General features: G+C 46.5%; 5 protein-coding genes across 14 annotated transcripts; 3 read left to right on the forward strand and 2 right to left on the reverse strand.

The window, feature by feature from the left end:
• The first annotated feature begins 1,182 nt into the window (after nt 1-1,182).
• Nucleotides 1,183-50,425, forward strand: LARP1 (La ribonucleoprotein 1, translational regulator). Of its 2 annotated transcripts, XM_072873641.1 has the most exons (20): nt 1,186-1,637; nt 18,158-18,184; nt 32,241-32,302; nt 33,957-34,022; nt 34,825-34,996; nt 35,612-35,743; nt 35,943-36,086; nt 36,801-36,963; nt 37,252-37,396; nt 37,607-37,781; nt 38,662-38,831; nt 39,136-39,489; nt 40,714-40,837; nt 41,442-41,647; nt 41,743-41,849; nt 42,234-42,385; nt 42,695-42,839; nt 43,082-43,191; nt 43,693-43,820; nt 44,410-50,425. In XM_072873641.1, exons 1-20 carry the CDS (start codon nt 1,286-1,288, stop codon nt 44,629-44,631), a joined length of 3,156 nt encoding a protein of 1,051 aa, XP_072729742.1. In that variant the 5' UTR covers nt 1,186-1,285; the 3' UTR covers nt 44,632-50,425. The 2 variants fall into 2 exon arrangements, with proteins under 2 accessions (XP_072729743.1, XP_072729742.1); XM_072873642.1 differs by lacking the exon at nt 35,612-35,743 and having other exon boundaries at nt 1,183-1,637.
• A 1,153-nt stretch (nt 50,426-51,578) lies between these two features.
• Nucleotides 51,579-68,414, reverse strand: FAXDC2 (fatty acid hydroxylase domain containing 2). 5 transcript variants are annotated; one of them, XM_072873651.1, is made up of 11 exons: nt 68,374-68,399; nt 64,929-65,000; nt 63,851-63,971; nt 59,761-59,808; nt 56,819-56,910; nt 56,612-56,715; nt 55,746-55,867; nt 55,224-55,429; nt 54,291-54,396; nt 53,039-53,205; nt 51,579-51,865 (listed from the first exon to the last, which is right to left on the reverse strand). In XM_072873651.1, exons 2-11 carry the CDS (start codon nt 64,940-64,942, stop codon nt 51,709-51,711), a joined length of 1,137 nt encoding a protein of 378 aa, XP_072729752.1. In that variant the 5' UTR covers nt 64,943-65,000; nt 68,374-68,399; the 3' UTR covers nt 51,579-51,708. The 5 variants fall into 5 exon arrangements, with proteins under 5 accessions (XP_072729752.1, XP_072729751.1, XP_072729754.1 ...); XM_072873650.1 differs by lacking the exon at nt 64,929-65,000 and having other exon boundaries at nt 68,374-68,414; XM_072873653.1 differs by lacking the exon at nt 64,929-65,000 and having other exon boundaries at nt 63,851-63,980; nt 68,374-68,394.
• A 6-nt stretch (nt 68,415-68,420) lies between these two features.
• Nucleotides 68,421-76,584, forward strand: CNOT8 (CCR4-NOT transcription complex subunit 8). Of its 3 annotated transcripts, none has more exons than XM_072873657.1 (7): nt 68,421-68,504; nt 69,460-69,664; nt 71,305-71,498; nt 72,958-73,119; nt 73,941-74,085; nt 74,758-74,868; nt 75,188-76,584. In XM_072873657.1, the coding sequence occupies exons 2-7, from the start codon at nt 69,548-69,550 to the stop codon at nt 75,335-75,337; spliced, it is 879 nt and encodes a 292-aa protein (XP_072729758.1). In that variant the 5' UTR covers nt 68,421-68,504; nt 69,460-69,547; the 3' UTR covers nt 75,338-76,584. The 3 variants fall into 3 exon arrangements, with proteins under 3 accessions (XP_072729758.1, XP_072729757.1, XP_072729759.1); XM_072873656.1 differs by having other exon boundaries at nt 68,484-68,611; nt 75,188-76,583; XM_072873658.1 differs by lacking the exon at nt 68,421-68,504 and adding an exon at nt 68,525-68,611 and having other exon boundaries at nt 69,465-69,664.
• Nucleotides 76,585-77,809: 1,225 nt separating this feature from the next.
• Nucleotides 77,810-96,370, reverse strand: GEMIN5 (gem nuclear organelle associated protein 5). Of its 2 annotated transcripts, none has more exons than XM_072873649.1 (28): nt 96,211-96,370; nt 95,829-95,983; nt 95,120-95,301; nt 94,453-94,604; nt 94,104-94,232; nt 93,779-93,911; nt 93,150-93,309; nt 92,300-92,512; nt 91,454-91,539; nt 90,839-90,933; nt 90,047-90,183; nt 88,765-88,838; nt 88,209-88,390; nt 87,968-88,107; nt 87,330-87,501; nt 86,840-87,067; nt 86,203-86,316; nt 85,626-85,754; nt 84,941-85,036; nt 84,504-84,641; nt 83,804-83,951; nt 83,562-83,681; nt 82,497-82,707; nt 81,605-81,862; nt 80,752-80,914; nt 79,542-80,115; nt 79,000-79,096; nt 77,810-78,422 (listed from the first exon to the last, which is right to left on the reverse strand). In XM_072873649.1, the coding sequence occupies exons 1-28, from the start codon at nt 96,368-96,370 to the stop codon at nt 78,267-78,269; spliced, it is 4,602 nt and encodes a 1,533-aa protein (XP_072729750.1). In that variant the 3' UTR covers nt 77,810-78,266. The 2 variants fall into 2 exon arrangements, with proteins under 2 accessions (XP_072729750.1, XP_072729749.1); XM_072873648.1 differs by having other exon boundaries at nt 94,104-94,235.
• Nucleotides 96,371-96,401: 31 nt separating this feature from the next.
• Nucleotides 96,402-104,503, forward strand: MRPL22 (mitochondrial ribosomal protein L22). 2 transcript variants are annotated; one of them, XM_072873659.1, is made up of 8 exons: nt 96,412-96,535; nt 96,616-96,661; nt 98,570-98,705; nt 100,671-100,736; nt 101,259-101,336; nt 102,186-102,255; nt 103,470-103,702; nt 103,822-104,503. In XM_072873659.1, exons 1-7 carry the CDS (start codon nt 96,508-96,510, stop codon nt 103,679-103,681), a joined length of 636 nt encoding a protein of 211 aa, XP_072729760.1. In that variant the 5' UTR covers nt 96,412-96,507; the 3' UTR covers nt 103,682-103,702; nt 103,822-104,503. The 2 variants fall into 2 exon arrangements, with proteins under 2 accessions (XP_072729761.1, XP_072729760.1); XM_072873660.1 differs by lacking the exon at nt 96,616-96,661 and having other exon boundaries at nt 96,402-96,535; nt 103,470-104,503.
• Nucleotides 104,504-139,546: the final 35,043 nt, after the last annotated feature.

Raw genomic sequence — 139,546 nt, forward strand, 5'->3', positions numbered from 1 at the left:
CCGAGGGATGCAGGGAGCCGAGATGGTCCCAGTGGAGCATCCTCGATAGCCTGAGACTCCCTCTGGGGATCCACCAGACCCTTGACGCTGTTGCCCTTCCAAATGGGGTACTGAGCTCACGTTGGTCTCTCGCCCTCTTCTTTCCTTCTAACAGCTCCGCTGTGAAATCAGCTTTTCATCCTTCTCCACGCACCGTCAGCTGGGAGCTAGATCTTCAGTGCCTCGTCACGCCATTGGGTCTCCTGTGAGATTTGCGCAGACATCTCACTGGGGCTACAGGACACGCTGGGGCTTCCAGATGAACCTTTCTGGGGGGAAGCGCGGCAGTGTGCTCGTTGTTACAGAGAAAAGGCCGGGAGAGGCCTATGAATAAAAAAAGGCACCGACTAAGTGCCACTGTGAATTAGACAGGTCGTGCTAAATGATATCAGCGGTGCAAGTTGCCTTTTAAACGTGTATAACTTGTGTGTGCTTATACACAGGGCTTGGACTCCGTCTTGCCAGCCGTAAGAATTAGGGGACAAATACCGAGGACGTCAGTGACGATGATGAGCCAGCGACATCCCCTCAGCTGGAGATTAACCCCATATTTTAACCTCCCCAGCTGAAAGCCCGCGGGTTTTGCTGGGCTCGGGACAGAGGAGGGGGCTTCCCCAGGACAGGGTTATTTCCCCAGGACACGCACCGAGTCCCTTCCTGCACCGTCCACTGGAGACGAAACCACCCGCAGCCGCCCGGGCCGTGCGTACCCGAGAGCATCCCCGTCCCTCGGCTCCGGGTTGAAGCGTGCAGCAACACCCCCGCGGCAGCCGTTGCTCCCCGGTTCACACGATCAGCCCCCCGCCCCGCTCGTGTTGATGCAGCAGCGTGTCGCTGCCGGCCCGGGGGCTGCGGGGCTCGCACCGGGAAGCCGCGGTGCCCCCGAGCCGGAGCAGGGCGGGGGTGAAGCCCGGCGGCGGGGCTTGCCCCCAGCGCGGAGGAACGGGGAAGGGGCCGGCCCCCGCCCGCGCGGCCCCTTTAAGCACCCCCCGCCCAGCCGGGCGTTGCATCAGGCACGTGCGCGCCGCCGGCCGGCCCGCGGGGGCGCGCCCGGCCCCGCCCCTCCCCTCGCCGGCGGCGCGCGCGGGCGGGCCGGCGCGGCGCGCGCCCCCGCGGCAGTCGCGTGGTCCCCGCGCGTCTCCATATTGCGGCGGCGGCGGCAGGGGGGGGGCGGGCAGCGCGGCGGCGGCGGGGCTCGGGGGCGCCGCGTGCGAGGGGAGTTCCCCGGCGGGGCGGGGGCGCGCAGATGGCGACGCAGGTGGAGGCGCTGCTGCCCGGCGCCCCGCTGCTGCCCGCCGAGGAGCGCGCCCTGGTGCTGAAGCCGCCGCAGGACGGCGGCCGGGAGAAGGGCGAGCCGCCCATGGGCCCCGACGGCGGCCCCGCGGCGCCGCGGCCGCCCAGCGCCAAGCAGCAGAAGGAGGAGAGCAACAACCAGGAGAAGGAGAGCCTGCTGAGGGCGGGCGGCGAGGCGGAGGACGGCGGCGAGGCGGGCGGCGCGGGGCGACGGGAATTCATCGAGGCCCCGCCGCCCAAGGTGAACCCCTGGACGAAGAACGCCCCCGCCGCCGCGCCGGCGGTGAACGGGCAGTCGCCTCCAGGTGGGTGCCGGCGGTTGGAGCGAGGTTGGGGGGGGGGAGGGGGGTGGTTGCGCCGCCGACCGCGCCCCGGCCGGCCGCGCCATGCGGCACGGCGTGGGGACGGCGCCGCGCCTGAGGCCTGCCGGGGAGCGGGGCCGCGGCTGGCGGGAGGGGAGCGGGGCGGGGGCGGCGGGGGGCTGTGCGCGGGAGGGGGGAGGCGCTGGAAGTAGGAAGCGGCGGCGCCGGCCGTGGCCATGAGGCGGGAGCGCGTGTGCGGGGAGGAGCGCGGCCCGGCCCGGGCAGCGGCCATGAGGCGGCGGCGGCGGGGCGGGGGAGGCGGGGGACGCTGAGGGCCCGGCGGCGGCGCGGCAGGCCCGGGCGCGAGGCAGCCGAAGGCGCCCGGCCGCGGTGCTCGGCGGCCGGGGCCTGGCAGCGGGCACGCGGCGCCCGCCCCGCTGCGAGGCCCCCCCCCAGCTCCCAGCATTCCGCCGCAGCGCAGCGCAGGCAACGTGGTCGCTTCCCCGGGCGCCGCCAGCGTGCGGCTTCCCCCGGGAGCGCGGCCCGGCCGCCGCCGCTCCCCGCCACCGCCCCCTGGGGGGCCCTTCCCCGGCCCGCGGCCTGGCGCTGCCCACGTGTGCGGCGGCTCCCCCGACGCGCAGGCCGCGCCGCCTTTCTCTGCCGACTCATGGCGGCGGCGGGGCTGGGGGCTGCGGCGGCGGCCGAGCGCGGCTCTGCCCCTGCAGGCTTCGCAGCCGTGAATAGGGGCTGTCAGCAGCGAAGCGTGCGCGGCTGAGGGGGGGGTGTCCCCAAAAGGGAGTCGCGTGGGGAAGCAGAGGGGCAGCGTCCAACGGTAGCGACGGGGTGACGCTGTCCAAATCGCGTTTCTAACCCGCTGCTGTCGTCAGCAAAGGCTGAAATGCGGAACACCATTTCCTCGGAACTTGAGATAGGTGCTGCTTTTACCCGAAGGGCATCGGTCGCACCTGCTTCAAGTGGATCGGTACTAAGAGGAAAACATGGAAGTCTTCACTAAGCATCTTGTTTGGGAAAAGCTCTTAGTATTTCCGGCCTGCCGCTGTTAACTCTGAAACTGCACTGCCAGATATGACATCAGATTCCCTATTAATGTATGTCCTAGTGTTTTGCAAGAACTGTTACTGCCTAGTATGATGATTCATCAGAGGTATTAATCTTTGGAAGATGGACAGCTCTGCAATTTCCACCTGGAAAGCTGTCATCTTAATGGGGAGTATCGAGGAGAAGTTAATTGTGCCAGGTGAAGGTCTGTGTTCAGATTTGTCATTGTACGCAGCAACGTAAGCCAAGCTTAACAAAATCCAGGACAGCGTTGCTGTCTGTGTTTGCCTCTTGTGGTATGACATAAAACTGGTCACATCGCTCCTTTGTGTGAAAGCTGCACTCCATCGTGCTGCCTTCTCGGGTAACAGTCCCTAGAAATAAACCAAAAGATGCAAAACTGCAAGATTGAACGTTGCTGTTCAAGGCTTACGTCTAAGGCACATCCAGATTCGTTACCAGGCCCGTCATAAAGGTGGGTGACTCGTCAAAGTGAGCAGGCACGAGGCAGTCTGCCCGACACAAGGAGGGGGCCCTTGGAACTCCTGAGATGATTTTTTGAGGGAGAGAGTATGTCAGTAGCATGTCCACCCTATGGTAGGGTAAGGGAGTAATGCTGCAACACTCAGAATTTTCTTGGGCCCGGCATAGTTGTCCTGGTATTCCCGAAGGTGTTTAAATAATGGAATTGGTTAGTGGTGCGTTTTGGGATGCTTGGCAGCAGCGACTGGTTCCTGCAGTGCCCCAGACACTGCCGCTTGGCTCTCCTCTCTTGGGGCATTGTTTCTTTTGCTGCCTGTTCGTTAGCAGAAGAGAAAACCTGTAAAATAAACATGGCTGGTGAACTCCCACGAGAGGCAGGCTGGCAGCTGACCTTGCCTGGCGGCCCTTCGCCCAAGTACCTTCTCATAGAGTTTGCAGGCTCCTGTCATGTCTTCGCTGCTTTGGATGGAGGATTTCTTTTGGCAGATGCTTACAAAAAAGATCTGGAGCGTGAGTTTGTGCAAAAGATGGTGCTGGTGAGGTGAGTTGTATGTTGTGGTGACCTCCAGGAGATTGCCTAAGGAAAGTGACTCCTTTATACACTTGAAGTGGATTGAGAGCTTTTAAACTGTGGAAAGTCATCACTGGATGTTTGATTTTTCAGCAGCGTTTAGAAAACTGTGGCTCCTGATCCAGCAGTGTTCCCAGAGCAGTGCTTGTGTGCTGGAGATATTAAATGTTTCCGGCCCTGATCCTGCCAGAGGTAGTAAGGAGACTGAGGAGCCCAATGAGGACAGCTCTGTAAAGATAAAGGGATCCCTCTATGACTTGTTTTACAGGCTTTGAAAGCTCTAATTTTTTATAATGGTTATATTAATTACAGGCCTGTAGAGCAGATTTAATGGACAAGACCTGCTCCTTAGGTGTTCACCCTTTCTGTAATGCTCTGTGTTGGAATTAGTGCTTATAAAAGTAAAGGCATTGAGCTCTGGCCCAGAGAAAAGAGAGCCACCTTCAAGATCGTTGTGAGTTTCTGCTGTTTGTGTTGGAATATAGATAGGGAAGAGCTTAAGGAATCTACCTCTGCTTGTTTCGAACTGTTTGACTTGCTGCAGCTGGGAAAGTTGAATGCATCGGGAGGCTGATATAGGGACTGAAGAACAGGGTCCTTTTTTGACGGATTAGGATTTATCTTCAGAAATTAGTGTCTTGCCTGCCTGCTGCAGCATTTTTATGCTCAAGGTTGGCAGTGAGGTCTGTAATAGGGTGTTTGAGTAAATGTTTCTGCTTTTTCAGGAAGGAGGACTATTGAAGCAAAGCCTCTCCTTGTTTCTTAACCCCTCCTCCCAAAAGCACAACGGCATGGCAGTAAGCGGAGCAACCATTAGATTGAGTTAGACAACAGCGATACTGCTGATGCTCTAAGTGGAGGCTGAGGCTCGGCTGGAGTGGCACACCAGAAAATCTTCCCTGGTGCCTTGGCAAGATGCATGTTACATTTCTATTCGTGTGTGTTTCAGAATCAGGGTACACGAGAGCAGAGGGGGATCCTTTTGAGTCCTGAGATAATGCATGGTCCTATGTGGCAAGGCTTGTACTTGACACTGCTTACTGCTTGTGAGGGACGCTGGCAGAGCTGGTAATGACACCTCATTTCTACTCTCTAATGATCTAGTAGCGACGTCTGTGTGACTGTCCCCTCATTATTATACGTTCTCTTCTTATCATGTAAATAAATGCAGCCAGCAGCCTGACTGGCGAAGGCACGATGGTAGCGTGTGTGTCTGCAGTAGCGAAGGAAACATTTTCTGGCAAAAACAGCTTTGCACTTTTGGCTATAAACCAAATTCAAAGTATTTTCTCAAATTCTTCTATAGAGGAGCAGTGTTGCTTGCAGTTAAGACAGCTTGACCTTCTGGAACATGTTGTACTGCTCCGCTGTGCCCTGCACCAGGGCTGATGCTGATGCAAGCATTGGTGCAGACAGGTGTTAACAGCACCCCATTTTGAAAACCTGCTGGATGTATTTCAAGAAATGTTGCATCAAGGCACTTGGCACTTCTTTATTTTTTAAAGCCGTTTACATGTTCGAAGTAAGAACACGCAGGTTTTAATGACTGGCACTGCAATTGCTGAGCTTTGCCTGCACTAACTTTTATGCCGGTTTTCATTCTGGTTGCAAACGCTCAGCCAGGAGAAAGTGGTGTGTTTCCTCATGGAGATGTAGGAGGTGTTTTAATTTCTTGAATAGAATTTCTTGCTTGCTGTTTGGATAATGTGCTGGGTGGATAAGGAGTATTTTCCAGAAGGCGCACCTTAGTTGCCAGCAGCAAGCACCAGAGGTTAGCTGACTATTGTTCAGAGAGAGCGCGTGTTGCTTTATGCCAAAGCAGAGGCTGGGTTGGCTACTGGTACTGAGGAGAAGGCAGGGGAAGATTCATTAGCTTCTCACCCCTCGCTGACTAACTCCCCATAGGGCTTTCCTTGAAACCAGCCTCCAGTACAGGAGATAAAATAAGCTTCCCATACATCTTACCTTTGGCATTTCTTTGCATTCAGAGTAGACGCGTGCATCTGCCTGCTTGGGTATCCAGCTCTGTAGTGCTGCACACACCTATTTCCAAAGTGTTGGGCAATTCTCGCTCTGTTGTGGCATGTAATTGTGGAGCTCTCCTGGCTGGCTGTTGCAACAGAGCTGCTATCGCAGGAGTCCTCCCCCCTCTACCACCCCAAGTTTCCTCTCTGAAATACTGTTTTGTTCTGATCCCATAACTCATGTTGAAGTAACTCTTCCCATCTTGTTAGGGAGGATGAGGGTAATTAGAACTTGCTGCTTAAAAAACCCCGTGAAGGTTAGTGTTTTCCCTCCCCCGCATACCTTTGCTCTTCAGCTTTGTGCTGGACCTTTGCCCTGTTCTGCACTGTTTGTTTCAGGAAGGCTGGGGAATGCGGCGCAGCTCCTGAGAGCTGACTCACTGGCCCTGGTTGCTGGGCTTCAGCACTTGCTTCTGCCATGACCTCCGGTTCCAGATTGCCACGTCCAAGGCGTCGCTGGAGGATTCTCACCAACCACCTCCTTGCCCTCACAACTCTTCTTTTAAGCTGCTTATTGCCTATGGTGCCATGAGGGTTTGCATCGGGATTGCATCTGGGATCGCTGGATTAGGCAGCGGAAGGACAGACTTGGGTCAGATGTGAAGACAAAGTGCAAAAAGCAGAGCAGGGAATGGGGGCACTGGGGCTGCAATGCTCTGCTCTCCCTTCCGAATTATGACACCTGATCCTTTCACTGTGCTCAAATAGTGTGAAATTATCCTCAGGGGAATGCCAAATGCTGACTTGGATAGAGTTTGGTTGCTCTTTGCATACTTGAAACTACTTTGTAATGAATCTCTGACACCACCTCAGTGGTAGGGCTTGTTTGGCTAAATAAGGAGTGGGCATTTTAGTAGAAAGCTGTGCTGTCTAGACCAGGCTCGATGTTTTAATCCTTACAGTTACTACGGCTGCAAACAGCAAGGTGTTTTGTTTTTGTTTTTGTTTTTTTTTAAATCATCTTAATGAAAACTTAAATACACTTGAATACTGCCAGAGGATTGAGGAGCTCTGCTCCCATCTCAGTAACCAGGTAAATGGAGGTACAGTGTCCTCACTGTACATCTGGCAGATAACCGGTGGGAGAGCTGGGAAGGCTTTTTGCCGTGCTCTTACTGCAAGTCCAGTTGGGAGTGGTGAGCTTTGTTCATTCCCAACCACGATATGCATTTACATTATGGTCTTGCATTATAACATTTTAAATGTTATTTATCCTCTGGTTGTTTCGGCATTGGAACCTTTGCTGACTTCCTTCCAAGGGCTTAAGTCTCCATGCTGCTGGCTCTGTCAAATCCCTGGCTTGCTGTGCACACAGGGAGCTCGGGGAAGGAGGTGGTGCAACCTTGGTGATACCTGCTGGGCTCTTTCATGGTGGTAATGCGATCTAGGTGGAGCTTTGCATGGGCAAGAAGTTGTTTCCTGGGGTTCGGTGAAGCTCTGGGTACTCTGTGTGGATATGTGGTCTCTGGCATGGCCAGCTCTGCATTTGTCCCTTTCTTTGCTTGAGACGGGGCTTCAGTTCCAAATTCATTCTGCAGGTCCACGTCCTTGTTAGTGATCTCTAAGTGGAGTTGGGAGACTTTTCTCCTTGCATTGAAATAACTGGCTAATCTGAACATCTAGTGGCAAATGATACAGCTGCATGACTCGAGCAGGTAAAAGAGAGGCTTCGGAGAAGTTGATGCAGTGCTGTGAGAACTTAAAGCAGCTACTTGTGTATTTAGGCAACAATAATTGGTGACCAGAACAAATGGTAAGGGAATTTGGCCTTGAAGAAATCAATTACCAGACTTCCTTGTGGGGAGAGTCCTGGGTCAGGGTCGGTCTGGATTGCTGGCTGAAAGGAGAAGTGGGTGCACACGTGAAGATCCCACAGCTGTGGAATAAGAACTGGCATGAGGCATTTGGTGAAAATAGGTTTGCTGATGGCAATTCTAATACTGCAGAAGATACATGTTTTTTGGGGGAAGGGTTGTGGAAATGGTGGTCAAGTGTCAACATGTTTCTAAACAGAGGCTCATCCTGTAATTGCAGGTTCCCAGAAGATCCTCCTAACTGAACTTTCCTCTATCAGACTACGTGTTTGTGCTACAGTTTGGGGGGCTTCTGTGGGCAGGCGTGCATGGATTGCCTTTTCTGAGCAAATTGGCGCATGGTGTGTTGTAGCTCTGCTGGTTTCAGTATTGCACCGGGCTGCTGGAGCCATCCTTAGCAAGTTGTCCGGCCCAGCTTTGGTGTGACACTCACTATGGATTTTGCCAGGATCAAGAGCTCTTCCTGCAGCATTAAAGCTACATGTGCTGGAGGATATTCTGCTGTGACATGCAAGGAGAGGGAGGAAGGGCTGTGAACTGGCTGATCTAATAACTGCATTATCAGTGGTTTACCTTCAGTGTCCTTCTGGAGCAAAGCTGACTTAGGAGCAGCAGCTTGCCCCGACGCTTCCATGTGTTGCAGTGCTGTACGAGAACATGCAGCGGGCAGCTGGCTTCAGTACTCTGCAGTGGTTGTGATGTTTGTTTGGTGGTTTTTTTTTGTTTTGAGTCATCCTGTTCCTTTACATGGTCACAAGTCGGAAGGATTGGTAGAGATCTCTGCTGCAGATAGCTTGGGGCTGACTGTGTGTGGGAGGTGACCATGGTGGCCATGGCTGGGTTGGGTGCTCTGGCACTGCGGGTCAGGTGGAAGCCTCCGTTTGCTTTAGAAATGGCCAATGGAGGTGGCGGCTGGTGTGACTGAGGTCTGTCAGTGCCTCTCAGTCTGGTTCTGGTGGCACTCAGAGGTGACAGGCACTCTTTCTTCGCTTGATCTAGAAAATGGCACTCTGGTTCCCTCTGGAGCGTGTGTGGCACGCACAACGTGCTGGTGGACACAGCTTGCACCGACCTGTGCTCCTGGGGAAGCACGTTCGCTTCTTGCCGGGCACCCCTTGAAGTGGCTGGAAACAGGTCTGCAGCCTGCTGCTTTAGCAGGCAGAGCTGGCCTGTGACCTGGCCACACAGCTTGCAGGTGCTTCTCTCCGCTCCTGACTTGCTCCCCAAAGTGGCCCTGGCCTCTGACGGGGCCCAGGAGAGACATCCCTGCCCCACGAGGAAGGTGGTGGAGGAGAAGCATCTCTGCTGTTTGTTCCACGGTGTTACTTGTTTGGTCTCTGGCAGGGTCTGCAGAGATCCCTTGGTGATGGTGAGAGCAATAGCCAGGGGGGCACTGGGGGGAAATGGGGGCTCGGATGGGGCTTGTGAACCTCACGTGTCCTTGACACATGAGCCAGAATTAAACCGTGATTGGAAAGATGGGGGGGGGGGGGGGGCAGAAATGTGCTGTGTATCCTTCCCCCTGGGCGCCAGTGCAGCCGGAGGGGCTGTGTAAGTCTGGGGGGGCAGCGTGCACGTGGGAGCCCGGTGCTGCTCCTCTGTTTCCTGCCCAGATATGGGGGTGCAGCCCCAGAGGCTTGGGGGGTGGTGGGAGGAAGCAGAGTCCATCCCGAGCACACTGCTGAGCACGTTTTTCCAGCTGAACGGCAGCGTGTGCCGTGTTCCTGCAGAGTGACTCTGCAGTCTGCAGGGCATGGCTGCGTGCTGGAAGTGATCTGCCGGCAAGAAGGGAGGGCACAGGGGGCTGCTGATCTCTTCTCCTTTCCTGGTAGTCATTTGACTTCTTTGACTCGCCTGCCGGATGCATGTGTGGAGAGAACAGAGGGTTTTCAGGGCTAGATACGTTAGGTTTTAAGAAGTCTGAAACACTGAGAAAAGAGGTGAGTTTTTCCTGACTAAATATGTGGGGAAACAAGTATGAAATTGGAAAAGCCACAAAAATGAGGAAAGGGTAGAGTTTTGTTGATGGGAAAGTAAGAGAAAAGGTATGTGGGGAGAGTGGTGTCTTATTGCCTGGTAACCTGGAGGTGCTGCCAGAAGGTGGGTACATTGCTAAATACTTAGCACTGGCTCTAAGCAGATTATTTGTAATATATATTCAGCCTTCACACTAAATTCACTTTTTTTTTTCTTTATAACTGTGCTTTTGAAAGCTTCTGGTCAGTGGTGCAAATGAGTGATTATTAATTTACTGAATGTTAGTTACCAAACTATCTGGTTTGCACACTTACAGATGGTGAAGCTAGTGATGGAATGAAATAGTGAGAACTTATGGTTAATAAGCAACACTCAAATGTTTGATAAGCCAACATGGCCTTCACTTCAAACTACAGGAAATTAATTTCTTCAGATTCTCCAAGGTCAGATCTTCCATTTTTTGTATTAAATCTTGCAAAATAAGCGCTGAGTTTATTCCTGCAAGACACTTAGGAGTCTCACTACAATAATTTTATACCTTTACTGTAGCCCTTCCAAATAGTCACAAAGTCAGCATAGCTCAGGAGCAATGTCTGTTTATGTCAGCTCTCCCGGCCTCACAGAACAAGCCTACTGAAAATAAAGACTTGACCATAATAATAAATAGCAATGCTTTTGGCCTCATCTAGCACAAAAAGAGACATTTAAAGGAGTAACTGAAGCACTTGGCCCTGCATTTGTACCTCCAGACAAGCTCATGTTGGCAAGTCAGATACAAGGCTGTGCAAGGGGGCAAGTAACAGGAAAAACAGAGCAAAGAATTAAGTGTAAAGAGTGACACCAATATGCATGATGCTGAGAAGTTATGTGACTGTAGCAGAAGATATTGAAATGTGGAGAAATGCATCCCAAAAATGTTGTTGGGAGGTTTTACTCTGACTGAAAGAGAAGTGATAGGATATTTGTGCACAAGATCCCACCCAATGAGGCAGAAAAGCAAATCACGGAGATGTCTCCACCATGTGCTCAGATGACAAAGCATGAGACTTTGCTGGCTGTAATCATATTAAATTTCACTTCCCAACTCCCAGCTAAACATTGAGAGCTCGGGGGAATACCTAATATGATCTAATGCACCTTCTGAGTGCTCAGAAATCCTCTGCCACTGCAGAGGGTCTTGCACTGAGCTGAACAAAAGGACTGATTTCTTCTGGCTTCTCAATCTCCGGTGAACTCTTCTAGCTCCTCTTTTTTTTTAATCAGAGAATGGCAGATGTGACACTTGCGTGCTGTGCAGGGAAGAATATGCTGTAAGTGACCCATGTTTTTAAAATGTAAAATTAAACCTGTAAGTACAACTGTGAAGATGATTTGGAAGAGACGTGGCAGATTACAGGCAGACAACCCTCTTAACTTCAATTGGAGCTGAAATCTGAGTTGATCTAATTAACAGCAGAGAAGTGGAATCAAGCAAGGATGGAGTTCGGAGGGTGATTAGAAAAGCTGTGTGTTTGATTAAAACCAACCAGATAACCTGGACCAGAGGGGGGGAACATCTCGGACTGTGAGTCTGATGATTTCTAATTCAGTTAAGAGATTTAATTATGTTGTCTTCACTGTGCTGCCTTGTGTATCATACAGACCCCCTGCTTGACCTTCTGCCTGCAGCCCTAAGGTGGAGAGAGCCTTGCAATTTTCAGTTCCTGGGGTTTTCACAGGGATTTATGGCATCCCTGCCTGATGTTACGGGGCATACTCATGATACTGGTGCTTTTGAGGAGGTGGGGGGATCCTCTTTCATGGAAAGGCTGGGTTTCTAGCTACAGTAATGGATTCTTCTTTGTAGGGTGAAGGATCTGTCTTGCTCATTGCTTATTGAGCTGTCTTTAGGCAAAGCTTCACTGTGGTATCTGAGGCTGCCCACCCTTGATGCGCACGCAGAAAAGTGTGTTGCAGCGCAGTGCGATAACCCTGTCGGAGGGAAATGCTATGCTATATCTGTTTCCACAGTGTGGGATCCAGTTGGCTTCTGGGCTGCACCAAAATCGTTCCTGTACGTCAACAAGAGTCTCTGAGACATGTTAATTTTCCTGGATCATGCCTGAAATGTTACTGCCTCTTCAATATCCAGTAGCTTAAAGAACAATTTGGGGAGGGTGGCTGTGATCATCGGGCCTCCTGGAAGGCTGGAGACTTCCAGTGGTGTCACTTCAGGCTTATTGGTGATTAAAGGATGTGAGGCACAGAGCTGGGTCACCAGCTGCTTCATGGGAACAGTAATCAAGCACCTTTAAGGTGCCTTGTACTTTCGCTGCAGTTTTTTTGTTGGGAGTGTTAGGACTCGTGCTTGGAGCGGCAGCATTTTGCTTCTCCATTTTGGAGATGGGGGGGGAGAAGGGGTTAATGGGAGAGAACACCCAGTGTTTGTTCTCTCTAGTGCAAGCACTGATAAGTGGATGGGAGAAAAAACAGCAGTGACCTTAGTTATTCCTTGTGTGCCTGCGCATATGTGTTGGATTCGCAGGACTGTTTGGAGAGCTCTCTTATTTTTTTTTTTTTCTGGTCACCCTGACCAGATGTATTCTCCAGAACCCTGTTGGCATCTCTGGTGCTTGGAGAAGAGACCTGGACCCTCTTCTAAGCAGGTTTTTGTAAGGTGATTTTGCTGGGTCCAGTGCTGGTCCCACTAGTGACTGTGTGTTCAGCCAGAGTCACAGCCCTGCTCTGTCAGCTCTGCTCCCCTTCTGTCCAGAAGAGACTGAACATCAGCATTAAGGTACTAATTTTGTTTAGTGTGTGGTGTGAAGGTAAAGCTAGGGCGCTATCTTGGACAGATAATGCTCTAATTTTGGAGTAGGTGATTTTTTTTTCCAGGGATATTCCTCTGCAACTCAGTGATGCTGGAAGTCTTAATCCCTTTTCAAGTACATGAAGTTAGCAGGGGCACCCCAGCTGAGCTTCACCAAAACCACAGTCACTTATACACTGAAAACCTATTTTGAGCATTTGTTTCCATGTGGTTTGTGGGAAATTGATGTCAGAGCTCACACTGGCTGCAGCGCTGCAGCCAGTGTAGGTGACGGGGGTGTCTGAGAAGGAACCAAGCCTCTCCTCTGGACGGAGAGCAGAAAACCACTTACTGGGGTTGGGTTGTCTGGATACCCTTGCAGAGAAACAGTTTTGGGAGCTGATAAATGCTTCTGTAGCTTTTTATCTTTTTCTTGCAGAGATCTTATTGGTGTCCTAGGACCTAACCAACATCAGGTTAGGGGTGATCCATCTGTCTCAAGATTCACCTTCTCTTTGAGGGGGTAAAGATACTTCTTATTACAGTAGCCGAGTGTTGTTAAGAGGCATGGGAGGTATTTGCCTGGAACTGGCAGCTGGGGAGGGTTGGGAAGATCTGGGTAGCTGGGAGCTGGACCCTCCCCAAGCCTGCTCAGCAGGTAATGAAGGAGGAGAGCAGGAAGCAAGCAAGATCTCCAAAGGGACTTAATTGCCCATGCTAATCTTTGGGTTTTGGGTTTCTTGCTTTGCTACTTTTTCCTAGGAGACCTTGCCCCGTTTTCTGCTGAGCTTTGCTTTGAAGAGGCCTGTAACTGTCTTGGGAACCTGTGCAGGCACTGCCTTTGGCCTCTGAGGGGGAGCCAGGTGATAGAGATTTGAGCTGAAATGTTACCTGGGGATGGAGAAGAGACTCAAGCAGCACTGGTGTCTTTGCAGTGGACACTGGACTATGTAATTTGGACCTTTCCCTGCCTGTGCTGTTTGCACTGGGAGGATTGTTGTTGTAACCGGAGGAGCAGAACTGAATTGTCCCTGCCGGGCAGCAGGTTAGGTTAGGAGGAGACATCCCCAGTGATCTTGCCATCCGCCAGCATTTCCCTTCCCCATCCCTCTCCCGGGCAGCCAGTGCACCCCTGCAGCTTTTGAGCCATCGCAACTGAGTTCTGGTCACGTCTCTGCTGCCGAGTCCCCGTGTGACCTTGGAGAGGTCATTTTTTTGCTGACGTCTGAGTCTTTTGTCTGCAAAATGTGGAGGATGATTTAGTTACAACTTCATGGGTCGAAAGCCAGAACAAGTCAGCCGGTGTCTTCCCGTAGCAGTGGCAGTGTGGATGAGCTCCATGTCCCGCTGGGAGCAGCCGAGGAGCGTGCTATCATGTATGCTTGTACCTGTGCATGCAGAATAGCAGCCCTCGCGCAGCACACCGGTGTGGTGGTACCAATCAGTGTGCTTTGGTGACTGGCAGGTGACGTAAAGTGCACTGAGGTTGTTTTTTCCCCCAGTTTGAAGAGCAGAAGGGTAATTGCAGGTGGGGGGCCAGTGGGGTGCAGGGAGCTGGTTCTTGCTGGTGCTCAGCCTGGGGCCATGCTGCCCCTCTTGGCAGTTATGGCTGCGGGTTGCTGTAATAACGAGTCAGCATTTCTCTTGCGTCAGGGCTAATGAGCTGCTCTTCAGCCACCGCCTGCCTGGAAGAAGCAGTGTCCGTGGTGGAAAAGGGGTGCTGCTGGCAGGGGGGCTGGGGACAGGCAGCAGGAGGTGGAGGTCCCTTCCTGGCTGTAGCTTCTGAGCAGGGAGAAGGCAGGCTTCTTGTGAGGGCGTTTGGATTCAGCACTGAAGTGTGGCTGGTGGAGGAGCCTGGTTGGCAGCATGCTTCTGCAGTGAGCGGGGCAAGCAGCAGAGGGGAGATGTGGGCTCATAAATGGGGTAGCCTTTCTGGACCTGTCCCAGATACCTGAATAGCAGCGGTGGCCAGGTAGCCCCTGGGGAAGGGCTATGTGTGTGGCTGCATCAGCTTTTCTCTTTAAATGCCCCATTTTAGCATATGGTCTCCTCCTGCATATAAAAATACCATCAGGCAAAGATTGGGATTCTGTATCCACCCCCTAGCACCACCTAAAATAAGGATGACTGCCCTCAATTTAGTTATGTCTCCTGGGCTTTTTGTGCAGCAGCTCTGGGTGTTGGTGTTCAGAGCAAGCACCTCTGTACCGTGTCCGCACCCTTGTGTGACAGTCCTGAAAGGGATGCTCTGCGCCCATCCCGACATCCTGCGGGCTGCAACATGCACCCTTGACCACCTCCAGCCCCCTTTGCTGATAACAGGGAGATTTGTGAAACGTGTTTTCCACTGAGGTGGTGTAGGCTGTACATAGATAACGTACAGAGCTGAGGAGGATGGTAAAGAGCTCGGGAAATATCTGGCTGGCCAGAGACTGGCCTGTGATGAAGAGATCACTGGTTCCTGTGGTGATTATAATCCCTCTGTTTAGACACCAAGTCTTTCTGATTTTGGGCCCATGCTGAGAAACAAAGTGTCTGCATGCAAGAAGGGGAAGGAAATGTGAGCCCACAGGGCCCAAATTTCATGAGTCTTCCTTGCTTGCATCGCAATATTGTTACTTCTTGCTCCTTCCCATTTGGCTGCCTGGGTGCTATTTCCTATCGGCCCAGCCTGGCAGTCTGGATTTGGCTGGGGTGTGGTGCAGGCAGGGGCAGAGCTGCCTGGGTCCTACATGGGGAGTGCCCACTGCTGGGCAGGTGGCCAGTTGGATGGTGGAGAGCTGCTGCAGAGCATCATCCTCTGCAGCATCTGGCCTGCATCAGGATACCAGGCATCGGGGTGCCTTGGGGGAAAGCAAGCGGGAAAGCAATGTGTGTGGTGGGAGGAATTGGTGGTGCTGGTTTGCTGGCTTCGGCTTTCTGTGTTTGGACTTAGCTTGAGCAAAATCCCAGCCTGGTCTCTCTGCCTGGGTCCTTCATGTTTGATTTTTAACCCTGGGAGTGCTGGGAAGGGAGCTGACCTGGACAGGCAGCCTCAGTCCTGCAGTGTGCTAGGCGGGCTTCTTGGAGAGCAGTCCTAGGGGTTTATCGTTGCCCTGCCAGCCACGCGCGTTTCTGCCTCCTTCCTCACTGTGGCTTTCTTGGGAAAAGAAAGTGCTGCCTGATTTAGACTTCTCTTGGGCACCTCAGGTGCTGCCCTTAATTGGCAGGCTAATTTCTAATCTAGTTGCTTGTGCTTGCAAGGGAAAAAGGCATCCCAAAGGGTCATTGTGCCTGGTGGTCCCTGACCAGCCCTGCCTCGTATGGGTCCTCGCAGCAACCCTATTTTTCAGAAGAGCAAGTCCTGCAGACCAATTGCTCTGTGCGCATTCTCAGCAGTGGGGAAAGCTGCCTGCAAGCCTGGCACTCTGGGTCTCTGCTCTGGAGAGCTTGGAGTCCAGTCTGCATTAATCGTAGGTGTAATGAGTTGAACAAGCTCAGCCTCTCCCAGACAAGAGGGATGAGGACTGCAGGCAAGTGTCCTTCCTCAACAGGAGTTGCACTGGCAAACCTCTCGAGGTGAATGTTTGCAATATCTGCCCTGGCCATCATATGTGGTCCTTGCTTTCTGCTGACCTAAGCAACTGAGGAGTTTCCACTGCTTTTCTATCAAATGTGGTGGCAAATCTGCTATCGAGCTGTTGTGGCTAAGTTCAAGAGAAGCCAGGTGAACCTTGGTGTGCATCTCTAGAGCCGGGTGGGGCAGTGGGGGATATAGCAGTGAGCTGAGTGGAGGCCTCGAAGGAGCGCAAGCTTGAAGTTGCATCGGTGGCACGACCGATAGGAGACATCCCTGAGAGGTCACCTGCAGTTGCTACCTGATTTGGTGGCAATTGTGGTTTCTAGAAGGGGTTAGCATGGGCTTGTTGTGGATGGTTCGTTGTGCAGATGGCTGGCCAGGCTGTGGCATGCATTTGATGTAGAGTTGGTTGGACAGCCTAGTAGGAATGCAAACTGGAGAACTGCACCTGGCAGTGTATAGCGAGGGGAATGGTTGCCAAGGCCCGTAGTTCTTGGCTGGGACAAAGGAATTCCTTTTCTCAGCCATTGTATTATTATTAATTATTATTGTTATTAAAATTTTGGGGTTTGGTAATAGCCGTTACAGCTAGCTGATCCAAACAGGTGGGATACACATTAACCCGTGCTTCCGCCTTGTTCCTCTGCGGAGAAGCTGTCTGGGAATTGCCCAAGTAAGGAAATGTAGAAATTGCCTCTTGTTTGGGACCTGTTAGATCAAGTACAGGGTGTTTACTCACTGTTGTAGGAACCTGACCTTGTCAGCAACCATCACGGAAATACAAGATGTTTAGGTGCACCTGGGTGATGTGCTGGTGGAGGCTTGCAGTAGAACATGCAGTCTGCAAAGGATCCAGCTGGTGCTTAGAGGATTTTCTGGATATGTTGGTTTTTACCTGAGATCATACCTTCAGCATGGCCACAGACTATAACTCTGTGTAATGTTGGAGGCAATTTTGCATTTTTTAATATTTTTTTTTTTTCTCCTTACTTGCTTCTGCTGCTCATATGTGGGGTGGAAGCATCCCTGCCTGAGGATGCCTTGAACACAGTGCACTGCCAAATCTAGATAAATAGGAGCTCTTTGGTAGAGGCGTGTTTTTGCTGTTTCTGCATTGGTTGAGCCTGGGCCAGCGGGCATTGCCCTGTCCAAGGGGTAGTCCTTGCTGCAATTCTTGTGACTTTTCAGCAGAATGTGTGTTTTGGGCAGCTGATAAGCAGGAGCCAGGGGCCTGCCCCTGTCCTAGGAGGACCTTGGCTTGCTGGCAGCCTCCCTTCCCCCTCTTATGAGTTCCTTGAAGAAAACATAGTGTATTGCTCTCTGAAAAGTGCTGTTTTCATAGCTTCTTGCGGAGCCTTTATCAACAGGGTTTCTCCACACACGCTGTCCTGTGTGCTCCTCAAAAGAATGAATCTTTCGTCTGATCCTTGCCAGCTACTTCAGTGAACATCATCTTAATGACAATGCAATAATCCCCAGCAATAAGTAGGGTCCATCAGGAGAAGGACCTGTACATCTAACTGCAAAGAGCTTGTGGAGTGGGAAGGTTGAATAATCTGTTTCAGGATCTGAAACTCTCCAGACTCTAGCAGCTCTGCACAATGAGCTGTGCCTGCTGGCAGAGCTACCCGAGACAGGAAGGTGAAGGCATTCCCCCGGGGTGATGTATGATGTGCCAAGGCACCGGGTGCCTGTTTGGGTGGTGGGTGCATGCTTCTGGCTTCCTGTTCTCCGGTATAGGTGCTGTGTTGGAGCCATGCGCAGCTGTTGATGTCCCTTGTGGCTATGAAAACCAAGAACCGTCAGAAAAATGCTCATTTTGCTTTTTGCTTTGGCTGCCACCTGCGCTCCCTGGCTGGTCACCATGTTAGATGTTCTTTGTGCAGGTTTCCATTTGGTAATGCTGGCCAGGGGGAGCATGGGGGTGCCACTGACTATCTCATTGTGTGGAGCTTTGTACATCTCACAAGCTTTTTCTTCCTCACCACTGTCTGGTAGAAGCCAGTAGAGAAAGTTATTTATGAAACCAATACAGTCAGGTAAACACTGTCGTCTTCAAAATCTTTCTCACAACAAGTGGTTGAATTGAGGTGGGTTCCAAACTGGATTGATGTTTAACTTGGGATACTAAGAAAATACTTCCTCTGTTTAGCTAAAGCAAACAAATCGAGAGAAGGGACCTTTTAAATATGATTTGCACTCCAGCTGCAACCAATACTGATGTTTTTTTCTTTTTTTTCTTTTACAGATATATTTCCAACTGATGGCCAGTCTGGTATGTATTAATTAAAAATGGAGTTCTTCAAACCTCCCTCTCCCATGCCTTCCCTGCACTTCTTTTTCTGCGGAGTCAGCGCTAGCCAGATTTAGAAGACTGCTACAGGAATATGCAACAGGTGTTAATTAAAAAAAAAACACACCAAAAAAACCAAACCAACCAAACAAAAACCCAAACCAAAAAACCTTCCCCAGAAAAACCAAACAAAAAAAGCCCCTCTAATTTTTGGCCATTCCTGTATGGCAGTGACATGCTTTCATGTAGTGATGACTACAGCTGCTGAAAGGTTACTTTCCTCCCATACATTGTAGTGTGGCAAATTTGGGTGTCCGGGGTGAAAGATTTTGGGAACTTGCAGGTCTTGATCATCACACATAACTGAAAACATTGACATCTCAAGATGCAAATGTAACTCAGAATTGCTGCTGTTAGTCTGTATGTTAGTTGTATACAGCTTGATGTGTCCGTGAACCTGAAGATGTATGTTGAATTTGCAATACTTTGAAAAGATGCAGACTTCCTCCTTGGCTTGTTTAGTCTGTGTGTTGCTGCTAAGTATCACTGTTAACAATAAATGAGATACTGCTTGCCATCAGTGCAAGACCGATGAAAACTTCCTGGCCCCAGTAGTGCGTGCAGCCTCGCCAGGAGGGACCCTACAGAAAAGGATTGGGCTCCTAGGGAGCCTCGGGAGGGAGAGGAGGCTACTCTGGGTGGGGGTACAAATCAGAAAGGGGATGTAGTTTTTAAAAGCAGATATCAATGATCTCAATTCTTGCCTTTCCCAAACTGCTGGGAGCTCTTCATCCAGGTTGATGATGTTGAAGTGCCAAGACTGAAAGAAAGGTTTATGTTTTACCCAGTGATACCAAGACCAGTCAGTAAGATCCTGTTGTCTCAGACTTGTAGTGCCTTGTGGAGATATCCCATAGCAAAGGCACTGGGAATGGGGGTCAGTGCCTGGCTTGGCCTTGTGCAACCTCGGACACATCACTATGTCCACTTCCTACCTGCATCTTTGGCTTTGCATGGGATCACATTTCCCCAGCTCATGGGATAGCATGAGGATAAATCGCTACTGATTGTGGAGGCATTGTGTGATCAGGATTTGGAAGTATGGAAATCAGCTCCATTGTCTTAAAGATGACTTCAATAAAAATAACTTGCTGGTTTTGAGTGGTCTGGTGTACCAGTATCGGAGACAGAGTGTAATTTGACTTCATGAACTGAACAGACGGCTGGAAGTCGTGTTTGTGTGTAGGTGTTTCTAGAGCTCTAGCCAGCTAATGAGGCCATGGTATATAACTAGATCCACTGAAGCATTGCAGAAGATGCCTCTGTAGGTGTTGGAGAAGTAACCCAAGTGGTAACCCAACCCATTTGTAGGCCTTTCATGACTTTCTTGCTTTCAGAACATGCGGGAGAGTGAAATATTAGGACTGGTTTTGAGCGAGCAAAGGTGTATTCCCATGTGTTAAGTACAACAGGTGTGAAATTGGGATGGAGCAATGAATGCATAGAAAAGTTTCTGCTATTTAGAGGGTTTTTCTTCTTCCCTCCCCCCATAAGAGGCTTTTTTCCACCCTGCTGAAGATCTGCCTTAATCGGGTGTTGGGTTTTGTCTGCCTGTGCTGCAGACTCAGAGATGTCCTTTGGTTGGCACAACTCCATCCTCTGCTCTCCAGCTGGTTGGGGACCTTCACAGCTGTCTCCAGGGTGGGGCATGAGTGTGTGTCTGCAGTGGATGATAGCGTTTCAGTAAATGCATATTACATGTCAGTAGTGTTGCAGAAAATGTTACCTACAGAGCTTAGGTGTTTTTTACAATTTTATATTTTTAAGGAGGTAAGTGAAAGCTTAAACAGGATTCCTCTTAATGGTAGCTGCACAGAACACTGCACAGTCCTTTCTCATGCCTTCTCCAGAAAAGCCTTAAAGCTGGTGCCATGCTCTTTCTTCCTGTGCACTAAGCTTATCTGGAAGCCCTGATATCTCAAAGCACAGTAAAGTGCGAAGGCAGGGTAGCACTGCTGGCGGGGGGCAGCAGGCTTGCCTGGAGCGTACCTGCTCCTAGCATCAGAGTTGTTGTGCACTCCTGAGGCTGTTGGGTTTGACTCCCTCACCTCCCTTTTATTGCTGAGGTGGTTTAACAAGTTAATTTGCTCAAGTCTTTTACTGCAAATCACCAGGACTCCCATATCTATGTCAGTGCCTATTTTTTAAGGTTAATCTTGTAAGGCCAGGTGGGTCTGTGTGGCTGGTTTCCCCTCTTGGTGAGTAGGCTGTTGTTCTTCAGCCCAAGGAAGCAGTTAGCATAGCGACAGAGGATGCTCAATTGTGGTAACAGAGTTGGGACTTGAATGGGTGGGGAGCCTCAGACAAAAATCAGCCATTTTGTAGGCACAGCAGCTGTAGCGTGCCCCAAAGCATGTTCCCGCTTGTTAGCGTATGGATGCTGGAGGCGTTCTGCCCTCAGCCTGATGTCACGTGCAAGCGTATGGAGGTGGAAGGGCAGCAGTGTTTGCGTCCCGGTTACCTAACAGCATTTGGAAATAAAGCTGTTCTCAGAGAGAGGCGACTGACTTTCCTTCTGTCTAGCACAGCAGTTCCTCAGTCCTGTCCTCTCCCACATCCAGCGACTAGGATTTGGCAGCAGTAAGGTGCTTTTCAGAAGAAGCCACTTCAAACCTTGTGATTTGGAGTTCAGGTGGAAAGCGGAGACATTTCAACACCCCTGACAGATGTGGTGCTGGGCTTGGCAGTGTGGAGGCAGAGCAGAGGGACGGACTCTCATACTCTCCACTTCTGCTGTTAGAAGAGGGCTGTGAGGGCACATCTCCACCTGGACCTCTGTGAACATGTTGGCTGTGAACATCTAAACCCTCTGTGAGGCTGCTGATGTTGTCCACGTCCCAGGACTTGTTGCCGCATGAGGGGGTGAAGTTTGCTGCCTGCTATTTAAGGAAATACTTTTGCTTGCTTTAAACAGATCTCCTGCTAGCTTCGTGTGCTGTTCCTGGTTCCAGATGGTCAGGAGGTGCCCTCCTGGCCACAGCCAGTCCTTCTCGGTGGTGGAGGATCCCAGCCTTTTTAGTCTCACCTCCGAAGGGACTGCCTCTGGGTGATTTAATTGCTTTTCTCTGGGCATATGTAACACTGATGTGCCCTTGTTGAAATGCAGAGACCAGAGCTGACTGCAGGGTGCAGTTGTGGATGCGCTGGTGTTCAACACAGCAGCAAGTGATGCTCTGTCTTGGTCTCACCACTCCTGATTTTATAATCTGCTGCACCCTGAGCTGATAATTTTGGAGAATTGTCAGCAGTGGCCGAGACCTTTCTTGAGTTAAAAATGACACTTTGAATTAAACGCTATGAAGTTTTCCATAAAGAGATGTGGGTGATGCTCCTGCTGCAAGGAAGCGGTTTTTAATCCTTTATAAAGAAAAGGAGGAGAGATAGATCTTTAAATTAGTAGAGAAGGTGCTGTGTTGCACTCTTTTGTAGCTGGGTATTTCCAGCTCCTTTGGGAAGGCTCACTGATTAGGGTGTTTTTACTCTTTTATGCTGTGTATTGAGACAGGGGAAACAGCCACCTGTAGCACTGGAATTACCTGGATTGGAGAGAGTGGTTTATGCAGCAGGATCTACGTGATTATGCACCCAGGAGGGAAGTTGGCAGCATTTGTTATATCCAAGTTATTTAGAAAAATCTTGAGTTTCACTGTGTCTGCCTTAAGGTGGGGGGCATAAGTGAGGTTGTTGTTACTTGTGCTTGGAGAGCATGCCCTGAAATCAGCTCAGCTAAGGTACAGTAATGCTTCAGTAGCAAAAAAGGAGCCTTTCTGCCTGCTCTCAAAGATTGCAAGGATATTTGGCTGCCTTGTTGTTGCAGGTTTAATGCTCTGGATTTGCCAGTGGGAGGAAGCCCCCATACCTGTGCTTAGTTTAATCCAGGTGGTTATGGGACTGTAGGATTTCTTCAGCTCATTTCTGGAGACACCTTGCTTAGTGGGTGACCTAGGTCCGGCCTCCATAAATTCCTGGGAATGTTTGCTGCACCTGGTCCTACCACCAAATCACTATTGCTTTCCCCCACCCCAAGAGATGGGGCTGGATTTCTGCCTGGTGGTGGCTTTGTCTTCCTTGGCCTCGCAAGCTGAGCTGCTGCTCAGTCTCCTTTTGCTGCACGCAGTTGGGGAGGCAGGTTTGCAGCTGACCTGGTGCAGGCTTTGAGGGTGAGGTCTAGCGGTCACTTTGCAAGTGACCACTGCACAGGGGACATGCTGGTCCTGCAGGGATCCCTCTGCAGAATAGCCAAAGTCGGGTACAGGAATCACAGTGGGGAGGAAATAAGAATGATGTTATTTAAATTACCTCACAGTCTCCTTTCTAGAAACCTAGTCTCTGACTCTCTTCTTTGAGATGATAGGTTTTCCAGATGCCTATTTTCTGCAGAGTTTGCACCTTTGCCTTGTATGACCCCTTGTCCCCCTCCACTGGCACAGGCAGTGGGAGCCATACAGCCCCCTCCTAGACAGCACGAATGTGTGGAGCTGGAGGGTCTCACAGCAGACGCTTGGCTCTCAATTCCCATCTCTTCGTTGTTAAATATTTACAGTGAGACATACCAGATGCTTCCCAGGAAGGGTTTTGTCAGCTTCCAAGTCCCCAGATGCAGCTGCAGAAGAGGCTGACGGCCATTAAAGGGATCGCATCAGTGTGGTGCCCTGGGTTCAACAGCGATGCGGTGACCTCTTCTCACTCATGCTACGGGCACTGCTGGTTGTGCTGTCTCATCAGCTGCAGTGGGATGCAGGCAGAGAGCACCCCTCTGCTGATGACAAGAGATTAATCATGTCTGGTCCTCAGGCTTTTTTCTTTTTTTTTCTTTTTTTCCTTTGAAGCTCTTCCACTGTGGTGGGAGGGGGAGCAGGTGATGCTCTTGGCTTTTGTTGCTGCACAACTTTTTTCTAGGACCTTCTCTCCACGGTGGCGGCACACACGTGTGACCGCTGCACGGCTGCCTTTGCTCCCTCTCCATTCTCAGCATGGCCGTGTCTGTCTCGTACACCCAGCTGCCCTGCAGAGAGAGAAGGGTGGGCTGATCCAGGCGAGGCAAACTCCCGTTGCCAGCTCTGAGCATTGCCAGACCTGGGCATGCAGAGGCTGGCAGCTGGAGCGTCGCTGCTGAATGCCACCCCTGCACTGGTGACACTGGTCAGGTTTCCAGTGTGCCTCCCGTTTTCAAGATAAGGTCCAGGACCTTGGGCTGGGCCTGGTTTGTCGCTCTTGGTGCTTATCAGCTTTTGCCGCTGACAAGGTGACCTGCTGCGGATGGGAAGGGAAGGTGCCCCCAGCCCGAGCTACACACTGGTCTGGCCCCCCCGGGACAGCCCGTGCATGTGCACACACGCTGGGCTCGCTCCCGTGCCGGGCGTCCCCGACTCAGTGTTACAACTCCTGGCTGGATGAGGGACCTCCTGGGTACCGTGGAGGTAGGAGGTAGGATCTCCAGAGGTGTCGGGTCGGCTCCTCTGAGAGGGGGGGGGCAGGGAGAGGCGGGCTCGCTAGGTCATCGTTTTTCCAACTAAATATAGTTGCCCGTGCTTTCATAAGGCCGGGATTTTTGCATCACGTGACTGTCTTATCCCTCCCAGCCAGCAGTCGGTCAGAGTAGGGGATCGGGATCGTGTGCCTGAATGGGTAATAATTAACTGTTAACTAGCTGTTCATTAGAGCCTGGCAGAACAGGCAGAGTGGTGCAGCAGAGGTAAGCAGGAGCGGAGGAAACTGCTCCCAGTCCCTCCTGGAGGGTGGACATCCCCCTTTAATTTGCAAATCAGTTGCCCCCAAAGGTGAGTGGGTTGGGGGGTTTTTTTGGTGTGTTTTATAAGGAGTCGTGAGTCCTACTGTGCCTTGTGTGTCTGCCCTTGCTCTCCTGTAGTTCCTGCTCATGTCGCCCCTCCCTCTCCCCCACCACTGATTTTTTTTTAGGTCATGAATTATCAGCTGGTCTCCCAGCTGGCTTGGAGGAGAGCCTGACCCTCCGGCTCCTCCATTATTTGGCCCGCCTGCATGTCCCCAGGCCCCCGCAGCCTTTCCTCGGGTGCCCTCCTCTCCCAGCGCCGAGGTGTCCTTGCTGCCCTGAGCGGCAGCTGCATCAACTTGTGCCCTTTCTCAGGGGCCCCAGCCCGCCCGTGACGGACTGACGCAGCGTTTGCCCGGGAGTGCCGCCGGCTTTTCCAGCCCCTCTCCCTGAACCATTTAACCTGATGGAGAGTGTTTGCGGGTGTCCTCGGAGGCTTTCCTCTCTTCCATGAGGCAGAGGAGTTGCTGGCTAAATGCCTTGCCGGCGGGAGACTTGTCTGCACCAGGCAAGCTGGGTCAGGCAGTGGTGCCGGAGGAGCCTCTCCTGAAGGGGTGGCAGGGTGATGGGTGCCTTTCTCCCTGCTCAGGGAGAGCAGCGTGGCTCGGCAACTGTGGGGGCCTGAGCCAGCCCAGCTCCCTGGTTTTGACAGTTTCTAGAGTCTGGTCAGCCGGGTGACCTTGGCTGTGTCCCCAGTGCGATGCTTCCTGGGGTCTGGGAACCACCGGCTTTCCCAGCAGACACCCCTTAGTTTAGGGCTTGGTTTTCCTTAGAAAACTGGGGGGTTCCTGTGCTGTCTTGTTCTGCTTGAGCCTGGCATCTCGGGGATCAGTGTGGTGCATGACTGTGGATTGTGTGTCAAAAGTTTCCTAGAAATTCTCTTCGGGGAAGAGCATTGCTTGAAAAGGCAGTGGAAGGATGTCACTTGCCCTTGAGAGAGTTCATTTGCTACCTTTAATAGTAGACATCTGTGCCAGGAAGAATCTGTGGTGCCCTCGCTGTTGCTGTTAACGTTAGAAATGCCTGTTGGCATTTCTTAACCTTCTCCTTCCGGAGTGTAGCTTGGCCACAAGTTGAAGGGTTTTTGTCTTGGAATGGGAGGCTACAGGGGGTGAAGGGTTATGCATCTTTGGTAAGTCCAGACCCTTCCTGCCTCTCATCTGCCCTGGAAATAAAAGTCAGGCCCTGCAGATAACTTGTGTGTGCAGAGCTTGTAACAGTTATGTGCATTTAAAAAGCGCTGTTTGTCAGCTCCCTGTGACCAGGGCTGTGTTACAGCTGGTGTCCCTGCTTGCTCTGAAGGTCTCTGTGCAGGTCTGTGCTGCCTGTAGGGTGCTGTCAGCAGAGAGACAGGCTCTGCAAGTGTCTTGAGCTGCTTTACCTCCCCCTGCTCCAGGGCTGTCTTGGGAGTATCAGCCGAGGGATGTGAGGGCTTGCAGAGCTGGGAATATAACTCAGGTGCCCGCACTCCCAGCCTGTGACAGCGCTGCCCTGGCATGCTGTATTGAACCTGCCTTTACCCCTGGCCTCTCTCCCTGCACTTTTCCAGGGCAAACTCCTGAGCTCTCGGAGCCTGCCTAGGACACCCAGGTGGGAGTGTTCTCATGCTCTCTGCAGAGCTGTCAGATGCCCTTTTTGAAGTTATTTTTAGTGAGTGATCTTTGCAGCAGTTGCAGAGCTTACATTGCAGAGAAGTGTAGGCAGCTCCCTGCTTCCTTTGCTGTTACAGTAGGGCTTGTAAGGTGGAGCTGTCTGCTGAGGAGCTGCAGAAAATTGCTTGGAAGGCTTTGAGCCATGGTGCCTGCAGCTTGTCTCTTGCTCCAGCTGAACAGGCTTCCCACATCCTTTACAAGCCTGAATCCCGCTCAGCCATGCAACTTAAGGATCTGGTCTTCTGCGTTGTCCTGACCTTGCCCATTCTACAGCAGTTTTTCTTGCAATGTGTAAGAAACTTTTGATATTGCAGAGGTGTTGCAAATATTCCTCCTACCTTTGTAGACAAGGCCAGGTGCTGTGCTGCCAGCTGGGAGCTGTGAGACTGTGTGCTGCAAGTGGTGGGGCCAGCTGTGGTTCTGTGCAGTCCCCAGGAGCGAGTCGGAGCCCCTGTTATGGAGACACTGATTCCTTTACGCTGGAAAATGTCGTTGTGATAGTGTCTCACTTAAAGCTGTTGGAGGACTCCATCCCAGTGCTCCCTTGATTTCCCCCTCCACGCATGCACCTACGGCTCTACCTCCCACCAAATCACGGTTGTAGCTGGAAAATGTTGCAAACCTAGAGGAGGTACAGTCTGCATGCCCAGTTTGCCCCTACCCTTGCTGGTTTTGTGTACCTTATGATGTGTTCAGCAAAACGTGAGCATGCCAAGCAGTCAGTACTAGAAATCCTAGGCTTTTCTGCTTGTGCATGGAGCTTTGGAGGCAAGTGTTTCCCATCTCAGTCTGGCATTAGCTCTGACACGTGGCTGAGGCTGGTGCTGGGAGCAGCTCCTTGGGAGGCAGGCAGAGGTGGAAGCTACTACTTGGTCTCTGGGGGTATCTGCCCCTCTGTCTGCACAGAGGGGTGCTACCAAATTGCTCTCTGGGGAGACCAAGGTCCCCTCTGTTCCCCTGTGCTGAGTGTTACCATCTGCCCGTGCTTCCAAACCCCCTTACAGTAAGGATGTGTTGCCCACCACTGCTGTCTTGCTGATGAAGAAATGGGTTCAGCAACCCTGGGTGGTGGGCAGAAAGCGTTTGCCTGTGCCTCAGTGCTTCCTCTGCCTGTAACTTCAGGGGGGCTCTCCATGGGATGGGCTCTCAACAAGAAAAACTTTGAGCACTGTCTGCAGCTGGCAGGCTGCTGGTGGGAGGGGGAAGGCTGTTGTCTGCTTGGGTCACATCTGGCCTGCAGGACTGATCCTGCAAATATCTCTGGAGAAGGTGTGGTGTTGATGGGCATGTAGCTTACCAGCTGTGTCCTCTGATGGCTCAGCTGGGCTCAAATTCAAAATTGTGGAGTTTGAGTGTATGGGCAGTGATGGGTGCCATGGGAGAGCCTCCAAATCAATGTCTTGTCCCTGTTGCTGTGTGGATCAGGCTGCCCTTGGAGAGAGCTTGCTTGAGACCTGGGGGAAGGAACAGAGACAGGGTTGGTGCCCTGAGTTTCCCACATTGGCAAGGTGAGGGCACACCTTCATGCAGTTGTTCTCTGTTGGCTCCCAAGGTCTCCTTTGGGACAAGCAGGGGGATTCTTGCAGCCACAGTGGGGAGACTTGGCAGGCTTGGCTGTGGCCGGCTGCCTGCTGGGTCCCTCTTTTCTTATGGGAATTGCCTTGCAGGTCCATGCTGTCCCACCATGTCTGTCCTGTGCACTGTACACCAGGAGGGACTCTATTGCCCTCCTGTAAAGACTGAAGGAGCTAGCTACCTCTAGGGGAAATGGCTAATCCCTGGGCTGATTTTCAGTGCCTGGACAATAAGCGTGTATGTACAAATAGTGTGAGTGAGTAGTAGTCTTGGAAACCATTAGACAGCTTACACCTATCTCTACTCTTCTCAGAAGTTGTCATACCTGGGTGTCCTTTGGTTTCTCAGGAGGTTAATGTAATACCTTGCCATGTCATTTTGGCTGGGGCACTATTCCCCCTCTCACTTGCAACCTGCCTAGAGCCCCAGCCTACTCAGGGTTCCGCTTGCCCTTGCCCAAGCTGCACTTACTCTTCCTCCCCTGGAGACCTCAAAGAAGCATTGTTGGCATGGCTGTCCCCTAGCACTGGGTGTAGGCTGCAGTCCTCGCCTGTGCCAGGACCATCCCATGGAGTCCAGGGAGGATCGTTTGGAGACTGTCAAGTCGTCAAGTGGATCCTGTTGGACCATTGGGCACATGGCCTGCTGTCCTGCGTGGCACCCTTGGGCTCCTGCCAGGGCTCCAGGGAAACTGGGGATACCAGTTCAGCTCTTCCAGCCCCAGCAGGACCTGTGACACAGAGCATGCACCTCTGCCTCAGCCTTTCCAGCACAAAGTCTGGGCTCTTGGCTTCAAAACTGCCTTCATCAGCAGTTTCTCCTAGGTGCCAGGCTGTGGGCTGGAGGGGCCTGGGGGCAGGCCGGCTCCTTTCTGTTGACTTGGCTGCCAGGGAAGGAGGAGTGTGCCGTGTCAGGGATGGAGCGTGTGCTGGAGCTGAGGACTCTGCATTCCTGCTGGGAGCCTGGGCTGCTCTCTGAGGCTGTCCCAGCTGGTGCTGGGGTGCTCTGAGCCCTTGTCCGCATTGCACAAGTGGTATACCAGGAGCAGGCGCTACAGCTTTCTTGCTAGAGGTGCAGGTATTTCTGCTGTATAACACCAAGTCTCTGCCCAGCCCTGCAGATTTATTCCACCTCTTTCGCTTTCTCTAAAAATCCATTACAAGCTGCATTGGATGTAAGAAAAGGCAGGGAACCAAGCCATCGGGTGTTGGGTTTGATTTCCCCAGGTAAGGTAGTAAATACATCTCCTAGGCTGAGCACAGTGGTCCTACGGCACCTGTCCCTCCTGGGGGGGGCATTTAACTCTGGAGCTGCTGTTGCCTTGGCTGTCTGGTCCTTGTGCAAAGGCTCTTCTCCTTCCAGGTATGAGGTGTTTGCTCACCTGGATGCCCCGTGAGCTTCCTGCCTTGAGGGCCGCTGTGCCACAGCCAGACGCGCGCTGGAAGGAAAGTGCAAGGTGTCTGCACAGCATTGCCCTTCTTGGTGCTTGCTGGGCGCATCAGGGAGCGAGCGTCAAAAGCCAGTGAATGCTTTGGTTGTGCCTTGGCCATGGGAGGGGTTTGCAATACTGGCATCAGGGCCGTGGTGCTCCCACCTGTGCCTTGTCCCATTGGTTTTTAAGAAATAACCTCCTCTTGGCTAGGCAAACCCCATGGGCAAATTATCTGGTTCTGGCTGCAGGCAGCAGATCAAAACTTGAGACCTGCTTTTCTGTTCCTGGCTGTGCCAGCGTCTGCTCTGTGGCTGCAGGCAAAGTCGCTCCTTCCTTCCCTGCCTGCTGTCCCCTTGCCAGTCTCACACCACTGAAGCCCTGGCTCCCGCTGCAGCTGTTTTGTCTGTCCCCTTGCATGGAGGGGCCCTGTTTTTGGGGGGTGAAGGGGTGGTCAGGCAGTGCTAGTGCAACTGAAAATTACCTGCTGCCACCAAATAAATGCAAAAGGAGGTTTTTGAAATGCCAGGAGGTCTGAGACATGTCAGCAGCTTTTAAGGGCTCAGCTATCAACCAGGGCAGTATCTAGTATCCCTGGGTAGCAGTGCTTGTCCTGAGCTCCTGTGTGGGGGTGAGCAACACCCACTTGCTCCCTATTTCCCAGGTTGATGCAGTGACAAAGGGCAGTGGGGTTTTTCTGCAGTGGGGTTTGGCAGGGGCTCTTTTCAGCTATGCACTACAACATGTGTTGCTGTCCTTGTAGGAAGGCTTTCTTCTGAAGCTTGAGCACCTGGATTAGCCTAAAATGTGTTTTGGGCAGGTTGGGTTTGTTTTTTTAAACACTTGGGTTTGCTAGAGTCTCTACAAGGGAACATGAAGAGCAGTTTTGGGTTTGATATCCAGGAGCTTGACTACAGAATCGCTGATGGGTTGGACCTGGGGCCCTTGGTTAGGCTGGCGTGCCCTGGAGGGTGCCAGGCATGCACGGCTTCTGCTTGCCATGGCTCGTGGCTCTGTGGATGGTGTGTCTGTCTGTCTATCCGCTAGCACAGTCACACCCCCTCAGTCTCCTGCCTTGGTCTGAGCAGTCTCCACCATGACTTGCAGATCTCTATTCCATCCACACTGTCGAGAGCCGCTTGCAGCTCCCCCTCCTGCCTTGGTCTTAGCATCTCCACCATGACTTGCAGATCTCGACTCCATCCACACTGGCAAGAGCCGCCTGCAGCCCTTGCCGCGGCGCTGGCCTGGCTGCACTCCCTGGAGCAGCCTCCCTGCCAGGCTGCAGCTTTGCTTTGCTTTGTGTTTTGTCTTCCCGCAGTGCTCTGCAAATGCTAATTAGTCTTCTCAGCACCTCAGCTAGATAAGGGATCCCTGTTCCTATCTTGAAGATAAGGAAAGCAGCAGAACTTGTTTCAAACAATCTCCTCCCTCCACCGCAAAGATGATGGAGTCCGTGGCATCCACCCCTGCAGCCTGTGCCCCCGGGTCCTCTTTCACTAGAGGTTGTGAGGGGGCCTCTCTTTGACTGGTCCCCAAAAAAGCACAAGAACATCTATGGCCGTGAGGCTACTGAGCTGGAGGAAAGGGCTGGATGCCATTGCCATGAGCCCTGGGGCTGCAGCGTGGTGGGAGCAGGCACCTAGGTGAGATGCTCACAGTGAGAGAGGGAGCCCTGCTCTTCCCCCAACCAGAGAGATTGGTGCCTAATCAGGCTGCAGAGCAAGTTCAGTTGTTTTTTTTTTTCTGTGGTGCCAGGCATGTCAGTGCTCTCAGAGCAGGCAGGGGTGCTCCGTACCTGTGGAAAACTGGGCTGGCTGTGGGTTTGTGCTGTAGCACTTGATGCCTTTTGAAACTATATTTGATTGGTGACATCTGTGGGTGTTGAGTGGAGGATTTTAGGGGCTGTTTTGAAACCACTTGCTCTTCCTACACTAGCTGGAAAGTTTAAAAGCGTTGTGGCAAGCTTTGTGCCATGGAACCAGGATTCTCAATGAGGTGCATGTGGAATAAATGAGGGACATGTGGGACTGCTGCTGCTCGTGGGGGGAGGCAGTGCAGGTGGGCTGGGGAGGTCCTGGGGGGAAGGGGGAGGATTTGGGGATCCAGCTGAGAGCTTGGGCTCTCCCAGGGGTGAAATCCTCATGCAGAAGCCTTAGGGAAGGGAACCAAGGAAGGGGAGTGCATGTTGCTCCGTCATGCCATGTCTGACTCTGCTGTATTGACACTTTTCAAAGCCTCCAGCTCTGAGCAAGGCTGGACCAGCAGGATGAATCATAGGAGGGGGATTGATTTTGATCACCTAGCCAAAGTTGTCCTGCCTTACGCAGGGGGTCAAAGCCAGCTTTGAGTGGAGCTGGGTAGGCTATTCAGGGTGTTTCCTGGGGCATCCCCGGATAGCCTCTGTCATTCCTTGAGGCTCTTCTCTTCACCTCCCTCCCACCCTCACCCCCCACCCCAGTCAGGGTGCTTTTCTTTGAGACAAAGCCAGCAGAGTCAGCAGAAATGCTCACTCCTGCTGGGTGTGTGGCACCTGGCACAGTCTGCCCCTCGAGGCAGGGGCTGGTGGGCTCTCCTCTCCCTGAGGAGCACCGCTGTCGTGGAGGAGACCCTCGTACGTGGTCCTCATGGGGCTGGTTTGTTAGGCAGCAGCAGGCTGCTCTGTTGGCCTCTGTGCGTGCCCTGCATGAGCCTGCTCCTCCTGATCCAGAGACTTTGCAGCCAAACCTGGGAGGGAGAAAACATTTCAAACAGAAAACGTTTCAAACAAGTCAAATTCTATTTACTGCTTGTAAGGAGGTGGTGTGAGAGCAGGAGCCAAGACCAGGTCATGGTGGGGCTGAGGTCTTGACTTGCTGCAAGTCTTGTGTGAGATCCATGGTGGTGTGACCCTCAACAGTTGCACTCCTATACCTTAAAACACCCTTAGAGGCACTCAAGTGCCTAAATACTTTTGGCTGTAGCAGGATTTAGGCAATTCCCAGATCTGGCTCCTCTCTGTACGTTCCCTCTTGTGAACTTGCTGCCCTGTGCTGGGATGCACTGGAGATCAAAGCATGAGACTAGCAGTGCCCATGTGCTGCAGGCTTGCATGTGCCTCCCCAGCCACATCTGCGCGGTGATGAGCTTTGCCTGTTCAAGGGCATGTTTGTTTTGAAGTGCGTAACAGCAGATCAAGTTCCGAGTGGTGCTTTACAGAGCGAGCTGAACTCCTCGCCACCCCTCCTCCCTGGCTGGCAAGGCCAAGTGGGGAGGGCTTGGCTGAGTCAGGGAGTGCCTTCCTGTGGCGGGATGGGGTTAAAGGTCCATTTCTTACCAACCTGGATTGATCAGGAGTCTTCTGATCTTAATGGGGCCTTTCTGAGACCCAGATCAGAAGCTGGCTCTGTTTTCTGTTTACCTTTTCCTCTTAGTACCCCTTTGCTGAAGGGGGAGCTGGCTTGCTTCCCACCTGCCTCCCTCCAGAGGTAACATTTCCACAACCCTCAGCTGTGTTTTAACAGTTTTGTTCTCCTCCTCCTCCTCTTGCAGAACATACAACTCCTGCGAAAGTGGTGAGGGCTGCCAACCCAAGACAGCGGAAAGGAAGCAAGGTAAGGCTGTGCCTGCCACCCCCCTCGCTGGCCTTCAGCTTCTGGTGCAGTTGTCAGCACTGCATGAACATCTTGAGGGTCTGGTGAGCAGACTGCTGCTTTTGCAAGCCTGATTGTGGAGGGGTTGACATGCCTGCTTGGCCACTTCCAAGAGCGTGGACAAGAACATCCTGATTCTCCATCTCCTCTTCAGTGTTTCAGTGGTCCTGCATGCTGCCTGGACTGGTTTTCTGCCTAGCCAGGCTAGGGGAGACCTTCTCATCTCCCCTCTTGCTGGGAGGCACTTGAAGCACAGTGCTGGATGCAGAAAGCCTCTCCCCCCACCCCAAGGACCCCCCAGGTCCCTTGTGGGCTTAGCCAGTGCCCTGCTTTGCAGTGCAGACAGGGTGGTGGTGTGATAGAGCACTGTGTCCGCAGGTCCTTTCTTCCCTGTGCAATCTATTCTTTACTGGCACACAAAGAGCCAGGGTAATTGATTTCAAAGAGACTCCTTTGGAGGAACCAGGACAATCTGTTCCAGGGGATCAACATGTGGTGGAGGGACAGTTGCTTCTGAGGATGTTGCATGCAGTTGTGGCACAGCTAGGGACATGGGCTGTTGGTGTTGGCTCCCAGCAGCCAGTGAAGACGCATCTGAAACTTAATATGACTTATCTATTCCATCTCAGGGAGGAGGGCCCTGGGGATGGAAGGTTCTCCTGTCTGTGACACAGGCATGGCCATGGACTGGAGGTGGTTTTCCCAGGAAACCTGCCTCCTGGGCAGAGGAGCATGGCACTTGAATGTAGAGACATGATCTCACGGGGGGCTCAGTGACTCCAAATTAATTTAGAAATAACAACCCCACAGGGGCAAGGAGGAGTTTCTGTGCCCAGATAATCTGAAACTCAGTGCCCAGCCATGATTCATCGTGTACCTGGGCAGCCGTTTGGGTCCTTTCCTCTCTGTCCTGCAGGTCCTCTCTGAAACCTGGAAGAGGTAGAAATGATGGTAGTGGCCAGGTCACTTATTCAGCAGAGAAGTGACTGGTGGTCCCCCATGTGGCCCTGGGGTGTTTGAAACGAGGGAGCTCCCATCACCATCAGATACCTGCTTGAATTTTACCACCAATCCTACTACATGATCCCTTTGCTTTGTTGTTGCCAGCACTTGGTTGCAGTTGGGCACTTAAGTGAAGCTGTGCCTGGCTGTAACCTGCCACTAGGTGGAGGCAGCTTCTTTAATGGGATGTGGTTGCTTCAGGTGGATTTGGGATGCTGAAAGCTGTGTGCTTTCCCTGTCCAAGGGGCAGTGCCTATGATGAGTGAGTTACCTTGGGTGGCTTGGTGCCAAATGCTGCTGCTGGGGCAAAAAGTTTGGTGGGAGCTGGGAGGCTGGTAGCTTGTGGGGCTGGTGGCAGCCTCATTATAATCCCTGATAGACATAAATTTGTCTGCAGTTATTTGGGATTAATTTGGGGGCCCTGCTTGGGTGGGGAGAGGGACTGTGTATGTGCAGCTTGGGTGTCACCCCCAAACCTCCTGGGGACAGCTGTCTGCAGGACAGTGGTGGGTGGTGGCTGTGACAGCGTGGCTGGAAGGGCTTCTGGCTGCTGATGGAGGGAACAGCACCTGCAGCTTGTGCGCTAATGAAAGCCTTTCTCTTTGAATACAAGGTTGGTGACTTCGGTGATGCCACAAATTGGCCAACACCTGGAGAAATAGCCCACAAGAGCGTCCAGGTGAGAACACAGAATTTCTCCAGTGAGCAGGATGCGGCCCTTGCAGACCTCCCTGTCCCTCTGCGATGCTGGGAGCGCTGGCTGAGCCAGGCCATTTGGGGTCCTGAGCGTCAGCGTAGAGGCAGCCAGGAATAGTGTGCAGGGGATTTCCTTTTAGGGCTGCCCCGTGTGTTGGGCTCCCTCCCTCGGTGCTATTCTGGGAGCCTGGAGCCCAGTCTAAACCTCTGGACTCGGTGAAGCAGGTAGGGCAACTCCGAGACCCACTCTACTTAGGGCTGCTCAGTGCAAGAAGGGGCCTGGGCACAACACAAGACTTCCATGGGAGAAACTGAAAACATGTATGAGAACAGGCTAGCGTGCCTGAAGGGCATGGCCTTCCTTTCCTGCTACAGACGTGGGTGGTGTTGAAACCTTTCTATTTTTGGATGCTGCTTTGCCAGCTCTTGGCTGTCTGTCAGGGCATGAGGGTCACTCACCCTTTTGCCATTGGGGCAGTCCGGTCCTGTGTAGGACACCCCCATCCTGGAGCACCAGGCCTCCCTGACAGTCCATCTCGGTAACTTCTGTGCCTGGGGCTTGTGTCTCAGCTCAAGCACTTCCCAGCATCTGTAGAGCCCCTTGTCCTGCTCAGACATAAGCCCTTCCCCAGGAATAGGACAGCTCTGGGGAGGCACGGAGCAGGGATGCTCCCAGCCTAGGGCAAGGTCCTCCTGTTTCTGCTCCTGCTGGGACAGCTAGGGTCTGCCTTCAGCTCTTCGTTTCTCCCACCTCTCACATCTTTCCTGCACTGGTGTGTCTCCAGCAGCCGCACAAAGCGCCATCCCTCCGGAAACTGCCTGTCAAGAAAGACATGAAGGAGCAGGAGAAAGGGGATGGGAGCGATGGCAAAGAGAGCCTGAAAACCAAATCAGATGAGTCCGGGGAGGAGAAGAATGGTGACGATGACAACCAGAAGTCAGCCCAGAAGAAGAAAGGTAAGGCAAGACCTGGCAGGGACAGTACCCTGGGCTCAGCCTGTCTCCTCCTCTGTGACCCACAGCCAGGTGGGAGCATCCACCACTTTCCCTGGGGGCCTTGCTGTGGGATATGGTCCCAGTGCAGGGACAGCTGCAGCGAAAAGGTGTTTGCAGGCTTCAAGGGGACAAAGTGTCATTTTGGTGGGAGCAGGGTGGAGCAGGGCCCAAGTAGGGGCATCCATGTGTCTGTCTGGGGAGCATGGCAGTAGTCTGCACTCTCATGTGTGCTCCGTGGTGGCACAGAGAAGCCCCTGACTGTGCGTTGCATCAGCCATGGTTGACACGTGGGCTCAGTCTGGCCTGAGCCTCGGCGCGCAGAAAGGAGCAGAGGAAGGACAAGTGCCGTGAAGCAATAGGGAAATTTTGTGTCATGTCCCTCCATGCCCAAGAGTCCTGGTCAGAGCCTTTCTGCTTCTAGTGAGGCCTGGAGGGATGTCTGAGGACAGGGTTGGTCCAAAAGGCCCCCCCTGCTCTCTCCTCCATGCGTGGGGGCTTTGTGGCAAGAGGGGGCTGCGGGGGAGGAAGCAGATGCTCTCTGAACCTTTGTCACACCCAAACCCTGTCGTTTTGCAGGCAACAAACACAAGTGGGTCCCTTTGCAGATAGACATGAAGTCAGAGGTGCCTAGGGACAAAACAGCCTCTCGGAACAACCGGCAAAACGAGCAGCACAGGCACCCCTCCAACAACCGCAGTGAGCTGAAAGGTGGGGGCTCGGGCTGGGCACCCGCTCTCCCTGCCCCCCGGCTGTGGGACAGAGCGAGACCTGATGCCCACGCATGGCATGGGGTGGTGGGGATGCTTACTGTGTTCAACAGGGCTCTGGGGGTAGTGGGCTTGCTCCAGGGGGGTGCCTTCATCCCATAACACTCCTCCTCCTGCCTCTCCTTCCCCATCTGCTGCAGGCTGGCACCCGGACAACAAGCACGAGCGCAGCTGGCAGGACCACGACGAAACCTCCAGCGTGAAGAGTGAGGGAGGAGCTGTGCGAGGGACCTTCCGGGGCCGAGGCCGGGGCCGTGGCAGGGGCCGTGGCCGGGGCAGAGGAGGTGATGACTGTATGTGTGGTCTTGTGACAGCAGGGAGGGAACAGGGCATGTCGAAGTATGCAGGGCTCTGTGTGTGTGTGAGACCTGGGGCTCCAAAGCAGGCTGGGGAGGGCAGAGTGCTGTAGGGATACAGGGAAATATTGTGACGGGTCATCCCAGATGATGAATAATTTGCTTTTATTAAAAGCAGCTCAACTTTTCTTAGTATTTTAATAAAGGTAAATGTCTTTCTGCTAGTCAGGCCAAGCCCTTCCACCTGTTTTCTGCCCCTCACAGTACCTCTGTGTGCAGGAGTTGAAGCATGCTGATACTCTGCATAGGCTTTATGTCATGCTGAGAGTCAAGCAGGAGTCGTTGCTTGGATGGGAAAGAGTGTCTGCACTGTCATTTAGCAGGGCAGTGTCTGTGCTAACCCTGATACAGCTTCATTGTAGGGCCTTCGTGTGCCACCTGGGCTGCCCAGTCGCTGCTGGGTAAGAGGGCTCCTGGCCTCTCTTTTTGGCTTGGTGTGTTGAGGCTTCACTGGGATCCCTTCTGCGGCAAAGGCTGAGATGAGGGATCTGGGTCAGTGATGCCCCATTGTGGGCTGCCATGGGGACCCTGGGAACAGTGCAGAGGGAGCTATTTGTGCGGGAATCCTGGCCCCATCTGGCAGCGCAGCCTGTCTAGCAGATCCCAGGAGCTCTTGTGCTGACCATTACTGGTGTCCCACAGGGCACTTCGACTACCAGTATGGGTACCGGAAATTTGAGGGCTCGGATGGCTCCCGCACCCAGAAGTACGCTAGCAACATCACTTACTACTTTGACAACATCAGCAGCGCCGAGCTCTACAGCGTGGACCAGGAACTGCTCAAGGACTACATCAAGCGGCAGATGTAAGCACCACCTCTTCTCCTTGTGTGAGTGTTGACTGGTGGCGACATACTCACAGATGCCCTCCCTAGACACTGCATAGCTAATCCTCTGAGTAGGGTTAGAGCCAAGGTGTGTTGACTCTGTGCCACGCAGCTTACAGCACTAGCTTGCCCCAAGTCTGGGCTGCCCCGGCTGTCTCTCTTCAGCCTTGCAGTAGCAGAAGTGTGTGTGTGGGGGAATTATTTCCTCAGGAGTGCCCAGAGGAAGGTGGCTTAGAGCTACCTCTCACTGATGTGTTGTCCATACAGAGAATATTACTTCAGCGTGGACAACCTGGAGCGAGACTTCTTCCTGCGTCGCAAGATGGACTCAGATGGCTTCCTTCCCATCACCCTGATCGCCAGCTTCCACCGCGTGCAGGCGCTGACCACCGACATCAGCCTCATCATCAAGGTGAGGGAAAGATTAACTTTTCTGCTTCTTGCCACCCCTGCCTGAGGCCTGTTTTCTAGATGGGCTATGGGTGAGATACAAGTGGAGCCTTCCCTTGTCCTTGACTTGCTCTCTCCTCCTCTTGGTCCTCCTAAGGAGGAAGGGCTGGGGCTGAGCCACTCAACGTGCCAAGGCAGGGCCCTAAGTTAACCAGGTGTCACTTGGTTCCAGGCTCTGAAGGACAGTAAGGTGGTGGAAATTGTGGATGAGAAGATCAGGAGAAAAGAGCAGCCAGAAAAGTGGGCTCTGCCTGGCCCTCCTATGGCAGACTACACACAAACAGACTTCTCACAGTTCATCAACTGCCCTGAGTTTGTGCCCCGGCAAAGCTTCCAGAAAGAGACAGGTGAGCACTGGGGGAATGTGGAGGGAAGTGTGGGATGCAGTGTTGGTACTGCAGTAGGGCTGAGACCCTGAGAGTCGGGAGTGTTCCCTAGGGCAGGGCTCTGCCGTTTGCTTTCTGCTTGCTGGTGGGAGCTGGTATGGGCTCTGTCCTCAGGCCCTCGGAGTGCTGCTGCCTCTGTGCATGGGGAGATATGAAACAGACTGAGTCTGTGGCTTCTCCTCTGTGGGGGCTGAAGGGATTCAGGGAGGGTCAGTCCTGCTGGAAGTCTATTGGCTGTGCCTGGAAATAATCTACCACTGCTGGGCAAAGCAGAGGACACTCATGAACCCAACCGTTCCTTAATGGATGAGGAGATATTGGGCACAAATGGGGCAGCAGGTATGGAGCTGTCAACTGAGTGCTGGGGAAGAATCTGCTGTCCTTCATGCTCCTCCTTGCCCCCTGCTCTTGTCACGCCATCCCATGGGGGCTGGCGGGAGCCCAGGGCTGGGTCTGAGAGGCCAAGTGGAGGATCTTCTTGGTGCTGTCGCAGTAGTTTTGGCAGGAGAAGATCTGTTCCCACTGGCTCCAGGCTGCCTTGAGAAGATTTCCCCGATAGCAACAGAGTCACCATCTGCTTTAGGGCTCTGTATCTCTGGGATACTGTCACCTGCAGAGCTCTGTGGCCACCACTGGCACCTTAACTGGACACTTCCCCCCTCCCTGCCCCCAGCATTTGTGGGCAGTGTGCTGGGTAAGCCTTGGCCACTGGCTGCTAGCTAGTCCTGCAAGCTGTGCCATGCTGCTAAAATAACTCCCTCTTCTGTCAGGTACTTTAAATACGCAACCCCCCAGGCTCCCTCTCTCCCTCTAAAGCACTTGTGGCTCTTGTTGGCTCTAGAGTCTGCTCCTGGCTCTCCGCGTCCCGCCAGCCCAGTCCCCACCAAAACAGAGGAGGTCAGTAACCTAAAGACGATGCCCAAGGGCCTGTCTGCAAGTCTGCCAGACCTGGATTCAGAGACGTGGATTGAAGTGAAGAAGAGACCTCGGCCCTCCCCAGCCAGGCCCAAGGTAGGTGGTGATGTAGGAGCTGTTGGGGTGGGGGTCTCCCAGTTGTCTGGGTGACTTGAATCATAAGTAGGCAGGATTCAGATCAAATAAGGTCTGTCGGTCATGGGAGTGGTGTCCTAGTCTCTCCTGGCCCTATCTGACACCCCTTGGAGCCACTTCAGTGGTGTAAATAAGGTGTTCTCCCCAGATGGGCAGCTTCTGGCTGTGGTAAGAAAACACAAGGCAATAGTAGGGTCTTCAAGCAGTAGGCTTGTACTGCTATGTGGTCTTTATACCGTGTGGCACTCTTGCCCCCTACCTGTAGAAACCAGAGGAGACAAAGACACCGCAGAAGCAGAAGGACCAAGATGAACCTGAGGAGCTAGACTTCCTCTTTGATGAGGAAATGGAGCAGATGGACGGCCGCAAGAACACCTTCACTGACTGGTCAGATGAAGATTCGGACTATGAGATCGACGATCGGGACGTGAACAAGATCCTCATCGTGACACAGACACCTCCTTACCTGCGCCGGCATCCTGGTGGGGACCGGACTGGCAACCACACATCTAGGGCTAAAATGAGCTCAGAGCTGGCCAAGGTGATCAATGATGGGCTGTACTACTATGAGCAGGACCTGTGGACAGAGCAGTTTGAGCCAGAGTATTCACAGATCAAGGTGAGAGCAGCTGATCCAAGGAAGGGAGCCCATGTGGGTGTGGGGCTCCTCATAGGGAGCTTCGTGTGCAGCAGACTTGGCCGCCTTGGTGGTGTGGGGTGGAAAGGACGGTACAGTGGGTTACAGCCCACTCATGGGGTAGAGCTAAGCTGAGATTAGTCCTCTTGTAGGGCTTGGAATTCCTGGCTCCCAGTGTCATGCTCTGCTGTGTCGGGGATAAACACAGCTCTGTAATGTGGCATAAGGCTGCAGCCAGGTAAACAAAGTGCCAGTAATGAGGTGACCTGGAACATGGGATCCATTGCTCTGCTGTCTGCCAGGGTCTTGGAAGGCAGTGCCAGATCTGTGGAGGGAACTGGGTGTCTCTGCACTGTCCGTAGTGCCCAGTGCTCCATGGCACGGTCCCTTGGAGACCACATTTACTGGGGATGGGTTCATTGATGGCTGGGCTGTACTTGGCCTGTGCTCTCCCTTCCTTTGCTGCCAGTTTGCATAGACTTGGGCTTTTTATAGAAAGTCCATCTGCTGCTTTGAAACATTTGAGTCCCAACTTGGTGACTCTCACAGTCGGGGACTTGCCTAGGCTCGTTCAGCAACTGAAGTTATTTTGGCTGCAAGGTAGGATGGCCCATTGGAGCTACCAGCTGGGCTCAGTGTTCCCACGTCTGGTATCTGGCACATTGCTGAAGCAGTGCTGCTCTTTGAGGTGGCAGAAGCTGAGGGGGTGAGGAGAGCAGGTGACAGAGGGACAGTGTGTGCTGGGGGTATGGGTCCTTCTGATACATGGGAGTGTTGTGCCCCACTGCTGGTGTGGCAATGAGGATGCAGAGAGGAGGCTCTAGGGATGCAAGAAGGCAGCGGGGGCAATGGGGTCCTGGCCAAGCTTGCCTTGAACTGTGCTGCACCGGCGCTGATGCATGTGGGTGAAAGCCTGAAAGAAGTAAGTGACGGTTAGTGGAGCTGCCTTGTAGGATCCCTGAAAGCTTGGGAGCAGCGGCAAGTGGCTCAGATCTGGCCCATGCAGGGTTCCATTTTCTGTCTGCTGCATCTCCCCTTCCTACTTCTGCACAGCACGTTTCCCTTCTGGGCTCCGAGGCCTCGTGGCTGCACTCGCTGCCCAGCCTCATGGCTGTTGCACAAGCAGAGCGGTGGTGACAATGAGTTGATGGGATGAGGGCAGAAGAGGGCAATTGGTTGCTTCATCATCTTCCTCTTCTAATGCAGCAAGAAGTGGAGAACTTCAAGAAGGTGAATATGATCAGCAGGGAGCAGTTTGACACCCTGACCCCAGAGCCCCCTGTGGATCCAAACCAGGAAGTCCCTCCTGGTCCCCCCAGGTTCCAGCAAGGTAAGAGATAAGGGACACAAGTGGGTGGGACTGAATTTGTCTCTATTCCTCCTAGTGAGAGGTCCTCGGAGGTTGGGTAGCAGCTGGGGAGAAGGAATTGGGGCCACTGGTATGTGGGATTATCTTTCCCAGAGCAGTACTCCTCCAGCTAAATGTTTTGGGGCTCCAGAAGAGGAGGCCCAAAAGCAGAGGTGTCCCAGCAGAGTGAGGAAACTTTGGCAGACTTTGATGTAGCTCCCTGAATGTGACTTTTCTTTTGGACCCTCTCAGAGTACCTGGAAGGCAGCTGCCCACTGGGCCTCACTTGCCTGTGTGTGGGGCCTGGTGTCCTGTCCTTCTGGGGATGGGGGATTTGTCACTGCTGTTAGCCACTGGGAAGCAGATACCTTGTGGAATCTCTGGAAGCTCAGTCCTTGGATCTGCTGCTAGGCTTTGGGCTGTCTGGCCAGGCTGGATTTGAAGCTGCTTGTCTCAGAGGGCTGGGAAGTGTCCCTGTGTTCCTGCTCCTGCTGCTTCCCATCTGCCAGATGGGTGTCCCTTGGCTGTAGTGGTCCTCTTGTGCTCAGAGCTCAGCTTAACCCAGCGTGGGGGGTTCTGTCTGCAGTACCTACAGATGCTTTGGCTAACAAGTTGTTTGGAGTCCCTGAGCCTTCAACCATTGCCCGGTCTTTGCCTACGACTGTACCAGAATCGCCCAACTACCGCAATGCCAGGACGCCCCGGACCCCTCGCACGCCTCAGCTGAAGGACCCAACGCAGACGCCCCGGTTCTACCCGGTGGTGAAAGAGGGCAGGACGATAGATGCCAAGGTGGGACCAGGGCTGGGGTACGGGGCGGGAGCTGGGGTTTCCCAGTGGGGCCTGGGGAGGAAGGGGACACGTCCCTGATATACCATGTCTTGCAGACTCCGCGGAAGAGGAAGACGAGGCACAGTTCGAACCCCCCGATGGAGTGCCACGTGGGCTGGGTGATGGACTCTCGGGAGCACAGGCCCCGAACTGCTTCCATCAGGTACCGAAGATGGGCATGTGGGGTCACGGAGGAGCCAGAAATGGGAAAGGGGAGTGAGTGTGGGAAGGAAGAGGAAAGGCAGCATCTGGTCTTGCAGGGGAGGTCTCATGTTAAGTGGCTGCAGAAAGGACTGGGATCCAACTTGTTCCTCCTGGAAGGAGCTGAGGAAAGTCTGAAGCCTTGGAGTAACAAGATGAGACTGTTGGAAACATCGGTTCCCTTCCTAGTTGGATACCTCATGGTTCAGGTCCCAAACCCAGAGTAGACAGTCACAGGGAGCTGGTGGGACCAAGAGACAAGTGCTGTGGGGTGGAGCGTGACCCCAGTCCACTACCAGCTGGGTGATGCCAAGGAAGGGGGTTGATGGGAGTCTCTTGTGCTCAGCTCCAGCCCCTCGGAGGGGACCCCGGCCGTTGGAAGCTATGGCTGCACCCCGCAGTCCCTGCCCAAGTTTCAGCATCCTTCGCATGAGCTGCTCAAGGAGAATGGCTTCACGCAACACGTCTACCACAAGTACCGTCGGCGCTGCCTTAACGGTAGGGATGCTTGCACCGCAGGGCATGGGGCAGGATGTCTGTGCTCCGCTGCGTCGGGGGGCAGGGTACGGCTGCAGAGTACGCCCATGGAGATGAGCAGGGAAATAAGCAGGGTCCTACAGGACAGCCTTGCTGGTAGCTGATGTTTCCCCACAGTCTGTGGCGAGCGTAAGCTGTGGCTCAGGGTGTCCAGCACTGGGACTGGGTGTAGTCACAGTGCCATAGGGCCCTCTTGTACATGAGCCCCTGTGCAGAGCTGGCTCCCTGGGAGAGGATCTGCCTTGTAATCATCCCCTATTCCTGAAACAGAGCGGAAACGACTGGGCATTGGTCAGTCCCAGGAGATGAACACGCTCTTCCGGTTCTGGTCCTTCTTTCTCCGAGATCACTTCAACAAGAAAATGTACGAGGAGTTCAAGCAACTGGCTGTGGAAGATGGGAAGGAGGGATACAGGTAGGAGAGGAGAGGGGCAGAGTGGCCTTTCCTGGGAGGGGAGTGAGGGGAGAAGGATTCGGCCTTTTGCAGGGCTCACAGCAAAACAAAGGCAGCATCTCTGCCTTCCTCAAAGGTAGGATTGGGGCCACCCTCAGTTGCCTCCTGCTGCTGGTACGCAGCAGGGCTCTTGCCTCAAGAGCCTGTCTGCCCAGATGTTGCATGCAGCGGTGTCTGAGCACCATGTGCTACTCTGTTCCCAGGTACGGTCTGGAGTGCCTTTTCAGATACTACAGTTACGGGCTGGAGAAGAAATTCCGGCCAGACATATTTAAGGACTTTCAAGAAGAGACCATCAAGGATTATGAAGCTGGTAGGTGCCTCCTTTGGCCTCCTCTGGGGCTGGCAGCAATGTAGCCTAGCTGCATGGCTGCTCCTGGGCCTCTTCTCGTGACATTGGGGAAGCCATGTAATGCTGTACATTAACATGTGTGACTGGGATCAGCTGGACGTCCTATTGCTCATTTCACGGGAGAGGGTTGAGTGGATGCTCACCGGCCTGAAGACTGCTGAGGGGATGGAGGGGGGCAGTGGGAGGCTGTAGCTCTCCCAAAACATTTCTTTAGAGGTACCAGTTCCTCTAGGCTTTCTCAAGGCCCTGCAGTGGTTGAATCTTGTCACCACCACGTCAGCCGAGCCTGGGGACATCCCCTGTTAGGAGGCCTGCCCAGTGCTGATGTAGGTTGCTTCCCTCCAGGTTCTCCATCTTGCCTCAGTTGTGCCCACCAGTGGGACAGGAGGGTCTGTGGGGCGACCGGGGGGGAAGCCTGGAGGAAGGGGTTCTGATGTCTGGTTTGGTTTTCTTCCCCTCCAGGACAGCTCTATGGGCTGGAAAAGTTCTGGGCCTTCTTAAAATATTCCAAAGCCAAAAATCTGGACATTAACAGCAAACTGCAAGAATACCTCAGCAAGTTCAAGCGCCTCGAGGACTTCCGAGTGGATGTGAGTAGACACAATGCCTGCACCACACTGATGGCCCCTGCAAACACGCCTCAGCCCCCTCCAAGGAGGATTTTGGGGACTGGTCCCCAAGCAGCGCCAGGCAGGGGAAGTCAGTGACACCTAGTGTCATGCCCTATCATTGCAGCTGGGCCAGGAACAAGCTGCAGGGTTTGAATATTGGAAATGCACTTCAGAGCAGCTCTGTGGGGAATTGGATGAGCCCATCTTCCCTGATGAGCTGAGCAGGGAGGAGGAAATTGAGTCTTCATGGCTTGAGTGGAGCCAGCGTTATGTGGAGCTTTGGCTCCCAGACTTCTGGACTGTGCCCCTGTGTGGGAAGGAGGTGCCCAAGCCCAAGTTGTCACCCTTGTGCTTGGTTGGAAGTCAGTCTGTCTTTCTGTCAGCAAATCTGACAGCAGTAGATTTGGAGAGGAGGGCAGCTGTGTGCTTGGGACAGGTTCCTTGTGGGTCAGGGAGAGAGGTTGCAACTAGAGGTTTGCAGGAAGGCTGGCTGTTCTCTGATCCAGGGGGAGGGAGGGCATCTGCATTTGGAGGAGGCTGTGCTGATACTGGGGTGCTTCTCTTCCAGCCACCCATGGGGGAGGAAGGTGGACACAAGAGATACCCTACGACGTCAGGGGGAGATGGCAGGAAGCGCTACCCATCCCAGTCTTCCAGCAAAACGGTCAGCCAGTGCCCATCCAGCCAAGCCCACGCCTCACCCAGCCAGCCTGCACAAGAGGATGCCAAAAACCTGAGCCAGCAATCTCCCACCCCGTCAGCTGCAGAATCGCAGACAGTGGGGAAGTAGAGAGGCTGCAGCGTCTGCTTCCTGCCAGGGAACGGGGTGGGGTGGGTTGGTGGGAGACTGGCTCAGAGAAGGGGAGACGTGAGGGGGTGGGACAGGAAGGGAGCTGGAAGGTGGGTGCCCAGGAATAGGCTGCTTGGGAGAAACTTCAACGCACACGATTTTTTTTCTCTTGTGGCTGGAAAGCAAAGACGATCTGCATCTAAAACACCATTTTGCTATTACAACCCTGACCAGAGCCAGACCTGCTCACAGCAGACCCACCCTTTGCTTTCCCTTCCCTCCTCTCCTGTGCACACACTCATGTCTTAGTGTCTCTTCAAAAAAAAAAAAAAAGTTCTGGCTGGGTTGGAAAGGGGAGATTTTTTTATTATTATATATATATATATCAAGTTTTAAATTATTGCTAGAAGTTTTGTCTGGATTTACCAAAACAAGTCTGCTCTGTGCGGCCCCAACGACTCCCCCGTGTGTCCCTCCCCTCAGACCGCAGGGCAGCCTGCTCAGGAAGCTTGGAGGAGCGAGGTTCCCCGATGGGGGACCGAAGCCGCAGCATGTCGTGATGCTGCGGAGCCTCTGATCTCCGTGACCTGGCTGATGTCTCCCATTCCACGTACGGCGGTGCCTCTCCGACACCCACTGACCGTTGCGACAGGAGCATCGCCCTGTTCATCCTCCTGGTCCCTCCTCCCCAGCGTCTTCACCTCCAATCTTCCCGGGGGTCTGGCTCTCCCTCCACCTGCCTCTTCCTTCCATCACGGACAATTTGGAAGTCAACCAAAGGACCTTTGCCAAGGATAGGCTTGTTCTGACCCCTTCTTGCGAGGATGGCTGGTGGGAGGCCGGCAGGCACCTGGACTCAAGCCTGCGTGGACGGTGCACCCACTGCCCCAGGAACACCCATCGCATACAAAGACAGGACTTTGCCGAAGGAGGTTTTCTCTTCCTTTTCCCTTGGAAAAATGAAACAACAACAACAAAAAACCCCACAAACCCCTCTAAAACAACAACAACAAAAAAAACTCTTTAAAAAGACACATCTCCCTTTGCTTTCTTCCTTGGAAATATTATTGAAGAAAAAGAAAAAAAAAAACAAAAAACCCACAAAAAAAAACAAAAACAAAAAAAAAGTTGCCTTATGGTGGAGCTAGGCGGGGAAGGCTCACTGGCTTCTTGCACCCTGGGGCACACTGGGCTCTCGGCCCCCCGGCCCAGAGACTCCTCATGGCATTGCTGCCGAGCTGATCTTCCCCGCGGCCTTTCCTCTGACCCTGCAGCTCACTTGGATGCCTCCCCACATCGCGGAGACCCCTGATTCTTGTGGGGGAAGGTGCCGAGGGCAGTCAAATCCAAGACTTGTGCTTACGAAGTAGTTGAAGCAGCTACGTTGTGTATATACCATTGTAGCATCCTCCCTGCGACAGCAACTGTACGTGCTTGTGGCCTCGCTCGGACCCCCCATGCCCTCTCCGGGCAGGCTGGGGTGGGAGTTCGGTCTGCTCTGTGCCTCCAGCATAGTCGGGGGGTGAGCGGGGAGATCTGTCACAGCAGCTGGAGGGACTGGTCCTTGCTGTGAGCAAGTGGGAGGGCTGGCGTGTCCCTGGTGCCGCTTAATGCTGTAGCCTGGCAAGGGAGTGACACAGCCCCAGGGAACCCGTCTCTTGCAGCTGTCACTGGCCCAGTGCTGCTGGTGGGACTTGTGCTGGGTGCGAGCAGGAGACCTGCCCAGCAAAGGAGGGCTCTCGCCTGGGTTTCCTTGTGCATCATGTCTTAGCGGGGGCTGCGTGGAGTCTTCCGCTCAGGGCAGCGTCGTCGTGCGTCTCCGAGGGCTGAGATAACACCGTGCCGCTCCTTGCTTGGCTGAGGCAAGGGGATGGCTGCAGAGCTGCTGTGGCATTTACTTGGTTCCTCTACCCAGCACCGGCTGGGCTTTGGCAGGCAAACCCTCCCCAGGCTCGTGAACTGCATTCCCTCGCAGGGGGTGTGTGTCAGAGGGGCGAGATCTGCTCCTGAGGCCCAGAAGCAGCACTGGAAAGTCATGCTCCCACTGTAAGGGAAGAAGCTCCTTTTCAGCCAGAGCCACTTGCCTTGCTGCTGCTGTGCTCCCTCTCCTGGGTTGGGATACCTGCTTTGCAGTTGGCTTGGTTGTGACTCTGGCACTCCATCCTCGTGAGCTGCAAAGCGTGCTCCTGTGCATGGTGTGGAGCGGGCACCGCAATGGGCTACTCAAAGATGCAGCTAATTGCGTTACCCTCTCTGCAAAATCACAAGCTGGTAACGAACAGCATTTTCCCAAAGTACCCAGTTGATCCAGAGCTGTGCCTCGTAGCTGGGAGGAGGAGTCATCTCTCCAGGGCTGTCCCTGTATGGCTGCGGGGGCTGGTGGATGAGAGCAGCCAGGAGCTGAGAGCGGAGATCAAGAGGGTGATCTTGGGCAAGTTGTCGATCGGGCAGTGGCTGTGGATGCCTCCGGGGCCCTGGCTGCAGTTATCACCTTGCCAAACTGACACTGCGTTGAAGATGCTGCTTTAGTGGGGGGTGGGGGGGAGGTGGGCTGGTCCGTGTGGAGCAGCTTCGTGAACTGCTGCTAGAACTGAAAGCACAGCTGGGTTTGAGTGAGGCTGGGTAGCTGCTACTTCGCCATTTTCTGGTGGTGTGATCCTGCCCTGGTCTGTTCGCCCCTGCCACGTCACCCTGCAGCTTTGGTACCGCTCACAAGCCCGATTTCAGCATGCCAACCTGTCTGAGCCTGTGGCTTGCTCTGTTACAGCAGCAGTGCTCTGGGGTTGCAGGGTGGTAACTGGGCAAGACGGGCAAGTAACACTTGTACAGTGCTGTGGCTGTGACTGTTATTTCTGGATTTCCCCTCTCTCGTGAGCCGGAGTCAGATCTCTGAGGTTATGGATACAGCCAGGTTTGCCCATGATTTGGAGGAGCCTCGAAGGCTGGAGATGGGGGTCAATCAAGGACACTGGAGATGCGTTGCTGGTTGTTTGCAAGTGGAAGCGGGTCTGGACGTGCCGCGGGTGGTCCTTGCTGCTGTGTCCCTGTGCTCCTCTCGTTGGTGCATGTTCTCGTTTGAAGCCAATTGTCTGCATTTTAGCAACAAATGAAATAGGAAATGAGGAGGAATGAGCTCCTGCTGTGGAGTTGTTGCTTGTAGAGCAGACTGTGTCATTGCTTGGGTGGTAGAAGAAGTAAGAAATTTCCCAGAGAATTTCCCAAAATCTGAATTGATTTTAAATTATTTTTTAATTTCTAAGGCTGAGGCTCTAGTCTTGGCACGGAAGAGTGTTTCCCCCCTCTGCTGAGTCAGTGGTTTGTCACATCAGTGTGGCTGAGGGCCCTGCGTGAAACCCCCCTGTTTCCCAGGGGAAGGTGGGTCAGAAGAGCAGTCCCAGCGGTCCTGCCGCCCTCCAGATTTGCGGACTGTGTGCCTTGTTTTGCTGTCTGTCTGTCAGCAGTGTAGCCAGGGAGCAAAGGAAAGACGGACGTGACAGCCTAAGGCAGCTGTTGCTTGCTCCTGCCCGTCTTCCTCCAGGCTGAGGGAACGTGGGGCCGGTCGCTTCTGCTCTCTGCAGGGCAGATGCCCGCTGGTCGCGGTGTGGGTGGTGGCAGAGGGCAGGCAGCTCCGCCGTGCTCTGGTGACAGGGCAGCATCCTGCACCCTTGTGCTGCGCGGTGGCCATGGTGAGGCCGGGGCTGCAGCGCATGTGGTCAGTGCCAGGCAAGGAAGGGCTGACCGCAGCAAGGCTTTCCCTTGTCTTACAGCTTGCACAGGGGATGGGTCTGCAGAGGCACTTTCCCTCTTGCTGCATACAGAAGGCATCGCACACAGCTCGCTCCACCGCTGGATAAGGGACTGCTGTCCAAAGAGGGTTCTGCTTTTTGAGGAAGCTCTTGCCCTCCTGCTGAGGAGGGAGTTTGGCCTTGCTTTTAGCTTGGATGCTTCACCAAGATCATGTTTTGTGCTTTTTTTTTTTTTTTTTTAATTTTAGGGGTCTGAGTGATCGGGTATGCATACTCCTGTGAACGCTGACCCATCCCGCAGCTCGTGAGGGCTGCGCGGTGCTGGCACCCAGCCACCAGCACAGCCGGAGGGAGCCCCGGCTGCTTTCAGAAAGGCTGGTGGAGGCTGTCGGGCCTGCAGGCAGAGCAGGGGGAGCGCTCCCCATCTCGCCCCTCCTCTCGGGAGGTCCCAGGCTGCTACAGCCGGGGCTCCTTGCCGAGGTCCAGTGTGTGTCAGCCTGTCTTGGGGATGGCAGGCGGTTGTAACGGGTACAGAGCTTTGGCGTGGGGTCAGGAGTGGAGGTGGAAGGTGTGTTTTGGAGGAGGCTTTGTTGCTTTGCTATGCTCATTTAGGGGGAAAAAAAGGAGAATTAAAGTAATAATGCTGCTGCTCTGTTCGCCTGTCTGTCCCTCTTCCTGCTGCCCCCCTCACACCCCGATGGCGGCTTGTCACTGTAGCCCTGGGGGTCCCTTGAGTTTCGGCAACTGCTCGTCTTGCTTGGGACTGGTTGACTGTACTGTAACAAAATGATGTGTTAACCTCAGTATCCTGCCATGTGTCTGTACACGTTCAGCATGGCAGTGCAGAGGGGGCCTTCTAGCTGTTAATGCCTTTCCAGTTATTTTATCAAACGGGGAAAAAAAAAAAAAAGGAAAACTGTAAATGTAGCAAGCTGTGTTTGCAATGCTTATTTTCTCCTGTCTCCTCTGAGACTGGTTATGTCACTTTGTCACTGTTTTGAAATGGATGTTAGGCTCTTTTTGAGAGGGTTGCTACACTTGATGTTAAATGCCTCACTGACTTTGTTTTTTTTAAAGGTTTCCAATACAGGTAATAGATGAATGACTTTTTTTTTTTCCTTTAAATAAAATGTTCATCTCGGTGGCGTGGAGCGGGTGGCTGGAGGGCAGCGTTTCAATGAGTAGTTTACAGTTTCACTTTCTGCAGACACTTGAACATAGGACCGATGTATCTGTGACAAGCACATCCCTTTGGTGGGAAGCTCCAGAGGAGCGGGGAGCGCCCTGGGTGCCAGCCAGCCCCCTGCGGCGTGCAGGAGCATGCTCGGGTCAACCCCGGGGTCCCCGCGCTGTCCCCCTGCGGCTCGCTCTCCAGCTGTCAGCCCTGCACGGGGGCTGGCTCGTGCCGGTGGTGTCCCTTGCGGAGGGGGGTGCTTGGCACCACTTGGTCCCTCGAGCCTCCCTGGTGCAGCCCCGCTCCCCCTCCTCCTCTCCCAGCCTGTCCCGGTCCCGTTGGGGTTGGAAACCTTTGGATCTGTGGCTCAGAAACCCCTGCTGAGCTGCACCCCGGCGAGGGTGGCCCTCTGCTCGCTCGCCTGGAGCAAGAGGGCTGGTGGTTCGATGTGCTGGCCCTTCTCAAACCCTGTGTGTCCCAACCTCAGCCTTCTGTTTCCCAAAACTAGAAAGTGTGTGCAACCTTCTTCAGCTGCATTTATCGTAGAGACAAACTTAAAATGACTCATCACAGACCATGTATCACTTGGGAGGAAAATCTTGTTAATATGGCCCGCTGTACATGATCCATCTTCTGTCGATAGTACATAATCTTTGACCCATGTGCTAGGATCATCATCACATATAAAAGGAAAAGAGAAAAATGTAAAATACTTGAATGAGAGCTTGTATTATAACATTAATATTATTCAGAGTATCTGCTTTCTAGGCTGATGTGATTCATTATTCTAGTAATGCTTTAGTCCTTTGTAATTTGTGGTAATTATGCTTTTTCCTTTTTAATACAAAAAAAATGTATAAAAATAAAAACTTCAAAAGACAATGCAGCCTGGGTTTTCTGTTCTGCTGACTCACCCTCCCCAGGGGGCTGTGGGTGGATGAAGGGGCTGGGTTCATCCCTGTGTGGTTGTAGGGACTGGAGGACGGTGGGGGAAGACAGTTGGCTTCTGTGGGTGGAGCTGGGCTGGCAGCAGGCAAGTGCAGCGCAGGTCAGCCCTGCGTGTCCTCTCCTCAGAGGACTTGCTTAGGACATGGGTCTAGCAATGGTGAGAGGCAGGTGTCATTTTGTCCCAGGCCCCCAGACAGGCTTGAGACTTAAAAAGTTCTTGGAGAAAATTTGCAGCATGTCTTGAGATCGGTTGTGTAGATATTTATGGATGTGCATAAAGGTATGGGTGCTTTTTGTTGAGTCCTTTCTTACAGGGTTTTGCTGATCTCCACACAGGACAGCCACGAGTTTTTGTTCCCTGGAAAGTCTCTTTCCGTAGTTTATTATTGTACAGAGCTTGTTGGTTTGGTTTGTGCCTCCTTTTGGTGAGCGGGGAGCGGGATGAGGCTCAGCAGGAGGAAGAGACGTACCAGGGCTTCTGCCATGTAGCACATCAGCTCCCAGCTCTGCTTCCCTGTCCCGTGACGGGGAAACTTGCTTTGTGTTTGCAGACATTAGTTTGTGGAGCAGAGATGAGGATGTGACAGCCCTTAATTCAGAGCTGTACCGACCTCTCACATGAAGAAAAACTGCTCGGGGGAAGTGAGGCCTTTGTTGCATGTGCAGGGAGAGTGTTTCTAAAGCTGAGGTCTAGCTGACTTTCCATGGGGTTTCATCCCCTATCCCAGGTCTTCTGAATCTCAGAAAAATAGTGGTTTTAGTTCCTATGATATGTAGTTATAGTGATCTTGCTGGTATTTCTATAGAATGCTGCTGAAAGAGGCCAAAGCATGGCCTGTGAAAACTGAAGTGTTAAAAATGTTAATAATGAAAACTCCCTAGGAACTCCCCAAAGCCATGTGGCCCAGAACACATCTGGCTTACGCGCAGGCAGCTAGAACCAAGGAACAGTGCAAATAATTAAGGAAAAAAAAAAAAACCCACCTCTAAACTTTGTTTAAAAATAGATTTCTAGAGCAGGTTTTTTGTGCCTTAGAAAATAACAGACAGCAAAAGTGCAGTCATCTCAAGTGGCATGTTTAAGTTCAGCTTCGGGTTTTGTTATGTGTGAACAATAACTTGTTTCCCAATTAAAATACTATTTGGCATAAATCCTTGTCTCTCGCTCTGCTAGTCACTGGGCTCTGCAAGAACGGCAGGCTGCTGGGTTCACTCTGCCTTCTTGGGTGCCTCAGGGATGCTTTCTGAGAGTGGTGTGAGGCTGAGGAGGACCCTGTGTCTCTCGTAGGCTTTACTTTGCCTGAACACTGTATCCGTTCCATGCAGATAATCCAGCACACCCAGGACTCCGTAGCACTGGCTGAACCTGGAAACCAAACAGAGAATAAACATGACTGGAAGTTACTGAGGTTACCTTGCCCTTCCTGTTTCCAGCTCCTTCCAGAGCCCTGATAAGCCTGAAACTTCTGCACCTTCTCTCTCTGGTGCCATCAACGGTGGGACTGAACAACAGCCGTCTCTGTCTCGTGCAGCTCAGAGCTGCGGGACCAGCTGGACAGCCACGTTGCTGTGTCTGTGTGCTCCCGAGACCCAGCTGCCCCGGGACGTGGAGGTGCCGTGCTTCCAGCACTGGGACGCCGGCACAGCCATTTCGTCCAGAGAGCGTCTCGGCTCTGCAGTGATCCATGTCCTGACATGAGCTGATCTCCAGAGGAAAAGACTCATAAGGTTTGGGTGTTGCCCAGCATTTGGGTGGCAATAGAACTGCCACACTGGCTGTTTCTGCAGGAGAGGCAAACTGTTCAAGGGAGTACGTCTATGAATTGAGTGCACATCTAGGAGACGGGAACGCTTCTTCCACTACTGTGGTATCTATCCCTGAACAACCTGCTGAAACTCTGCGCTCTCCAGTGTAGGAGGAGGCTGGGAATCTCTGCCAGGAAAGGTTAATTGCGAGTGTCTGGGCAAGGTGTTCTCTGATCAGTGTTACTAATCCCAGTGTATGGGAGAGGGACAGACAGAGGCTCCCTCCAAATTTATTTCGGCTGTGTGATTTGCCCTTGCTCTGTCTTTCTAGATCACATGCAGTGTCTTCTAAACTTCTAGGAAGAGCCTTACAGAGAACTGTCTCTGACCCTGTGCTTGTGCTGGGGAAAGTCCAGGTGATACCTGCTGCTTCAGACGCTATGTGCTTTCTTTCCTCCCATGTAATCTTAGGAAACTTGAAACGCCTGGCCTCAGCTGCGGTGTTTGTGCTTTGGAGAAAGTTTCCAAGTCAGCTGATGGAGGAGGGTAGATGTCAGTGAGGTGGCTGGCAGTTGTGTGGGCAGCGGGCTGGAGTCCTCTGAAATCCTGATCTCTGTTTAACCACTTTAAGAACTGACAGCGTTCAGCCTGCTATCGGGCGAACTAAATAGGCTTCTCTGCTTGTACCCAAGTTATGCAAACCCACTTGACCCTCAGAAAGGAGCTTTGCCCGTCAGCAGTGCCAGGGCACAGGCAGGAGGGGAAGGGGAGGCTGAGCAGTGCCCAGACATACTTGAGGTGGTGGAAGTCGTGGAACTCCGGCGACGGTAGGAAGGGCAGGTGGTAGCCGCAGTGCGAAATGCTTGTTGTTAGGAGGGCAAGGGAGAACCACGCTGCGATTGAAACAATATGAGACCCCATGATCATCGGGCCAGTCATGACAGGCAGTGTGTTGGAGAGCTAGAAATGAGAAGCAAACTCTACCTCATTAATCAGTCCGCAACAAGCAGGCTGTCCTCTAGGAGCTGAATTGTTTCACCTGGGTGATACATCACACTAGTTTTGTGCGAACAGCATAAAGGGAAGATCCCTCTGCCAACACCTTATTAAAATTACATAATCCTCAAAGAAATAATTTACTCTGAACTAACTTGAGTTTTACTCACTGCAAAATGCAGTCACAGCCCAAGCTCCCTAAGCATGTAGTAGAAGTTAGATGTGAGATCAAACCAGGGGTGTGAGGGCACCATGATTCCAGTAAATCGCCCTGGAGTCAGAGGTCTGTTTCAGCTTCACCTTGGAATAATGCTGAAGCTGCTCTTGGGAAACCTAGCTGTCAAAGGGCACTGGCCTGGGGACACGTGCAGTCAACAGTAGTGATGTGATGGTCCCAGCTGCATCGCTTCATTGTGTCCTACCCATGGCACAAATGGCTGTCACTGCCCAGACCAAGCTTACTGCACCAGCTAGGCTCAGCTGGACTCTTGAATATAAAAAGTCATTCTGCTGCTCAAAGACTGTCAATTAGGGAGACACAGAGCTGGTGCTGCAGCCCAGGACTACTGTTAACAGGAGATGGCACTGAGAAGTGGAATCTCCTGAAGGTGGGATGTGTTTGCATGAGAAGTCTCGGCTGGAGCAGCGCTGGGAGACCCTCCTGCAAACACTGATCCCAGCCACCAGCATGAAAATCTTGGCAGAATTTTGACTCCATGCAGCAACCCAGATTGTGTAAGTGTCACATCTCGTGCTGAAAGCCTCGTCTGCTCCCAACCCTCTCTGTGCTCAAGGAAGCACCATTCAGTCAGTTCCTTTTCTGTTGGAGGCCCTTGGATCTGCGCTCTTAAAGCTAGCGGAGTTCAGTATAAATGGGTACTGCAACCCTTCTACAGCTAGGCTTCTTAGCAATGCAGCTTAGCTTCCTCTTCCTAAGAAAGAAGAGTCTAAGGGCATGTTTGCTTTTCTTCTCTTACCACTCCTCCTCATCCCATAGAAATCGCACTCCGTGCAGGAACTGGAGGGTGCCCATGGGGGAATCCACTTACCATGTGTTCTACCGGGTGAGCATAAATGGAGACCACGCCAATGGGGGCTGTCCATTCGTGGTGCTTCTTGTGAATGTGCTTATACAGGAGTGGGAGGTGAACAAGCCTAAGTAGAGAAAACAGAGAAATGTAGGTTTTGAGCTCCGTAAGAAGGGAACGTAGAGTAACCTAACACAGAATTTCTGCTGGGGACTTGCTCATGCCTCATAAATCCAGATAAATCCCATAAATCAAAGTCCCTGAATGACTGATTTGCTCAAACCTGGGAGTACTTTTGAGGGGAAGACTCACTTTATATTTTCACTGTTTTGACTTTACCTACTGGCAACTATTAGAGGCAGGCTTTTAGGTTCTGTGGGCCCTTAAGAAATTGTTTTTTATGGGTTTTTTTTGTGTGCATTTGTCCAAAAGGGAAACCTACATAGTTCTGAGAATGCTGTGCTTGCTTCTGCACATCCTTGCAGGCTTTTTTCTTCCTTGCTTTAAGTTTTTTGTTTAATGTTGGTGTTGGTGCTTAGAAAGCCTGCAGTGTCTGGAGCCAGGCCCTGTTTCATACGTGCCGTACAAGTGAAAGGGAGATCAGTCACTGACCTCTTGAGCTTTTTTCTTTCAGGATAGTCAGTCTTGTTCTCCTCTTTTTGAAGAATGTTGGGTTACAGCTTTTGTGTGAAGCTAGCTGTTTTGGTTTTTTCTTAGTCTCTAAGCTGCTCCACCTTTGTAATTTTACACATTTTTGCTTACTAGAGTTACTAGCAGCATTGCAGCACCCAAGCCTCACGTTGTAAGGGTGGACTCCAGGACCTATAAGTCTTCCCATATAAATACAAGACTGGTGGAAGAGGGGGGACTAGGACTATTGCTGTTGCAGGAGCTGGGTATAACCTTAAAGGCATGGGGGAAAACCACGGAGTCCTGTCCCTGTGCTTAGCTCACCTGTGTGTATAATAAAAGAGAATTTCCTCTATTAAGGTGAAGATGCTTAGCTCCACGAGAAACCAGTGGAAGGTGGGTAATTCCTTGCTGAAGGTGTTGCCCCACCATTTCATGATGTAGAACATAGGCACAAGCATGGGCAAGGAGATAAAGATCTGATTACACAGCGCTGTGTAGATGGCTTGGCGCAATTTCTTTGTGTCCACCTGCAAAAGAGAAGTCAGGACTTGAGGCTAAATCAGAAGCCATGTGGCTTTGAGTTGGGAGGATAAAGAGCTTGAAGATTTGTAGGCTGTTTCTGTGTTACTTTGGGGATCAACTTTCTAACAAGCCGTCAATCCAGATCTGATCAGTAGCCTAATTACAATAACTCCCTTCCTCTCTGCAGTGGATATACAAGACTCAGCTTGACTCTCCTTGAATCCTATCTGATTGCAAAAGAAAAGCATAACAGGTTCTTCTAGCCTAAGAGACTGCAGGAAGTGTTTAGCCAGCAGAAGAGGCAGAGTGAGAAATACTTACAGGATCATTCTTGCCCAGCTGAATGCGATAGCGAGTAATGAAAGTTGGCTTTCCTGTTACATCAGCCACCATAAAGATTCCATTGAAGCACCAGAAAACAAGGCTAGGAACCAATGCAGCCCCTGTGGCGTGAGGAAAGGGCAGAGATGTGTGAATAAATTGAGAGCTATGGCTAAATCAGAAACCAAATACAGTGGCATACTATCCAGAGGACCTTGCTGGGACCCAGCTGCGTATCCCCTGCCCTGAGAGGCTTTAAAATGGAATATAGGTAGGTTCTGACACCCGGCTAAGACCTAGGGAATGGGGAGGAGGTTAGAGTAGACAACTGTCTTGTAGGCTGAAACTTGCCACAACTGAGGCTAACAAAGGGCTTTTCTGGGAGGCTGGGGGATCTCTGTCACGGGGGGGTTTTAAATACAAGTTGGATAACGTCAAGTTGATCCCTGGGACCTTTGAATGTCCCTACCAGGCCTGTTCACCAGCTGTTAATCACAGGCAGAGAAGAGTTTTATAGGTGCTACAGCAAGAGTAAAGTTCCCTGATTTTACTTTAATTTTCAGTAATTAGCTCTACTGAGTCATTCAGCTCTCACAGGAGCAAAAAGTGTGTTTTCAAAGGGAAGCCATTTCAGCAGCAGCAACAAGAGCAAATTTTCAATCTGTATAAGGGGTCTAATGATGAACCAGTTCAAAGGCAGCACAGTTGCACTACATTAGCTGTGGCTGGCTTTGAAGCCTGCACGTGCTTTCTCAGTGGGAGGATTAGTGAATTTGGGAAGGCATGTCCACGTCCCCCTTCTAGATGTGGATAACCCCATGGATAGTTCTTCCTACAGCAGAGGGTTGTTAACCTGAGTAACTCACCAAAGAGGAAGATTGACCACTCCTTTCCCTCAAACAGGTAGTAGAACTTTAGCCATGTTGTTTGCCAGAAATGGCCTGAAGTGTCCCAGATATTCTTCACGTAGCTGTGGGAATAAGCGTTCTTGGTTGCCCATCTTTTCATCATCCACTTTTCCCCATCTCCACAGAAAACTTTCTCCTCAAGCCCCTTTGTTTAAACAATCTTACCAAGAAACAGAGTTCACTAAGACAGTGAATATGAGCAGGCCTGTACCAAGGACATGGGCAGTGATCTTCATGGCATCCCAGAGCTTCTCTTCCTGTGAGCAAGCAACAAGAGTAAGCATGTGCTGGTGTGTCCTACACTAGCTTTTTTTGTACTTGAAATGCAGGAGGTCAAGGCAGTCCTATGATGGCCCGTTTTGCTTCACAGACACTCTAAAGATCATAACAAAGCTGTTATGGGATACTGTGTGTAATTGAGGGGCGGAGTGTGCACGCATCCATCTGCCATGTCACCTGAAGCGTCACTGACATGGCATTTCTCTGGAATAACCAAAGGGAGAGAAAGGACCACTGATTTTTTTTTCCCCTCCCCGTTTTTACTGGGCATGCTTCTCGGTACCTGGAGGACTATAATATAAGGGGCTTCTGGATAACTCAGAGCGGTAGGCATGGAAGACCTGGGGGTAAGGAATGGTGCTCCATCTCAACACTTCCCTCACCCTGCCAGTATATTCACCCTCCCATTACGCAGTATGCTTTCTCCCCACGGTAATCAAGAACTGCTGGGCTCAGACAATCTGATTAACAGCTCCAGTTAATCCAGAACCACTCCTCTCAACTTTCCTCTTTGCTTTGAAGACCGATTCTGAAGTCAGGCTCATGTGCCCAGAAGCTTGCCTTTTTTTCCCCAAGTATAACAGAGGTTTAATACAGGGTATTACCTTTCCTTGCATACTTCACTTTGCTGTGCCTTTAGGCCAACGCAGGTACAACTCAGCTCTAGTACTGAGAGTACAGCTTGGCTAGGAGGTACCATGTGCCATCTGTATAGAGCACCTGCACATTAACAAGGAGCTAAAATACTCAACTTCTCAAAAGTATAAAGTTCTCTAAATCCCTGCTCTCAGTCACAGAAATGTTACCTACTGAAGAAATATTCCTGTGTACAGCATAAGGGCACCTGTGATGTTAGCATGACTCTTTTATCACAGTAAGGATTTTAACCATACAAAGCAACTGCAAGAGAGTCAGAAAATTACCAGTGAGACCTTTTGATTCCAGGAATAAGTATATTCTAAAAGCAGTATTCAATATATTTGAGCATTTAAATATTCAAGACCAAGTTATTTAGCAAATATATGACAAATATATAATTAACTATCTGTCTTTTGAGTAGCCCAAGTGGGAATTGGTTCTGGAGTTCAGCAATCTTAGTTTGGGTTTTCTTGGGTGAATATGCATTATATTTATCTGCAGGATAAATGTTTAAAAAAAAAATCAATGCAATTCTAAAATAATATAGTGTAATAACCAGCTAGTGTCTTGTTCATTACTCTGCCCTTCCTGTTTTTTAACTGTGGTGTTGTGCTGCAGAAACAGACTGGAGTAATAAATAGTGTGATTCAGAGTTGCTGTCCTGCTTGTCTCCTGTCAGAGGACAAACGAGAGAGCTCACTAATAAATGTTGAATGCAGGTGTGTTTAGGGTAATGCAATAGAGAGGAATCCTCTCTGCATGGCTTTCAGTGCTAAGAGCTTCTTTAGGATTCTGTAACAGCTACAGAACATTAAACATTGCCCAGGACTTGTCAGCAATATTTATCTGTCCCAGGACAGAACTTTGCTCATTAGCACTGAAACTTTCCTCATTAAAACAAACAACTGTTTCCTCCTATCATCTCTTTTTTTTTTTTTTTTTTTTAAATCAAGTTAGCAACTGGGGAGGAAACAATTTAAAGGACTCTTGCCCTACAGCTTGATGTTTGTGAACCCTATAGGTTTGTATTAGAAGCAATGCAATCAATTGCCAGCATTATCACTGGGTGTACTGAACTACAAATGCAAGGTTGGCGAAAGCCATCTATTCCAGCTTCAGATAGCGCACGCTGGATTCTAGGCTGCAGATTTGCTCTCTTAGCAGTTTCATACTTGCAATTGCATCCATGTTATGCCTCATGTATGCTGACATGAGATAAGACTTTCTTAATCTTTAGACCCTGGAATACCATCTACATATTATTTAGAAAAAAGGTTACAAAAGCTATAAAAAGCTTAGAGCTTTTTAACAGAATCATATCCTATAAATCCTTGTTTCTCCTGGGATGAAGAAAGAACATACCAAAAAAACCTCTGATGTCTTACAAGTGTCAGAATTTTTAGTTAGACCAAATAGTATTTCAGATTCTTTAGCATCTTCCAGCTGAAGAACTCAAAGGGTTTCAAAAACTAATACTCATCAGATACTGTCTATGTCCTGCTTTGAGACAGGACAGAGAGTAGCTAAAGCTCAGCACTTAAGTTATTTTAAAAGCCCTTTGGCTAGAAACCGCCTTGTTTTGAGGTTGTGTTTTTATTGCACGTGATGAAGTGATTACGTGAATGAATCCTACACAGTATAATTACATGAGCTGTATAAGCAGAGAAGTTTACATAGGAAAAAAAAAAAAAAAATCTTTTTCATCACGTCCGAGTGCTAACACCCTGTTTCTCTTCACGTCAACGGCTCCAGCACAGTAGTTTCCAAACTGATCCATGGATCGCTTGAGAACTTGCCCTTGTACAAGCTGGCAAATTCCTTAAGTGCAGAACAGGGTTCCTGCCCGTAAGGTAAAGAGACTGGGGCACATCAGCTGGGAAACATACTGTTTAGCAGGACCACTGTGAGAACTGGGCCCAGTTAGGTGGCACGGCTTCTGGCTACCGTCGAGTGTTGTGGTCTCTTGCCATGCAAGCAAAGATAACAGGCCCTTCACCACTTGGTGCTGTAGCTGCAGTCCACTGGAAGGGGAAAATGCTGCTGTAGTGATGAGAGATGAGATCCTAGTTGTGCTAAAGTGATCAGAGCGTGGATGTGCCTGTCACTTCTCTTAGAAGATGATTCAACACATCCAGCCTTCCAAAGCACCTGCATAATGCATTCTTTAAAAGATGACCTTGAGCCTTTACCTGCTTCTGCTGCTCAGCCATGGTGGAAAATGCAGAGTCTCTTTTCATCTGAAATAAGAGGTGATCTAAGTAAGTGAACCTTGTACAGCTGGAGGGTGGAAGAATACACTGCTGACGAGCAAATCCCCTCAACTTTGAGCTCAGTTGCAAAGCTGTAAAATATTTACTCTCTGTGCTCTGTCCTCTCCTGCTCCCACCTTCACGTTGGCCATGGAGCAAAGCTGAGCTCTTGAGAAGAAAAATTCCCTTATTTCCTGATGAGTTAGTACTGTCCCAGAAGACTAACAGGGATGCAAAGGTAACAAAGAAAAATGGGAGAACAGCCAAAATCAAAGCTTTTGATGGTGGCACTGCTGTGTTGTGGCACGGCTGCGTCCCTTGATCTGGCCCAGGAATACATTGCACTCAGGAGGAACTCCAGCCCTTCACAGACTGCAAGGAAGTGATGATATGGGACATGCACTCTTCCATAACGACGGCATGCTGTTAAACTAACAAGGATGAAAACAAAAATCCGACTACAACCATGTGAGTTTGTGCCATGAAGAATGAACACAGTAGAGCACCACACGGCCTTCACTCACATGGCAGAGGAACTGTCAGTTACAGTTTAAGAACGTGGTAAATGAGAAAACTATCTTTGCTTCAAGTCCCGCTATGGCCAATTTGAGAGTTTAAAGCCCTAAATGGATGGGTGGCCACCTCATAATAAATCTGCCTGCATTTGGTTCTGGCTTGACCATTTGTTGCCAGTTTTGGTGTTTTTTTTAAAAAAAAAACACCAAAAAACCCAAGGTTTAAGTAGCTGCTGGGGCTTCACTGCTGTCCGTGGCCGTGGAAAGATCTCTATATTTCAAGATGTGCTGTGGCTGTCCTAGGGATTATTGCGTAGCTGTTTTGATATTGCTGCACTCTTACCATAAAATATAATTAGCAAAAGCTAACAAAACATTCCTTAAGGTTTTCTTGGTTTCACCCAGTCTTTAAGAACAAACACAAACATTCCTTAAGGTTTTCTTGGTTTCACTCAGTCTTTAAGAACAAACACATGAATTCTAATAATATGAAGGCCAGATTACTGAGGATTGCAGAATTTAATCCATTTTGCTTTTCATGCACAGAGGAATACTCAAGCACAGGCAAACTATGTTACCTAAGGTAAAAACTAAAGTACAAAGAAGGTAGAAAGGCACCTGTCTAAGGTACAAAGAAAAACAGTTGGAAAATTATTCATTAGAAAGATGATATTCTCTTACCTTTATGATGCTAGCAAGCCTCTTGGGAGTACTCCTCTTGCAGCGTTTCAGAGAGGAGGAATATACTTCCAAAAAGAAGTCCCCGTATTAGCCAGGAGGTTATACTTTAGCTTTGAAACTCTAGCTTTATGGGTACCTTCCTACAAATGCAGCTCTGTTTATTTACAGGTGTTTCCAGCTCCGTTTCCCTACGTGACATGTTAGTATGATGGTCAAGGGGCACGAGAGAGAAAAATGGGACACCTTCTTCCTACTGGGGTTCCTGCTTAGTCATGGACAGAAAAGGACAAGGCCAGTCCAAACTACATACTTTAGTGGAAGAAACTGATGTTAAATGGTTCTGAGAAGAAAAAAAAAAAAATCAGGCAAAAAGTGATCTGAAACGTGAAACCATGAGCCCGAACTCCCAACCCCCTATTTTGACACTAGGGTTGTATATACTCCTGTGGGAAATGCTAACTTTTGGTAGCAGCCTTAAAAAACAAATAAACAAGTTAACTTTAACTCCCTTGGCCAAAAAAAGTAGTGTGAGAGGTGTCCTAAGGTGCTATTACTTAAACTGAGAATGTATTAAGGAAGTCACAGTGTCCTAGGACTTCTCGTCTTTCCCCAGATCTAAGGCTCCTCACTATTAGACTTTGTGAGCTACTAGAGCCAGTCTATGAGATCTTCTGTATGGTTTTTGTCCTCTGATATATCAAGTTTGCCAACCACAACCTTACTGAAAAAGTACAACTGGACTCTAACATATCTGATGAAGAATACCTATAAGTAGCAATCACAACTAACCTGCCAGCGTAAGAGTAGAACAGAATAACTGAATAGAACAGCGTAATAACTGAATAAGCGAATACAACAGCGTCAATAACTTGCCACAGGACAAATTGATCTCATCTTCATTTCCAAAAGACCTTCCCATCACAATGATGCATTTTACGTAATGTAACGTGCACTATATGCCTATCTTGTCACACAGGCCCTCTCAGTGGAGGCACGCCTGCTGTCTCCAAGAAAACACTACCAATGCTTGAAATATGTCAAGCTTGAATAATCCATTCCTTTTTGAGGCTTTGCTCCATTCCAGCTTTCTTAGCAGGTTGTTCGGAGCTTTGAAAAGCTGAGTTTTGAGTATCTGCACGAAGGGAGATTCCACAGCTTCTCTAGGAAATCTGTTCCAGTATTTGACTACCTTCACTGTAAATTCCCCCCAACCCCCATTTCTAATTAGGATTTCCCTTGTTATAACTCGTATCCCTTGCCCTTTTGCTGTGCACCTCCCTGTCTTCTCTACAACCACCCAACAGGGAGCTGAAAGCAGCAATATGAAATTATTCTGCTGGGACAGTACAGTAAATAGTTTTCTGTGGTTAAAGAGATTATTCTACTCTGATGACCTTGTAGTAGACAACATTAGATCTTAGAGAGGCAGACATAAAAGGGGTATCTCAGTTAGCTGCTTGCTGGAAGGCTGATGCTCCAGAATTGTTCCTCCATACAGCAGTGCTGAGTCAAACCCTGCTGAATCTTTGCACGTGAAGAGCTAGAGCAGAGCACGGCAGAAAATGTGACTCTGCTTTGAGTTTTTAGGAGGAAAAAGAACCATTGCTTGATTGAGTCTCATATTCTGTGAGTTTAGGAAAGAGTTAAAATTATAATCACATTTCTAGTAGTATGCCTTTTAAAATAATCAAATTATGATAGAAGTCTTGCTTGGGCAAAGGCTTCCAGTTTGAAACAGTACTGCCATGTCTGCTTACCCTTCCTCTCCCCAAAATCTCAGTACACTACCTTTATTAAGTCACATTTACAGGATAAAATTTTACATTATTTATGTTAAAACAAGATAAATTCTGAAGGATTAGGTTTTCCCCAACATCTCATTACCTACTCTTTTTTGTTGGCTAATGTCTCTTCTGATTCAGAATACACCAAATATATTTAAAAAGCATTCATGTAACCATGGCTGTTTCAGCAAACAAAAAAGCCATTCAGTTGCTTGGCACTGATCTCATGTTGGCATGTTATACAGCCCCGAACCAACCAGTGAAGATTTCAGCTGCCTGCAGCTATTTCCAAATATTAGCTAGAACTGGTGCTTTTTAAAAAAAAAAGTTCCTTTTTAGTTATTTCAAATTAGTTAACAGAAAATTTGATCCAAACCAAATTCTCAACCCTAAAGTAAAAGTAATTGCTTTCCAATTAGTCTCTTGATGTTAAAGGGGAAACATACACTAGTCAATAAAGAATTCTAGTAATTCTTTTATTATTATTTCCATGTACTTCATTATTTGTCCAACAACTGTTCATTAAGTCACAGATCTGTTTTCACTGAATTTTCCACGTCAGGTATCAGAAAAAGCTAGTTTGTCTAAGTCATGTTTTAAAATGCTCAACGTAATCTGAAAAGAACTGCCATATTTTTTACATTTGTTTTAACATTTACATTATTAATTATGTCCCATCTCTGCTGTCCCCTTATGTTTCTGTTGCCCAGACAGTCCCAAGCTGAGACGGCACAAGTGCCCGCTTCTGCTTGTATGGTACCCAGTATTGTATTGTATTGTATCCTTCTTCTGACACCAGCCAAATCGTCCTGCTGCTGGCAGGTGCAGCTGAGTAACAGGGTACGTCTGCTGTGATGGACTGGCTGCCTACCAGTTTCTTGGTATTTCTTTTTCCCTCCTGCTTGAATCTTCTGTTGTAGACATTACTTCACTGGAATCAACCTTTATAGAGCATAGACAGTGGAAAACAACCGCGCCCAAGAGAAAAAAGGCTATGACTATCCACGAAAGTATAGAGAGTATAGAAAGGAAAACGTAAGGACAACTTACCTGGTCACCCAAAAGGTTGCACATCAGCCACACTGTGTGGACAGACACAGGAGTAGGTGTCGTGTTTGGTGGATGTCCTACTGTGCCAAGCACTGCACAGATCTGAAGGCAACCACAGTTCCTAGAAAAGCTTACAATCATACTTTAAACGGACACATGACATTGCCTTTTAATTACTTCCTCAAAGTTTCTATCATATCTTTTCAAGCTACTACAGCCCTGAACTCTGGCTGCCCATTCTTCCCTCACCTCCTGCTGATGGTAGCCTAGGAGAGGCTTTGTGTCTATTCAGAGCCCAGAGTTCAACTCCTCACCTTTCACTACGGCTGTGGAAACTTTATGAGGGTTTAGGCAAAGGCGACGGGGGTGTGTTTCCAAGCAGGAGCTGGCTGTCCCCTCCCAGACAAGTCATGTGAAGCCAGTGCCATGTCACTGTTAGTACTGGCAGCATTCCCTGTGCATATGTGCATGCTGTCATTCAGTTAAGCATTTGGAATACATCTCTGCAGGTAAGTTTTTCATCAAGAGTTAATGGCTGTATCTGAGAATAAAACAAGCCATCTACACCTTAAAGATAAGTAGTCTTTATAATGCACTACCTCATGTTTCGAGCACAAAATGGTTAGTGCCAGTGCAACCGAATGGGTCAAAGGTGTATTTGTTAAAAGCGGTAAGGGTTACTGTGGAATTTGGCAAAAAAACAGCAGTCCAGTTTTCATCCTGTTGCACTAAATCTATAAATTACACCAACAAAGTTGCTACATAGTGTCCTCAGCTAGTTACAGGTATTGGTTCCATCTGTAAGGCCAAGATGCAAAAAGGTTAGAATGTGCTTGGGCTCAGTTGTTTTCAAATATGACGTTTACAGACCATAAAGTCTGTGTAATTATGGTATTGCAGAGAGAAAGATGTAATTGGTCTTTATTATGCAAATATGGCCCCAATCTATGTTACTTACCTAATAGTCAGTGCCCTATTATGAACTAAGGTCTGAGAATTGAGGGCATTACTCGCCATAACTTTCCAGATTTATTTTTCCACGCAAGAACAAGGAGTATCACCTCTGCCTCACAGTTACCTGTGTATGGCCATTCACAGGTGAAGCAACACACGCTCTTGTTTGGTAAGCAACATCTCAAGCTAGCAGCAGCTAGAATTGCAGAGAGATCAGCAAGCATGAATAATGGTGGTGTCTCGTTGTCTGTGCCTGGATTCTTGGACCTGCCACTACATCTGTATTTTTATCAATTAACTTTTTTTCTGGAAGGACAGTATTCCCAAAACTCCCTGCCTAACTTCACACTGTTTGTCCTCTTAGTGCGGTAAACATTCACTGTTGCTTCATGTCAGCTTTAAGACTTTGTCGCTGTTCGTTGACACCTTCTCTTGACTAATCCTAACTATTCCCTAGTGGGGAAAGAGTTTGTAATTCTTAGCCGTTGCTACTGTTATTTATCATAGACAGCAGACTAAACAGGGAGGAACGCAGTTCCTTCAAACTATTTACGCATGTGCAGAGGAGGAAGTGGAAATTGGCATTTCAAGAAAGGAGTGCCATGTGAACGTTGTCCTGAGCCGATCTTTATTTGGACTTGAGCTTGCACTGGGAGGGCTGTTCATCCAATGGCCAAAAGTGGGTGATAAGCCAGTGAATTTCAGAGACCTCAGTGTTTCTTTTTAACCTCTGTCCAATTCCGACACAGGTTATCTCTGAAATATTTATACCCAATAGGAACAGACACCTCAGCATATTCATCATAAGGATGTAAACTTAATTTACCTTCTGCTGCAAGTCTGTGTCTAGCGCAGGTTGGCAGTAATCTAAACGCTGCTTCTGCCTGTTGGCTAGCCTGTGCCCTGCACTGGTGTCTTCACCACAAACCCTCCAACGTTAGTGGAATCTTTGCTGAGGCATGCAAGAAGTCTGATTTCTTCTCAGCAGAAAGGCTTTTTGATCACGCACTTCATAAAATAACTTCTCTTTGTTCACTCTCCACAGTTTTGGTAATAGTCACTGTTTGTTTTGCAGTTTGAAAAAAACATTAGAAGGAGAAAACCTTTGAATTATCTTTCAGGATTGTACACAGCCACACTGATAGTTCCTCTGAAGTCGAAGAGGAATCTGAACTTAATCTTAAACTCACCTAATCATTAATTCCCTGCATTCTGAACTATATTTCTAACCATCTGCCATGTGCCACCACCTAGTACTACAGCAGTACACTTTTGAAACACCTGTGGAGCAATGGAAGGGTTAAGAAAATGTAAATGATGGTCTTGCCATGATGGTTCAAACATCTTCAGCAATAGTGGCATCTTCTAACTCTCAATTCACGTTTTAAGATTTCTGTAAGTAAGTTTTCTACCATTTGTGGTGCTGTTACTGAGCTCTAAAGGAAACACACAACCTCTTCAACAGGGCACAATCCAGGACATGCAGCTCAAACCGACTAATGTGAAAATGTTGAGCTAAAGCCCTTTCTTACACCTTATGACGTAGTAGGTCTGCACACACAAACTCTTTTGTTACTGCGGTCTTAGCAGAACCCTATAGAGGGTGTGAGGAGTCTTCAAGACCCTGCTTCGGAGTGCTGGACCTGGAAGCAAGTTTGCTAACTTCCAAATACAAGAACTATGGGACTTTTTTAAAGGGCAGGGTGCCTTTTCCAGCTATTCTTCATCTTTATGAGCCAAGATGAAAATTAGCCATGATTGAAAAAACAAATTCTGATCTCCTCGAGCAAAGTATGTTTCCAGCTCTCACCACCAGTGCTCATAAACATCCTTGAATAGCTTTTTTTTTTAAAACTACATGCAAACTGTTAAACATTACAAGCATAATTTATCACAAGTGATTATTTCCTGCAATACATTTTTTATTCGAGTAGCAAGGCACACATATTTTTGGTGTCCTGAGAAGATTCATCCTCCCTTTTTCCCTGGATTCAACATACCTTCAAGCACTGGGTTTATGAGCAAGAAAAATATGTATTTTACTCTGAACTCTTTAGGAAAAAAAAAAATAATTCTAACCTTATATTAACAGAATGCTGTAATCTAACCTGCTATATTTACCTGCTAACAACGTATGTTTTCTTGCACGAAATCCCAAACTCAGGTGACCACGGGAAGACAGGTGACTACTTTCCACCAATCTAGCACATTGCATAATATATAAATTACGCAAGAGACTGCAAAGCTGAGAAGGCAAAATGGTAACTATCTATCATCTATGAAGATAAACTTTGAATCAAAGTAACATTCAATAATGGGATGTCATAAGATGCTGACAGCACCAAGGTCACTTGATAGAGAGCAGTACTTGGAAAAACCTCTCCTTTTCTAAAAGTTATGTTTCTGCTGAGGTATGAACATTAAACCTGAGACACTGAATTATGTCTGAAGTGTAAAAGACACCAAGATTTGTTTTTGCAGGTACTGGTATCAAAATGGTAGGCAAGTAGCTGAGATTCAGCGAGAGGAAAGACTCCCAAATAGTAGGCAGATAACAATTCTGCAGCAGTACCAGAACTGCAGTATTCTCTAACAGATGCAACCCTGTCCAGAAGGCTGGCAGTCTAAAAGAAAGGAAATATTATCTAAGCTTAATTATTAGTAGACAAGCTTCCAAATAAATTCAGTATCTGCCATCAGCATCAGCCAGCAAAACAAGTGTTGGCAGCTATGTTATACAATAAGCTACATTATGCTGCTTTACCGGATACAAACTTCTGTTGCTAATGTAATTTAAATAGCATTTCTGGAACAGGAGAAGTCAGCCTAAAAGTTTGCAGACATAGTAGGTACTTGAACAACAACTTCTAAGGTTCTGCAGGAAGAGGCAAAACTTCCTCAACTAATGAGCTTGCTACGCACTACAACATATGAGCAACATGTGCCAAGACAGCAGCAGTTTGCCCTCACGACCTTGAAAACTACTCCCTCATCCCACGCCGCAACCCTGCACGCCCACGGGTGGGCCGCGCAGCAGCGGCCTGTGAGCCCGCAGGGAGACTCGTGCCTCGCAGCAGCCCAGGCCTGACGGAGGCCGCGGCTTCAGGGCCTCTGTTGTGAACCACTCGTCCCCCTTCGGTGAGGGGGGGGACGCGATTTCTTTCGGGGACGTTTAGCCAGGGCCTGGCACTGTCCCTGTCCCGGGCGACCTGGCTGCGGGGCTGCTGGGGGGCTCCCCACGCCGACATGCTGGCAGCCCACCGAGCCTACGGCCGCCCGGCCTCGAGGCCCCTGTTCCCTCAGGGAGAGGAGGGCACCTAACTCCCTTATCCGTCCCCCCGCTCGCGGATTTTGGACTCGCCCGCCGCTCCCAGAGCAGGGAGCCCGGGCGAGCCCATTAGCCGCACTGGGGGCGGGTGGGAAGACGGCTCACCACAAGGCCACCGGCTTTGCGCAGGCGCACTCCGAGCGGAACCCCGCGTGGCATTCCGCTTCCCCCGCCCCCTCGCTTTCCCCTCCCCTCCGCGGGAGCGCGCGCGGCCGCGAGGCAGGCGCGCGCAGCAACGTACCCCGCCGCGCGCCCCTGCGGCTTTGCCATATCTCTCGCGAGAGCAACGCGGCAGCCCGGAAGTCCCGCCCCTCCGGGAGGCCGCATCGCGCCTGCGCGGAGGCGAGCGGCCCGGCCCCGGCTTCCGGGCAGGTAGCGTGGGGGCGGGGAAGGCGATGGGCCGCGCCGGAGCAGACGAGTGGCGGGGGGGCGGTGAGGGCTAGAGCGGCCGGGCGGCCCGGCTCCCGGAGCGCGAGCAGGTGCGGGCGGGGCGGCCCCGGGACCCCCGGCTGAGGGGACGGCGGGGGGGGGACACGGGAGACGGCGGCCCTCCCGCTTCCCGACCGGGCTGAGCCACGTCCGGGCGGCCCTGGCCCTGCGCGGGGCCGGCGGCGGGACGGGCTGCGGGGGGCCGTGCCGCGGGGCCTTTGTCGGCGGGCTGGGGGGGGGTCACCCCCCGTGGCGGGCTGAGCTGTGGCGGTTCCCTTGGGTCCCTCCGGCCGCCGCGGGCAGCCCCGGGGAAGCGGGCAGCAGGGCCCGGCCGTTGGTGGGAGCGCTCGAGCCCTGCTGGCTGGAATCTGGGGTCGTTTTGCCCGTGTTGTTGCAGGAAATGGTAAACAACCGGTGTTGTCTAAAATTCCTAGGGGTAGCGCTGCCGTTAGTATAAGCTGAAATACTGTACTTCGGTGTTTCCTGAATTAGATCAGAGAGGTGTACGTCCATAAATGGAGTCTGTAGAGCATTCTGTTACTGTTTTTAAAAGCTGTCGCAATAGCTGGATATTAAACGTGAGGATTCCCTGCTTGTACATCTTACACCCAAAGTTTCAGAGCTTATGTCAGGAGAAGAAGAAAGACAGGGAGAATGATTCTTTTCGTAAATAACTGGACTGTTAATTCTGCATCTGCTCTTGTAACCTGAACAGATGCTCTAGATTTTCTTCTTGTTCAGCATATTTACAGAAGTGATAAAAGCAAGAAGAAACTTGGTGTAAACTTTAATGGGCTATTTGAAGCTGAAAATGGAAATCTGACTGCCTCCCAACAGAGCATTCGTTCTTATACATAGATCTTTCTTCATATAAAGCATTATTTATTTATCTGTTTAGTGCAGCACACTGATAAGATCGCACAGCTTGCAATTCTACGCTGTCATCTGAATTCAACATCAGCTGTCTTTACTCTGGTCCCTGCAAGATGCCAGCAGCCCTTGCAGAGAACAGCCAGGTTATCTGTGAAGTATGGGCGAACAATCTGGAAGAAGAGATGAGGAAAATTCGAGAGATTGTTCTAAGTTACAGCTACATTGCGATGGTAAATATTATAGTTGACCTAATTGCCTTAGTCAAGGGATTTTTTGGGGTAGGGGAATAAGTTGATTCTTGAGTGAGAAATGATTTCCCCCTATCCCCAGTCAAACTGAGCTAGAAGTTAAGTGGTGAAAAATTAGAAAGCAGTTCAGTAGAAGCTTTCCAGAATTTAATACAAGTGGTGTTGGATATGGATTGAATGAAAGATGAGGAAGAGAGAGACGACCTTAAAAACCTGAATTCATTTAATATTTAGCTATTCATAATGTATTAGTTTGTGCAACAGAAAACTGAAACAGGTCAGATGTACAAGTGTGTTTAAATCTTTAGTTTTCCACCAGTGTATTTGTCCTTTGAATGTCTTTCTCCATTGGTTATGGAAGATGCCATGGTGCTGTCGGACAAAAGGCCTGCAAGTGACAACTAGTCAGCTGGGCTGCCTCCTTTTTAATGAGGTCAGGTGTTGATTCTTAGGGAAGAAAAATATTCTGGCTTTAGGTATAACAGTGTGCTCAGAAAGTTTTATTTAAGATGACCAGAATCTCCCCCAGGTGGGAAGAATCTGTCCTGCTCTTAAAAGTCTGTATCTGCTTGGCAGGAGCCAGTTAGTTACATAAATAACTGGTTTTAGTCATGATACTGTAAGTTATGCCAACGTTGCTTAGGAATGCTAAACTTCAGGATATGAAAAGTCCTTAATAAAAGCGTGGCATAAAAACACATGCCCCTGCAGAATGTGTAGTATTTCAGTGTAGAACACAGTCGTGTAAGTAAATATGGTTTTTTGTTATCATACGTCAATGGGAAATGAGCTTTCTTGCTTCTGTTCCGTCTCATTGAAGGTGCGTTTATGACCTATTTTAGTGGCTGTGCTGTGAGAGTGGACACAAAAAGATCTTGGGCAAGGGATAAATTTTGTCAGATATGCAGTACTTTGTTCTTCATGAAAGTTTTTGCATACGCTGTAGTCAGTAGAAGTTACGTGACCTGATCTGAGAGTAAAAATAGTCTAGAAGTTCGGGTTTCAGCAAAGATAGCATGCAGTCACTGGCCAAGTAAAATGTTTTTCATCTAATAGATGGTTGCTCTGCTGTTAAGGTCTGTTTTGATTGTCAGGAGTTTTCATTGATGTAGGCATTGGCTGTTCCTCAAAAACAGTGAAGGTTCTCGCTATCTGGACTATTGAATGAAGATGGTCAGAGTGCTAAATTTAACTTGTATTTAGAACATGAAAGAACACTGAATACATTTTTTAAAATGTCCATTTTAGTAGATTTAGGGAAAATGAGTGTCCTTTGTGAGAGAGAGATGTTTAGATTATACAATAGTGCATATTGGATGACTTTATAACATTTTTGTTTTTGAATAAAACGAAACTGCAAGAAAGGATACCTGTGATGAATGTATTAATGCAATAGTTAACAAATTGTGTAGGGTTTTTATAGTGTCTGACTTGTAGCAGTTTAAAGTCTGTATGAATATGGAAAAGGAGAAAAAAAAAAAAAAAGAGGGATTTTTACAGAAGAGTTCAGAGAATGCAGTGCTGAGACCTGCAAGTGTGGAACTGAATAGACTCCTAGTAGAGTAATAATAATGACTCCTAATAGAGTAAGTGGTGAAATAAGATTTTCCCTTCTCTCCTAGGACACAGAGTTTCCTGGAGTTGTTGTAAGGCCGATTGGTGAATTCCGCAGTTCCATAGACTATCAATATCAGCTCCTTCGGTGTAATGTTGACCTTCTGAAAATTATCCAGCTGGGTCTGACTTTCACAAATGAGAAAGGAGAATATCCTTCCGGCATCAACACCTGGCAGTTTAACTTTAAATTCAACCTTACGTGAGTCTCTTGAGCTAGGGAATAATTGCCTAGTCTCTTCTGCTGAAGTGATGCCTTCCTTTGGCAAATGCGGGTGTCTGTATGTTCATCGTCAGTGGCTGGTTCTGAGCAACAAAAATTCAGATTCTAACACAGATTACGTGGGAACCTATTTTGGCATGACAGGAATTTGCCATATTCCTGGAAGTCAAACCATACTAAAATCCCATCCTTAATACCCTTTCCTGTGATAAATAGCCTATCCCCAGTAATTATATGTGCCTTGAACTTTTTTTCTGCAACAATGTTATAGTCTTAAACTTTATACATTTCATATATATATATTAAAAAATCCACCTCTTTATTCTAAAAATAAATGGATATGCTGTTTTCAGCAAAAAGGAAAATACCTCTTTACAGATCCATGCTAAAATACAAAGTGTGATCAAAAAAAAAAGGTGTAATCGTCACACCTGTTCAGGAGAATGAATCTTGTTAAATGGAGTGTGGCAGTTGTTCTTGTCTCCTCCATACTGCAATGTCTTGGGTTACAGTTGAAACAAGTTTCATTATCCCTTCCCCTGTAATTGTGAAGACAAACTCAGCATAATTGCCACTAGAGCTGCCTGGAAGTAGAGGGTTTATCTGGCAAAAACGCACATTTATGGGAAATCAATCAGTATTTTTATGGAACTGTCATTGGAAAACAGTACAAAAATTTATAGCTAGTATGTGCAGATCATACACTTCTTGAACCCAAAGGTTGCAATATTTACTTCCACAACTTTGTGAGTCTCTTAAAAGTATTGAAATCAGAGTGAAGTGGTTTTCAGAGTGTGATCAATTCATTTCACTCAGTTACCATAGTTGGCATGAATTTTGCTTTGTGTGTTGTCCTGTCCTTCCCTCCCCCTGCCAAATGAAACAAACTAGTACAGAAGGCAGGTTCCTGCTCAGCTCTCCACCAAGCATATCATCACTCATCCCTGTCCTCCTTCCTTAGTCAACTATTATGCAATTTTGTTGACTCCCAGAGATGGAACTGGAGATGATACGGTGATATGCGCTGTGAAGTGAAAAAGAAAAATGTAGACAGGAATGATGCTCAGTGCTTTAGAGTTGCACATCTTTCTATTTAGGAGAACTCCCGTTTTCTCCGTGCTGTCATCTGTGGTGCTTCCATTCACCTTGCAGAAGTGACCTTTTTCAAAACATCATACAGTTCTATGGAGGTGGATTCTTTGGAATTTGCACTAGCAACAGAATTATTAACTAGTTACGATTGCAGAATAGCTTGTTACAGATGTAGGAGGCTGCAGTAGTGGTATTAAAACTGATTAAATTTTCTAGAGAGGTGAATGGGAAACCCAGGGATAGCCTATGGATCACTCCAATTTTTGAAATACAGCGTGGGGGGACTTTTCCTAAAATGAGCCTGACTTGTTAGTACCTTGAGTGCAAAGCTGCTTTTCTCCTTCAGTGAGGACATGTACTCTCAGGATTCCATAGACCTCCTTGCCAGCTCTGGGCTGCAGTTCCAGAAGCACGAAGAAGAAGGGATCGATACCCTGCATTTTGCCGAGTTGCTTATGACATCTGGGGTTGTCCTTAGTGACAGTGTGAAATGGCTGTCCTTCCACAGGTAGGTCCAAGATGGTCACTGACGCTGTGAAGTGAGAAATCTCTTTTTGATTGAAATACTGCTGCTTGTGTCCGTGGAGACTGACACAGATTTTAAGGAGAATTAACAGCTCTGCAATTCTTAAAAGAAGCTTAAACATACAAAGTTTAAGTAAGAACACTTGGCACTTCATTTTGTGTTAGCACTACTGTGGTCTGAATCTTGTGTATGCCTTTCTTGCAAATCCTTTCGCTGTTACAGTCTTCCTCTATGGAAGAAGTTATTAACAAGTTGAAATGTGATTTCTACGCTTACTAACTTGTGTGCATTGTAAAGTTTTTATTTCTTCTTCCTTACAATGTTGGTGGTGGTCTCAACTTCCGTCTTGTGTTTACATAGAGGAAGAAATCTGTGTAGTTAAGATGTCATTCTTGTAGAATTTCAAGCAACTTGACTACAAAGCCTCTGGTCCTTGATGTCATTGCAGGTGAAAGGGCTTGAGGGAGGAGGAGGTGGTGGCAACAGCTACTTACAGGGTTTCCTCTTTTCCTATTGCCCATAGCTACAGGAGCTTGCAGTGTTGGGAAGTATGTTCTTCCCAATGGCTTAGCTGTTCTGCAAGAGGATAGTGGAGGCGCTCAGGGAGCATTCAGAAGTCCTACATTGACACTGATGATCAAGATGAATTCTGGCTCTAATCCAGAGGAGTTTTATGAAATGTCAGAAAGCGTTAACGTTTGAAAGCTACAGCATGTAAAACTCTTGTGGAAAAATAAGGTATTGGTACTGACTGAATATAGGTGTTGCCTGCTTATCTGGTTTCTGTATGTTTTTGTTTTCAGTGGTTATGACTTTGGCTACATGGTGAAGCTGTTGACAGATTCCAGGTTACCAGAAGAGGAACATGAATTTTTCCATATCTTGAACCTTTTCTTCCCATCTATCTATGATGTAAAGTACTTAATGAAGAGCTGCAAAAACCTCAAGGTACTTGTATCTCCCCAGCAAGCAGCTGATGGATGGGCAACACTGTAAATGTACAGTAAGCCAAATGACAGAACTGCTGCATATATCAAGTCTTAAAACCGGAATGTGTATAAAAGCTAGTAGTCACACATAAGCACCTATGACTAAGTTTGTATCCAATAGATACTGCCTCCCCAGTTTTAGACTTATCAGTATGTGTATTATATAGGGGACATTCCCATAACCTTCTGGTTTGTGTATCAGTAATTTCAGAGGCTAATTATAATTCAGTATGCTTATCTTCCCCATGAAAGGTGGAGTATTTCTTCTTACATGAACTATTATGTGACTTGATTAACTGGTAGACACTCAGAGGGTTGAAAGTAAATTATGTACTGAATCACAGCCTTGTTTGAGGAAAGGGAGGGAAAGGTCCAGCATTTGTAACCTATGAATGTGCCCAGTCATCTCAAGTATCCACAGCAGGAAAGCAAGGTACCTAAATTTGAGAAAAGTATTTGTGTTCTTGAACAATATTTACCACTGTGTTTCACTCACAGCTGGTGTGTGTGTACTGCTGGAATCTGCATCCATTCATCATAGCCAGTGTCTGCCCTCATGTTTTGGAGAAACGTGGCAATTTTGGTAAGAGATGGATCTTCTAAGATAACATCTGTTCTGTTCTCATTGCAGGGTGGCCTTCAAGAAGTGGCAGATCAGCTGGATTTGCAGCGCATTGGACGACAACACCAGGCAGGATCAGACTCTCTTCTCACGGGAATGGCATTCTTCAGAATGAAAGAGGTACTGCAGTATTTTTTATGATTCTTCTTTCTCCAGTACCTATCCATAAATGTCAACGTGCACAATGTGTGTTTTGTTTTGTTTTGGGGGTTTTTTTGAGCCTTGTGGCCATCAAATGTTGAACTGTCAATAATGGGAAGTGTTGATATTGGCACAGACTTCTTGTGTTTACTCCTCTTTCGTGTGCTTATTTTAAATCCCACGCTGCATCTTAGAGGTGGCTGACTTCAAATGAGCTGTTTAATTAATATTAGGTGCTTTCTGATTTAGAGGCACAATTAAACAATACCTGTTTCTTCCCTTTTTTTTTAATCTGCAGTTGTTTTTTGAAGATACAATTGATGATGCAAAGTATTGTGGGCGGCTGTATGGCCTTGGCACAGGAGTGGCTCAGAAACAAAATGAAGATGTGGACTCGGCCCAAGAGAAAATGAGCATTTTGGCTATTATCAACAACATGCAGCCGTGATAAGTGGTACCCCTCCGCAGAACATGGTTACCATATTGGCAGCTGCTGTCCTCAACCATTTTCCCTAATAGTGTCTCAGACAAAAGGCTTCTACAGTATACAGCCTGCAGAAGGCCTGCAGTTTTGCTGAAGAGCTGCATCTTCATTTGAAACCCAGAAGAAGAGAATTGACTGAATTCCTAATGCCAGCATTTGTGGTTTGCCATCTTTTTAATACCAAGGGCAAAAGACAGAACCTACTGTGTATACCTCTGTTTTTTTCCTCTTTATACTGTACAGAATCTGCAAGGAAGACTTAACAGCAGAATATTCAGTAGAGCTAAGGGTCTGGAAATCCAGTGAAAATGGACACAGACATGCACACAAATTTGCAAATTGTGCTTTATAAAGCTTATTTTAAAACACCTTCTGCATGTTGTGAGGGTGACTGCTTCACCTCATGTTTTGCTTATTTTATCTTCGTGTAGTCTGTGGAAATTGCTCCCTTTGATCACTGCAGAGGTTTGGGAACGGATGACATTAAAAATGATCCTTGCAGCTAAAAATATTCAGAGATTTGCTTTAACAACATTGGGCATGGATATTACTGGAGCTGATTTGATCAGCTCTCCATAATTTCTAATTCTGTATGGTACAGGTTTGACCCATACTGAGCCTCAGCTTAGTTCTTATGGGTATTAATAAACTATTCTGGAAGTAGATTGAGAGGCCTAAAAGTTCACCTTTGACAGGGGATTGGACCAATACTCTGACTTCAGTTTTCTTCAACTTAACTTAACCTACAAATTTTATTCTTCTCCTTGCAACACAAGTAGTTCAGCAGATGGATAAATATTTGTTCCTCTTCTCCCCCACCCTGCTTCTCCAGCCCCTAATTTTACTATGTGCTTAACAACAGACAAAACAGCTCCATTTCTCTTCATTGTAAACATCTGAAAAGTAGTTAGAGGATGGAAGAACAACTTGGGATTCTGACTTTTTAAAAAATGAGCTATTCTGTAGTACTTTTTTTTCCAACAGCTCTCTAATGAAATTTCTTAGGAAAAAACCAAAAACAAACAAAAAACATTTTGGACATGGCAAACTTAAAATTTTAAGACTTTGTCTTGCATTTTAAACAAGCTTAAACAATCCATTATTAGGAGTTGAGGTTTAGAGCTGGTATTTAAAATGCTTGTAAATACTACTTGTTTTTAATTTTTGTAAAATAAATTTTTTTTAAACCAGGCCTTGTTTTGAATTTTCCATCAAGCACTAAAATTCCCAAAGTTCAGGCTTTGGAATCTGAATTTGAGTGATACATGCTCAAAGATGCTCAGGTTTCTTCCTTTTACCATTTATGATGTGCTACTGGGGTAGTTCTTAGTAAAATCTGCTTTTGAGCTTATTGTACAGTAGCTGATGAAAGCTGAGCTTAAGCTCTCTTTAGGGCTCTTGTATTCTCTTTCTGCTCGTCTCTCAGCACAGCTAGCAGTATGGTGGAGTATTCTTTCAGTGCAGCATAGCCACTTAAAGTGACAAATCCGTTTTGCTCATCTGTCCTGTGTGAAGTTTTCCTGCTCTATCTAAACTCTAGTAGTTCTTGCTTGAAGTGTAGGAGGGCTGTTTGGTTAAGCACTAGCTCCCCCTCCTGGTTTTCAAGTACTTTGTACAGAAGTTAGTGGCAACAGTTTACCAGATTAACACATCTACAGAAGGATCTTCTTCTGGTATAATCCCCAGCTTTCACCTGCTCTTCAAGTTGTTCTGAGGCTTTACTCAGCTTGGAGCAGGAAATCTATCAGTATCAGGTCTGCATTTTGGGTGGAAGAATCTGGAACAGCTTCTGATCTAAAAAATCCATCCCTCCTACTTTTTTCTTAAACAATAATCTTTACTGTTCTTTACTTAAAAGCTTTCTAAATTTATGACCCCCCTATCCTACCATGAACTTTTCTGCTGCATTTAAAAACTTGCTTCTAGAAATTACTAAGGTAGATAGATAGTATGTTCACTGAGGCTTATGCAGCCATGTTCTTTTCTTAGGAAGAGTTAGTTTTTCAAACAAGACAGGCAAAGTCTTTAGGTAAGCTGTAAGACTGGTCAAAATGTTGCATGTTCAAGACTCCAAAATCTAGGATGGTTTTGGCACTTCTAGAATAGCAGCTTTTCTAGAGAACGTGATAGTACCTCAAATTTACCATTACTGTAGCAAAAAGCAGTTTGTTCAGCCACGGATGTTGCCAAAAGTAGGGATGTTTCTTGACCTGGAGAAATCCCTTGTCTCTCGCTAGTCATGCTGGTAACAAATATAAAAGATCTTGCCCTCCCTTTTATGTTGTACAGGTGGCTTCACCATACAAAGATAAGTCATAGGACACATTTTATCTACTGAGATTATTTATGTAGTATGTTTAACAACAACAAAAGGCTTATTTTTAATGCATTTGCCTTTGATTGATACTGATTTCTGTCCATCAAATTAAATGCCAATTCATGGTGGTAGAAGACTTTATTTAAAGGAGGGAAAATAAACTCACAATGCTTTTAAGAACAACACTGGCTTAAGGGTCAGTTTGCTTACAGAAACCATTGTTTTTCCTGAGGGCAGCTGCTATTCCTCCTCTGCTGAAAAGAGTGATATAGCTGCTCAAAACTGTTTCTCTTACATGTAAATAGCAAGAGCTTTCATTAGCATAACTTCCAACAAATAAAAAAAGACTATACAAAAATCCTGTATACAGTTCAAGCCCATAACCTACTGCTTTTCATTTTCTAACACCATCTCAAGTAGTACTAGTTGACTACAAGTGAGTCTGTATGTAAACCTGATTTGTTGTAGTTTTATCCAAAATAACCGTGGCTTGTTTAGCCTTCACTTTGAAGAAATAACAGCCTTGGTGGTAAGCAGCTGTAGGCAGCTCAAGGGAGACAGTTTGGTCTCAAAATGTCATGTCAAGAACCTCCTGCCAGCCTTTTTGTAAATATTAGCGCTACCATGTTTCCTAAGGAGATCCAATGCCTGTTCGTGTAGTTCAGGAGGGCACTGGGATCCAAGGTGAAGGAGTACAAGGCAGGACTCCAGCACATCGGGGAATGGGAAGACCTGCAAAAAAAGGAACACGAGGTGATGTCTACTCTTTCAATTGCAATTGTTCAACTACAACATATTCAGGCAGCCAGCTCTCTGGGTTGCCCCTCTTTGCACAATCACCACGATTACCTTTAGTTGTATTGTAGTCTAGAGAACAGAGGGCATGAGACAGCCTAGGAAACATTGTTTTCAAACGTGTGATGTGTAGTTTCTACAGTTCCTAATCGATAAAGGACATTTTATACCTTCAATTTCTGATTTCACTGTTTATCAAAACTGGTTTTGCATACATAATTCTAAGTAGCAAGGGATTACTTTTAAAGTGTATGGGAGAGATTCGTACAGAATATCCCACTGAGTTCTCCCATGTAGGAGCTTTACCTAATCTTTCCAACTGCATGGAGAAAGTTAGGCTTGAAAGAAAACTATCACCCTGATGCCATGTGTCAATTCTCTCTCAAAACTGCCACAGGATCACAAAGAAAGTCACTGTTCCTTACTTTCTGTGTGAAAGGGATTCTATGATGAGGCTGCCCTTACAAAAAGACTGTCTTTGTTCAGAACCACAATGCCTCTTCTGAAAACTTACCTTTAAGTTGTCTGGAAAATCTGCTAGTTTCTGCTTTGCTTTTAGAAGCTGCTTCGTTAGCTCAGGGAGTGTAACTGGTTCCTTTACTTCATCTTTACTGTCAAGAAAAGAGCAGATGTCATGAGTAACTTTTGCTTAAATGACTGCATAGCCTCCCTCCTGTACAGGGAGCACAGGAGAGAGTTGGACAAGTGTTATATGCTCTAGTTCATTCTTGCCAAAGTCCCAAATAGTTGTTCAACAAAGAGACAGACCTCGTAGATCATGCTTGTCCTTTTCATTATCCTCCCCTTTTCAAGCTGCCCTGTTTATTCACCATACCAACACACCCTGTGTATCAGGAAGTTATTCAGCTGTACTAAGTTTATGCACATGGTAGTTCAGCCCCAGGGAAATGCAAGACTTCTGAGCTGTATGTTGAAGTGTCCCTGGGTGACAAGCTTGAGATTAGAGGCAAATCTGAGCTAAACGAGAAATTTGCTGCACAAACACACAAAAAAGGCAATGCTTTTCAACCCATTCATTCATGTTCTGAAGCTTACCAATTCATCTGGTTGCTGTCAGAGCATGGTTTGTCTGATTCAGTCTCTGAATTCTGCTGCAGGTTGCTTTCCTGGGTGCTTCCATTTGTGTTTTCCTGGAGATTGTTCCTCTGCTGCTGATGCTGGCGGATCATATCTGCTAAAATCTGCTGGACCTCAGCTATATCTCTCTGGGTGTTCTGTAAAGCAGCAATCTCTTCTGAAAGAAGCACTTTGCAGCCATTCAGTTTTGACTCTCTGTCTACCAAATCGACTGAGAGTGTCCTTGAGTCACTTTCTGTCTCACATTTATGGACTTCAGTTGTATTGCAGAGGTTTTCATCCATCTTGACTGCAGTTTGATCAGGAGTTTCTTCAGAGGATTGACCTGAAACATAACTCTTCTCAAGAGCTGTCTCCTCACTGGGACACAGCACAGAATCCAAAACAGCCTTTTGAAGGACAAGGGAGTCTTTGGGTGGGTTCCACCACAGGTCATACAGCAGTCCGTAAGCCACAAAGCCCTCTAAACTTCTGTAAGCATCCATGCTCTGAGAATTTGTGCTGTCCAGTTTGTGTCTCAGGTTATCACAGCCTAATAATGAAAAAAGGATTACAAATAGTTTACAGAGATTTCCAAAGAAAAAGACCAGACCTGGTAAATGAACAGCTATCCTGGAGACGCAAACCAGAGATTTACTCAGATGCTGGCAGAGTGGTGCAGGAAGCAGAAAAGCAAGGGCAGACATCTTTGGCATCTTTTTAAACACAATACTCTGTTCTAGCTAGCACGAGACTGCATGTTCTCATCATTTACAGTAAACTTCTTTGGTCCCAAGCTGCACATCAAGACATTCACATGATCAAGAGCCGCAAAATAAATGCACTGCATGCTCTGAAGAGAATGAAGGGAAGAGCCACTTGGAGTGGTTTGTAACTATGAGATGAACACAGCTTTCCAATGTCCTCATCTCCCTTACAGAACAGAATTTGCTCAGTTTCCTACATCATCCACACCAGCTGACACTGCTGAGCTTTCTTCCACAGTCAGGAATTTTGATCACCCAACAGCCCTTGCACTAGCCAAATTCCACAGGTTTCTATATAGAAAGGTATGTCTTGCTCCTTCCAAACATTATTATGCGTAGTAATATTAATGGAGACACAGCTGTGCTTACAAGGAAGATCCCCCTATCTGTCAGTGCTAGGAGATACACAAGAAGAGACTTACCTTTGGGAAGGATGATACTGCAAATCTCTTGCATCAGAGTGAAATTACCAGCATCATAACTGCGGGTCACAGCTCCAAGAATACTTTTCACTGCCTCATCCCAAGTAGCAGTCTGATAGCTCAGGGCTGCAAGCGTCAGGTCATGGGAGATATGGAAAAGCACCTACAGGAAGCACCAGAGAGCATGATTAATAGTTTTACTGCAAAGTATGAATTACTCACAGCTTATGACCATTGTGGAAGAGCCCAGAAGCACATGACTTAACCAAAAGCAATTTTAATGACAATGCAATTTACACAGTCTCCTTCATGCAGGAGATAGAGCACTTTTACCTTACTTATAAGTGTAAAATCAGTAGCTGTGTTTGCATGTGTCCTACTAAACAGATGAGAAGTGGGAGCACGCCAAAGGTTAGTGACTCACTGCGGTCAGAGAGAAGAGCTGCAGGAGCACCAGTGTATGAACAGACCTCCTGAACTCCAAGATATTTTAACAACAAGCAGCCCTGCCCCTCCTAAGAGTTTGGCACAAACCCCTGAATCACTGCCGAGACTACTCAGCTACGCCAATCGCTCCCACCCAGCCAGCACATCTCAGTGATCTCAGTGCTCATCACTGACACCGTATGTCAGTTCTTACCCCATGCAGAAAAAAATGCAGGAACAAACTGGTGGCTACGTAAGCTGTCCCAGCTGCCTATCATCTACTTCTCCCAGACTATAACCTCATCCTGCAGCAGGGTGCAAGACATCAGTCCCCTGGGAATGGCTGGCACACCACCACAAAGTGGCTGCATTTTAGTGCATATGCCATACTAAGGCTTAGTGTGTATACGGATCTAAATCCATTTACCTGCTTTGGATGTGTGTTGCTGGTAGAAGGAGGATGTTCAATATTGCGCAGCTGCTCCCGTGCACATGTGGCTTGTTCAGTGGTGTCCATGCCCAATACGTTCTGCCACACTTCTATCACCATGTCAAAAAATGAGGCCTCTCTGTTCAGCTCCCAGCTGTGATAACAGGGAGGCACGGGGCTCTTTCGGTCACAGGGATTTCTTTCACTAAGGCACTTGCAAAGCAGTTCGTTAAGGCAGAAAACAAGTCTTTGTCCCTTTAACAAGAAAAAACAAACAAACAAACAAACAAAGCACTAAGCTGCTGCTAAAAGAAAAACAATCCCTTACTGAGCACAGCAGGTGGACAAATTTAAGATCATGGCTAGCAGCAGCTTGTTGGTGATAGACTGTTTCACAACTGCAGCTACCAAAGAACAATGCTGACAGACTCAGAGACTGTAATGTCAGAAGGAAACCTCAGAACAAAATAAGCTAGGCTTCTGCTTCTCAGTCTGCACGGAAACAAATTTCTCGATTAAGCCTCCAGCAGATAGACTTACAATTAGCTCATTTGTTCCTTCAATGTAAACAGCGAATACTTTCTTTCACTTCTTTCTTCTTATGATCAGTATTACATACTTAAAAAAATCCCACTTTTCTCAACTACCTCTCAGATAACTAACAAGCATAGAGCCTACATGCCTCCCCACTACAGGCCCTTTGCCTGCAAAGGCACATGCTTTTTCATAGGGTCATTGCAATAAACTTCTAGAAAAACATTTTGAGGCAAAACCAGCTCAAAGGACCACCTGTGGACTATCAACATATGGGAAGTGGTGCCAAATTAATCAAGTTAATCTGGAGAGAGATTAACACTAAAGAAAGCAGAAAGGAAACAACCAGACTCACAAATAAAGTTTTATGTTGCTGAAGGACTTCCTGAGCTCCCACCCAGTTTCTGGATAACAGCAGGTCTTGGGCACATCTGAAAGACAAAGTTGCTGACAACTCCTCCTCTCCAGATATCAGCGCAAGCTCAGCAGCAGTTTTAAGGGATGTCACATCCCCCTTTTTTGCCAACACCTTAACTGCATCATAGGGTGAGGATGCCCCCAAATAACTGAAAAGAGATAAAAGCAAATCGACTTGATTAGTACTAAAATACCGTTTTAAAATTGTATTGCAACACAATAGCACAAACGTACAAATGAAGATAAACCTGTATTTTCCACAGGTTCTCAGAGCTCTCACCACTTTGCCTTACCAAAGTTTACTATAGACATATGGTGCCTGATCTGATGCAAAACTACAAAGGGAGTCACACAGCCTAATAATCTGGACTGAAACCTCTGGTGGTGTGCAGACGATGCACAGCTTGGATGAGAAATAGGAATAAATAGATTCAACAGACAAAGGTTATATGCAGTAATTGGTCCCTACTGCATTTCTCTGGATTTCATCTGAATACTTTCACAAGTGTGAACACCCTCAAAAATGCCAGAACTGAAATCAGCATCAAGCAAAGGACACTACTCCAGCCAAAATATTTCAAGCATTATTAGTAATTTTGGTGGTCACAAATCTGAAAACACTCTAGCTGGAGGAGGACAGGATATTAGCTAAGGCCTCAAGAAACTCAAGATGAACTGCTGCACTGCACATTTCCAGTGGAAAGGTTGGAAACATCACATAGTCTTTTCATATACATCCTAATCTTAGTCTTGCTAGACTAGTTTTCAAAGACTTCCAGTAATGTCTATGGAAAGAGACAGCTCTACTGTAGTATGGCATTTGGACCTTCTGCTCTGAAGTGCCCTCTGGAGCTTCTAGAGGGAGTCTAGTGAGATCAGGCTCAGAAAGCACCTTAGACAAATAATGACCAGACCAGTTAACAGATTTCAGCTGCTACAAAATCAAGAACCTTCTTTGTTTCAGGCATGGAACCAATTCTGTCTTCTTCCCAGTAACACTCACCATTTGGCGGCCATGGAATAATGACCATCTTTCTCTAACAGAGCTGCCCAGCTGGTGTAGAGATCCCTCAGAATTGGATCTTCTGGACGCAACCTGGCTTTAGCAATTACAATTGCTTCCCTAATGCACATAAGGGAAACCAGATAGAAAAGTTAATTGACCGTGTACAAAAAATGAACCAAAATGTCAAATCTACCCCACTAGAAAACAAGAGCAAATCTGAAACATAACTATACAGCAACCTGTAAAAATGGTTCACTTTCAGGAGCTCGACAGCCTCATACACTTTATGGATGGACAGGAGATGGGAAGCAGCCTTCACATACTGCTCCTGAAAACACAGCTGCTTCGCAAAGGCTTCTACTGTCCAAACCCAGGCCTGATATCCAACTGCAAAAGAGAAGGCAATACAATTGGAGGCAAAGTTTTAAAACTGGAAGAATTCTGGTGGGATGACATCATCAATGGTTTCTTCAATGTGTACCTCTTCTCTGCCCCACATTAGTTTCTTGTTTCTTAACTATCCTAATACAAGTCAATGAGGCAATGAAACAGGGCAAAGCTAGGGCTTGAACACAACTGTAGGATTTCACTACCAGTAAAATAACTTAAAAGCATATTTAAACCAACAGCAAGCTGGAAGGACCGCTGTATATTACAAAGAACCAACTTTGCGCTTGGAAGGATGGGCCTGCTCCTTCAAGAAGTCCCAAAGGAAACCACTCTATTTTCTGCTATGCCAACCTAAGGGTGCTTGTGGAAACATCCAGTTCTTTGTCATAAATAGGATATGTTTTGTGTTCGATTTTTGTTATCAGGCAGTTAAAGAAGCAACTTCCTTCCAGTCTGGAACCATCACGAGTTTCCAGCCCAGAACAATCAGAATGAGGCTACCCTTGGCAGCTAATTCCATCTGCTTATGTGTTACAAGAACAAACATACCCATGGGTGAGATTGCTACCAGCTGGTCTGTTAGCTCTCCCCTCTCAGCAGCTGCCTGGAGGACACCTTTCATATCTCCTTTCCACAACATGAGCTGCTGAAAGAGCTCTGGATGCCCATTCTCTAAGTGATGTTTTCCTGTTGGAAACAAATGCACTTCCTATCAGCATGAGTGCAATAGCATTATTTGCCATAGTAAAATAACTTGGAAAAAATGAGATTATTCAAGCTTAAGGTATTGCAGGTTTGCACCTGAAAGATGTAAAAACTATTTGGGAAAAATGTGTCTTCTCTTCTTTTCACACTGACCTGCATTCTTAATCCTACACTTTAATCCACAGTAAAGAAAATGCAAGCATTTTTCCCAATTTGTTTTCTCCTTGCATGTACCAGTTACAATGGACATACTGTCAAAGTGGATTCATTATTCCACTTACCTTCCACATCAATCATCTTGTGCAGAGAAGCTCTGTCTGTGAACAGCCCCAGGTGGATGCGATCCTTGAGGTCAGGGGACACATCTTCATTATTATCTAAACCAGATAAGAAGAATGAATATTTAAGATTTGGTACAACACTGGGAACTGGGACCTGCCAAGTCACTGTACCACTCCATTACACTCAACTGTTGGCAAATACTTATGTCTTCTACTTCCTTTCCTGTATAGCGGATTTAATGATTTGCAGATCAACACTTGGAACTTACATCTAAGATTGATTAGAAGGACCATGTTTGTGCAGAACATTTATTCTAAATCAAACACAGCACGTTCCTTTGCACACTCTAAGGAACAATACTGTGAGAATACAAACGTCTCCCTCATGGCTTATTTTCTCCTGCCCATATTGTACTTCTGAAGGTGAAAAACACTTTGCATGTATGCAGACAATTCTACCCTATCTCCACAACATAGGATCCTACTCAAAACCTGTCTGGAGTGGCTACAGGGTGCTGAAACACCACAAGAGAAGTTGATAAGAGACCACAACTAGTCACACACTTTGATAAAGGTAAGGATTTTAAAAAAATAACACCTAGTGGTCAAAGTCAAGTCCTTGGACACATGCTTCTGAATACTTTAGAGCACCTACCCTCTAAGTATTTTAGTTTTAGACTGATACCTTTGGTTTTCAGACATGCAGCCAGCTTCAAGCAGTCCTGATGCAATTCATCTTTTGATCTGTGATCCATGAATGTGCTGAAGGGTAGAATAGAACGAGGCTTCCTCTTCTTCAGAGAGGCATCAGGAGCTGAAAAATCAGACACATTTTAGTCGCTGCTGCACAGTTACAAGAGTCTCCTACAGCAGAACTCTCCAATGTATTCCAAAACCCCCTCTTCCTCACACAGGAAAACAAAAACCAGATGCTCAAGTGCCACATCTCTATTATGACAACTCCGACTTTTGAATACTGATCACTTTGCATATTTTTCTGCCCATCTTGCCTGGAATGAGAAACTAGCAACTAAAAGGCAATATCTATGCCCACATTAAACAACTACTCAGTTGACCTGACAAGCAGAGCAAATAAAAGAAGCAGCACCTTAAAATGTTTAAGAGATTTTAAAAGCACGCTCTTCTTTCTCTGGCACTTATTTGGTGTCACATTAGGAAGGGAAGCTGCAGCCAAACAGAAGCCTAGAATGAGGAACTCTGCCTTGAGGCAGGACTGTTAAAAGTTGCTGAAACATACTAACTTGGTTTCTCTTTAGGTGGATCCTTTTTCACAGGAGTGGCTTTCTGGTTCACAAAAGCCTTTGGCAAGCTGAATGAAGAATAATCATATGCAGATGAAGATGTATCCTTGGACACTGTGGAGTTAAGTGATAAAAAAAGTGATAAAAAAGGAAAAACAATACATGGAAAAGCCCATAGCAGAATACCTGACATAGTCACATTCTATTACATTAATTTTGAAATATACAGAAACCAAGCTTTGCTTTGCCATAGAACTTAATAGCTTTTTAGGGAAAGGAAATATTAAGAAAACATTACAAAACTGTCAGAAAGCTAAATAAGATGTCAACAGACACTAACGAGGGTCCACGAGTGTTACAAGATTTATCACCAGAAGGTAACACTGATCAAAATTACATTGTTTCAAGCCAAACACAGTAACTTTGTTTGTCAGGCCAGAATCTTCCTATTTAAAGACAATTAGTCCCAAACCAGTTTAGAAAATAATGACAGGCATTCCAGAACTGTATTTCCTTCAAGTGGACTACTTGAATAAAACCATATTATGAGAAAATCTGCATGAAAATACTAAACTTGGTGATGCTCTGAGGGCTAAACAGTCTGGGCACCATTGAACTAAGATGATTTGATTATTACCAGTCATGGAGTCTTTATCAGGCAACTCTGCCTCTTGAGCTTCTTTTTCTCCTTCATGGTCTGACACTCCATTTTCCTCTAGCAACATTTCCTTCATGCTCTCATCTCCATTCATGGCATCACTTAGATCCTGCTTGGCTGGACTCTTTCCTATAGGCTTTTTCTTCTTCTTGGTTTTGACTTTTGGTTGCATACTTCTTTTTTTCTCTAATTCTATACTCTTTTTGCCTGTAAAAGGTTGTGAAAGTTACCCTTATGTTATCTGTAGAGATTTTTAGTGTATCAGCTGTCTGTCTCTCAAGATCAACATTTAGTTTCCAAATAAGGATACCACTCAATTTAAACCTAGACACAGTTAATTCCTGAGGAGGTAGCAGGCAGATTTGGAATTCAGCGTAAGAACTTAGTATACCATTTCAACGTGGCAACCCTCTACTTCCCAGCTCCTATATCATCTTCGGGAAAGGATCTTCTGTTTGAATATACTTACCCTGAGGAGGCCGTGTATGCTCCTGCTTTGAGATGTGCCATTTGTGAACAGAAAAATCATCTGCTCCTGTATAAACAGCATCTGAATCCACTGGTGACCACTGGACACTCAGTAGCCGGCCCTGGTGCCCTCGGTAGTTGCAGAGTGGCTCTTCCTTCATAACATCCCATACCTTAAAAACATGAAAGAAATCCAATTACTCAGAAAGTCTCATCTTCCCCGAATACTCTGCATTTTCTCTTCAGTGATCTGCACTCATAGGAGCTTCTCTTTTAGGGCGTTTGCACAAGTATTTCAAATACTAACACGCAAACGGAGAAAATTCAGGGCTTTCTTTGTTTGCATCGATACATTTGCAGCTCATCTTTCTTTTTTAAGGTTCCAAAAGTGCTAATATGAAAACAATAATGACTGGACTTACAAATTAATTCGCAAGTTGCAAAAAAATACGGATACCCGCATATCAGATATGCAGAACCAGGAGATGGTTACCATTTACCAAGGGTAAATTTACAGTACTTCAGTAGTTTATCTCACAAAAGAAGTTCTGCTGTTTAGTCAGTTTGGTTCTAAAACACTGTAGAATGGATGATTTGAAACTAAAAGAAACACACTTTGGAGTGGCTGTGGAACAATACCTGTGCAGTGCCATCATAGCAAGCAGATACCAATCTTCCCTCGTGGTGAGGGCTCCAAGAAAGACTTGTGATTTTAGCTGTGTGCCCAGCCAGAGTTCGAAAAGGCTCTGTTATTGTCAAAGGACTTTCTGAAGTGCTCTCTGAAAGAAAAAAGAAAAGGATCAAGTATGGCCAGCAAGACAAACCAGGAGTAAACCAAAACAAGATGCCAAGACTTGGAATATAATCTGCAAACTGTTACCTATGACGCTCTTCAGGTTATGCACATAAATAGTGGCATTGATTGAGCCTGAAGCTATCAAGTAACTCAGCTCTGGCTGGCTCCCATGCTCATGATGCCAACGAATAGCGTTAATCAGTTTATGATGCTGCTGGATAGTGCAGAGCAACTTCAAGTTTGGCGCCTGAAATATTTCAATTGAGCTGAAATGTAAGAACAACAGTGGAAGAATTCCAGTAGTCAGTGAAAATAGGAATTTTTTTGTTATCCTGCATGAGCAGAATTACAGAACATGAAATAAGAGTAACTAAATGAGTTTTTCTCTTCTGGATTCAACTCAAACCCTCGTTTAGTACATCAGCAAAAGTGCGTTTCAACCATGAGTGGATCCTTAAATGGATGATGATGTGGATCCTCCATGCCAAGAACAGCTAAGGAACACTGTTATCACAATTCAAGTACATTGGCAGTGAAAGAACAGAGACAAACCAGGGCAACAAAAAGTACTTTTGCTTCACTACAGTGATTCTAGTCAAGATCAGCACATATACCACCTTAACCTACAAGTGAAACGTACCCATCTTCATTGCCAAGAGCCAAGAGTTTGCCATCTGGTTTCCAGCTGATCTCTGTACGTGCAGGCAGTTTGTGCTGTAGAAAGAAGACACAACTGTTGCCAAAAACTCTTAAATCTCTCTCACATACGTTCAACAGAGCAAGACTGGCAACTAGACAGAGTTGCAATTAGTCTGCAAAATGAAAGTCACAAAAGGGTCCATTTCTTTTGTAGCAGTGATATAAGCTTGAGCAATTACAAGAAACTGAATTAACTGATGCAAGAACCAGTGATTATTTTTATCACTTCAGTGAAATGTCTCAAAGACAGTTTGTCTGGATTCCAGTAGGACCGTGATGCTTGATCTGGTTATGCTCCTTGGAAAGCCCCAGACATTGCAAGCAAATTCTATCATATTTCAAAAGAAATCAAAGTTTACTTTTAATTATTTCTATTCTAATTCAGATGAAAGCTACTTACAATTTACAATTTAGATGCTTAAAAATGATTGTTTCATTGCCTATGACATTAGCGTCTCAACCCCCAGTGAGTCTTCTACTCAAGGAAGAAGCCGAAACCCAGCTGATATAAATCAATATAGTTTGATTGACTTCAGTTGACTTATGCTGACTTAAAGCAATTGAAGATCTAACCCACTTCACTTATTTTCTACTTTCAACTAAGAAATGACTGATAATGCTTGAGAACATGTTATGGTCAGTTACCACAGCCACTCTGCATTAGCTGCAGTGTAAGTGGAAACAGACTCCTGCAAAATCATGACTGCCTTTACTGCAAAATTTATTTAAAAAAGAAAAAGTTAATGTTTGAAACAAGAGGACTAGAGAAGTTGAGGTAGTTAACTCATGCATGCCCACCATGTGATCTAAACTATGACATTATTCAGGATATTACTTCAAGTGCTTTGAAACTGGAAAGCTCTGTATGAACTAATTATTTTAAACAGCCACACACAGCTTTAAGACCAGACTCTATACTTCAATTTAACTTTTCTGGTTAAGTAAATTACACAGTTGAAAATTAAGTAACTGATGCCAGGAACAGATATGCCATGTTGACACTGGGGGGAAAAAAGAAACCCTTTTTCAGAGGCAAACACATAAACTGTTTAAATAGTTTGAGTCAATAAGTGTCTCGGAAGTTCATCGTGGAGACTGTGGATTTCAATTTTTTTGTTACAGATACATCATGAAGGCAAAATCAGAAACCTACAACTAAATGGCCGTAGAAACTATGACATGGTTACCACAAATCCATAAAAAACGCTCAAAATCATACTCACTTTGATTGAATTAGTGTCTCGGATGACTTTGTTGATGTCATTTGCCTCTCCATTAAGCTTCCAAGGGTTGTGTTGAAAAACAATACCTTCTCCAGCACAACTATATAAAGTTACAGACGGCTGTTCATCTTCTCCTCCTATCCAACAGAGAAAAAAACCTAAATATACTATGTTCTTCATCAGTGTTCCCAGAAGTAATCACTCCCACTATAAATCAAAACGTTATTTTAAAAGGCTATATACATGCTTCAATTGCCTGGGATCCAACAGCAAGAAATTCTCACAATACAATCGTCTGAAAGGACCTCTCATTTCTACCAACAGACCTCTCCATAGCACAATCACTGCAAGCATTAAAATTCCCTTTAAAGTTTGGTCCTTAAAAAAATTCAAGTTGTGTAAAAAGAGCTAATAGAGCTGTTCTGTTTAGTTCAAATGGTAGAAACACACTTCTGGAGCCAAGGAACCCGTATTTGATCTGACACAGTTACTGCAAGAAGCCCATGCAGATAGTTACTGGTCTGTAATACCCTGAAGTAAGCACAGAAGTGTGGTACACCACTCTCACCTACTACCTGAAGCTACTAGAATTCAAAAACTAGAAGGGATTGTTTTGCTCCCTTGCAAAACTATTAAAAATTCCTCAAGCAGAATGCATTCTTTGCTGCTAGAAAGGATTGCTACCAAGCAAATGGGGCTCCTTTTCCTAAGAAGGGAGGGCATACCAACTTCATGGCATTTGTGTGCTCTGCATGGATGTTCTACTTCGTCACAAGGCATTGGAAGACTCACCAGAAGACAGAGGAGGAGTTGGAGGCCCCCAGGCTAAAGTGTATACAGTCTTCTTGTGGTAAGTACTGGAGATCTGAGGTGGCTTATTCTTAGCACTGGGCAGGAAGATAAGGAAGCAGGGGCAGTCAGATTTCAGCAAAGGGAAATTAAAAAAAATAAAAATAAAAATCAAAGTGACATATTTCCAGTGGCGAAAACAGACACCAGGTGCTTTAACATACTAAAGCCATGGCTCAACCAAGCCTTCTTTAACATCTCCTGTAGGACACTACTAAAATCATAACAAAACTGTCCTGATGACCTTCACCTGCATGTTGCTCTTCATTCTCCGAAAATGTCTTTCTGGCTAAAGTTTTTCTTGACTGATGTCCTCCCCCACAGGTGATCTCTGGTCATGCAATTTTAAGTTTACCTTAAGTAAAGATTACCTTAGAAGCTACCAGACATAATGGAGAGACGAAAAGATGCACTGAAAATCCAATTGTTTGATTAGTTTTAATTTAATCCTACTTTTGTCTAACAATAAAGATATACCTCAGTAAAGACCATACGACCTATGCATGGTAACATACCAGCAGGATCTGACACTAATGAATTTGAAAGCTACTTTCTTACCTGCTGGAGAAGGTGTCAAATATACCAACTTTTCCATCATCTGTTCCAAAAGCCAAGCAGCCTTCCTTAGTTGGATGCCAGGATAACTGTAAGCAAAGTAGAAAGAGACCCATAATGACACAAGCTACAGACACTTTATTTCTAAATGATAAACAAAAGGAAAACATTGAAACTGATGAGCAAACACCATCCCTTATACCCACCCTTCCCACTACAGCCACTTGATTTGATCACTCCACAATGAGTATCAAAGGCTCTCCCCCTACCAGCTATAGTGGGATAAGATGAAAGGAACTAAAATAATTAAAATGGTATTTGACATCTACATTACAAAATAGAAATGGAGAATATGGTAGGATGGTGAGAAAACATTTGGTGTGAACAAGAATAACTACCATGTTTTACTGCTGCCAGCAATTTTACCAGGCAGTAACCTCTGGCCAACTGCTGGTTAAACCCAAACTGAAGACATCCATGCTGGTTTTTGTATGCATCAAACTTCCTAGCAGAGCAAGGGAAACCATGGATGAAGTAAGGAAGGATCATGAAGGAGGATACAAGTGAAGAAGTAATGTAACAGCCAGCTGGACTTCAGCTGATTTTCACTAGATGTAATGCAAGCACCTAGGGTTGCAAAAAGGTCTAAAAATTCGTTGCCAGATTCTAAAATGTATTGTATACCAAAAGAATCGAGTACAAAAGGAACAACTTGGCTTTATATATTTTTGGTTGGGAAAAACCTCCTTCAGAGTGAAAGAGAAAGAAAAATATTCTTGGAAAAAAAAAATGAAGTGGAAAGAGGAGAAGAGACAAGGAAAAAAGAAAGGGAATGAAAAGTACACTTACTGCTGTAACCTTGGACTTTATGCTTTGCCAGAAGGTTTTAACATCATAAATATTGTTCATGGACAAAGTATTCCACACCCGGATCATGCTGTCTCCAACACCGATGGCAAGACAGCCTGTGTCCACAGGGGAGAAGGCAAGACTATAGACAAATCCCCCAAGCGAGGGCATGGTCCAGCTACAATCGAGAGTTGATAGGTCCCAGCACTTCACCTTAAGAATATTTAAGGAACAAGGAATGGTTAAGTGTAGAGTGACTGGTATGACAAGGAAAAACAAAGCATAAGTGAGATGAAGAATCAAAGGGTCAAATTCAGGGCTTGACATAGTATGTGATCTGCACCCAGAGGATTACATGTCACAGACAGGGCTGCAATAGTTGGATGGCTGTAATGCAATGCACAAAATGACTATATTTTAATACTATGGTTCTCTTCTGACTTCAAAATAGGAGGCGCTCTGCTGCCTGTAAAAGGCAAAAAGTAAAAAAAAAAAAAAAAAAAAAAAGATGCTTTAGTTTGTACAAGTAAATGATTTTAAGAAGGAAAAATAGGCCTTTTTAAAATGAAACATAAAGGAAAAAGAGATGGTGAACTCCCTTTATTAAATGCTTACCATTCAAGTCCAGAATGTCATAACCATTCACTCCACCATGGTAAGAGCTTGAGCTTATAAACTAACAAAAAATATACACAACCTGTGCTCAGAACAAATTTTAAGCAATGATGTTATAAAATGCTGCAATAAAACCACTTTAAGAGCAAATATGTGGCCCTAAAAGGGGTAGCCTCACTCAGTCAAACTGTATAGGTACGGCTATTTTAATGTTAATTATATAAATGGTTCTTACATCTCTGTCCATTGAAATGGAAAAAAGGAGCTCTTTGTCTTGATGCTTCACAGAACTCAGATTGAACACAATACGGGAGTGATTTTGTCCTTCTGAAGATCCTAGAAGAGTCCACTTGCGTTTTCCAGATTGGGTCAAATCCCAGAGTAGCAGTTCCCCCCTGCAAAATTTAAAGTGTGTACTTCATTGTTCACTTCAAAAGAATAATATAGGCCATATAGAGACTATATTATATGTATACATACTGCAAGTACAAGAGTAATGCAGCTAGACACACATTCACTACACGTGCCTATACACAGACACACATGCAAACACCACCCTACAAATGACATCCATAGTTAACCACACTGAAAACTGACGTCATTTTCTCCCAGTAGATGGGCAAAACCACAATTAGTACCATTAACAGTCAATATTCAGTTAGATTATCAGACAAATTATGGGACAAATAGTAGTTTTCTAGAAGTCTGAACTCCCACTTTATCTCTTGGCCTGTCTTCTCTCCAGTTATACTGGGAAGGAAGGAGGAAGGGAGTGTCAAGGTTTCCTACCCAGTTCTTCCTTAAGTATCAATAAATGAATCTGCAGTTACTGATGGTACCCAGATTGCTGTGTGCCCTGCTTACCCAAAACAGCTGGATACAATTTCTGTGGAACGACCAGAAGGCCAGTGAACAGTCAGCCAAATGCGCTCTTTAACAGCAGGATCAACGGCTCCACCTCTTCTCTTCGTGGGTGGCAACTTCAAAGTCATTACACCTATGGAACCAAGAAGGATCACCTAGAGCTAGTACATCAACATTCTGAGAGAAAGAGAAGTCCTGTGAATCTGAAGCTTTAGGTACGCTCCCCATGCTTTAAACTATCAAGTTCGCAAATGAAGGCTGCAGTTAGAGAAGAACTCTTCCACCGTATTGTTATTGTTTATGTCACATTATTAATCTTACTTACTTCTGCCTCTAGTACAGCTCCATATTCGTATGGTTTGATCTTTGCTTCCTGAAGCCAGGTAACAGCCTTTCTTTGTGGTTGTGTCCTGTGCCAGCTCCCCATTTGGAACTTCGCCTTCCTCTGAAGGAACTACTGAATAGCATTGAAGTCATGTTATTATACTTTAAAATTCAAAGCTTTATAAAAATTAACTGAAAATATATTGATTTGTATCAGAACATACTTTATTGAACTTATCAGTTGCCTTAGCTTAGCTACTTACTGACTTTCTGTAAGGAATTCAGTTCTCTAGAAGGACATTTACATGAATTAAAAATCACTTCACAAACTATTAATCACTTCTACATACCTTGGAGCGTATCTTGCCAAGCAGGTAACCTTTCTTCACCAGGCACAGGGCACCAGGCCAGACAATGTATTTCATCATCATGGCCTCTTAGCCGATGAAGTACCTCTCTCTTCCTGCTGATATCAATTATAACCACCATGCCATCCTTGTAGCTAAAAACAGAGATTTAAATTAATGAAGAGATTCTTGGATCCTTGTGGAATAATACCTGACTCGATTTCTGAGCTCTTTACCAGGATCACTATCCCCGTATTACAGAGAAGCCAAATCACAAGCAGCAATGGGACTAGCAGACTAACGGTCAATGGGAGCGCCAGCATAGCACTAGCGTACCTGCAGCTGCTTTTCCAAGAAGTGCTACCAGTACATTTGGCTCCAAGAATGACAGCAATTCATTAGTAATACAGCTTTCAGTCAAGTCTAATTAAAAAAATAACAGTTTTAAGAAACTTCAAAGATGCAAACCAAACCTGGACCCTTACATTGTTACGGATTTCTGTGTCTTGCAGGTCTACCAAATCTAAATGTTGTTTCTAATTTGTTGTATACTAGAAGAAAAAAACAGCCACCCAAACCTCTTAAAATTAACCTTACAACTGTGCAGCAAAAATTCGTAATAAGGTTCCTGCAGAAGAAGAATGGAAAACAACATGTAATGAATATTTACCCAATTGCCACCAGGTTTTCATGATGAGGCGAACAAGTGAGACAAAAAATTGTCCGAGGCTCCGGGAAGAACTGCTGGCTGTCACTTCTGTTGTGCCAGTAACAAACAATTATACCTTTTTCATCACCGGATACAATCAGATCTTTCACAAGAGGTGACCAGTGCAACGCTGAGATCGCATTCTGAAGAAAGGGAATTGAATACGTTTAAAGCTGTCTTACCAGCATCTAACACAGAATAACAGGCAGAAAATAATCAGCATCAGTTGAGTTTGTCGTAAAACGTTTCACTCCTTCGGGGCTTTGGCGTGATTGATGTATTTGCCGCCGTGGTGTCCTGAGTCACAGTAACTGCTCAAAGGTATGTTCTTAGTCTGTCCTGTGTGGAACGATAACTTGCTGAAAAGATTTTCAGCGAGCTGGGTGAAGCGGCAACGAGTACGCACTGCGAGCACGCTTGCCTACTGCGGCTTTGATGGTAACCGACAGCTTATTACGGTGATGTAACGACGCTGCGGACCTAAGGCCAGAACAAAAGGCTGCCCAGAAGCATTCAGCGGCTGTCCTTTCCCCGGGTCTGAAACTCACCTTTGCTGAAGGAACACCACCCTGCTTTGTCTGCAAAACCTAAAAAACCCCACCCCACGCCGCGAGCTCTTTCCGTCGCACCCTCCCCGTCCCCGCAGCGAGGGCTCCCGGGGACGCCCCACCTGGTGCAGGCTGTACTCCGCCACCGGGGCCAGGGCCTCCGCGTCCCAGATTTTGACGCTCCCGTCGTCCGCGCTGCTGGCGCAGAGGCTGCTCTGCCCGGGGCAGTGGCAGAAGGCGAACCCGGAGATCCTGTCCGTGTGCCCGATGAGCTCTCCTGCACCGACACCAGGAGACCGCGATGGGACCCTCCGTGAGCGCACGGCGGCTCCCTAAACCCGCCCGCCGGGGCTTCCCCCCGCCCCCCCCCCGTGCCCGAGCGGCGCACGGCGGCTCCCGGCGGAGGAGCGGCTCCGCGGGGCCGGGGCACCGCTACAAAAGGCGGGGGTGAGGGAGGGCCGCCGGCAGGCCCCGGGTGCCCGCGGGAGGGGGTCGTGGCAGTACCGTAAAAGGCGGGTGCGGCGGCGGCGGCGCCGACATCCAGCAGGCAGACGCGGTGCCTGGCCGCGAAGCCGAAGAGGCGGCCATCGCTGCTGGCGTCGCTGCAGCGGCTGCTGTACCAGTTGGGCGAGGCCGGCAGCACCCGCACCCCCGCCGCCGCCATCGCCGCGGGCCGCGCCTCCCGCCCCACGCGCCCCGCCAGGCCGCCGCGGGCACGGCCGCCAAGCGCCGCGCACGCCGTCGCAAAACGTCGCGAGGAACGCGCGCCGAGAGCGCCTGCCGTGAAGCGAGGCGGGGAAGATGGCGGCGCGGTGGGCGGTCAGCGCGGGTAAGTCTGAGAGGACGGAGCGGAGCGCTGGTTTTGGGGGTTCTCGCCTGCTTTTTCCTCACTGCCCTGCCTCCTTGCAGGTAGCGCCTGGGTGTGCGGTCTCCTCGGCTGGGCGAGGCCGGAGAGGTGAGTCTGGCTCTGCCGTGGTCCTGCAGAAGGGCTGTTCCGCTGGCGCCCCGGGCTGTGGGACTCGGGCCGCCTCGCCTGGGGACTCTCCGGGTCTGGAGACTCGCCGGGTCGCCTGGCTCGGCCTTCTCGCCCTGCCCTGGAGCTATGGGGAACAGGTCGCTCCGTGTCTCCGTCTTTCTATGTACTAGGAGATTGTGGCGTGATGGAGGCGTCTTTTTTTCTCTCCTGACCTCTTTCTATCGGGCATCCAGATTTCCTCCGACTTTGTGGTGCAGGTCACAGCAATACAGTACCCGTCGTTCCCCTCTGCGTTCTCCCCAGTCATTGCTCTTCTGTAGTTGCGGGCCTTTCCCCTCAGTCTGGAGGAATGGCAGAGTTGTGCTGGGGGAGCACTGGTCACTGCTGACTGTATCCCTGACTTCAGAAGAAAGGCTGATGTGGATTCTCAAGGTGCAGAGCTTTGGTCTCTGCTAGAGCCTGTGGACATAAATTGCAGAGACCTGTGTCACTGAGGGAAGAAGAAATAGGCTTGTGTTGCTTGTGCTTTGCTTACGGCCTTGCAGCTGAACAGTTACATGCTAATCACTTGTTTTACTCAGTTCTTCTAGTCTGTATGTCTGCCCCTTAGTGCTTTTGCATGATTCTTTCTAGAAAGATGCTCAGCTTTTTTCTTTCCTGTTCCCCTTTCTTACCCATACATAATGTACTTTTGTTTGTTGCTTGTCACTGTTTTCTTTTGCTTAAAATGTATTTGTGTCCTCTTTCTTTTCCTAAAGTTAGGATAAATAGAGTTGCTCTTCACATGAGGTTGGATTATCTTAAGATAGAGAGAATGTAAGATTCCTTAGTTTGTCAAATGTATTAATGTGTTCTGCTAATACTAAGAATACAGTACTTAATTCATTACTGCTTAAGTTGTTAAATTGCAAAATGATATTCATGCGCTTGTCAAATATTTTCCTGTATTAATCAATGATATTACGTCTGGTGGTGATGAATTGTTGTCTTGATGAGTAAAATTTTAAAGTGTTAAGCAAATAAACCAGTTTTGGTAAATACCTGAAAAAATATTCCATAACGTTTAAATTTGTATGTTATGCTACTCTCTGTTGATAGGAAGTGAAAACTTTCTAAGGTGTGCAACATCCTCTTGAAACTAACCAATGTGTTCTGTTTGCCAGTCGTTTTTAAAATGCTTTGCACAGTTTGGCTATCCACACAAAGCCGTTGAAGCCTTAGTAAAACTCAGAGTATCTGGTCTTGAATTAATCTGTTTCTTGTAGCTGTGAGCGGCTGCCCAGTACTGCTTTATCTAGTCAGCAGGGGGCAAAATGTAGGTTGGTTTTTCTGAATCTGAGGTGAGTGAACTGACTGAAAACTAGAGTTTTTTTGCTATCAGTCTTGTATTGACCTTGTTGCATTTTGAAAGTAGTTTAGACTATCTACCCTTTCAAATATCAGAAGGGATGAATATTTATAAACTTCTAATACTTTTTTTGTACTCAATGCCTTGAAAAACTAGAAGTCTTTACTGCTAAAAATTTTGTTGGTAAGAGTTAACTAAGTAAAAGATAGAAATTGTTTGGGTGAGTAATGAACCCCACGTAAGAACAAAGAGGTGATTGTGTCTTTAAGTGTCCCCTGATCATCACACGTCGTTGAATCTCATGCTATACAAATGTGACTTACGGTTCATGGTTTGCTTTAGGAAGCCTGAGGCTTCTTGTTGAATTAAAAAGCCCTTTCAGCCTAAACTATAGAGGACTTGAACAGCTTTATTTTGTGAGTAGTCAAATGTGTCAGTTCTCTTTGTCAAGACAGGTAAGTAAACAATTTTCCAGACAAACTGCGCAGGGACAAAGAACTCTTGCGTTCAGCAGCAAAGACTGTGGTCTTGTCTTGCAGGTGGCTAGCATCCGGTAGCCTTTTTCCTCTGTCATGCATCCACACAAGTACATCTCTGGAGAAATTTGGGAAGTGGGAGAAAAAGAACAGGATTGTTTACCCTCCGCAGCTGCCCGGAGAACCTCGCAGACCAGCTGTAAGGATACACCAGGGAATTTCCTTACCTGTTTATGTTTAGCAATTTCTGAACAGATTGTCACTGTCTCTGGGTAACTCCACAAGGCACTAGTTTGATAGCTTATTTACTTGTTATTTAAGATTTCAGTCAGTTTGGCATATTTATATTGTAAAAGTTAACATCACTTTGAATGTTTTCTATTTCTAAATTATATTGGAGCTTCAAGTTGCTTGTAGCTGATCACCTACCTAATATGTGATGTGAACTGCAAAGGTGCCATCCTCTGTTGGTAGAAGTCTCTGAACTACAAGGAGGTAGAAGTTACCTGGGATGTATCATTATACACTTGTTATGACAGTAAATGACTAAAGAATGTGATTGTATTGTTGCTTCTGTGCACAAAGATATAAATGTAACTTTCCTTGAGTAGTGGAACTAGTGGTTCTGTTTGCTGTAGGTACAAGAGCACATGGTCTTTTCATTGCCTAATTTCTCTGCGTTTATAGATTTTCTGAGGTCTGATAAAGTGTTGCCTCTTGCTGTGGCCTCCCCTTAATGCAGCTATTTAGAGGTGGTTTTCTGCCATAGGGGTTGCTTGAAATGTTTAATATGGACTGGGAGGTTCTAAAGTTATGTGGGGAGGGACATGCGAGTCAGATGTGGCATATGATTGCAGGAAGTTTTTTCTTAGGAAACTATTCTATACCGTACAGCAGAGTTGTTTTTTCAGTCTGTTGCACAATAACTTGTGCTTTACTATACCATAAACCAAAGCAAAAAATCTAAAATCTTCTTGTTCCCTGTATGCTCAGCATAGGGCCTTCTGCTAGCTGTTCAAGACAACTTTTGGAAAAGTCACCATAAGTAACATGGTCAATTTTTTAAATGCAGTCATAACAGATTAGTTTTTGATAACAGCAGGTTTATGCCTGTTTCTCCCTGTCCCCTTTTATTGATCATTTTATAACTGGGAGGTACAGTTAAATGTGAGCAGAAGCAAACCTCTTAATTTAAGTCACACATGAAACTTAAGTGTTGTGTATTTGATCACTGAAGGGACTAATTGGTGCTGCTTTCTCTACACCACAGCCTGGGAGAATTTTAGGTGAATTCTTCAGTATTTCCTCACTTTTGAACTGATATTTTGGAATTCCATTTTTGTAATTGTTCTTCACTGGGAATTAATGTGTTGTGGCCTCTGTTAGGCATACTGCTTGGCAAAGTAAAGTATTTGCATCTCAAAAGAATAGGGTTTTTTTGGATGTGTACTTTTATGGGCCAGGAGCATTTATCGCTTCTGTGAACATTATGGCCTAGGATGTAGAAATACATGCTGTGTCCTGTGCTGACTAATGTAATGTATGTGAAAATGCAGTTATCAACCAACTTGCTTATTAAATCAGTTTTTTTACCTGTTCATAAAGAATGCCATCTCTTTCAAATTTGTATTGATGTTAAATTTTACTAGCTAGTTTTGGTCCTTGTTGGTACAGTAATAATGTTAAATGGGTCTTTGGAGACAGCTCTTCATGCCAATCAAACTTGAAACTCTTCATTTCTGAAGAGCTAATTAAGTTCATTCTGGTAATATTGTTTAGTTGCTATCCCAGTAAGTTGACTTGACAGCAGAGTAGTGTTTTTAAGACTGAATGGGTATGTCAGTCTTAAACTGCTTCAGAAGGTGGGGAGGAGGAAAGGAAAAGGTGATGAAAAATCTTCTGATTATCCTTTTCAGGGACTTCTGTTTATAAACTAATTCTCATAAGTTTATATTAAAATTTTCTGTGTGCTAGCTACTTTTTTTATAATGCTTCTAGTCTGAAATGTCAAAGGTATGCCTGATGTAGTATGTTCATGGTATAGTAGGGGGAGTCATGCTTATTTTGTTCCTAGTAAGAGTATACGTTGTGGAGCAGACACGTATGCTCCATTCTTGTTTTCACAGCACAATTACTGGTCCTCTAACTTTTTTTTTCCACCTAGGAAATATATCACTGTCGGAGGGAAATAAAATACAGCAAAGATAAGATGTGGTATCTGGCAAAACTGGTAAGCAAAAAGTACTTTGTACTGTATTTGTTAGAATGCAAAATTCAATTGCTGTATTTGCCTTATCGGCCTAGTTCAATCACAGTCTAATCAGCATATTCATAACAGAGTCCTGGTGAGGAGCATGCATCTGTGCAAGTGAACAGTTGTTTGTAGTTTGGTTTAGCTGCTTTATCCTAGTATGCTCTCAAATGTATAGTCAGGATCATATGCAGATTATGCACTGTGGAAGAATTTTTATGTTGGTTTCTGCCTCGTAGTAGATGGCAAGGGGAACTTGGAAGGATAGTAATTGGGCTATTTTTCTCTTTAAGAAAAAAAATTGAATGTTTTATCAAGATTTATTAAATATTTAGCTCAGAAGTTCTGTATGTAAGATATGACATTGAAGAAATGGTAATTAAGGAAACTGAAGGTTTTTATTTGCTCTTTATAATGGCGAAATAATTTAAATACTGTCTTCTGAATAAGAGAAGGGAAATACTTCTAACTGCAGAAGTTAACTTAACACTTCTGTTGCAGATAAAAGGAATGTCCATTGATGAGGCTCTTGCTCAGTTGGAATTTAATGATAAAAAGGGAGCAAAGGTGATCAAAGAGGTATGTAGTAGTATTCTTTAACACTTCTAGTTTAAAGGAAACTTTAAAATCAATACCTGTCTCCAGAAGTTTGGAGATGTTTCTATTTCCATGTGGTTCTATGTTTCTATTAAGCCTGTTGGGATCATATTCAAACAAAATGTTTTTGTAGCAGTCATGTAATGTTGTGACTTATGAATATGCAGAAGTCACTTGTGCAGGCTGTTTTAACTTGTAATGACAATAAATTACATGTGAGTACCCTCTCTAACAAGGCTTGGTGTTAAGTTCATGGTAAATAATGCAGAATCCTTGTCACTAATGGCTGCTACATCTATGTGCTTTGCTTCTTAAAATCATAAGAGATGAAGGATATCGTCAGGGAAAGGACTGAGTTCTGTAAAGGCATGAAAGCTTTTCATACACTGTAGTTGTTAGGAGTCTCAAGTTACTAATTTTCTTGGCCAAAGCATTGATTTCTGGCATAATAATGACAAAGGAGTATCCTGTATTAGCTGAAAATATTGAATGGCCTAAGTTCACTTTGCCCACCTTGGAATTTGTTTCTAGTCTGATGTCTAATTAGACTAAGGTCCACGGATGGAAGGCTGACGAATGCTGGTGGGAACCATCTTTTCCACTCCCTTTCCTCCCCCAAAAATGTAATAAAGTTGTCCTGAAGCTTTTCAGTCTGTATGCAAAGAACATGCTTATGTAAAAGATGTCTGTCTTTTAACAGTTTTGATCTCTATAGAATACTTTTTCTGTAACTGACTTAACATGGAAGAAATTGCAAGTTTATCTAGAGATAAGAAGTAGCATTGCTTAAATTCCTACTCAGTATTTCCATTTCTTTTCCTTTTGTTACAGGTTCTGTTAGAAGCTCAGGAAATGGCAGTAAGAAATCACAACGTGGAATTCAAATCAAATTTACATATAGGTACATTTTTTTTTTCTTAGTGAAGAAAAATGTCATCCTAACCTATGAAAAAGTTTCATCCTTAGTAAGGTTTTGTTGCTTCAAATCAGCAGAAATGAATGGAACCTAGTTTCTAGTGAACTTAAAGGCATGTGCTTCCAACTTGCAGCACAACTGGAGTTAGTGTGGTTGTTGAGCATTCAGCCATCATTTCGTTATAGCTGGTGTCTGACTGGTCTTCTCCTGGCATCTGCTGGATGTATTGTTTATAAGATGCATTCATCTGAGAGTGGGGTTTCTGAGCAGAAAGAGAAAGTCCTGAAGGGAAAGATGTCTGACATGATTATGGTAGACTAGACAACAAAAAGCAAACTTAGTACTTTTTAATGTTGCTAGTGAACATAGATGCTGGAAGCTTTGTCCATGGCTGGTACTACTAGCTTTGCAGTATCGGAATCTAAACTTCTGCTAGAAACAGTATAAAAGTAAATGAATATTGACAGTAGACTTCTTAAAAAGGCTTTGTTATAGATGATTACAGGATAAGCTTGTAATAACTACAGCACTTTCTTGCCTAGAAAAATGTTAGAGAACCGTTTACTTGTAGGTGTTTTTAGGCCCAAAGAAAAAAAATTCCCATATTGCCAAATATGGTATAAATGTTAGTAAGCTGACCTCATAAGGTTAAAGTAACCTGGATTGTAGAACAGATTTGATTAGAATTCTTTGGAGCCTTCCAGGCCTCTGTCACAAGAAGGTTTATCTGCTAGTGCAGGACTGGATGTGTAGGTAATGAAAATGCCTATGATGAATGCAATAAAGGGAGAAAGGAGGGAAAATGAAGTCTGTAAGACTTCTACAGGAATTCATGAGACAAACTGCTGAAAAGCAATGGAATTAATACCACCTTCAGAAGAGCTATATAATCTAGTAAGTGTTCAGTGTAGCTTCCTTTGGATTTGTCCTTTACTATATATTTATCTTTGCATGCGTGCTTTCTAAATTCACCTTTTTGGTGCTCCTGAAGAGTGTTAATTCAACTCACGGGTTCCTCTATAGCAGTAATCTGCTAAATGTAATAGAAGAAAGATGGAGGAGAGAATCCTGAATAGAATTAACTTTTCATATGCAGTCATGAGAAATACACTGACAAGACAGTGTTTCAATTGCAGATGTGTAGTAGTTTATTCTTGACTGAATAGTCTTCTCTCCCCCCCCCCGCCTTTTTCCTTCAGCTGAGTCAATGACGGGCAGAGGCCGCTATGTGAAGCGGATTCGTTACCATGGCAAAGGCATGTTTGGCATTATGAAAATCACGAGGTGCCATTACTTTGTGAAGTTGGTGGAAGGTCCTCCTCCTCCTCCAGAGCCACCAACGACTGGTTTTGACCAAGCAAAAGAATACGTGCAGCAGCTGCGAAGTAGAACCCTTGTTAATACACTGTAACAAACTTTTGTGACTATATAGGTATTTCTTGTTTGACAATGTAATTATATAAAATAATAATTAAAATCATGTTTTACTTATGGTGCTGCTGGAGCTGGACGATACAAGAATGATCATGAGCTTTTTTCTTATTTGTCAAGCCATAGGTACGGAAAAATCTTGGAAAAGCAGCAACAGATGTTACTTCTTCTGAGTTACTTGGACCACAGCATTCAAGCTGTACCTGGGACTATCAAATCTAGAACATATGGTGCCATTATAAAGCTTGTAAGGAACTGTGGTGTCCTCAAATTCATGCAGCTGTCTCTTTGTTATGTATGGTTGGGTCTTTTATTGTTGCAAGATCAAGACTTGGACTAAAATTACTAAAATTTGACATCTTAAAGTAGCTACAAGAGTGGAACAAAACAAGCGACAATAATAGTTGAGATTATCAGGCGTCAATTTGTGGTTTCTTTATCTGGGCCGTAATGCTCTTTCCTTACAGCCTCTGTTGTGCATTTTGTGTCTAGGAGTGGGGAACAAAAAAAATCACTTAAAGCTCAGACTTTGAGAGAGTCAGTAGGTGGCAATGTTTAGTTTGTCAGAGAGGGAGGTGGCAGTGAAAACTTACAGCATGTTGAAACTCTGTTCTTGATTCTGACCATGGGATTAATAGTCTGATACGTGCATGGAGTTCAGGCTGTTCTCTGTGGAAACTCAGTATGGGTAACAGGCACAATATGGAGAAAAGCTTGTCTTGGTGAAGAGTGAACTAATTATTCTGCACTGTCTGGAAAAAATTGCTTTTGTAATGTTGAGGCAAGTAAAATGCTCAATAGATTTAATATGGAATGGCTTGTTGCATATACAAATCAGGCTTTCAGTTCTCTGAAAACAATCCCATTTTTATCATTACTTTGAAGATAAAAAGTCTGAGGTCAGTAGGGGGAATCTCATTTCACCCAGTCAAGCTTTGAACTCAGATGGCCAGAGATCATGAACAGCAGCATAAAAAGAGAACAAGTAGTTGCTTATTTGTATGTCTGATATTTAGACCTTTCTTTTCCATTCTGGGAACACTAGAATGGGAGATAGATTGCTTACCTCATTTGGGTCTTTTTACCACACCAACTAGTGGTAGCCTTTCTTACGTGTGTTTACTTTCATCAGTACTTGAATGATGGCAAAGGGACAGTTCCTATAAGGAAACAAATTATCTTTGTTGTCTCAATGAAGGTGGCATACACCTGTTTCTTTTGGCTACCAAAGAAAGGGTCTCATGATCTTAAAGAGCGTTAGCAGATTGTGAAGTTACACAAGAAGTCCATGCATGGCTCAATACCATTAATGGGTGGCTATTTGCAGTCTGTTTTTCTGCAGTGCACTGACAAATGCATTACTTGCTTTAAAGCCACGATTTAGTAACTTTTGTCTGAAAGGTATGTTCCTGATAAAACTCTCTCTGTAGTCCCTGATGTGTGTTTGAAGAACTGTTTCTGGTGTGCTATGATAAACAGCTGTGCTTTGCTCTGCCAGCTGCTGTTAAACTCTTTTGTCATCCTGAATCTCCTACAAGTTGTAGCAAACTTGAATGACTTAATCTTTTTGAGGGTCAGTGATCTGGGAGAAGACTAAGGAATTGCAAAATAATCCAAGCTTAATAAGCACTTGTCATCTAAGCATGTAAAACCTGTCTTCCAGATATTTTATTCCAGTACCTGTTTCTCCTGCATGCTGTAGATTTCCCTTTGGATCCCTTCTGGACCTCCAGACAAGGCTGTATCCTTAGAGATCACTGCTCTAGTTATCAATCTGCAGATGGGGAGGGAAATGAGAATGTGACTGATGTCTCTTCCAGCTTCTTTATGATGCAGCAGGTGGCCCTGACACTCCTTTAAACAAACAGACCTGGGCTTTTAAAATTTTTCAGTCAAAAAGAAAGCTTGTTGCTTGTCATCCTTGTTTTCTTTCTCAAAACAATAAGCGGTAAGACTCTTTTTTGACATGCTTTTCAGCATTCCTCTTACTCCTTAGTACCCTTTTCTGCCTTCTTGAAGATGCATATGCCATAGTGGATCCTTAGTGTTGGCTAAGAAAGCTCCGCAGCGGTGGCTGTAACAGTACAGTTATGGGAGATTTGGTGAGATGAGGAGCTTGAACTGGCTTGATCCCTGCCTTTCACTGGTGGGACAGTAAGAGTGTCTGAAGTGGTTTCTGTGGTAGGTGCATCGGATCATTGGTATGGGAACCTGCCTGAACCTTCTTAAAATTCAGTAAAATCTAGTGATAAAGCCTTATACTGTCAATTCTATATATAAATAAATTTGGGGGTTTTGATTCTGCTGTGCTTTCTTGGTAATTAGTACACCTACACTTCAGGTAGATATTTGATACGGATTCAGAGAGAAAATTCCATGCTAACTGCAACAAGTCTTTAGCAGAAGATCATTTATTACTGTGACCTCCAATAAAAGAACATTCTTAAATGAGCCATCACCAGAAGGGAGGGGGAGAGAGGCACCTAGGCCTCTACTTGATGCTAATTTTATTAGTAACGTCTGGGGGCACTGTAAACTCACCACTTGTGTATGTATGTGCTGATGTTACAGAAATTGGAGAAGGAGCAAGTATGCGTGAAGGTGTAGTAAGGCTTCAGGGAAATCTGAAGAGAGCAGAACTGTGAGCTGTGCTCAGCAATGTGAGATTTAATTGAGGAAAACTTAAAAACCTGCTGTTGGGCTTGTTCATAAACATTTTAAAGTATTCAGTGAGAAAGTCGGAGTACTTTTGTCAGACAGCCTGATGTCTTTTTGGTTGCATTTTTTTTTCCTTTTTAAAACTCCTGGGCAGTTATTGAGCAGGTATTTCATCAAAGGTAAAGTTAGGAAAGACTCATGAATATGTTTATAAAGTGATCATCAGCCTTTTTGAAAACATGGAAGATACAGGAGGATATGTGTGAGTGTGATAGACAAGGACTGGACAGTTAGAGACCCCTGATTCTGGTCAAGTCTGTACTAGAAAATGCTGTGGTGAGACGGACTGTTTTAGGAGTCGGGTGGTACCTGGGCACAGACTGGCACGTTCTGCCCAGTGCTTCAGCTGTGTTGCTGAACCTGGCATGAACTTGACTAGACCAAGGTCACACAGCATGAATCTTCTAATTACCCCTCTTTGCACAAATGGGAGGTGTGTAACAGTACTGCTACCTCTGCACTGCAGAGATGCTTGGGAAATCCTTCGGACGCTGGAGTGAAGGAACAACAGGAATCACTGTTTCCTTTCTGCCACTCCCTATGAAAATCCACTGGTGGGATGCTGGAAAGTCATTTGCAAACAGAATTCTCCTTTAAATGGAAATAAGGTTACTCCTAATATCCTCAATGAACCATAGAAATAGTGTGACATTCTTCACCATATGAGCTACAGTCCTGCTGAAAATGCCCCTATTTCTAGCTTTTCAAAGAACGAGCCTTTATTGCTGAACGACATCTATCCAGCTGCACTTCAGCCATGTAATTTAAAATAATTACTAATTAAACAAAATAAGAGACTGTAATAGCAATAATAATCACACAAGTTACTGTTTGCTGCAGCCTTACCTAGGGAAAATAACTTGAAAGGAGGGGAAAGTTTCAGGAACTGATTTCTGAGTATTTAGACTGAAGTAAGGAACAAGATATCTCTTGGGAGTAGTCAGCAAATGCAGAGCTAATTTTGTATTTGCTCTATAACATCAACACTCTCTTCTTGTTTCAAGGAAGTTGAATGCTAATACAGAGGGCAGGCTGCCATTGAAGAGAACGAGCCAAGGGGAGTGTAACTTTACATTGCGCAAAGTAGGCACCACCTCAGAGTATTAGCTGAGGAAATTAATCTGAAAGTCTGTGTAATACACTTGAACAGAGCATTCTTGAAACTAAAGACAAAACGTGGGGCAGAGCATCTGAATAACTACTGCATCTGTGGGTGCTACTTCTGTGTATTGCACTGTAGTACAGCCATCAAGTTGTATGGTAAAATGAAAAAAAATTTTGTCACATATGAACCTAGATTCACTCCCTTTTTCTTTTCTCCAAAAATAATGAAATGGAGGCTTAAACCGTATTTGTATTCATGTGATATCTTTATTTTAAATTAGCTTGGAATTAGGACATTGTCAACACTGCATCAAGTCACCTGTGTCTTTGTCTAACAATATTGGAAATCCAGCCACCTCTCTGGTAGCCTGTACTAATGCTATGCAACGCTACTCTCCCTGTGAAAACTTCTCGCAAAGGTCAGCCTGGGTCTCCCAAGCTGTACTCTGTTGTCCTTGTCCTTTGTTCTATTGCCTGGTGCTACCAAGAAGTGGTTGACTCTATCCCATTGTAACTCTCCTGTTGCTATCAGATCACCCTGCTCACCACCTTTTTGGCAGGATGAGCAAGCCCAGCTTCAACCTCTCATAAATCTAGTTCTCTAGCCCTTGTGCTGTACCCTCTCCAGTTTTCCCATCTCTATTGCAGTGGGGGACCTAAAACCAGACTCAATGTTCCAGATACAGCTTTACCAGCACTGATGAGAGGGAGATAACTTCCCTTGGCCGTGCTTTTAATGGAGCCAAGTATGGAGTTTGCTGTATCTGTGATGAGAGCATGTTGTTGGCTCACATTCAGCCTGATGTTCATGCGACTCCCAGGTCCTTTTTAGGTCGCTCATCAGAATTGCAGTAAGTACCTGTGGCAGCTGTGTTCCAGCTCTCATTGCTTTTCTGTATATACTAATGAGGACTCCTTTACCACTAGGAAATTGTTCTGTTATGTGGATGATAATTTTCTTTCCTAATAGAAAAGTTGCAAAACAGTTTTCTAGCTTCTGTTATTAATCAAACTCTTAGACTAGCTAAGAGTGGAGTAAAGGCATTTGTACAGGCTGTTGTGGTAAAGTGCATCAATGTATGCAGGTAATAAACACTGAAATGTGTCTACATCCCTCCTATTGATTATCTCCTCAGAGCAAGACAAACATAGGTCCTTATTGTATGCTGGCCATGTGAATTAAAACTTTAATTAAATGAAAAGAGAGTGGACTGAGGTGCACTGCACTGGGCCATTAAAGGATTGCTGTTCCAAACCAGCTCTTCTAGATGCCCCTGATTCCTTGCCGCCTTTTTTCCCCACTTCAAATTCCCAGTAGTGCATTAAGATGAACTCAGTAGTTAGTAAATTTTCCCCTGTGTAGTTTACAAGCTCAAGGTTATGGGCCAGAACAAGTAGTGTCATGCTATAAATCGGGTGTAATGGAACAGCTTGAGAGAGCGCACAGAAGTCCTACTTCCCCTCACACAGTGTGTGTCCTAAAACTCTGAGGGTAGAGTTGGCACAAACCCAGAAACCCCCACAAATGGCCGATTAAATCGTTAATAATGAACCTCATCCTGCTACCCTCTCTTCTGGAGTTTGAATTCCCTGAATCATTCCAGTACAGCAAAGTGTACTGGTAAATTCTTAAAAGGGTTTGCAAATCAGAGAAGACAGAAGTTTTCACCAGAAGGGGGATGTAGCTGAACCCCACTGTGGTGCAGAATGGAGGTGGGACATCTGCCTTGTGGTAGTTCTCCTTCCAGCAACTACATGCTTTTTGTCAATGTGCTGTATCATAACTTCCATGGTTTTAGTTTTCGGCTATTCCTTATGGTTCTGGATCTCTCCACTGGCTTAAACAGTCCTTTTCTTTTAGGCCTGACATGCATCACTAGTTCAGTGAGTCTGAACGTTGGACCGTCTAAAGAAGAACTTGCCTGCAGAGGCAGGGGAAGGCAGTCCTGAGTTCACAGCTAGGGTCCTCCCAGCAGGACTGGGCTCAGGGTTTTACTGGGGTTAGTATCGTGGCTGAAGGCCACCTGGATGGGTTCATATTCTGTCAGCTCAGAGCACAGGCAAAAGCAACCTGCAACAGTCTGTGCTGTGATAGAGGTGCCCTGAGTAGGAGCCCGTAACGTGGTTCTTGAGGGAAAAAGGCAAGCTGGAGATACTGAACCTTGTGCTGGAAAGGTCCAATCAGCAGGGATGACTTCTACATACAGCTTATATTATAGTAGTAGAACTATGTTGTTATAGTATATCCATACATATTCTCTGGCTATATTTTGCCTGCCCTGTCCATGTGAATTGGGGGAGCCACCCAAGATCCCTGTTGGTAGCAACCTCTTCTAGACAACACAGTTGCTAAGTTTCATCCCGAGTGTGCCCAGGGCCTTAGGTAAATGTAGAAATGTAGTTGCAGACAGTTGAACAAGGGAAGACAAATGGCACTTTCTTGACCAAGACACACCTGGAGAAATTTGAGTGTGAAACAACTGGAACTGTGGTGCCCTTAGAAGGGGAAGGTGATTTCCAAAGTCAGCGAAGGGTAGGGACAAAATGATGTAGAACTTGGATTTACCTTGGGCTGACTGGAGTCAAGAATAAGGGTCAGAAGTCTGGTGCAGTTGCACCCCTCTTACCTACAGAAGTCAGTGAAAATTTCTGTCTGAGTGAAGGCAATATTAACTAAACTATTGGCTAAGTAGCTAGAAAAGTCTGGGTTTGTCTCTAGTATGTCACATGTCAAAGCAGAGATTCCCACCTGTTCTCATCAAGTCCTAGGTGTTTCAAAGATACTCTTCATTTTCCTTTTGCTTTTATTATCTGTCTCTTTTGGGGGCCTATGCTCACTGCTTTTGTGGGGATGGATGCTTGGAAAGCAGCTGTTCTTCATCTCCATCTGTTCTGATGCTGGGTATGCCTGTCTTTGAAGGCTTTCAGAGTCTGTGCTGGGAATGCATTTCTCTTCCTAGTGTTGAGAGATTTGTATTTTTAATGGGTATTTGTTTTATCTATCACGTGCTAGATTTATTCACTTGATAATCTTAATCTCTCAGCAACGCAGGCCATCTTCTCATGTCCTGATCTAGCACGCAGGGATTTTATTAATTTAACAGTTTGGCTTTTGGATCAGATTAGAGGTAAATCCTGCAGTGTGCTGAGTGTGCTCAACACCACCGGAACTGAGAGCAGCAGTAACTTGTAGGCAGCCTGCAGGATCTTTCAGGATTGTGCTCTTAGAAGCTTTCTTTACACATGAAGTATAGGAATAAGTTACTGTGTGGTCCATGTCTTTCCTTCCTAGACTATATCTTTCTTTAATACGATTTTTCTCTGATAAGTGAGACTTCTTCATGAAATTTTTGCAATGATTGCCTGTGCTCAGTTAACCCCTTGTGGGTCTCTTAGGAGTTCTTTTCTATGTCCACCTTCTTTGATATGAAACAAAGCCATCCTTCCTTCTTCAAGTTGTGCTTTGTTAAAGTTAGTTGGAAAATGAGGGGGAAAAGCAAACAAAAATAATTCCATGAAGTGACACTTCTACCCTGCTCCAGCACAGTACAATAAACTCAGTATCATTGTCCCTGAACATGAGACATTAATATTTCTTTCTATCTACAGCAGGAAAAAACAACAGGTCTTTTTCTCGTTCTCTGACACAGAAGCTTCCAACTTATTACTACTTCAAAAAAAAACCCCAAACCAAACTTAATTCAGATCCTTTATCAGACAGCATAGTATCTTCATTTCTTACAAGTAGGTTTGAGATGTTATATTTGTTCCTGATAGGAATCATGGGGGCCAAAATTCTAGGTTTCAGAAGGAGGCTAATAGTACATTTTCCTGATATGGTGCCTGGGATAGCAGGGGAATAGGGGTGATGACCCAGGGGTGCATCATATACCTACAAAGTGAAATGCAACAGCAGCCCCAGTAGTGGACAGTTCCTTGGCACAGCTGTGGCTTTGGCAAGCCAGCGCATTCATGGCACTGCCAGCGTAAACATTTTGTGGCAACTGTGCAAAGGAGGCAGCCAATTATTTCCTAATGATTGCTTCTCAGTGCTGTCCTCCTTCATCTGCCCTAGAGAGGAAAACTTTCTCCCCTGTACTCTGTCCTCTTGGATAATGGCATAAATGGATTCTTTCTGTAAAAATGCGATGCTAACACTGCAGTATTCTGCGCTGTGTGGGACTCGGCTATGTAATTACATTCCTCCTCCGAGTTCCCTCCTTTTCCAGACTTTATTTGTAGATCCTGTCTGTGACTGTGCTAACTGTAGCAGGGAAAGTCTGAGAGCTTGCATCTCTGCTGACTCCTCTCTGAGCTGTTCAACTGCTTCCTGTTAACAAAAGTGATGGAAGAGTTAATGCTTCCAGAGCATTTCTGAAGTTCTCCTCCTGATGATGCTCTCAGTGAGGACTTTGCATAAGCGGGTGGTGACCTTCTGCTGACTCACTTGCACAGCTGGTCCAGGTTGACTCCAGTAGTTTCAACTGAGGAACATAAACTGGTTTGTGTGCCCATTAAATTCTCAGAGTAGTCAGGCCCATGGGGAAGTTTAGGGCTATAACAGTGTATACACACAAACACAAAGAAAGAAGATGTTTGGTACAATATGTGGGTATGTTAAGAACAGTGGTAGTTTTTCCTGCTTGAAAGTATGTTCTTGATTCAGTGAGCTGAAGGTTAGTTGTTGTGCTCTAAACAGGAGTAGCATGGCATGAATCCCAACTTAAAAAGCTATTTTTGGTTTTGGAAGCCCAGGGTTCATCTCTATGTTTAGTGAATCCTGTAGGTTAAATCTAAGTGTTTAAGTTGTACTAAGTTAAGTTTCTGGATGGCAGATGCCTACTGGAAATGATTCCCAGCTTCCTTAGCAGTCATCTCGTACTGTCTTCTTAACAGAATCCTGGAAGATTTCTGGGCAATATGACCATGGCATCACTCTGACCTTAATTCTGATAAATACAACGATAAATACAAGCTGAGCTCCATCCTGCTGGTATAAGATTGCTACCGGCCTCCGAGCTACCTAGATTAAAGCTAGCTGGAGTGTTCAGCAGTGAAAAGGTAACTTCAGATACTGTCCTCCTCCATCAGTTTTAAAAGGGGAGTGGTATAGTTTCCTAATTGAAGACTATCCTCTACCTCACCACAGTTGTCAGCTATGGAATCCAATACAGCACTTTCATCTAGTGACAGTGATGAAGTGGTTATTAAATGCAATAGGAATCATTCAGGCCCCTTTTAATGAAAAGCTTCTCTCTTATCACTGGTTTTCTGTGTTCTTGGAAAAGAGCTCGGCAGAAATACAGAACTAGGGAAAGAAATGCTCCCATACTTTGTTGTTTTGGGGGGGGACACAGGGCTTTCAAGCATGTAAAGGTAGGCATTTGCATCTAAAGCAAAGGATTGATATATTACCATCTAAATCTTAATCTTGAGAGGCTGGGGTACCTCTCCTCCCCAGCTTGGGCACAGGGCTTTTGAGCAGTGATCCAAGTGGATTAAACTGTGTGGAAATGTTATCTTTTGGGTACTCATCATGGAATAAAGCACCAAACATTTGAGAAATAACCATTACTTTGTATATAGCTCATGCCAGAGAAAGAGTATGAAAAAATGTCAGCACCCTTCTATTAGCCAGCTCTTTTGAATACAAACATAAAATATTAATTTAAATCAACTGAAAGGCATTAAAAACTTGATGTTCTCTTTGCCCCAGAAGTACTCTGCTGATAAGAAACAAATTAAAAATGCAGAGTTTTCAAATAGCAAAAATACTGCATATTTCAAATGAAGTTGGTCTTTTTATGTGTAGTGTTTGGGACTAAAAAAATAATATTAAATGCACATAAAAATGATTACTGTAAATGGTGAAGACATCAAAGTTTGGCATCAAAGTTAAATGAAAGCACTTGGAAGTCTGTTTGTTTGATCTGTACATAAATAAACTTAAAAAGAAGCCAGGGCTTTTTTACACAGCCGGAACTGGGTAGCCAGTTCAAATTCCCCTGCATCCCAGGGATTCCCAAACTAGGTTAGATCCAAACATGGTCATTATCTTTTGTTGGGTTTTTTTTGCATTTGCCCAGCACGCTTCTATGCCAATGCACCAGGGAAAATGAGTTGGCAGAAGACACAAGTCACAGGCTCTCATAAAATGTTTTTGAGTTCATATGGAGAGTGGACAAACTCTAGGATACTGAAATAAAAGCCTCATTCTTCTGGACTTGGAACAAAGGCTATCAAAATGAAAGTAAATTGATGAGTCCTTAACCTTGTTGAAGCCAAGGTTTGTATAGTCAACTGTAGTCATCTTGGTTGTGTTTCACCACCAAATATCCATTCCTGGCTTGGCAAGAAGGTGTGAATTAGGAATATGGGTCCTAATTCTGTGTTTTAATTTATAACAGTTAAGGATCTGCTACAGAACTGAGCTACACTAATGTTCAATCATTTCAGTTTGCTCTTAGAAAAAAACCAAACCCATACCTTGAAATGTGGAATCTGTTAGAAAAAACAGGACTTGACTTCTTTAGTGCCTTTCACCAAAAGACCCCACTGTCCTTTACAGTGATTAACTCTTACAGGAATCTGCATGGTGCAGAGGAATTACTCTGAACTCTGGGAGCTCTTTTGGTATAGTGCGAATGTAAGACCTTTATCTACAGAGAGCCAAGCTTCATCTCATTTAGGTTGAGAGCTGGAAGTTGTAAGCAACTAGAAGCAAGATTTCAAAGAAAACCACCTTGGCTCCTGTGACTTCTGTTTAGTGGCCTGAACCTTTTGGGATCAACAGACTTTCAACACTTAAGGGTGCATGACAGTCAGTAAAACATGCCCTCAAAACCACTACAGATTTATCCTGTTTGTTTGACCTCTAATCACGGCCTCTCTGAGCACAGGCCTTTCACCAGTAACCTCAGCTGGAGCTGCGTATGCCTCTGTGGTCCGAAGGAAGACATTCTGTTTTGAAGAGCAACTTGAAAGGCCATACTTTACCCGACACAGGAGAACATGCTGCTGCTTCACCCTGGCCTCTGTAGCCCTGGAGTTAAACATACATCCTGCCTGGGAAGGCAGACTGTCTCAGAGGAGGCACATCAGAGCCTGTGCCTTTGGAGATGATGACTTCAAGGCCTCTTCTGGGGCTGCTGTATGAGGTCAGTGCAGGGCAACCAGCAAGGCAAGTCTTGGTGGAGGACTTGGCCTTCAAAAACTCAGCCACAGCCTCAGGGTGTATGCCTCTGACTTACAAAGGTATTATTTTTCCCTGCTGAGAAAGTCAAAATTGTCCTCCCCCCATGTTCTCTTCCATTAAACAGTTCCACAACACACGTCCCCAAAAACTATTCATTATCTTGTTAAGGTGAAGTTTCTTTTTCTTACAGGGAAGCTTCCCCTGTAAAGTGCTAGAAGGAGGAACCTAAAGTCTCCAGGTCACTTTTCCATTTTCTTGCTGTGAGTGGGAGTGCAGGAAAGATGCTCTTTATGAAAATAGCAATTTTTAAAGTGAGAGAAATAATAAAAAACCTCCCCTGGAATGAAAACACAGCCTGTGTCTTCCCGGAGGGGTGGCAGGCTGCAATTTGGCACTGTGGTCTGCCCTTTGGACAACATGCTTTTTATGCGGTGAGCCCAAATTTCATTAGAGCCCTGTGAGAGGATGACTGTGCTTGCTAGGGTGGGTGGTAGGGATGTGGTCAACCCCCCTGTTGCAGCATCATGCTGAGACCACTGGGCTTACCTTCTCTGGAGATTTAAGTCAGCTTTTCAACCTGCTTTCCTGGCTCTTGCAGGTGTGTTTATTGTAGTTGCCACTGAACAGTGTCTGGATTATTTTAGGTTTGTACAGGCTACCTTATTCTCCATTGCTTCTGTTTAGCGCTACGTTGAATTTCATGGGGGCCTGCAAAGCATCCCAAGGGAGGGCTGAAGGAAGGAGGCTGCAGAAATGGACAGTGTTGGTATGTCATTGTGCTTAAAGTAAAATTGGTCTTGGCGTAGAAGTGGGTAGCAGGCTATCAGTGCATGGCAAGCTGTTTTTCAGGTATGAAATTAGCTTGGAAATTTGCATGGTTCTGCTTTGTGGACAAGAGGAAAAACTGGGAGGACTCAGTGTTATCACCTGCATCCCCCTTACCTGGGAGAGCTTCTCTGCAAGTGCAATAAATCTGTTTTCCTATGAATGCAAGAGAGCTCTTGAAATAATCTCATTTCAGTCCCTCTTGTTATTTTTAATGGATTCCAGGATGAGCTGGTTGCTATGTATAGCTTTTTTACATACAAATTTGGGTTTGAACCCAGCTGAATATTCAGTCCAATTAAACCGAAGTCTCTGCTAAAACAAAGGCAAGGGGAACAGTGGGGAAGGCTTTTATGCAAATGAATGAAACAACAAAAACAGGAGGACTGAATGTTTGTTATTCATACATATTCTTCGAGGTAATTATTGTGATTTCATTCCTAAAAACTGCCTGCTTTAAGGAGAAATGATTGTATTCTAATATGTACTTGTTTATTAAACTTGCAGTAACTGGAGTTGAATATGAATTATTAAAATGTCTGTGAGGTGCAGGGTTGTTTTTCTTTTGCCAGGTGTCTGTGAAAAATAAAAACAACAGGAGAACATGCAGCAAAGCAGGAGAGGCAAAATGTAAGGCAAGAACTGGCCCTGGATCAACGGTCGCAGTCCTGCTGGCCACGAGACAGGATTCCCAAAGTCTGCCAGCAAAGCCAGAGCTCTGAACCCCCTCACCTGCAGGACAGCCCCTACCCTGGGGCGTGGGGAAGGGTCTGCACTGCCCCAGGAAGCAAGCTGACAGTTTACTGATCTCATCAACTCCTGTAGCACTGAGGCATATTTTTCTCTTGAGAAATAAGGGGAAATCTGGGGGGAATGAGAATGCCAGGAGGGCAAAAGTAACGGGTGGGTTGCAGCACATGACAAAGAGGGAAGAGGGAAAAAGGGGTGGTCTGTGAGGACAGGTAGCATCTATTTATAAAGGATGTGGTCTGCCCTGCAATTTCCAAGTAGTGAAAGGGTTTTGGGAGAGAAGTAAGAACAGAGCAAGGGAAGCCTGGAGAACTCGATAGATTTAGCCTCGTAAGAGGTTAATGGCTTAGCCCTTAAATGTACCAGAAAATGCAAGGAGGTTTATGTGATGGCTTTGACATATTCTGGCAATAAATGTAATGTGAAGATGTTTCCTCCATTTGCTCTAAGCCTTTGACTTTACTCTGTCACTATGGGAAACTCACTGTACATCAGAGAAAAGAAAAGAGAGGATGTGAATTTCTGTTGCAAAATATTTGTGTTTTTCTTTAGCATAGTTTACTACAGAAAGGAAGCTTATGCCTTTGCACTCTGTGTCTCCCAGACTTCCGAGCGGTGTCAGGACCTGTTGACCAAGTTTGACAGATGAGGACAAGTGTGGAAGAGAATGAAGTTTATAGAAAATCAGTGACAGATAGAGCAGAGATCCTATAAGCACCTGAAAAAGAAAAGCTGTGATGACCTCCAGAAAAGAGACCTTGTCCTGGTCCTACTCCAGGAAAACTTTCAACCGGAGTTCACATCTTCCTAGAGCATGAAGTCCATCAGTCACTTGACACAAGACAGTAGAAAATCAAACTACATGTTTTCTTTTTGTGCTAATGTGGGTGAATTCTGGAGAACTATGGAACCCAAATGTCCGAAACAGGTGATCCACCTGATTTCAGTGGGATGTCCTGTGCTTAACAGCAGGTCTCGTTTGAACAGCACCTGTGCAATTGCAGTCTTTAATTTCCCCCCGATTCCTGGAGTTTGCTGCGTGGTTGTACAGTTTTATCTAAGAGAAATATAAGTCAAATGGTTCTTCTTTAAGCCCAACAACCTGCTGGGTGACAGAACACAGGTACAGTCATATACATGTTTTTGATTGCTGGTTATTCATATGAGGTGATGTAGGCATATGTGCCTTTTTAGCTGAGTTCCCTGCTGCGTAGTTCTGCTTCTGTCAGAGTCTCCCAAGTAGAAAAACATGCTTTGGCCCAGTGATGTCTGCACGTTACTGTTTTCTTCACAGTGCTCATATTCTTAACATTTATAATTCAAATATCTTCAGGAAGAAGTGACAGTTTATCTTCTACAAAATAAAGAGCAAAATGACTTGTGTTAATTATTCCTTCTTGCTTACTCACTTACCAGGTCATATATTACTCCAAGGTTTTTAGTGCCTTCGGCCAAAAAGGGTCATTACAGCAAGCAGCCTAATGACCTGACCAAAAAAATATAAGCGAGGGGGAATGAGTCCTTCTCTGCTGAGCTCTCTGAAGTTGTTAATGGATGCCTTGGGAATTCTGCAAAGCAACAGCTCGGAAAACAAACAGAATTGTTCAGTGTTGGGTATCACTCTCGTGACACCTATGCTATTAGAAAGATTTACAGCTGGAATAATTCGATCTGGGTTTTTCTCTTTCCCCCATTGACTCACATTTTGGAAGGCAGGCAGGCCCTGAGAGTTGGGTTTTGCATAATTGAAGCACCAGAACACATTAAGTGGAACAACTAATGGGGACAAAGCTTTTCCCTTCCTTCCAGACTGGGTTATCAATTATGAATTAGCGGCAATCTAAGATCAAAGGGGTTCCATTTTTGCGGCTGAATTTGAGGATTTTGGAACTGAACAGATGAAATGCAGTTAATGAGTCATTTCAGGAAGACAGAGACAGGAAATAACTGACAGGGGTGGAGTTAAGTGTTTGCTTTAATATGTTTCTGAACATGGACATACATTCTCAAATGTAAAACTGGACGCTGAGATCAAGTTACTCACACAAAATGATGCAGTTAGTTCCCCTTGTGGGGCATGGCAGATGGCAATCTGATCTGTAGCATTTTTCTTAATGCTGTATATGACCTAGTTATTAAGACATACTATAGAAACGTGTTAGGGTTACCATGTATTTGTTACACAAGAGGCAGTTTTGCATTAATACAACAAGTTCCATTGCTGTGGAGAAAATACATCTCTCCAGCAAGAACAGTTCAACACACGCTTAAAACAAAAAATTATGAGGGTTTTAATTTAAAAGTGACTGCAACCTAATGGAGGGACATTCAAAAGAGCAGTCCAAGGCAGGACTTAGCTACATGCTAAGCAGCAAACAATAAAGCAGTTTATGATTCAAGATAGTAGATGGTGCCACAGAGATCTCAGAAGCCTTAGGGAACAAAGAGTAATCCGCTGTGATTTCTGCAAGGAAAGTGCATGAACACTGGGCAAAGCGGACAGGCGCATCACGTGCCTATTGTTTAAAAGCCTCTTCTCCTTGAAATACTCTGGTTCTGAGTAAGCAGTACCCAGGTCAAACCAGGTGAAAAGGTGTTTGTGATTAGGGGCTGAGAGCTTCTCCCCACAGCTGCCCCACAGCATGGAGGTAACTGGCTCCGGCAGGGGTGGGAAGCTGTGGTTCCCTGCTGGGGCTGGCAGGGAGAAGACACCAGCCATGCTGCTTCCCTGCAGCTAGAGAAGAGTAATTTCTTAACCCTGAGGCTTGAAGGCAGCGGGAGCCTGCAAAGAAGCTTCCCAAGGAGTCCTGGCTGCCCTGGCAAAAGTGAGTGACTGGTGTAATAACACCCCTGAATTCATTGAGGAAAATATTTGGGAGGGTGAGAGGAGGGGGCTCAGGTGGGCTGCTGCTGGGCTCTGGGATCAGCCTTGGGGAGGTGAAGCCTCTGTGGTTGCCCAGCCTCTCTGTTTGTTTTAGCACTGGGACTGGCTATCAGCTCTCACTTCAAAAATAGAGCAGAAAAAGTCAATTATATTGTATGCTTTTAAGTAAAATACTTTTTTTGGTCTCAAAGTTATCATTTTTAATAGGATGTTAGATAAATTTCATGCTACATATTATTTTGTTTGGGTAATGCCTTGTAAGTAGGCTTTTAGATTAAATTAATTTTAATTGTTTCTTATTTTGTTTGGATAATGCCTCATAGTAAGACTTTTGAAATTAATGTGAACCTATTACTAAATTATAATGGAGCAATTATGAAAATAATGAATTTATTATCACAACTGCTGTTGGAATAAGAAGGAAGGAGATTCTAATGACCTGACTTGCCTTTGCTGATATATCAGAAGAAAATGTGGTTTGGAGTACTATATATTCAAACAGTTTAACACTTGGGGAGAAACTTTCCGAACTTCACACTTGCCTGAAATGTGAAATGAGTATTTCCTTTGGAACAAAAAACTTTTCTAATTGGGCTGAATGCAGAGGCCAAACTAATAAAATCTGCTTCAGCTTTTATTCAGAAATGGTTTTTTTTTTTTTCTTTTGTCTTGAGGACTTCAAACACTTCTTTTTTTGAGGATCTCTAATGAAAAATGCCCCCCCGCCCCCCTGTTCTGCTTTTCATTTGAGCAAGCTCTGACTTTGGGAAGGTGTGTCCTGTTGCTCTGAGTTGCACAAAGCTTTAGTGTTATCAATGGTTGTAACGATGAGCACCTGGAGATGAGAATGTCTCCCTCTACAAAACAGTAAGGAACCTGTTAATCAGTGGTTTCAGTGATTCTTTTTTGTTCTCTGGGTCAGTGTTTGCATTTGTTCACATGTTGTTCATGTTTCTCCAAGGGCTTCTCTACTTCCTGATACAAATTTTATTCAGATATTTGATAATTTGTAAATCTTTGTAAGAGACAACAGAAGGCATGACCTAGGCATGGTCTTTTAGAAAAACAACATAAAACAAGTGTTATAGGGAAAATACACAGATGAGACTCAGCCCTTGTTTAAAACTCTGGGCTAAAGTTGTCCCTGATGACTCTGTCTTCAGACCATGGTGTAAAGTTTGCTTCTTTAAAGGATCTTCTTGTGGCAGCAGAGCTATTGCTTAAGAAGTTACTACTCTGTCTGGAGAGGGGTACTAACTGGTGCACTGAAAAGGGGGACAGCGATAACTGTGATGTGTTATGGATTTGTTATCCGATGGTTTCAGTTTGCTCCAGAAACAGGCAGCTCTGCCCTCTCGCCTCTGGTGTGTAAGTGGTTCAGCCCTTTGGGTCTGACTAGCTAGAGGAGGGTGTGGAGATGGGGAATCTGTAGCTCGGGGTCTTTTTTGAGAAGAAGGGGAAAAGGTCTCTGTGGTACCCAGGCTTTCACAAATCTGCCTGGGCACATTGGTTTGAGTATCGTTGGGTGGAAGGGGAGCATCCCTCGCCCCTCAGGAAGGCGGATCTGGCTAATGCAAGAAAATAAATTGTACAGTCCCTTTCAGGCCCATCTTGAAGGCTGCTAGTTGCTTTCCTCCTGACAGTACGTGTAATCCTTAATGCTTTTGTAAAGGGTCCTCTTCAGTGGTTTTTGGGCTTTGATCCTACATCCGGGCTCCCTGCGCAGAGGGAGCCCTGTGAACCTCCATCCTGCTGTCCTCTTCACCCAGCCTGGGCTGGAGGTAGAGGGATGCTGTTCTTTGTGGGGCCTGATCCAGGGGCTTCTGGAGGTGAAAACATGTCCTCGCAAAGCTGTTGCACTCGGTCGGCTGCAGGGTTGGAAGCTGGTCTGGGGAGCAGGGTAACACCCATTCCTTATCTCCGCCATCTCTGTGCGGCTCTGCCCTTGTGCTGCCAGAACATGCAGCAATTGCATTCCCTGGGGTGTGCCAGTGATGTGAGCGAGTAGGTCCTATCCCCTCTGTTTGCTGTTTGTTTTATTTGGTGTGTTGTTAACCTTTACTCAGTGCACTTATTTACTTCAGGTTTTAATAGTGTGATAAGGTCACAACAAATTTAGTGGGAGGCATTTTAAGCACCTGCAGCAATAAATCACAGTGTACATCACCCTTGTGCGGTTTATCCAGAACCAGAGAAATCCAATTTGGTCCATAATATGAAGGCCAAATAAAGCCAGGTATCATAGTGAGAAAGCTTTGACGTATGGCTCTGAAAGAACCTGCACACTTCTCCTCTATAAATTAACAGCTATTTTGCAGAGCTGACAAGTAGCTGATATTCTTGGAATCGGTCCTATTTGTGGCTTTCCACCCCCCCCCCCCCCTTTCCATTCCAGCCTCTTGATCTTTCCCTTTAGAAAATCCAAAGAGAAGAAAAAGCAGTCTGTTCTCTAATGTAGGCTTTAAAACACTGGTGGTACGGACACCTCTCACAAGTGCAATGAACTTGCTGGTAGTGCATGAAACCCTGAAACCTCAGGGACTCATCTCTGTAGGAATATGTTCTTATCTATTCCTTTATACATTGAATTTTTTTTTTCTTAGACAAGACAGTCTTTGCAGGTAGGATCAAACCAGCCTGCAGGTCATCCTAAGAGCTGCAAAGTCCTAGTGACCAGAAATGAATAGTAGCAAGCTCTAATCAAGAGCTGAAGATAAAGTACAAGGGACTGTGTCGTGGGCCACTAAACTGTGCTGGCTGGGAAATGGGCTTGATAACCTGGCATGTATATCCCGCTTTAATTCCTGTTGGTTTATGGCTCCTGCTATACTGCCGGTCGTCTGACCTTACCCCTGCCTTTAGTCCAGCAAATTGAAAGGGTGTTTGAGAGAGGAGGGAAGAGGGGGAGGAAAGGATTAGTTGCAGGCGGTAGTGTTGGACTCCTGAACTCTCTAAATGACCCAAAAGGAGATTGATTTTGCTGATGTGTAAAGCCTAGCAACTGCCTGGTTTTAAGTTAACATTAAAAATTAAATGCTAGTTTCCACGTTATTAAAGGTGGAATAAAAAATGTTGAGCCTTACCACATTCAGAGCAAGAAAAAGATGGAGACTTTGTAGAGCTCAGCAATGCCACGACTGTGAAGTGCAAAAGCGGTGTGAGGAGGAAGGACGACCGCCTCCTCGGGTTTCTCCTTCATCTGGGTAGTGAGGGAAGAAAAAACACTCTCTCCAAGTGAGAGGCAGTGCTGTGATGTCTGCCAAACTTGCCAGAGAGCAGTGTCTGGCTGGGCTGCGTGGGCTGCACACCTGATGGATGCTCGAACGCAGCCTCCATAAAAACAGGCAAGTTGGGTTTTGCCAGGCACTGCTGCCTCTCACTCAGTGTCAAGTACTCCCTGCAAGAGCAGCTCCCCGAGTGGTAGATTAAAAAGCAGCGAGAGCTCATCAAAATCTGGATACATCTTGTTTAGGTAAATAAAACCTTGTCGTTATGGAAGGATGGAGGGACTGGATGAATTTTTGTGAGGGCTGTGGGCGAGGCGGGTTTCCCCCTCACCACCACAGGGGTGTTTTGGGCACATGTAACCATTGCTGGTTCTGCCATTTAATTTTGAGTCCTTGCCTGATGTCTTTCTGAAGGCTGCAGCTCCTAGAAATGTCTGATTTGTTTGTTTTTAAAGGCATGAGCCTCCTACCTTCATCTGCATAGGTGGATCGTGAATATCTGACCTGTCTGCATCAGGCTGGGAGGAAAGCCAAACGTGGTTTTTTTGTCATCGAACCCTAGGACTTTCATCTACGCACATGTACTTTGGGAGCAGTGGGGCTGAGAATGCTGACCGGATGAACAGCTGGTGCACGGGACCTGTGTAACCTGCTTCGGGTCCCTGTGACAGAACATGACAGTGGTCAGTCCCTGCTGTGAAACTTGGGGAACAGCGGACAGAGGTTTAAATAAACTGGATGTGCCCTCGCTGCAGCCTACCATAGGTGCAAACTCCATAGCTGTCACCGGCAAAGAACAGACGAGAGTGACAGAGTCACTGGGAAACGGGGCACTTGCCTTTAAGCAGAGTCTGGGCCTCCACCCAAAGCACTGGGCACCAGCCGTGATCACTGCCATGGACTGAAAGCTGCAGCTCCAGAGCATTTTGCATGCAGAATAGTCTCTCTCGGTCTTTAATGCCTAACTATTCTGATCATCCTCTTTTAATTTTTTGCTGACTAACTACATCCATAACTTCTTTGCTCTAGTAAAAATCTGCTTAATGCACAGCCATGTTGTAAAGTCAAGCTGTAGTTCCAACATGCCTAATCCTAAAAGAAGCATTTGTTCAAAAATATCCATTTCCCTAGGAAATGTGCTTTGATTTGTGAAACAGAAAATGTATTCATTTAACTGAGCCATTCATGTGACAGGTCACTATTTCAGCCTTTTGGTGCAGTAAAAGTTTATTCTTTTAATAGGTTTATTGCTTTTCGTTTATTCGTTTCCAAAGGACTCGCTTGAGTGCTGCAGCTCTGATCAGGAGTACAGAAAATTAATTCTTTTTATGGTAGTCTATTCCTTTCACAAGTCCTCATTTTAAGTGCAGCTCAACTGTATTACAAATAACAGTATGTGGTCCTAGAGGGAGTACCAAACCTCTAATTTAATATTGTACTAGAGGCCTTATAGTGTCAGGGCTGCAGAATCAAGCTGTTCTCTTTCGAGCCCTCCTCTGTGTCCCAAGGGCAGTCACGAGATGCCAGGCTGGCTGCTGTCAATGTGTGTAGATGCTGCTGAGTATGTGCGTTCATGCTTCTGGTTTTGGATTTTCTGCTCCTGAGCCTCATAATAAAAATGAATGTCCAGAATGAACACTTGTCTTAAGACTCTGTAATAAATAGGAAAGCACTGTGTGCAGAAATCATCTGTTGCTGCTAGGGTTTCATGCTGAGATACTCTTCTGTGAAGGCACCAGAACCCAGGGAGATATCCTAAACTCCTGATGTGCATGCGGTCCCTGGCAGTCCTGCTCTGAGGACCATCACAGACTTCACCCGGTGCCTCGGGAGATGTCTCCTCCTGAGTTTCCAAGACCAGACTTGGAAATGGTGCTGTGCATGCCGTTCCCTTTGCTTCTACTCCTCCATCTGGTGCTTTGAGAGAGTTTGAGGGGTAAAACCTTACAAATCTTGGTTTGATACCTGTAGAATAGATTTAAATGGCAATGATAGTCTTACCAGTTATAATACAAAATGACCCACATTTGGGGGTGGGGTTAAAACCACTCAGTGTCCTGCAGTGGCACCAGAATCCACCTTTTTATTCATCTCTAGGATGAATCAAAGCTCTGGAGAGCTCTTTTTTACTGCTTCATTTTTTTCAGAACTATTCCGTCTTCAATTCCTTTTCCTCTGGCTAATTTTCTCTGGGTAGGTTTCCTCTCCATCACTGACAGAAGATGACCTAGATCTGGTGCATCTTTTCTGGAGAGAGCAGCCGAGCTGATTCTGCCTATTCGCTGTGCCATTTAAAGCCAGGCATGGTTCAGAAGACTCAAACTCTTGGCCCTTGAGAGTAAATTCCAAGCTCTGAGATGCATCTTTACTGTTGTGTTTCATGCTTTACAGGCTGAAGTGCCTGTCTGAATTTCTTGTGAGCTGTGGGGATGAGATGATACTCTCCACCTCGCTTCAGCATGCTGACAAGGCACTAAACATTCAGTGCTGACTGGCTTAATTTAGTTTTGCTTGTGTTGTGTTGGATCTCACCCCAGGTGAAATCAGACCCCCCCCGTATATTTTTTCTGTACGTACCTACAGTAAGTGGTGGTTTGGCCTGCAGGACAAAATGATCTGGGTAGCCAAGACAGAGGGCAAGAAATGAAATTATGTGCACTTTTCTGTAGGGAATTTAAGGCAGAGAGAGAGAGAGAGGGAGCAGCCTTCCCTAGGGAGCTTGCTAGAAGCCCTGGCAATGACTTCGAGACTACTCTGGATGTCGGTGGCAGTGCAGGAAGCAAGTGTGAAGCTCCTGCGTGGAAGTCTGTGACTCTTCCCTTGGCTGGGGGGGGAGTGGAAAATTGAATTTAATTGTCTGAACAGCACAGACTTACTTTTGAAACAACTATTTATTATTATTATGTACTCTGGTACTATTTCTGCATTGCCAGCACTAAAGTTCCCAGATTTTTGACGCAGAATGTGAATGTCCTGTTCCTGCTTGCGGGACTGGTGGTCAGGGGCTGGTGAGCTCCGATGGGAATGCGTGGAACTGGAGGCGATGCTCAATGAAAGAGGAGACTGGCACAATTTCAGGATGTCATTTGTAATTATGCTTGTAATTGTTACCTTGCTTTGAAAGACTTTGTGAAAGTGTGGACATATGGACTCCCTCAGCATTCAGTTGTCTTCAAGAGGCATATTGTGAGTGGGTGAGTGGTTGATAGGATAGAAATAAGGAAACCAGAATTCTCCCAAATGGTGAATCACTTTTGGTTCTCCCATTAGCAGAAGGTCTCCCTTTCAAGGTGACTTTATTAATTGGGGCCTTTATAATCTCTTACAGAGGAAAGTGAAAAGTTATCAGCAATTGTGTGTGGCCCTGGCTACAGAAGAAACAGACAGCTACCGTCTGCAAAATTGAGCACTTTCCATCAAAAATTAATTAAATTAGCCCAGATTCCACAAGTAATACAGCTAGATCTCCCTCGTACGTCCCAAGAGAAGCACGTTCTAAGTCAAGTGCACCCAGAGACCATATTTGGAAATGAGGCAATTATTAGTTTAATTCAGTCGTCAAATTAATTTTACAGAAGCAGAACATGCCAACCACTGGAGGAGGTGGCAGTGGTGTGTAGCATGCAGCCTGCTCCGACGGGACTGTGGTGGAGGCAGCGAGAGGACAGACAGACAGACCACGCTGTCTGACCACTGACAGTGTCCAGACCACCCTTAGCTAGAAGCAGCCGGTTAGTCTGTTCTCTCCATGCTTTTCTAGATGGGGTTTTTATTCTGCCCTCAGCACAATAGCATCGAAGAGGCACAGTCGAAGGGCAGCTTCCTTAGCTGCCACAGCTGCTGTGTTGCATGAGCTCCAGAGAGCATGGAGAGGTTAAGACTGGGGACTGGTCAGGGCTCCTAGACAACAACTCGCTCATCAGCCACTGAAGAGAAGTAGTCATGACACCGAAATTAGAGTCTGATAGTAGATAGTTTGACTACAGCCCTAAGCACCGCCATGAAATGCATTAAGTGACCTGTCACATTCAGTTTGCTGTTTTGTTCATCGTCTGCCCTGGAGACAACTGTGTGCACAATGAGTTATTTGCAGTGGTAGGAATTTTTTGAATACCCATACACCGTCCTGTCTGCTGGAGAAAGCAAACTGAGATGTGGAGATAGTGGCAGCAGAGAGAGTAGTGATGGTCCTTTAATCACACAGAAGCTGTTTTACTTCATGGGCTCTGACCCGTTCCTGAGAAGACGCTGTCTTCTGTGCCTAACACAACAAAATAAATGTGCTTTCCATAAAGCTTGTTGGCTGTTCCACCAAAATCAATGTGACTGCTAATGTAGTTACAGATGGTGCAGGCTTGCACGTGCCTTGGTCTTTAACCACTTGCTTGCCAGAACTCTTGGAAGAGCCGTACATGTGTGAGGTGTGCTTGTTTGTTTTGAAAAGTTTGTTCACTCTAGAACTCAAATATGACTTTAAAACACAATCACAGATACTTCTTTGACCCTACTAGGGTATTTGTCTTTCTGCAAAACAGTGACAGTCTGACACAAGCAAAATGTACCAATATAGGTAAAAGATATGCTCTAATTATCTAAAATAAATATAAATATTTTAGCCCACAAATTACTAGAATAGGGGGAGGCCATGCTCCCTGCAGTTGTCAAACTTACTCCAGTGCTGAGAGGTTCTCTTCCAGCTAAAGTATCTCTGGGTTTACTAGTTATTTTGTTAGGGAGAACCTGTACAGTCATCCTTGGAGACTTTTTGATAGGTACAGGAACACATGTATGCAAACCTCTTATTTTTTTGCTGGCTTGTTCTGCATCTCATTCTTTTATAGGAACCAGAACTGGGTTTAAATATTTCCATTTCAGTATCCATATCAACTGTGGTGCCTTGCTAAGAAGATGCCTTTTCTAGGCTCTTTGGGAGTGCTCGTGTTTCCTAGCACCAGTGGATGTGCTTGTTCCATCTGTACTCAGCTTGTCCTAATCTTGATTGATTTCTTGAGTTCCTTTACCTGCTGATGGACTGTCTCTATTTGATGCCTAAATTTTTCACAGTTGCTTTCCAGAAGGCATTTTGTTTTTTGCCTAGCACTTGCAGCTGTATTTTAGCATTGATATTAGGTTCAAGTACTAGTTATATTCTGTTTCAATCTGTCCAGTGTTGATTCTCTCCCCCCCCCCCCGCCAAGTGATTCCTTTGACTGATCTGCACTCTCCTTATATTTATGTCTCTATGCAGGTTTCTCTGTATGGTATGGTTGGTAGGCTACCTTCTTGAAATGCTTTCTGCCATGATGGTGTTTCTTGATATCTGGGCTCCAAGGATTAGACATACATATGTGTAGCCCTACCTGACTTGCTATTTCTGCTGGGCTGATCACCTTGTTTCTAGCTACTTAGAGGAATGGCATAGTAACTCCATGTCGTCAGCCAACTCTAGGACTTGTAGGTGTCTCTTGGACTGCTGTAGGGTTCTGCTGCACCTCTCTGGGTTTCCTTTCTTTCTCCTGTCTCTGACAGTGCCAATGAGCAATGTAGGTCCAAGCAGAAAAACTGTGTCTGGCCATTCTCTCTTATGGTGTACTTCACATACCTGAACACTTAGGTATGCTTTGGGGCAGGGAGGAAACCCTCAGCCTTTTCATATTAATGTTATGGGAGGTTTTGTGCAATAAACTGACTATTACAAGAGAATTATTTAATAAGCAGCTGGAATTCTCCTTTATTGCAGGGAATCTTGTGCAGTATTCAAATCTTCAAAGTCGGGTGTAATTGGGTGACTCGAGGTTTTGCATTGGTTTTCTGTCTGGGATGGATTATACTCTTTTTGTGATGAAAATATCTGCTTTAATAAATGATGCCACCTGAATCTGTTTTCTCTGACATTTGACAATTGAGGGGTTTCTTTTAGCTGGTACACATGGATACTTCAGGCAAAGTGACTTGAGATCTTTGGGTGATGGGCAAAAATAAATTTCTCTTGTTTTGAGTATTTTTAATTGGTTAAAATAAACGAAATCCAATACTGTAGGCTTTCCTTCACTGTTTCATGCATTAGAGAGAGTCTTAGATCCAGACCTGTAGTCAGAGATGTGATACCGTGACCTTAGTGTGTTTGAAACTTTGAGTTGGGTAACCTTTGCTGTCCAGCACCTCAATCCAGGCTTGAAGTGAAATAAGACAGGAGGGAGCACTTGGAGGTAAATATTCAGTGCTCTATGTGGGGAGTTTAGCCATCCACGTGATTGCCATTAATGGTAATGATGGTTGTGGATCTGCGTTCTTATGCATTAGGTTGCACAATTACCCCTTTGGTGCTATTAGAGCGTCTCTTGAGGTTCCCTCTTCACTTTTTGCCATCAGCCAGAGCACCTGCCTCTCCTCCAGAGCCCCTCATGGGACCCACTTCACTACTCTCTTGTAACAGCTCTCATTAACCAGGTTATTTCATCAGTATTTATCTTAAGGAGAAGATCTAAATAATCCTGCCAAGGCACAATAATAAAAACTGGAAGGGGCATGTAAAACAGTTTCTTCTTTGGTACCCAATACACAGAGCAAGGCCCTGTCAAGTTCTCTCACAACCTCCACATGAGTCCTAAGTGACCACTTCTGTATCTGCAGGAAGTTTCTCCTGACAGTTTAGTTACCTGTGTACAATTTGGTCACTTCAGCAGCAGGAACTGCTGGGGACTGCCAGGCTCTCCACCCAGGGGGTTAATCCATGCATCTGAGGTGATGAGTGGTGTCCATCAATTGATCTGTGCACAGCAGGAGCTGCCTAGGGGCATCTCTAGTGAAAGATGTCCCTGCCCAGGGCAGAGGAGTTGGACTAGGTGATCTTTAAAGGTCCCTTCCAATCCAAACCATTCTGTGATCTCCAGCACTGTCCAAAATTCCCACTCCTGGAGCAGTCAGCGGCTTTGTTGTGAAGTGTGGTCCATTGCCTCTGGGCAGAGATGAGCTGGGTGGTTCCTGGACCATCCAGGGCAGTGATGACTGAGTGCACACAGACACTTAGTTATGTCACTGTTGCTGCTTGAATTTCTTGCTTAAATCCCAGTTCTTACTTAAATGCCACAGAACTTGCCACAGACTGCAAGTTAGGTTGTGATTTTTGTGTCTGTTCAGAAAGTGCAAGAAGCTTGTGGTGTGTCTACCAGGGAGGTTACAGCACCAGGCAGAAACCCCTTTGCTTGCCTTAAAGGCAGTAAAATAACGTGGTGCGCTGCTCTTGTCTGACCCTTTGGATCAGCATGGTTTCTTTTCTGGGTGGATTAACCTGTGTTGAACTTGATCACCTGCAACTAGATGGTTTCAGGTCTTTGCCAAGTATCTCTGTTAAAATTAATTGTTCGTTCATACCATTAGTCACTGCACCCAGGTAAGATTAACTGGTGGCTCTCGGTATTCACTTAACCAAGAGTGAGTAAGCCTTGTGCAGGGGAACTTGCTGAGTTGAATATGGATTGCAGATGATTCTTCCCTGCTTCCTTGCATTGCTGATCAGACCTGAAAGTCACTTGCTTTCTTCTTCAGTGAATTTTAATACAGTGGTGCCTGCACAGCTTCTGATCAAAGGAGTAGAGTCACGCCACTGTGGTGAGATAGATCATAGAAAACATATTCCATGGTTTCACACAAGTTTTTCTGTATTGTTGTTTTTCCCTTTTGTGGATTCCTTTCTGTTACCCAGCACCGATATGATGAGGTGTGGTGTTTAATGCCACTAACGATGTTCTGAGCTTGTTGGTCTCACTGGGAAATATCAGCATTGCATCAAAAGCCACCTGGCGTAGAAGAGCTGAGGTGACCTGTGGACCCATCAATAGCTGTAGAGCTTGGTGATGCTTTGCATTCCCACAGTTGAGCAGTGAGCCAAGGAGTCAGCACGTAAGTTTTGCTTTACCAGATGATTTCTCAAGGGCCATTTAAGTCAGCCTTATTTTTGTTTCAATTTGTTGATCAGACTCAGCATGACCACCACAGTCAGATGATCTGATTCTTCTAGGTGTGCTTGAACGGTGCTGGGAAGATTCATGTTTGTGCTGAATCCAGAGCTTGGACCACAGGCATGATCCAATTTAGCCTTTGAGTTTCTGTTTTGTTACAGGTACATCCTTCAGTTTCACTCTAGATGTGATGAGAGAGAGCCTCTCTATAGGAAACAATGGCAGTAGGAAGGGACTTTTGTTTTTGGGATGTCCAGGCCAGCTTCATGCTGGCTATGCTCTGCTTCACAGCACTGGGGCTAAATCATCTTTGGTGCAATCTGCTAAACCTCTTGGTAGTACACCACGAAGGGATCTGACCCCAGCTGCAGTTTTCTTGCCCGCTTAAGCGTGTTTACTTAGCTTTGCCAAAAAGATGGTGCGTGAAAATTGCTTTTATTACCAGAAAAAGAAGTTTGCAATAAAACCTGTCTCCTTGGGTGCACTAATTCTATTTTACGAAGAAAGAACATATTGTTTTAATTAATCATATGAAAGCAAAATTAGCATGATTATGTGAAAGGTGCTGTAAATCATTCTGATCCACATCATTGAACAAAGAGCACTTAGTTATTCCAGAGTTGTTAAAGATTTTATCTACCCAAGTGAAAATTCAATTAGCACAAACCAGTCTTATATAAAACTAAGGATTCTGACTGCAGGAAAAACTTTGTGTGTGAATACCACCTTGTGCCAGTTTGATAAATTACTGTAATTAACTGTATCCCACGCAAGCTAAACAAAATTTACAGAAATGTTGTTGTACGAAAGGAATATCTTCTCTCTTGTTCTTAGGTAGAAATTTGAACAGTCTCCATAATATTGTTCTGAACATCCTATTCTACATCAAGGTAAAAAAAAAAAAAATAAATACTGCCAACAAATGCAGACAGCTCTGAAACTCACTGTTTTGGGGTTTTTTTCCCCTCCTGCTGCATTAGAAACAGGCACTGCACTTAAACATGTTTTAATTAAGCAACTTGAATTCAATTAGTTAACCCAAGACATTAGTAGTGATAGGCAAACTAAGAAAGAAATGAGATTGCTTAGAAAAAGATCTGTGTTCCTATTCCTGGTCTAGCAGGGAGACTTGCAGAGGTGTTAAAGAAAAGGGCAGAAATGGTGGGTATGGCAAGTTATGCCAGAATACACCATCTTAATAGAAAAATAACTATAGAAATAAATAGGTTTGTTCTTGGACATGTCTTTCCTCACCTGTTAATTATATTTGTCAGGTTTTGGCTGAATTCTCCTCCTGTAAGGGAAATACTGCTGTCAGTGTCTGCAGGGTCAGGCTCTTTGCTAGCACGTGTATGCGGTGACATATTGATACAGTTCCCTGGTTTGAGGCTGGTTTCTCTGTTACTCTCATCCTGTGCTGCTCTTCGTTTGTCTTGCAAAACACCTTATTAAGCAAGTAGTAGTGTCCTGTTCTAGTGAGAGTCGTCAAGCAGAGTTGAAGCAGCAGTTTTAAGTGTTTTAATATTCTAGGGAGGGTTTTCTGACTTCTGTGTAGATGGGGTTAGGCGAAATATGCAGTGTCCCATAGACAGATGTAACTGTGTTTGGGGAAGATTATCATTATTATTCCCAGAGATGATATACTGTGGGAAAAACCCCAAAGATATTGTAGGGTAGTCTACATATGTTTAGATATGTTTGGACTGAACCACGTGTATCAAGGAAGGCAGTCTTTCAGGATCTTGAATGTAATTGCTACATGTTCTTGTTGGAAATGTGGTTGTTCAAGATATGATCAGGTAGTGTCTGGTGTCCTGCACCTTGTCTTGGGCAGGCTTTCCCACAGAGAAATGGGAAAAACCATGATAAAATTGTGCAATCTGAAGGAAGAAAGGGAGAATGAAAACTCGACCTTTCTTTGGATGCTTGGGTGTGAATGTGTCCTCTCTCTTGTTTCAGTGGTTTGCTTTGGTTGGATTTTTGGGGTAGTTTTACCTTCCTTTCAAATTTAACTTAATTGTCCAAATTTGGATCTGGAGATAGCTCTGTTTGCCAAAAGTGACGCATATTAAGCATCTTGGCCTATGCAGCAGTACCATGCCAGACTGTGTGACTTACAGGGTCTCTCTTGCTTTTTGGAGTAAAAACAAAAAAACTGAATGCAAGTAAGCCTTGAATTGTAAAATGGACTGGTGTGTGTCCCTGGACTCCTAACCCTGCAACTAAACCTTATGGCAGGTCTCGGCATGTATGTTAATCAAAAGAGTAAGGTTTCTGGATAAGATCCCTGTGCACCATACCCCTTGTACTGATCCCCCCCATTTGATTCAGAGGGGAAAATAAACCTTACAAACTGCAGAATTGCTGGCGCTGCTTTCTGTAGCACCTGAAAGTGTCTTGGACATCTCCCAAACATGTAATGACCTGGTCTGATTCTACTTCTATTACAGCTCAAGCACTGGAAGTCCTGGGGTCAGATCCTCAGCTGGAATAAATGAGCATTGCTCTGATTACAGTCAAAGATCTCTGCCAGTCGGCATCGGCTGAGGGGCTGGCTTCTGGTTTTTAAGGGAAAATGTGGGCAAATGTAACTGGTAGCAAATGGGAATACAAATGGCTGTAGATTTAGGCAAGGCAAGTAAAAGTGTGGCAGGGGGAGTGAGGGGGAGAGGATGATAGCAAACACTTGAAGCAGCTGTCACTGCAGTTTAGATTATTTAAGTGAAAACATTTCCCTACAGCACGAGTGAAGGATCTGCCTGTGTGGCTAAAGTTGCGTTTAAGCTTGTTCCCGTGGAGGTGAACAGGGAGGGAATTCCTTTTCCTACTTCAAAAAAACCCAACAAAAACAACAACAAAAAAAACCCCAAAACCAAAACCCCCCACAAATGAGCAAAGCTCCATGCTGGTGATGGGGTCATTGGGATGTAACTGCTGCACCCCCTGTACAACCCCTCCGACCCACAGCAGGTCTGCGTCTCTTTCCAGAGCAAATTGCTGTTTCTCAGCAGCTCGCTTTCCCTGCCAGTTTAATTTCAAGTCTGTTGGATTTCAGGCTTCCTCCTTTTAATCCCCACTTATTTCTTTAAACAGAAATGGTCAACCATTTTGGGGCGAGGTGGATTAGTGGAAGCGTTGTGTGCGCTGGCAGTGAGTGATCTCTCGGTGCGGGAAAACCCACAGCATGTTTCCTCCTGGTGCCGGATTAGCTCCGCCGTTCCCTGCCGAGTGAGGAAATGGGTCATTGCTAACATTGTTTAATTTTGTTTCTCTGAGATGGGCTGCGGCTGCCTTAGGTCCACATAGCTCAGCTATACTCAGTTTGTCACTCGTATGCCTCCGTGCCTTTCAATAGCAGGATGATAGGGATCACGCTTGTACAGAGCTGAAGTTGGTCAGTTGTGGGGTTTTTTACCCTTTTCAGACACCAGCCTGCATTCCTTACTAAGGCAAAAGTTAATTTTATCCGAGTAAGACTTGCTGGATTGAGAACCTAATCTGCTCTCCTTTCGCTTCTTGCTTAAAGCTGAAAGTGGTACCTTATGAAAAAGTGCAACCGCCTGCCTTACCCATCCCAGGCTTAGGGCAAAGTTTTGTTGATTGCTCCTTTAACAAAGTCTGTTCCCTTTGCTGTCTTCTAGGTGCTCTCAGATATACTGCTACTCTCTAAATAACAAGAGGGAGGACTAGCAATTTGCTGGCTTTTGTGCAGATGAGGCACGCAAAATATTTCTTTGGAAATAGAAAGGACGCAGCAAGAAGCAGCCAGTCCTGTTACTTTTTTGCTCCAGCTCAAGGATTTGCAAGTAAATTACTGAAAAGGTTGTTCTAGTAAACATCTGTGTGCGTGCCTGTGTGTTCACACACGTGTGTGTGTGGGTAGAAGCGGGTTCCAGCGGCTATGCCCAATGCGTGTTGTCTCCACGGCTGGTTGCTGGTTTGCCATGGGATGAGAAAATTACTGCTGTGACCGAGTCACTCCTGTAACACTGGTGGTCGAGGTCTGGGTGCTTGTGCTCAAACCTGGGCTCAAACTGCTCTGCCAACCTGCACGGGTGGCTGTCCTCCCTGTTAATTGAAAAGCAATGCCAATGCCTGCCATGGCTGCCCTCCCTGTCTTTTGCACTGATTTAGAAGTCAATTGTGTCTTGAGTAGTTTATTCCTCTTTGCCCCCCTTACGCTTTCTTGGTCTGTTTTCTCAACAAACATTAACTGGTATAATTTTACTGGCTGTCAAGCTGTGGTGGAGTTTATTTGGCTAGTCACTTTTTGTTTTGCAAAATTAATTAGATAAGGACAGATTTAAGTGACTGTGGAAGTCAGCAATGAAACATTACGTTCTCATGAGCTGGAATAATACAGTTGCTTTGCTGTAATCTGCAGAATTTCCACAGAGTCAATGAGACGGACACAAGCGAGAGGAGAGGAAGTTTTGCAGTGACCTCTTGCCAAGGAGGGTGGTGATGGGATGGTCACTTGTCATCAATATGCTGCCTTTGGAAAGGGCATCCTTCTTGGTCAGAGCTACGGAGTGTGACCAGGAGGCTGTTCCTGGCTTTCAGGAGCAGAGTCAGCACTTTTGGTGCATCTCCAAGACACTTGCCTGTCCTCCCCCTCCCATTGCTAATGGGTTCCCTTCCCCACCCTGTCACTGCAGACTTCCCACTGGGGAAGGCAAAAATTGTTTCTTCCTTTACAAATAAAGAAGAATAGAGGGGAAAAGAAAAGGAAGAGGTAATAGACAAAATCAAACGGGACAGAAGAACAAACCACAGTCTACATAGCAAAGTGGGACTGAGTCTGTCCCTGTGTTCAGGCGTGTGTGATTTTGAGCACTCTGAGCTGCTTTTTTGTCATCACAAATGCTACCATGATAAAAAGAATAAAGCTTTGTCGGGATGAATAAAGAGCCAAATTTTATATTAGAGTAAGGTAGGATTTCAGTGTTGTGCTAGGTTTAATAGCCGAAAAAATAGGTTCTGAGGACCCCACTTTTACCCACTTAGAGTTCATACCTCCATGGGAAATGGCTGTTGTGGAGGCTAAATGGAAATCTTATGTCTGGGAGGATGGAGCTCTGCTTCTGCAGAGAGGATGAGCTGTCGTGAATGTCAAGCTGCAGCCTGCGAGCAGAAAGGTGATGGAATTCCTGGGAGACAAACAGCTGGAGCTGTACTGACATACGGCTGGGGGCATGGATCTGGGGGTGGATGAGTCCTTTCTATAAATAAATGCTGAGGAATACAGCACACGGGATGCAAAGGACAGAAAACAATGCCAAGGACAAAAATGCACAACTAGGGAATATGCTGAGAGAGTGGAATGAATCATATAGTGAAAACCAAACCAGAACAGAGAAAAGTTCTAGGGTTACAGCAGATAATGATGCACCTCTCCTGTAGAGAGCCTCAAATGAAAGGCACTTGGTGAAAGTGCTTTATAAGCTGTACACTGGATTGAATTCCCACTGAGGCCCATGGAATTGCTCCCATTTATTTATTTATTTATTTTTAATGAGTTGATTTGGGCCTCGCAGGCCACGTTGTGATCCCTTGTGGTTTGTGGATGTTTTCTTACTCTACTGGGCAAGTGTATCAATTGGTTTCAGTTGGACTCTGAGCACTAACACCGTGTTAATTGTGAGTTAGGATATTCCTGTTGTTGTTTAGGATCGTAAATTGTCATGGAATCAAGAACCTCTTTGCGTACCACAGTTTTAAAAAGGATTTCTGTTACCAACACGGATAACGTCCCAGTGCAACGCTGGGTAGGGCTGTAGCTGGGGGAATCAGACTTTAAGGAAAGAGGGAGAGCTGAGAAAATTGAACTTATTTGCAAATGTGGGGAGAACTCAGCAGATGTTCTTAGCTGAGCAATCAAGTCTGGCGGGGGGGACTTGTCAAAGCAAGACTCCCCAGCCTTTTGCTTCAAAGCAGCATAAGAAATTCACCCAGTTTAATGTTACTTATGTCATGCATCTAATTCCTTTATCTGCTAACGATACCAAGCAATTAGCTTGTCAAATATTTGTAGCTGACTCAAAAATATTTGTATTTTTTAGCCTTGAAATGGAAAAGGCCATTTTGCCCTCATGTCTTAAAAAATGCCAGACATTCAGCTGATCGTAGTAGGAATCTGAGGCAGTAGAATGCCATTAGTGGAGAACACACAGGGGTCAGGTTTGGACCCCCATCTCTGAAGTGCTGCTGGATCTTTAAGTCTTGAAGGTTGGTTGTTGTTTCCCCCCCGCCCCATCCCGACCTTCTGGTTAGGGTAGTGCCAGGACACTGACACCTCTTTGGGTTTTCCTTCTTTCCCTCTACATTACTAACCCAAAGTATCTCTGTTTGTTTTAAAGTTTATTGTGACCATGTACTACATACTTGCAGATCTGAGTGTAAATCAGGGAAAGGCACCTGGGGCTTGAGTTTTATTGTCAATAAATAATCAGGAGAATCTGGGAGCTGCAGCATGGTGAGGACTATCTGTGGGCTAAAGGGGTAGGACACTAAAAGTGCAGTGGCGCAGGAGTGGAGAAAAATTAACTAATTCTTATTGAATAAAACTATTCTGCTCTTGATCTGTGGGAATTAGAGTTACAAGAGACTCAAGCAAGCTGATTCGGTGACATGAGTTTTGCTGTACACTGAGGCTGGTGGTGTTTGTGGAAGCACAGACACCAAGGTCATGTCTTTGAACTACACATGTTTTTGATGGGAATAAAAATGAAAAGATGTTCCCGGTGTCTTTGAACTGGTATCAAAAACAAGAACTAGAGGTCACAAAGCGACAGCGAAGGAATGGATGCACCCGCAATACTCATGACAAAAATTTCTTTAGCTGGGCAGAGCTTGGTACCGCACAAGAAATCAGCTGCGTAAAAAAAAAAACCCTGCAAGAAAACGCTCAAAGGGAGCAGAATGGGTTTGTATTAGGACAACAGTATGGCAGCGTGTAAATTAAATCTTGTGTTGTGTTTGGAGTGATTGCCAGGCTGGTGTCTCAAAGGTCAGTTGTGGAGAGCAGCGGCAGCTGTGTTGCTGGAAGACACCAAAAGAGGACATGGGATCAGAGAGGTTACCTCCATACTGTTGGTAAGGGATGGGTGCTCCTCTCCCACACGGCTGGTATGGTAGAGGGGACCGGTGAGTTGGTGAGTGAGGTGAGAGAGGTGATGGGAGATATGTTAGAAGTTTAGTACTGGTTTCTGTGTTCCTCCTGCTCTTTTGCAGTTTGTCCTGGAGTTTTCACCCTTGCAGACATCTCGGGTTCCTGCAGTACAGCTGCTTGGTGTGCCAGCATCCCTCTGTGCTGCGATACGCAATGAGCTTATGTCCAGCTGTATGAGGGAGGCCAAAGGTTCCCAGCATGTGGCTGTTGCTGGGGATGTGCTCCCTGTCAGGGCTCCTTCCAGCATGGGGCTCTGCTGTGGCTTCTGGGCTGCTGGGGGATGTAACATGTCTGGAGCAAAGAGACTGCCTGAGATAAAGACATCACAAGGAGGATGTTTGAGGTGCGGAAGGCTGAGCCACGTGTCTTAAAACAGTTTACAGAAGTCAAGTATCTAAAATGCCCAACATTTTTTCCCTACTCTGGGCAGCAGCACAGTGCATGGCTGCAACAGGGCCCCTGCTGAGACCACTGGCTGTTTCATCCATCCAGCCCTGGCTACGGCTCTTCCCTTCCCCAGCATTAAAGCTCAGCTGAAGCAGAGCCCCTCTGAACTTAACTGAGCTTAAGGAAAAAGTTTGCATCGACTGTGGGTCTGTTGTTGGTTTATTCACACTTATTGACCTTTTCTGGCCGTTTTCGCACCCTTCCCTGTTATATCTTCCTCCTGTCTGTGATTCTGTCCGCATTATCCATCCATCTAGGAAGAATGTTGTTAGAAAGGGCTGTCACTCTTGATGATTGACAAAAGGAAGGGCATTTGTCCTTTTGTCTATCAGTGTGATAAGCAAATCCAGTGCCAGTCATTTGCATGCGGAGAGGACCGTTTCATTAAGAATTTCATTAAGATGGTAATGTTTAATGTTTCCTGGAAAAAATGAGGTTTTGGGTTGTTCAATTATATAATTAAAGTCAGAGAATTAGGGAAGATTGCAAGCTGCTTGCATAATGTGGGCAAGTTTAATGGTAAAACTTGTAAATAAGTTCAAAGGAAATGAGCTTTCTTTATGTTACTTGCCTTGAATGGAGTTTGTTTCCTGTAAGGGTGAGGGATACAGAGGAGGGCAGATGGGGAGTTAACAGGCTTTGACAGAGGAATGTATTAGCAGGCAGAACTCATTTTTCTCTGAGTTTGAGCAACAGGAGACAGGTGACCTGGTAAAACGCAGAAAGCTCTGCTAGACAGCCAGGCTCAGCCAGCCTGCTGCGTGAGCCGTGCCCGTGGGCTCTCTGGAAATCGTGCCTTGCGGAGGCTGAGATTTAAGAACATTTCTTCCACTTTACTTAGCACAGCACTAGGTTACAATGGCATTGGCCTCGTATTTTGCAAACTCACATTAATTTGTTCCCTGTGATGTTATATATCTGTTCCCACCACGAGTGGGGTTGAAATGCCGCACATATGCTGCGCGAGAACTGTCTGCCTGCTTCGTGTGTGTGTGCGCAAGCGAGGAGTATCCAATGCTGACCTGAGTGAAGGCTAAGAGCACATATATAACCAGGCTTGGAAAGTGGAGTCAAGGTACGTGAGATGTGCACACGTGTATATGGATGTATATATGGACATATCTACGTACATACACAACACGTGTATGTATGTATACCTGAGAAGAACAAATTCAAACACTGTGGCATTAATTCCTTAAGCTAACAGAATATGCCCTCTCTGCTTTGCTATAGAATAGCTTTCCTTCAGGTCTAAACTTAAGGCAGTGGGAATGGTTTAGGAGGGATCCTTTCCTCTATAGGGGACAAACTATGATAACTGTGCCCCATCCACGCAGTTTCCACTGCAGCAGGCTGAAGTCCTCTTGTCTCCCCAGTTTGCCCAAATCCTACCTGCTAGGAGGGGCTCTCCCAGCCACATCTTGGGTTTCCCAGAGCACTAGAGGAGCTGAACCTGGAGTTTATTAGCATGCAGATGGCTCATTAGACTCCTTGACTCCTGTCCTGCACCAGTGCTAGTTATCATTCGAGTGGGGCATCTGATAAGGAGCTGCTGAGGGCTAC

Source organism: Ciconia boyciana, chromosome 9 (assembly GCF_034638445.1).
Source record: "Ciconia boyciana chromosome 9, ASM3463844v1, whole genome shotgun sequence".
Taxonomy (NCBI): domain Eukaryota; kingdom Metazoa; phylum Chordata; class Aves; order Ciconiiformes; family Ciconiidae; genus Ciconia; species Ciconia boyciana.

Coding starts and splice junctions, on each gene's coding strand:
- LARP1 (XM_072873641.1), top strand. CDS start 1,286: ATGGCGACGCAGGTGGAGGCGCTGCTGCCCGGCGCCCCGCTGCTGCCC. Junction 35,744..35,942: donor CAACCGCAGTGAGCTGAAAG/GTGGGGGCTCGG, acceptor CATCTGCTGCAG/GCTGGCACCCGGACAACAAG. Junction 38,832..39,135: donor CCTCCCCAGCCAGGCCCAAG/GTAGGTGGTGAT, acceptor CCCTACCTGTAG/AAACCAGAGGAGACAAAGAC.
- FAXDC2 (XM_072873650.1), bottom strand. CDS start 68,402: ATGGCAAAGCCGCAGGGGCGCGCGGCGGG. Junction 55,430..55,745: donor AGCTGGGCAAGAATGATCCT/GTAAGTATTTCT, acceptor TCTCTTTTGCAG/GTGGACACAAAGAAATTGCG. Junction 51,866..53,038: donor CACGACTTCCACCACCTCAA/GTATGTCTGGGC, acceptor TTTGGTTTCCAG/GTTCAGCCAGTGCTACGGAG.
- CNOT8 (XM_072873657.1), top strand. CDS start 69,548: ATGCCAGCAGCCCTTGCAGAGAACAGCCAGGTTATCTGTGAAGTATGG. Junction 69,665..71,304: donor GTTACAGCTACATTGCGATG/GTAAATATTATA, acceptor CTTCTCTCCTAG/GACACAGAGTTTCCTGGAGT. Junction 73,120..73,940: donor AAATGGCTGTCCTTCCACAG/GTAGGTCCAAGA, acceptor TTTTGTTTTCAG/TGGTTATGACTTTGGCTACA.
- GEMIN5 (XM_072873648.1), bottom strand. CDS start 96,370: ATGGCGGCGGCGGGGGTGCGGGTGCTGCCGGCCTCGCCCAACTGGTAC. Junction 91,540..92,299: donor TAAAGTCCAAGGTTACAGCA/GTAAGTGTACTT, acceptor CTTTGCTTACAG/TTATCCTGGCATCCAACTAA. Junction 85,755..86,202: donor TCCACCTAAAGAGAAACCAA/GTTAGTATGTTT, acceptor CTGATTTTTCAG/CTCCTGATGCCTCTCTGAAG.
- MRPL22 (XM_072873659.1), top strand. CDS start 96,508: ATGGCGGCGCGGTGGGCGGTCAGCGCGG. Junction 96,536..96,615: donor GCGGTGGGCGGTCAGCGCGG/GTAAGTCTGAGA, acceptor GCCTCCTTGCAG/GTAGCGCCTGGGTGTGCGGT. Junction 100,737..101,258: donor TGTGGTATCTGGCAAAACTG/GTAAGCAAAAAG, acceptor CTTCTGTTGCAG/ATAAAAGGAATGTCCATTGA.